Source organism: Eulemur rufifrons, chromosome 4 (assembly GCF_041146395.1).
Source record: "Eulemur rufifrons isolate Redbay chromosome 4, OSU_ERuf_1, whole genome shotgun sequence".
In the NCBI taxonomy this organism is placed as follows: Eukaryota; Metazoa; Chordata; class Mammalia; order Primates; family Lemuridae; genus Eulemur; species Eulemur rufifrons.
Genome location: NC_090986.1, coordinates 77878800 through 78022978, shown reverse-complemented (window position 1 = coordinate 78022978; position 144179 = coordinate 77878800). Strand labels below are relative to the sequence as shown.

Sequence of the window (144179 nt, the reverse complement as noted above, 5' to 3'; positions counted from 1 at the left end):
TTGAATCATTTTAACATCATATAAATAGTAAATAAGAAAGTCATGAAATTGCTTCCACTCTTGTGTAAGGGGACAACATGGTATCCTCCCCCGACGAGCACATCTTGGTTCTCTTTCCCCCTCACTGGATTTGTCCCATAACCCCGCGCCTGGGGCGTCAGAAGGAAGGACCTGGCAGCTAGCTTGTCTCACTGCACGGATCTTGTCGGGCTGCTGCTCTGGCCTGGCTGTTGGCGCAGCCCTCCCTGGGAGGCACGCAGATGACAAGGGCAACTCAACTTACCCCAGTGCCTACCCGGCGCCCCCTCGCGCATCCAGGAAGTGAGGGGAGTCCCAGAGTGAGTAGCAAGTGCGCGACTGGGGCGGCAGGCAGACCCCCGGGACGTCTGGTTTCACTTGCACATGGACAATATTCAGTTGGGTGAAGTTGACCAAAAGGCAGGCATATCCCACTTCTTGTCCCCTCGTGTGCAGAAAAAGTGTGCAAACCCCCTGTCTGCTGGGCTGCAGGGAATCGCTCTGATTGGTTTATTACCACCATTCATTCACGTAGCACGTTGTCTGAAAGGGAATCCAGCCCTGAAAGCTTCTGGCTGGCCACCCAGTAAAATTAGACTGAAACCACCTGCACACACTCGGACACAACCTCGGTGTTGAGTGTGTTGGTTACTAAACTGCAAGGCCATCCGCTTGTGGCCTGAGGTCCTCAGGATCCAGCCCCTTACTTCCTAGCTCCAAACTTCTTAATATGTGTTTTCTACCATCCACCGTCTCCCATCGGCCACCCTATCATTTGGGCTCAGGTTAGGCAGGGTGCGTCATGCGGCTTAAAACCCAAGCATACCGCCAGTTACTTTGGCAGTGCTCTTACATAAACAGAGGAAGACAGCTGATGACATTAGTGACTTCCCTTGTCATCTCGTTTTTCTAGGGCACTTGCTTCCCTGAGATTATTTATGTTTGCTGTATTAATCCATGGCAACCGCTTGACACAGCTGTACCAAATGTCGCTCCGACACCACCAGTTGCTCAGTCTCCTTTCCACCGTTCTATTTTGGGAGTGGCGTGGACTCTTGATGGTGCCTGGTTGAGTTCTTGCTCCCATCAAGTTACGAGTGGTGGCTTGTAAATGCCACCTTGGCCTTGGCCTTTAGGAGAAAAAATAAATTCTGCTTATTGACTCAGATGACATCATTTCTCATATTTAAATTCTAAGTGATTAAAAAAAACAGGACATGTTTGAAAATCAAGAAATCTAAATGTTTAAAAATCTTTAATCATGGATTGCCAGTAATGCTGGCATTGACAAACAAAATCTTCACGCTTCCTCACTCTGTCACACAGCCTCTAGATAATCCTTGGAAATATTTCTATTTTTACTCCTGCTAGTTCCCTGCATAACTCTAAAAAATATGCTTTTACATCTATTCTTTGACCTACCAATTTTTTATCAGTCTTTTAGCACAGGTTTGTTGATAGATAGTGTACATATTGTAAAATTCACTTATTTTAAGTGTGTGATAAAGTGAATTTTAGCAAACTTACAGAGTCATGCAAGCATCATCACAATCCAATTTTAGAACATTCCTATCACCTCAAAATATCTGTCTTAGCTATTTGCAGTCGTTCCATATTTTCAGCCCCAGCCCCAGGCAATTCCTAATTTATTTACTGTCCCTATATATCTGCCTATTCTGGACATTTCATAAAAATGGAAATGACCAATTTCAGATAATATTTATCGACCTTCCAATACAAATGATAAAGATTTATTTTGCTTATAGAACTGACTTTCCACACTCCCATTTCTCCCAATATTTAATAATTCTATATTACTTAAAAATTTCTTACGTTATTTTTGTCATTTTTAGCAACATACTCCTTCCATTTTTTTTGTTCCATCAACTTTTGTCCATGTCTTTTGACTCTCTTGCCCCATATAAAATGCCCTACATACTTTCTTCTTTTTCCTTATCCTTATTCACTGAATAACATTATTATTATTATTCTTAAGGCCAATAATATTTTACCTTTTACCCTACAACTGTAATTAAGTCTCACATGCCTGTAGGTTGATGCTAAAAGTAGAAAACTGAGCGCAGCCTGTGTGAACTTGTCCGTACTGCTCAGTGCAGAGCCGGGTGCCGGCTGGGATGCTGTTTCCTTCCCTCCGCGTCCAGCCAACTGTGGTCGTGCTCCAAGGGCAAGGATGCTCATGTCAGAGCCAATGAACTCCCTTTCCGTACCCTTCATGAAATGCTCCAAGTCATACACAGTATAATAAGGGTGTACTTGAGCCATTTCTTTATACCTTGTCATTTTTCTCTAGTTTTAGATGATATTTTTATCCTTTCTGATGGAAAAGGAATAGTAGACTTTCACTGTGTCCTAAGATTCATCTGCCTCTCAGTCACACGACCATGAGAAGTGCCCCTTCCTCAGAGTCCTTAATGATTCTGAATTTAGGTGGTTTTTCCCCGCAGTAGATGCACAAGCCCTCAGCCTGAGTCTTCTGTTTGCTGAGTTCCGGATCCCGTGTTAACCTCCATAATGTGCCATTTCTTGGTTTTCACCTTACTTGAATGGAGTAAATTCCTGGGTAAAAAATGTTACCTGAGAGGTAAACTTCTAGTATCACATAAAATGTATTTATTTCTCTTTTATCGTTTATTGTGTGTCTGGGCCTATTATTAAACTTTTAAAATCACCTTCCCTCTGAATTTGAAGGCGTAATTTCAATGTTTTCTAACCTCTTGTGCTGTTGATGAGAAAAGTCTGATGGCCTGGCTTTCTTTCTTTCTTTTTTCTTTTTTTTTTTTTTTTTTTGACTTTTCTAAATGTCAATTTTATTTAGGCTTGTAGAAAAAAAAAATAGGATGCGTAATTTAAGTGACATAGAATTGGCACAAACAGAATCTTCTACATTAAGAAGAATTGCCTTTTCTTATACCAAACCCCTTAAATTTTTGCCATGGTATATCTCCTAAACTTATGCATATCAAACATATTCCTAATGAATTCAGAAGGCTGTAAAAATAATAGCATATAATGTTTATGATAATATGTCAAATCACAGTCCTAAGAGTTTGTACTTGGATTCCTTTTTTTTTTTTTTTTTTATTTCATCTTATTGTTATGGGGGATACAGAATTGTAGGTTACATACGTTGCCTATGTACCGCCTTTCCCCCCAAGTCAGAGCTCCAGGTGTGTCCGTTCCCCAGGTAGTGTGCGTTGCACCCATCATGTAGGTATATGTCCCTTCCCCCCCACCCCCTTCTCTGGAAGATTTTTAGGGTCTTCTACTTATTGTCAGTTACTGTTCTGAAATTTCAGAAAGACTTGTCTCGGGCGTTTCAATTTCTTTTATCCTGCTTGGCATTCAATATGAAGACATAATAATTTTAGTTCTAAGAAAAGTTTTAAAAAATGATTTTTAAAAAATCACACTTAAAAAAATATTGTCCCTCTCTTCCTTTTTCTGCTCTCTCTTCTTAAAACTCCTGCTACTCTGTTATTGGCCATCCTGCACTAGCTTCTTCTTGTAGTTCTTTTAAAATATGTTCCCTTTTCACTCACTCTTTACTTATTTTGCTTATTTTTATTAACTTTAAAATTCTTTCTTTTGAAAAATTTTTTTGGGGGGTAATCATAGCTTTTATTTCTAAACACTCTTTTTCTGTTCTCTGTTCCTTTTTCAGGAAATTCTGTCCTTGTTTTTATGTTTTAAATGAAAAAATTACTTGAATCAGAGAAATTATTTCATTTCTCTTGTTATTTCTAATGACTCGATTCAACTTTCTTTTAAAGAGTTCTCTTCAATTCCCTGAATCTTTTTTTTTCTTGAAAAAGAATTAAGTTGGTGAATCCACACTTCCCAATTTTGAAAGTTACCACAAAGCTAAAATAATTAAGACAGTGTGGTATACTGTCTTGACATAAGGATAGACATATTGAACAATGGGATGAATTGAGAGTCTGGAAATAAACCCATGCATCTACGGTCAATTGATTTTTGACAGGGGTGCTAAGACCATTTGATGGGGGAAAATAGCCTTTTTAACAAATGGCTGAGACACCTACTGGATATCCAAATGCAAAAGAATTAATTTGGACTGCTACCTGACACATATTCAAATGTTAACCCAAAATGGATTTAAAAGGATAAAAGACCTAATTTTAAGAGCTAACATATAAGACTCGTAAAAGAAAATCTGTGTAAATCTTCATGATTTAGGCAATGGTGTCTTAGATGTGACCCTGTCTTAGTCTGTTTGTGTTGCTAGGAAGGCATACGTGAGGCTGGGTAATTCGGGGTTCTGCCGGCTGGATGAGAAGCGTGGTGCCAACATCTGCTTTTGACGAGAGCCTTGGAAAGCTTCCACTTGTGGTGGAAGTCGAAGGGGAGCTGGCATCACACCATGAGAGAGGAAGCTAGATGGGGGGAGGGAGGTGCCAGACTCTTTGAAACAACCAGCCCTTGGGGGAATTCCCGTGGAAACTGAGTGGGAACTCACTCATTACAGTGAGGGCGTCACCAAGGCATTCATGAGGAATCTGTCCCAACGACCCAAACACCTCCCACTAGGCCCCGCTTTCAACATTGGGGATCAAATTTCAACATGAGCTTTGGAGACGACAAATATCCAAACTGTATTAGACCCTAAATGCATAAGTAATCAAAGACGAAAATATAATAACCAAAATATATGAAGATCTCTTACAATTCAACAATAAAAAGACAACCCAATTTAAAAATGGGTAAATGATTTAAATTAACATTTCTCCAAAGATGATATACAAGCGGCCAGTAAGCACACAGCAAGATGCTAACTCTTAGTCACTAGGGAAATGCAAATCAAAGCCACAGTGAGGTATCATTTGACACATACTAGGATAGCTATAATTATAATTTTAAGAAGGGAAATAATAAGTGTTGGCAAGGATGTGGAGAAATTGGAACCTTCATCAATTGCTGGTTGGAATGCAAAATGGTGCAACCATTGTGGAAAACACCTTGGTAGTTCCTGAAAAAGTTAAACATACAGGTATCATATAACCCAGCAATTCCATTCCTAGGGATATACCCAAGGAAATTGAAAATGTATGTTCACACAAAAACATGTATATTAATGTTCATAGCAGCATTACTCATAATCACCAATTAATGGAGACAACTCAATTGTCTGCTACCAGATGAATGGATAAAAAAATTGTGGTATGTCCACACAAAGGAATATTATTTAGCCACAAAAAGAAATGAATTATTGAAACATGCTACAACATGACGAACCTTGAAAACACTGTGCTGAGTAAAAGAAGACAGACAAAAAAGTCAACATGTTCTATTACTCCATTTATATGAAATGTCCAGGCTGGGCGCGGTGGCTCACGCCTATAATCCTAGCACTCTGGGAGGCCGAGGTAGGCGGATTGTTTGAGCTCAGGAGTTCGAGACCAGCCTGAGCAAGAGCGAGACCCCATCTCTACTAAAAATAGAAAGAAATTATATGGACAGCTAAAAATATATATAGAAAAAATTAGCCGGGCATGGTGGCGCATGCCTGTAGTCCCAGCTACTCGGGAGGCTGAGACAGGAGGATCGCTTGAGTTCAGGAGTTTGAGGTTGCTGTGAGCTAGGCTGACACCACGGCACTCACTCTAGCCTGGGCAACAGAGTGAGACTCTGTCTCAAAAAAAAAAAAAAAAAAAAAAAAGAAATGTCCAAAATGGGCAAAACCATAAAAATGGAAAGTATATTAGTAGTTGCATGGGGTTCGGGGAGGGGAGATTAGGAAATGGCTACTAATTAGTATCACGATTTCCACTTGGGGTGATGAAAATGTCCTGGAATTAGATAGTGCTTATGATTATATACCTTGTGAATACAGTATACTAAAAATCATTGAATTATACACTTTAAAATGGTAAATTTTATGATATGTGAATTATATCTCAGAAAACAAAGGAAGAAGTACATAGAAACAGTTTAGCTGTAAATTGTCCTCTGAATGCATCGCCAACAATGTAACACAGATTAAATAAATTAAAACACAAGAATCAGGCTCATTTTTACAGTAAAACCTTTCAATATTTTTATACATATTGTTCATGTAAAGCCTATAGGTTTCCAATATGGGGAATCACGATTCCCTTCATAACCTTTAGTTACAATTGCAGAATGACATAAATTTATTCACACATTAATAATGATTTTCTATTTTAATTACCTATATGTACGCTTTCAATAAGTATGTACTATTTTTTTCATTTTTTTCCCCTTTTTCTATTTTAAGTTTGTTCTGATTCCACCGAAATGTGATCTGTCCCTTGAGCCTCATGATAAAACATTTGGGCTTCTATTTTGTGTGTCTTTGCTTTTTAAGTTTTATTTTTCTAGTAATTTATTTTTACTGTATTGTAAAAAGTAACAATCTGCAATGGATTAGAGATTTTAAAACCACAACTGGTCCTTCAGCACAGTTGCTTTAAGAAGCCCTGGGGTAGGGTACCTGGGTCAGTCCACGCTCCCCAATGCCAGAAAGAGTACTCTGTAATAAATAGCTACAAAACAAGGTTACGTTTTTCTAGGTAAATCTATACAATTTCTTCAGAGGAAATATCCTTTATTTGGTCACAGTGGCAGTGTTGGCCTTCCAGATATCCCGGAGGGCTGGGCGGGAGGGGTGGCCCGCAGAATGGTTGCTTTGCGTAGTACACACTGCAGCATTCCCTCTGTTTTTTCTTGTTCTCTTTCACTTCTGGCCTGAACCTGCTTTTCTGAGATTCTCCAGGTCTCCACAGGGGAGGCTGGCGCCTTCTCATAGTGCCTCCAACAATCATGTTCTAGACTGGAGCTTCCTTTGCTGCTCTTCCCATCAGTGTCCTGTCCTCTGGAAATTTGTTGAAATTACTAATATGCCTTTTTGCTTTCTGTGTGGTGTGAGTCTACTCCCCTTTGTACTTCCACGCTGTCACTTCACTGGGGTCTCAGGAGGGCTTGGGGGTGAACACGTATGTTCAGTGTGTCATCCTGAACTAGAACAAGCCAGGTTTTGGTTATTGGAAATAATGCTGCTATGAATATTTATTGTCTTAACATATGTTTTCATTTCTCTTGAGTGAATATTTAGGATTGGATGTGTTTAACTTATTGAGAAACTGACAAACTGCTTTTCAAAGTGACTGTATCATTTTTATATTCTCACCAGAAATGTATGAGGATTCCAGTTTCTCCAAATCTTCACCAGTGTCATTTGATATTGTCAGTTTTTTTGATTAGAAGCATTCCAGCATATGTCATGGTGGTATCTCATTATGGTTTTAGTGTGCATTTCTCTACAAATAATGTTGAGCAACTTTTATATGCTTATTTGCTATCATAGTATATTCTTTGATGAAGTATCTGTTCAAATCTGCTGCTCAATTTTTATTGGATTGTTTGTCTTCTTTTTAAAGGACTTATAAGAGTTTTCTATTCTAGATGCAGGTCCTTTATCAGATACACGATTCGCAAATGATTCCTCTCAGCCTGAGACTTTATCTTTGCATTTTCTTAATGATGTATTTTGAAGAGCAAAAGCTTTCAATTTTAATGAAACAAACTTATCATTTTCTTTTTTATTAATTTTGTTTTGCTATCATATTTGATATTATTTCCTAATCCAAGGTCACAATGATTCTCTCCTGCATTTCTAGATTTTCTTTTTGAAGTTTTTTATGTTAATTTATTGTGAACATTTAGTCTATAATCCATTTAATATTTGTGTATAGTGTGGAGTAAAGGCCTGAGTTCATGTATATCTATATATTTTAGTATAGCCTAGATAGCCTGTGAATTATGTATTACTGCAGAATTTAAGGGAATTTACTTATAAAGCCACATAAGAATAGAACAGTCAGTGAGTCTCAAACCTAATTGTACGTTAAAATCACCTAGAGAACTTTTAAAACTCCCAATGCTCAGGCCATACCCCTGATGAAAGAATTCAGAATCTCTGAATTCCAGATTTTGGCATTTTTACATGCAAAATAGAATAAAAGACTCAGTGGTTTATAAAGTTTGTGCTAGATCAAATATTTTCTGGTTTTGTCAATAATTGGTCCAATAGTAAATACTGATTCATCTGTAATCTTTTGGCACCAACTAACTGATGGAGTCCAATAGAAATATCTGTAACAACAGTACTATAAGCTAATTTCTCTGCCTTTATTTTACTTTAATCGTACACCAAACTAATAAGGTAGAACAGATAATATAATCACTATTTTGAAAGCTAATAAAATGAAATGTTGGAAGGTTAAGTGGCAAAGCCTCTTGACTCCCATCACTTTGGTATTTCAATCAATAATAGAGTCTAAAATCCAAACAACAAAACAATGGTTAACATACAAGAAAAGAAATACGAGTTCATTCACTAATCAGGAGGTCTTATTTCCAAAGGGTAAATCTGATTACATTGCTCCTGTTTAAAACCTTTCAATGGCTTCCTTATGCCTAAAAGAAAAAAAAAAGAATCCAAATTCCTTTGTGTGGCATGAGAGGTTCTTTGTGTGACACGAATCTGGCCCCTCATCACCTCTCCGGCCGTATTTCTCGAAGGGCCTCTTGTTCTCCTACACTCAGTCAAGCAAAATGTTTCACGGTTCTTCAAAAGCTCTGGCTTTTTCTGTGCCCATGGCTTTGCTCAAGTTATTTGCTCTTTCTGAAATGCCCATAGTCCAAAACCTTCTTTTTCCTCCCTCCCTCCAGCTCTGATGACCAACTTATCTTTAAAGTCTGATTCTGTTTCAGGGCCACCTCCCCGGAGACCTCCCTTCCTGACTGCTTCTCGAGTTCCACCATAAAACAGTGACTGCCCAAAAGGCTGCGACTGTTTGTTAATCATCCTGTTGCCTAGAACAAGGCCACAGATGGTGTTTAATAAAGGATTATGAAATCAATGAAGACTGTCATTATTAGTCTTGACGCTTTGTGTTGGAAATATCCAACACAAAGTAAAATAGAATACAATTTCCGATAGGAACTCTGATTATCAGTGACTGTAGGAGATGTGTCAATTGAACCCAAGGTCTTACCTATTAAAAGAAATCTCTGCTGTGCTCACTTTGTGCTCCTGGATTATCAAGGGGTCTCAGTGGAACTGGGAGGCTGGTGAAGCTGGTAGCCACTTCCGGTGTTTACTCCTTTCCTCAAATGTGGTCATGATAATTAAAGAGAATCAATATACTCTTCTCTGATAAAAAAAAAAACAAAACAAACAAGTAGAGAATCCTTCTGTAGTTGGTTGTTACATCTTTGATGAGGTAAAAATTTAAACAAAACCATAATTGTAAAAATTATAATTGTTCTTTCCTGCTAATAACTATAGCTGACTGATTGGATTGTGTGTGTGTGGCACGTGCGTATTGCGTATGTGATTAGTGTATGCATGTGGGTTAAAGTTTACATCTGCTGATGTGCTGAGATGCACACCTGCAATTTACAAGACAGCCTAACGTCCTGATGTGGCCAGAGCTGTGTAAAAAGCCTGAGATATAATTCCCCTGCACAAATTCCCGCCTTGGGGTGCTCGGCTCCTCCTGTTGTCTGTGTGCTCTGTGGCTACACACCTAGCTGAGAAGAGAATTAATGTTGATGAGAAACGTGCCTGATTCTCTGCATAAAAGATGATGTCTAAGTAGAGGGTCGCCAAGGGAGGATTAAAAGCAAGAATGTGAGAATGTGCTCAGGAATCCGTGAGTGAGATGATGAGCTTGTGAGCTGATGTTGGCTTTGTGTAGTTCCCAGTGTCTTATTCACAGGCAAGATTTTCTTGCTCTTCCTTCAGCTTTCAACATTTTAAGTAAAGATTTAAAAAAGATCTAACAAAAAAACAAGGAGCCATGTTGAAACTTGAGCAGTTTGGATCTTGATAACTACGGGAGATTGGAGAAGAGCTGAGAGCAGTAAGATACTTGGATGTTTCTTATTCTCAGAGGCATGAAGAATGTCTGGGACAGGGAAGGCAGTGAATTCTTCCCTGATCACTCCCTCCCATGACAGTCCGTCCTTCTTTGATTTGCACTTAGGAGTTTTGCACAGATTAGTGCTCACTAGTCCTTTAAATGAATCATCTCTCTTAGTTTTCCCTTTCCACTAAGATTTTAATATCTTTGGGAGTAGAAAAAATAGATGGTCGTTTTTTGTAGTCTAGCACAGTTTGAGGCACGTTAGAAACTAATACATGGGTGTTAATTGATTAATTTATTACAAATGCTTTAAAAAATGAAGTAATGGCTATCATTTAAAAATGAAACCAGCCTAGAGCAGTGGCTCACACCTATAATCCCAGCTACTTGACTTGAGGCTAGGAGTTTGAGACTAGCCTGAGCAACATAGTGAGACCCTGTCTCAAATAAATAAATAAATAAATAAAATAAACCCAAACACCAAATTGTAAAGAACATCTCCCTTTCCATTAATGGAGACTTTCCACAGATTTTTTTTTTTTTTTTTTGAAGGCGTACAGAGGCAGTGGGCTTCTTGAATTTTCAATTGAATATTTTGCTGCCAAGTAAAGAACCTTCGGGGAAAGGAAAAAAGGAAACTTGAAGCAGAACAAAGCTGATATTTTTCAAGTGCTCATTTAATTTCAAAACCACAGTATCTTTCATTGTTTTTTACCTTTAAAAAGGGAGCAACGTACATCTGCTCAAAATTCAATCCAGAAATGCAATTATAAACTAAAGCTGTGTTACACATGTACGATGTAGACATCCTCTGTGCGTGCAACAAGCCTGCCAGATGACACGCTCAAACAGCCCGGTGTCTGCGCATGGGGTGTTGCCAAGGGACCAGACACTCGCCTGATGAAAATCATTCATCATTTCAAAAAGGAGATGCTGAATTCTTGCAGACTTCTGTTTTGAACAATTCCATTTGAGTTTATATTGGAACAAGCTGTCTTCAGTATTCAGTCCCAGCCCCAGACACAAAAAAGTAGATAGAACAGGCATTTCTCACTCCATGCCTCCATTTGCAGGAATTCTAAGATTTATTTTTTCGGAAGTTTGCTCATGTTAGCCTAGCCCCTGACAGGATTAACTTTTACTGAGTTGTACTTTAATATCAATTCTTATCCCCTTCAATTTGTGCAAAAACTCATGGAGGATATTGTCCATCATTTCTTCACTTAAAGCCGTATCTATGAATCATTAAATAGAGCAATTCTTTTTAGATTCAGATTCTGGGGAAAAAAATTAAAATCCACATTATCTCTTCTGTCTGCTAATGATATTACACACATTTCTCTTATCTCCACTTTTACCTCGGTTGCCAGAAAGCTCAGAACCACATTTTGTACTCCATTACAGAAACTATGTTACATGCTAGCTTTACCATATTTCCTATATTCTTTTCTCTTGATCCTTAGTTTCCATTTCCATTGTTTTATTAAGCCTATCATATTCTTTTTGTTGCAAGTTCTATCAAAACCCTTTTGGAGAAAGGCAGGGTTCACATAAATGATCATGTATAAACTGTCTTTTATTGTCAAGCTAAGTGGTCTTTGTTTTAGATCATATGCCTTTACAAGAATGGACTGTCTCTTTGAATACAATAGCTTGCTTCTTCATGAAGTTAACCATGGATGTATCATCCACATGATGCAGATGCCTGATGCCTCCCCAGAACCGTGTTTGATAACCAGGAGATTTCTCTTACGCATTCTCAGCAACTTTCAATCTCTCAAGTTTTTTTTGTCTTCTATATTCATCGCATTACTTTTGAAACGTACACAAGGTTCTTCTCCAAGAAAAGATATTTAATAAAATTACACGGACAAGAGCAACTAAGAATGAGTATGACTGAATAGAGCAAAATTATATTAAATAAACTAAAGGAATATGTCTGTGAAACATTAAGAAATATACTGACTCAAATAAACAGTACTGAGACTGTCAGCAGGTTGGCTTCAAAGGCCTCTAGCGTTAAGCTGATGGCTGCCCGGTCATCTCGGTGGGCAGCAATTTCCCGTAGGATCTTAGAGTTGACCGTGGCAGCCACAGAAACTCAGCACTTAAACGAGGATTGATGTTACAGCTTGGGACACTGACTCCAGAGGTTTCTTTGATGCTTCCGCGTCTAAGAGGGCCACGCACATCAATCATCTCCCATGATCCTGTCCTAATAGTCCTTTAAATCGGATCCTTTATCAGACACTCGAAAACAAAAGCAGACTTTGTCAATTACTGGTGGAGGAAGTGCAGCAAAGGGGCTATGCCTGAAAAGAAAGGCAACGCGGCAGGGTTTCAGGAAGTCTTCTGGGGTGATCTCAGCGGGCACTGATGACATCACCCTCACTCGGGACACCCTTGGGCACTCTGCATTGCACAATACAGCTGCAATTAGTTAAGCCCTTCTGGGTACCATGTGTTTCTGTGACCTGCTCTTCCTGTGTTTTGTACTCATTGATCTTTCCCACTACATCAAATGTCCCTCCAGTCCAGGAACAATGCTGACTTTTCCTCCGTCATTCTCTACAGCACACAGTGAGCCTTCTGTCCCCTGGGTCTTCCTGTGTCCTCGCTGAGCTGGGAGCTCCCCAGCCCTCCCCCTGGAGCCTGCTGGGTTATGGTCGGATTCTTTGGAGGACGCATCAGCTTAGTCACTAAACACCCGTGTGCCTTGGAAAACCGGAGTCCTCAAACTCCACGGCCTTAGTCTTCTCAGCCGCAAAATGAGGGGATTGCAGAAGGCTCCTGTTTTGAACAATGTCATTGGAGTTTATATCGGATCTATCTATCTATCTGTCTGTCTAAATACGCGGGTCTTTTCCCCAAAGCGCTCTGCAGCAGCAGCTTTGAGCGCGAAAATCTTTCTTCATTAAGCGGTACCGCGGCGCCCTCCGGTGGCCGGAGGCAGAGCCGTCGAGCGGCTCCCGGGCGCCCGCGGGGCTCGGAGGAAAATGTGGGCCTGGAACCGCAGAGCGGTGAAGACAGGTACGTAGACACATGAACCTGCACAAACCGGCTACTCCGGAAAGCGCCGAATCGCCATGCAGACCACTTGCCCAGTGTAGACGCCTCGGTGTCACAGCCTGGAAGTAGCGGTCCTTGTACTTTGAGTCCCACGTCTGCGTGGCTGGTGGGAAAGGGACTGTTGGCCGCTGCTCTTCCGGGACTCCGTCCCTACAAGCCCCGGGCCCAGCTTGGCGGCTGCCCCTGCCCCGCCCTGCCTCCCGCGCGCTCCCGCGTCCTGGGGAGCGACGCCGGCCCCGCCAGCGTCCGTTTGCTCCACGCTAAGCCAGGTCTGCGTACGAGCTTTGCTGCGAGGCTGAAATGCAAGAACAAACGCAAAGTCCCCGGCGCTCCATAAACTCCAGGTCCCCTCTGACAACTCAGGGTGTTCAGATTATTTCTAAACTCCTTTTATGCAACGCAGCATCTACAGTTGGTGAAAAAGACCCAGGTTATAAAATGGAAAAAAGAAAAAGGAAAAATCGGAGCTTTGGTTTCTAGACAAAGTCTGAATGACTTTCCTCAGGAAGCCATTCGGCAGACACGTTCCCAGGTGGTGAGAAGACTGGCCACTCAGCCAGCGCCTGTCCTCGTGAGCTGCCCACTGGGAGAGAGAGAAAAGGCTAAAGGTGGTAAGGTTGGGTCCTTACCACCATCATAAGTGAACGTTTACTGAGCACTTACTGTGTACAGGGCACCGTGATAGACGCCGGGGAATACTTAGAGGAATAAGTCAGGGCTGTTGGGCAGGCCTTCCCCGACAGCCACCGTCCAAGGCTCACTGATGGGGCTCCCGTAAGCACTCTGCTGGTCAGCCCCTGGCCACTGGCTTTTGGTTCTGAAAGATGCTATAGATTTAAGACATATTTTCTGCTTTTAAGAGATGTATATTTTAGCTAGAAAGAAAAGGCAGATGTATAAAGAGATTAGTAATAGCCAAGATATTTTTTGAAAATTTTCAGTTGTGGTAAAATACACATAACAAATTCACCATTTTAATCATTTGTAAGTGTGCAGTTCAATAACATCCACACTGTTGTGCAACCACTCTCCAGAACACTTCCACCTTGCAACATCTTCCCATTCCCCCTCCCTCGAGCTGCAGAAAACCACCATTCTACAGATGCTCCTCGACTTCCACTGGGGTTGTCTCTGGATAAACCCATCACAAGTTGAAAACAGCAAGTCGAAAATGCATCTGATACACCTAACCTACTGAACATCAGAGCTTAGCCTAGCCCACCTTAAATGTGCTCAGAACACTCACATTATCCTACAGTTGGGCAAAATCATCTAATACAAAGCCTATTTTATAATAAAGTATAGAATAATTTAATTATTTAAAGTAATTTATTAAATACTGCACTGAAAATGAAAAACAGAATGGTCGGATGGATCCTTGAAGCATGGTTCCTACTGAATGTGGATTGCTTTTGCACCATTGTAAAGTTGAAAAATTGTAAGTTAAACCACCTTAAGTTGGGGAAGGTCTGTACTTTGTCTCTATAAATTTGACTATTTTCGGTACCTCATATGAGTGGGATCATACAGTGTTTGTCCGTTTGTGTCTGACTTATTTAACTTACCATAATGTCCTCAAGGTTCATCCATGTTGTAGCATGTGTCAGAGTTCCTTTCTTTTTAAGGCTAAATAAAATTCTATTGTCTGTTTATACCACATTTTGTTTATCCATTCATCCATCAATGGACACTTGGGTTGCTTCCACCTTTTGGCTATTCTGAATAATGCTTCTATGAACATGCGGGTAAAAATATTCATTCCAGTCTCTGCTTCCAGTTCTTTTGGGCATATATCCAGAAGATCATATAGCAATTCTATGCTTAATCTTTGAGGAACCACCGTACCACTTTTTACATAGTGGGTGTACCATTTTGCATTCCCACCAACAATGCATAAGCACTTCCAAGATATCATTTTCAACCTTTAAAAAAAGTAGTTTCAAATTTACAGAAAACCTGCAAGACGATTACAATGAACACTCGTATTTCCCTCAACCACATTCCCCAATTGTTAGCATTTTACCACAGTTGCTCCATTAGCCTTCGTCTTTATATATAGACATACTTGTTTTCTGACACGATGCTCATCATCCCTAAATACTTTGTGTGACCTCCCTAAAGCTACAGCACTCTCGCACTTAACCGCCACACAACCTTCCCACCCAGGAAATCAACATCCAGTCAGCACCATCTGAGCCTCAGACCCCATTCACCTGTCACTAACTGCCCCAAGAATGTATTTCTTTCTTTCCTTTTTGGTCCAGGATCAGAACCACGTGTTGCACTGAGCTGTCACATCTTATCAGTTTCCTTCCATTTGGAATATTTCCTCAGCCTTTCCCTCTCTTTCGTGTCCGTATTGGTCTGCAGCTGCCGTAACAAAGTACCACAGCCCCGGTGACTTCAACGACAGAAATTTATTGTCTCACAGTTCTGGAGACAAGTTCAAGGTGTCAGCAGGGGTGGTTTCTCCCGAGGCCTCATCTCCCTGGCTTGCAGATGCCTGTCTTCTCCCTGTGTGTCATGTGGCCGTCCCTCTGCGTGTGTCTGTGCAAATCTCCTTTCCTTACAAGGACACCAGTTGTATTGGATTAGGGCCCACATCGGTGGCCTCGTTTAACTAATTACTTCTTTAAAGAAACTCTCTCTAAATACAGTCATACTCTGAGGTGCCAAGGGTTAGGACTTCAACATATACATTTTGAGGGGGCATAATTCAGTTTATAACAGTGTTCTTGAGAGTCTTAAAAGGTATGGGCCCTTCAGCCTGTAAGATGCTGCACACCTGGGTCCCTCTCATGTTACCTCACAAGCAGACTCAGTCCACATGTTCTTGGCGGGATCCTCAGACACGGTGCTATGGTCCTTTCCAGGGCCAACTGTATCACCTTGACCCGCTTCTGTGATGCTGACCTTTGTCAAATGATCAAGTTGGTGTCTGTCAGTTCCTCCAAGATAAAGTTACCATGCTGCACTTTGTAGTTGATTAGCGTCTGAGGGGCGCTGTTGCAGGTTATGTCCATGTCCTGTTCTGTGCCAAACCTCCCTGATCCTTCCTCCGCATCCAGTGAAGACAGAAAAGGAAGCCTGGAATGGAAAGAAAAGTTCCTTACATTTCTTGTAGCTTTGCCTTGGATTGCTGTAGTAGTGCTTATATAAATCAAGAAAATGTGCTCTAAAGACACATTTAATTGAACAAAATCTCATTGGCTCGCTGATTTTTTGAGAGTTTACTATGTGCTAAGGTTTCTCTAGGTATTAGTTCTTTTAACTGATTGCCACTGGATGAGGTGGCATGATTGTAATTTCTGTCTTACAGATGAGGAAGTGGAGTTTAGAGAGGTTAAGCAACCTGTCCAAGACCCCACAGCTAGTCAGCCTCCCTGGAGTCTCGAGGACTGAAACCTGTGATTGTCATCTTTATCTATATTGACATGTAGATATATCTAGACAGCTACTAAGACGCTGCCAGAGCTTTGCAGTCCTACATGCCCAAAAGTTGACTTCAGTTCTAAATTTAGAGTCAGAATGACAGAATGGTTTCCAAAATTGGAAAAGGAGGTTTCCATCCTCTATTCTAGTTAGAATTCTTGAAATAGTTTCTTTGTTTTGGTTTTCAATTTTCAAATTTTGTTTTTCAGAGGCAGTAATGTTTTGACTTTCCATTTCACCTACCTAGCTCAAGAAGAGGATTGAATTATCTTTTTGGAATAAGTGATGACCTGCACATGGAATAAAACTCAGCCGCAGCAAGTGAAGGCCAGAGACAGAGTCAGCTTCATAAACACAGAACACGGCTCGCTGGCCAGCAGGGCAGGCCTGAGCGCTGGCTTCAGCGTGTCCACACACCAGCCCCATTTTCCCCAAAAAGAGAAGAGCAGGTGTCTCTTGAAACCGGCTGTGTGCTGAGCTAGGAGCTTTACACGCTCTGAACAACCACATGAAGTCGGCACGTGGTTCAGAGAGATTCAGCATGGCCTGAGGTCAGTGCTGAGTGCTGGAGTTCAGATTTATACCCACGTTTGTCTGGCCATCTCCAAATCTCATTTTTTTTCATTCATATCATGCTGACTACTTTTAAGTGAGTGATAGCCCACTAAGATTTGAGAATTGTGTTTCTCGACTCCCCCAAAATCACTTGCCGAGATCTCCTATAATGTGATCATACCGCAGTGGGTTAGAACGAGACGCCTAAGAGTGCGGGTGCAGCTGCTGGTAGTGGGGGTTCGGGGGGTGGAGAATCTAGACCCCACTTACAGCAGGCTGACCTTGGGTACACTCCTTAACCCACGTGTCCACTGGTGTCCTCATTGTGAAATGGGGATTATAATATCTGACACATATAGCAAAGGGGATCAAATGAGATAACCCATATCACATGCTTAAGACAGAGCCTTGCAAATAGTCAGTGCTCAATAAAAGTCAGCTGTTATTAATTTTCATTATAATTGACTGGTCTGGTCAAAGAATGCTGATTACATTATCCATTTTAACCTGGGACACTTGCCGCTCCTAGAGGGTCTGCAAAATTCTACCCTAAGCCTATCCCATTCAACACCTTAAAAGGGACTTGAGAGAGTGTGTGTATGATGGACATACTCATCAAATTCAGGACGACATGAAGCTGGGAGGAGCAGTAAACTCACTGAGCAACAGAGTAAGATCCAAAAAGCCTGCAAAGCTGGAGCAGTACACCATGCACAGCCGGGTTAACAACCACCACCAACTCAGTGGCTTACACTGGCACTCACCCACTGTCGCCTGACCTCAGCTCTAGACTGGGGTGCTTGAGCGGGGGCATCCATGCTCCCCATATCTCTCCTCCTCCTCTCAGACCAGTGGCCAACCCAGGCACAGCCTTCTCACAGTGGTGGCAGAAGCAAAAGGGTGCAGATCCACTCACAGACACTTTTCAGGACTCTGGTTCTCACAGCCGTTAACTTTCCTTTGGCCAGAGCAAGCTACATGGCCGTGCAGAGGGCTGGAGAATCACACCAAGCTCCCAGGGTGAGGGCACCACAAAGCCACATGGTAAAGGGCACAGAGAGCACAGAAGAATTGTTACCACTAGTGCAATCTAATGTAGGCTGGATCCAAGAAGATGAATCCAATAAGATGGATACATTTAAGATTTTTTTTAGTTGCTTCCAAATTTTGCACCAAGAAGACAAGCATAAGCACTAGCATCTGTAGGAAAGATGCAGTTGACACCATGTTTCATATAGGTAGGGGAAACATGCAATTGGTCATCCAACTGGGGACATTTGAGAGTATAAAAAGGAGCATTACTAAATGGTCTCAAGTATCAGGACGGCTGCCTTAGCAGGTAACGAGACCATCTGAGCTGGTCGGAGACGTTGGGAATCTCTGGCAAGGATGTGGTAGAGAAGTTTCAAGCAATGCATGGATCCTCCACCAGATGGTCATTAAGGTCCCTTTCACCCCAGGCAGTCTGCAATTCTGCTGGAGAGGAAAGATCGTGGCAATTGTGTAAAGAGAGAGCACTGGGTAGACACTGATCTAATCTGTGGCCTGGGATGGGATTCAGGACACTGGAATGAATAGTCTTAGAATGGGCTGTAATTTTATCATCCTGGCAACCTTTTGTGTTGTTAGACAGCATCAATTCTCCTCCTATGAAGACCTCCTGGAGGTAGGTCAGAATCATGCCTGTTGAGTTGCTTATTCTGCTGAATTGTTACCTTTATTTCCAAGATCCATTCCAGGGAGTGAATGTAAGTGAAAGAAACAGGCTGGGTGGACACGGTGTGAGCTGAAGCCAACAGGACCTATTTAAAGAATAACAACTGCATCCCAGCCTGGGCTAATTGCTGACCACTGGTCGTTTGAGAATATGGGTCATGTGTTTTCAGACCTTCCAGTTGTCAAGGGAAGCCAGAAATCTAGATTATAAGTGAACTCCTCCAACTTTTAAATGTTGACAAAATTATTTAAATGTTAAATTATTTATTAAATGCCGGCCTGGCCAAAAATGTAAAGGCCAAATGAGACACATCTGAGGCAGGAGTTCAACTAGGAGACTGGTGGGGAGCATGGCCAAGCCCCTGGGCACATTCTTGAAAAGTGGCCTTTTTAAACCAATAGGTTTACATATTGGTTTTTAAAACTATGATCAACAACAATAGCCACCAAAAAGACACTGGGGAAAGCACCATGGAAGCTAGATATCAAGACAACTAGAGAAGTTCCTCAAAGGGTGACACTTTAAAAAAATTGTAATTATTTTCCGACCATTCTATGGAAGAGGCCCCCTCCCTCAGATTGCCTGTAAACCCTTGTCACTAATATCTTAGTGTGATTCAGTTTATGTAATATTAGTTTAGTTTTCTCCACCAGAAAAAGTAGTACAGAGCTCTACAACACTCTGACTTGGCCTAGACCAAATTTGATTAGAAGGAGAGAATGATCAGTCGATTGGCCTAAAATACAGAGCGTGGCCAAAGAGATTGCAGGCCTAACTGGGGACCCACCCACGGTGAGTGTTGAACAGCTAGCTTCCTGAACATCTGCCTGTTTCCTTGGTGTAAATTCTTCCCAGCCATGACTGATTTCAAGCTGCCAATGTGATGTCACTGAAAGCAGGGCTGGGGAGAGATGTACACAGGTGGCTGCAGCACACTGCTGGACCCCCCACAGTGGGAACCCGGAAAGCTAGCAGAAAGCAAGAAGGCACAATCACCAGAGTTTTGGTGTGAGAAGGCCCCATGCAACATGGCCCGAATGTCTCCTTCTCCGTGAGGCTTTCTCAGTATCTGTTCCATCAGACCATAGAGGTGTATCCTTAACTGGTTAGGATATCAAACACAAAATTTCATTATGTGACATAGCATCCTGATTGGCAGTTGTGGATGTCCGTGAGTGATTAAAAGAATTAGGTAAGGGGATGAGTCAAACTCAGGTGCAAGAATATGGGCTCCACAAATAATCCTTTCTATGATATGAGGTGTAGAGTCCGCCTTTACGTGGCTCAGCCTAGCAGGTGGTCATAGAACAATGGGTCTGGAGGTGTGGCGCTTCTGGGCTCAGGTCCCAGCCAGTATCTCTGGTTGTTAGGCACCTTCAGCAAGCTGAAGAGTTACTTTGAAAATTCTTGGGGTCACGTAGTTGTCTTCTTAGTGGGCAAGCATTTTTTAACTACGGGAAGTTTGTGAATTAAATATGGAACTATTTAAGGGTATCAAGCCCTTCAACCTTCTGGTATTTATAGTTTAGTGCTGAGAAATAAATAGTACATGTTTGGTGTTTTAAGTATTTGTAATGTTTAAATAAATTGGCACATTGGAGTAACAGAGTGGCCTTATGATTCTATTAAAATACGTTATTAAATAACTCAGATTGACTTGTTTTAGACTGAAGTCTTACTAAAATGCTATACATTTAAGATCTTTTAAGAATCATCACATGCATAAGATTTTTAGATTTGTGGGGATTTCTTTAAGTACTCAAGAAGATTTTGATTATTATAGCACTAAAAATGGAAGTTGAGTATTTTACATCTATAAGTAAGTTTGAACTGCTTATGGCAACCTAATTAAGTTATAAATGTTTCCTTAGTAGAGATCACTGAAATTTGCTACAGCCATACTATTCATTTTATAAAATAAGATTTGTGAGTTGGATTAAAAGCTAAAGGAAAAATTAGATTTTAAAATTTGTAACTGAAATGAAATGAATGTTAATTTTGAAAACGAAAATAACCTTTGACTAATATTTGGTGCACTAAAGCCACTCTTGGGAATATCCAACAACCTTTCATTGACACCTGACCCCCTGCCCCTCCCCCCCTCCCCGCATGAATGTCTCCCTCTCTGAGCCTCTTCCCCCAGGGCTTGGGAGATGGGTCGCCGTCACTGTGTCGGTGTGAGCGACTCCCGTTCTCCTGAGACTTTGTGCTTCTCTGGGGCTTTCATTTCCAGAACCCAGTGCAAGGCTTGGCACTAGGGAGACTCAGGAAAGTTTTCCGAAAGGAATAAACAATGGGGAGGAGTGTGAGGAGGGGCAGGAAGCAGCCCCGGGATGAGCCTGGGGGCAGGTGCGTGGCGGGGAGCCTGGGGCTGGCTTCTCACCTGTGTTCCTGGCCTGGTCTCTCACACAGCTTCTCTCCTGAGCTCCGCGTGACTCTGCAGCTGTTTGTGTGACGTGCAGCTGGGCTCCACGTTTTGATTAGTCGCTGTTCTCCACATTCCACATGCTCATTCACCATGTGGTTATGCCAACACTTGCCCGGTGGTCATTTGTACACAGATTCACTGTATTGTGTCACCCGTGACCTCATGCAGCTGCTCCTGGGCCATCAGAAGTTGCCATCCCCTTGACAAAGTGGCCCCTGTGAGGAAACAACTGCTTTCTTTACTGTTGCAGAGGAAGGAAGGCCAGGCGTCAATCTTGGAGTGTGGACAATTTCTTTTTATTGAATGGATTTGTTTTAGCTGAATAGTTGGCTACAAGGGTAAAAGGGAGCCCAGAGTCTTGAGTGGCCGTGTCTTTTTCTTTCTGTGATTCCCTCGGAAAGCACAGTGCCTGGCACCCAGTAGACATGCAATTAAATATTCGTTGTGTGAACAAATGAGAGAATGAATGAATGAGGAACTCAAGCCTTAAAGTGAAGGGTTGAAGTCTATAAAAATGCTGCTGCAGAAAATGGCAGTGAGTGGTAACTGCCAACTCTTCTATCTGCTTGGAAGGGGCCCTTTTCTTCCGGAGCTCCATCATTTCAGGTTTGAGTAGGAGCTACCACCTTCTCCAAAGCCCCTGCCCTGCCTGCGGTGACTAGACGGAGCTGGGCACCTGGGCCAAGCTGGGCCAATCCCGCAGTCCCCTGGGTGTCCTACTCAGCCAGGAAGCCTGTCATTCAGTGCCTCCCAGGAAGAGAATCAAACTGGCCAAAGAGACATTAGAGACATAAAACAAGACACATAGGGAATCCTGTGGCATTTTGAGCCCTGGTTGTAGTAATTCCCCAGGCCAAACTTCTTCCCTTTTTGAGTTAGTTTCCTTGAAACAGAGAGTCCTTGCTAATCGAGTAAGGATGGTGTGAACAATCCCAGCTCATGTACTGAGCGCTCACTGTGTGCCGGGCACTTTTCTCAGGGTTTGATTATCAGCTCCCTTAAAGCTCACAAAAATCTTACTGTGAAAGTTTCATTATTAGCCAACATTTTCAGATAAAGAATCAGGACCCACTAAGCTAGGTAACCTGTCAGGGTTCACACAGCTGGGATGTGTCAGAGACTGGAATCGAACCCAGGCCATTGGCTCCCAGGGTGCTGTGTTGCCAGATGCTCTGTGCTCCACACCTGGTGATGGTGGTGGCCTTGGTGACCACCATGACATTGGGAGCAGGTCCCAGCCCACCAGCGGAGTGTGCTGGGGAGTCCCAAATGTCACCAATTGCTAAGTTGGGTAAAGGTGGGGCGTGTACACTCACATTGACCTTGATGTTTGTGTGGGTTGTCGTTTGCTGCTGAACCCATACACATTTCTGGACTTGGGAGATTTTTCTTGGTTACTGCAGGGTGTTCAGCTGGGTTAGGATGGGCCTGGGGAGAAGGAAGAACAATCGTCTAGAATGAGCCAGAGACAGGGGGACAACTTGGTCCTAGGCCTGGCCAAGTTCAGGATGCTCATGGTCCCTAACATTTGTGCATAAATTCACAGTTGACAAGTACATTCTATCTTACTTCACAATTATTATTGCTATTGTGATGGTTAATTTTATGTGTCAAAATTGACTGGGTTAAGGGATACCAGATAGCTGTTGAAATATTATTTCTGGATGTGTCTGTGAAGGTGTTTCTGGAAGAGATTAGCATCAGGATCAGTAGACTGAGTAAATATCTGTCCCCACCGATGTGGGCACCATACAGTCCACTGAGGGCCTGGATAGGACACAAAGCCAAGGAAGGGTGAATTCTCTTTCTCTCTGTCTCAGTGGGGACATCATCTTCTCCTGCCCTCAGACGTCGGAGCTGCTGGTTCTCAGGACTTCCAGCTCCAGGACTGACACCAGAGCCCCCCAGGTTCTCAGGCCTTTGGCCTCGAAGAGGAAGTTACTCTCCGCCCCTGGCTTGTCAGGCCTTGGGACTTGGACTGAGTGACACCACTGGCTTCCTGGTTCTCCAACTTGAAGATTGTGGATAGTGGAACTTCTCAGCCTCCATAATTGTGTAAGACAATTCTCATAGCAAACCTGTCTATATTTCTATCTGTCGACTTTCTACTGATTCGGTGTCTCTGGAAAATCTTGGCTAATACAGTTTTTATTACTATTTGATAGTACTAATCAAAAAGCTACTTTTATTCCTGTTTGTTAGGCACCCACTGTGAACCAGTCCTGGGTTTTGGGGACACATTCCGTGGATCCAGGAGCCGTCACTGCTGTGGTGGAGGCAGGAGAAGAGGGATGAGCGAGGATGGTGAGGAGGTCCAGGAGAGGCGCCAGCACCCTCTTGGTGCAGGTGGAGATACAGAGTCTCCAGAGACCCATCTGTTTCAGTGGAGTGGGCAGGGATCCGTGGGCCAGAGGGGGCAACATTGGCAAAGGCCCGTGGGCGAGAGGGAAAGGGAGAAAGGAGGGTGAGTACTGAAGGGGGCAAGTGTGAGAGTTGGAATTGAGAGAGCCCAAGGGGGCATCAGGGCAGGAGAGCAGCCCAGAGCACAGAGGCCGTGCTCAGAGGAGGGGCCGGAGAAGTACACGGGATCATCATGGCATGTTCGAACGTGCACAGGGCTGGGATTCAACACAAGTGAAAAGAAAAATGCTCTGTCACTAGATCTGTTAGTAGGCACAAACCTTCCTGGTGAAGTTTCTCACCCACCCACAGAGAATTAGGTGCCTGCCTACACTCCATGGCACCCAAAGGCCCCTCTACACATCGTTATCACCTCAGAGTGTGACTTGTCCGTGCCTGCCTCCCGCCCTGGACTGCAAGTCCCCAGATGCAGCAATGCCCCCCTTTCTCGGTTAACCCCAGGCCTCGCACAGCTCTTGACATAGGGAAGCCCCTAACACATCTGGCGAGTATTGCTGTTGCAGGATCTTTCAAAGTAAGGATTATTAATAATGTGTTGGTTGCATTTAAAGATAGTGCTACTGATCAACTGGCCATGTGCTTTACAACCACATCAACATCTTTGAGCTTTGGTTTATTCCTTTGGAAAAATAGGCTAACGAAATCCCTGTATCAGTTAGGGTTGCACCAGCATTTTAAGCATCAGGAGTCTTCACAGCTTATGTTGGAATTTTAACCACCATGGATGGCATCATCCATTTGATATTTTGGCTTGGGTCAGGGGGACAATGTGTTCCTATGGAACAGAGTAGTTTTCTGAATGAAATAGATCCAATAAAGTCTCAAACTCCAATCCTGGCCATATGAGAAAATGCTTTAATAAACATATAAATAGGCTTATTATTATAAAACAATATCTTATACAAAATGAATAAATATACCTTGAAATATGAATGTTTTATATTTTTGCCTAGACAACCTAATGAATAAACCAGACCAATTTCCACAATTTTTAATTACTGTGGGGGCATTATAGTTATATATATTTACAGAGTAGTAATTCTATTTTCAGTGTTTTGAGGACGCTCCATACTGTTCTCCATAGTGGTTGCACTAATTCACATTCCCACCAATAGTGTGCTCTGGTTCTCCTTTCTCCACATCCTCACCAGCATTCGTTATTGCCTTTTTGATAAAAGTCATTTTAACTGGGGTGAGATGACATCTCATTGCAGGTATGATTTGCATTTCTCTGATGACTAATGACGTTGAGCATCTTTTCGTCTACCTGTTGGCCATTTGTACATCTTCTTTGAGAAATGTCTATTCAGAACCTTTGCCCATCTTTTAATCAGATTATTTGATTTTTATCTATGGAGTTGTTTAATTTCCACAATTACATGGACAAATGTATTTGTGTGATAGGATAGGAAGATTTTTTTTTTTTTTCCTGTTGGGAATTGCCTCACAAGTAATCCATGATCTGGTTTCACATGTGGAAAATAATTGTTATTTTATTGCCAAAATTATTCTATCAGAGGAAAAATGGTATTTAAGAATGAACAACTTTATAGTAAACATTACAGGCTGGAGAAGAGGTAGATCAAGGCGGCAAGCTTGCTGAGAAACTCGGGGTTGCTGGTGTTCTAAATGGAAATTGAGTTTTTGCTTACCCTAGAATTTTAATTCTTTATTGGTGGCAAGAGTAGCTGGTGTGACACAAAAAGCTACTTCTGTGACGGTGGAAGCATAACAGTGATGACAGCAAGGACACTGCTAGTGACTAGTGACCACCAGCACAGACGCAGCGGCTCACACAGGCAGTGTGAAGGGCGCTGTCCGCAGTCGGGAGCCCTGGCCTTGGAGTCTGGCTCTACCGCTCAAGAGTGACATTGCCTTGGGTAAATTGTTTAAATTCCCTGTGCGATGGTTTTCTTACCTGTGTTCAACAGTTGTACTAAGGAGTAAAATTTAAGTGAAAGTGAGCAAAACCCCGGCTCATGGGAGACTGGCAGATACTGTGAGTAGCTGTTGCGGCCGGATGTTCAAAACGTTACTGTGAGGAGTGATACGTCCGACCCCTGTGTTGACATCCTAGAGAGGCATGTAGCACGGAGTCACCCAAGGGCCTAGGGAGTGCGAGTGCAGAGCAGAGGAGGACATGGGGGCACAGGCCGGCCTCAGGCCCGCTGGGGAGAAGTGGGTGCTCTTGTCATGGTCTACTAGTGACAGGCTCTTAGGAGGCATCTGCCAATCAGACGCAAGGAAGAAGAAGATTTTAAGGAGGAAAGTGCTGGCAGGACATGATGTTGGAGTGAGGTAGGCTGCAAGGTGTGAAGTCAGAACCGAGACCAGAGCAGTGGTAGTGAGGGCTTATTCCAGACCTTGCCTCCCACAAGTGGGAGCCATGTGGGGCGGGGGTTGGCAACCCGAGAGGGGCTGCTCTGCGTGCTTCACAGGCATGAAACTGCTTCAACCCCACACCCGCCCTAGATGTGGAACCATCGATAGCCCGCTGTTTCATCTGGGCCTGGGATTTAATTTGTAAAGGGGAATGAGTGACAACACAGAGAAGTCGATGCCATTGAAAGGAGTTTCATTAGTGACAGTTTCCAGGGGACGAGGCATGCCATACTGTGCAGGGCTGCAGGGGGAAGGGCTGAGGTCCCTCAGGAGGCAGAGGGAGGGCAGGAGAAAGCAGGGCCCGAGGCCTTTGCTGTGGTTTCTGTGGGAAGGAATGGGTGAGGCAGGACAGGCCAGTTTGAGCAAATTTGGGATTGTATGCTTTGAATGATTCCAGCATGCTCTGGGCTATAAAGGTGGTCTCTAGTTATCTGGTACCTGGTCCTGGGGTGACAGGGGCAGAGGACATATTGGCTTGCTATGTTAGAGTTAGATAAAGGAGGTGACTGAAGATAAAGGAGGTTGGGTTGGTTGGTTTGCATCAGAAAGGCATGCACACTGGCAAGTCCTTAGCTACCGCTAGGAATTAGCTAGCCCTGGGAGGGCAGTCTCTCCCTGGCCAGCAAGGCCCCCAAGGTGTCAAAGCATTATAAAATATAGAAAATAAAAAAAATAATTAATACACAGTATCAGATGAGGGCATTCTGACACAGAGAGGGTAATGAACTTGCACAAAGTCATCCAGCTAACTGATGAAGCCGAGTATTCAATCAAGAAAGACTCTCTCTGCTGAATCACTGCCTCCAGATTAACGTTAATCTTTCTAAAAGTGGTAAAATGCAAGAGTTTAGTTATTATGGCAAACAATTCTTTACAAACAGCTAAAGTGTATTTATCTAATAATAGCATAAAAAAGAATGGGAGGCAATTTTCCCAAGTTCACTTGAAGTCATAAGGTGCTATTGCAACTGGAAGAAACACATTTCACTTTCATGATCGAAGGAAAAATGCTGTCATTATGCACCAGAATGCCTTCCAGAATTTGAGAGGACAAGTTTGACTCCAGATGTCATTTGTGATTAATGAGGAACAGGTGGCATGTTGGCCAGGCTGACACTCATCTCTCATGGGTGGTTTCGATTTATGCTGGCTTGAAGTGGAGAGATTGTCTTTGATGACCTTTCAAAGTTCACCTGGGGCTTAACATAATTTTTTCTAGTTTTATGGCTCCACAGATTCCTCCTGGTTTACACAAAATGGGCCAGTGAATGAACTGTTCAAAGTACCTTATGCATTTTTCCAGTTAAAAGGACTAGCATGGCATTGTGAATATCTCTACAACTTGCTTAATCCCTCTTTAAAAATCTTTATTAAGTGGAAATGCATACTTAGGTGAAAATGATGAATTTACAAACAATAGGGTTCTTTTTTTGTGAAAAAAATCAAATTTATCATTTTCCTGAATCAAAAAATATGAATATTTTATTTTAAATACTTTTTTGTTCATTTGCTTTTATGTGTGGAAAAGACAAAAACTCACAAGTAAACCTTTTGCTTAATGCATGTTGTGGTGTAATTCAGGGCAGTTAAGGAAGCACACATTTCTCCTATAGCTGTTATGTGCTAGTCATTGTGCTGGGCACTATGTTAAAATTCCTTATTTTAGTATCTTGTTTATAGGTGCATTACCTTTGTAAATTCACATCACAGTCTGCTGAGGCAGGTGGGATGGACATTGTGGTAGGTATTTCTTTTGTCTAACCAGCCACATATCTTACTCTGCAAATAACAGAAAACCCACAAAAATTGGCTTTTCCCCCATGAGATCTCAGTGTTCTTACATAACCAGAAGTCTTGGGGTTAGCAGTGATTTGCATTAATTTGACTCCTCAGCTGACTTTAAGTAAGAGAGACGACCCTAGATAGCCTGATTCAAATAGTTACAAGGCCCTGAAAGCAGAGCTGAGGCTTCTTTGAGGAAGAAGAAAGTCCACCGTGGTCAGCAGATCAGCCTGTGCCAAGAGTTCTGGTCTACTCTACAGACTTCAGACTTGGTGCCCCAGGCCCAGGATGGGATAAGCCAGTCCCTTCCAACAAATCTCTTAATATGTTAATATATCTTCCACTCGTCTGGTTGAACCCTGCCTCATATAGTTGGTATTACTCAATAGCTTGAGAAACACTAACAGCTTCAACCTATTACATGCATTTTTTTCAGTTTCCTAGTGGGTCTGTAATTGTACCAAGAATTGAATCTGATCATCTGGGCCCTAATCAATGTTAGTTTTCTGGGTTTTTTTTGTTTTTTTTTTTTTAATGCATGAATCAGTGTTAAGATCACAAACAATTTTGAAAACTTAAAAATACAGAAGCATGAGTGTATACAAATAAGCACAAGCATACCGATAAGTCACAATATATTTTTTCTCTTCTACAAATTGAGTTTTATTTGATGTTAATTAATGCAGAATATATAATATAACCCCATGTCAGTTTTTCATTTAACCTTAAGAGTAGAATTTTTGAGACAATTAGGGTTGTCTGCTCTGAGTGATTTTAATTTCACTGCTGTTCTTCCTAATTATAGATTCTTCTCCGCGCTTCCACGAGCCCCAGTGCACTTCACAAATGTCAGGGCATGACAGTGGATTATGATCTGCAGTGTTCAGGTGTCCCTGGGAGGGCCTTTGGGGGTCTTGCTGCTACTCCCACGGCTCCCACAGGCCTCACCTCCTGTTTCAGCCCTGTCCACTCCCTTCCATGAGATCTCATCACAATCGAGCGTGTGTCTACGTGTGCTGGATTTTTCTGGTCCTCCTTTCTTTTATCTTTCCCTTCAGGGAGAAACTTGCAGTTTCAGGAGGAATTATAAGCTAACATACTCCAAATATATCTGGGCTGAAATATATCTGGGCTGTTTCAAGGATCAACCTCACTTGTTGATGAATTTAGATTAAATTCAAATCTGACTTCAAAATCCATGAAGGATAATGTAGAATATTATTGTAGGTTTTCTTGAAGCAGTTGATATAGTGCCTTTGCCAGGAAAACTTCCTTAAGTTCCTCTGTACCCATCAATCCACTGACTCTGCCTAACAGGCAGAAAAGAAAATTATCAGAAGGATATTGGGTAGCTACTGCATTGTCAGGAAGGCTCAGAAAATAGGTAGGAACCAAGGAAGGCTGGGCAGTGGGCAGAACCCAGGTCCCACATGGGAGAGGCCGATGACTGTGTGCTGGGCACCCTTTTCCCCAGGCCGTTGGCGGTGCCAGAGTATGGACGCAGCTGCTTGTACAACTGCCCACAGATCCTCCCTCAACTATCCCCAAACTGGTGAAATATTCCTTGAAGCTTCAAAACCCAAAGCATAGATTTAAACAGCCTTTGCTTAGGGGATGGGCCCATGTTCCAGCTGCCAGAAACAAGGATGGAGGTGTTCCCCACCGGGGGTGCATCCCACCAAATAGGCATGTCGTCAGATGCTGGCTGGTTAAAAAGGACGAACATGTGTCCAGACTGCTCAGGCCAGACACCCTGCGGTGGTTTAAAAATGGAACCACAAACTCTTTGACACACCTCCCTTCACAAGGTGGAGCTGCTCTATTTGAGCGTGGGCTGCATTTGGTGACTTGCTTCTAAAAAACAGAATGTCATGGACGATGCCATCGTGCATCACTTCTGAGATTAAGACATAAAAGGCATCACAGCTTCCTCCTTGTTCTCTCTCTCCTGGTTTGTTTGCTCTGGGGGAAGCCGGCCGCCATGTTGTGAGGACAACTTTCATCTGGAACATTCTGTTCTTGTGGCATAAGGAGAAGAGAGAAAGATGAGAAAGAGAGAAAGATGGTGCTTAAAACTCCTGAAGCGACACCTCACTTCCCCTCACATTTACCCTTCACTGGTCGATGCCGGGGTTGTGGTCAGCCCCGACATCAGTGGGGTCAAGAGTGTATTTACTCTGCAGGGACAGGTGAGTAGAGAGGCACCTGGCAGGACATGGTGCAGTAGAGAGGGAAGCAACGATTCTGCTTTAATACAATTTAGCACAGTCATTAAAAGGACTAGAGCTGGTCAGAGCTCTGGCTCTGCTGGTCACTCTGTGTGACCCTGGACGAGCCTGTTGACATTTCTGACCGAGCTGAGCCAGCCCACCAGCCGGCCGTTAGGGAGCAGATGGGCTGGGTCTGCACGGCTGGTTAGGAGGGGCTTCCTTCTGAAGTGTCACGTGGTAAAAATCAAATCACCCCTAACATCCAAACAAGTTCCAACTGTGTAATTATTGGCAGCTCCGGTGCTCTTACGTTCTTCCCTAAAGCACCGGAGGCCAACACCTGAGGAGAAGCCATCCCACAGAGCTCCGGGCAAGGCCAAAACACCACACCCACCCTGCACCTCAGGCTTTTTCAACGAGCCCCTCAGGCTGCTGGCCTTGGTGTCTGTCCCCACAGCTTCATGCACGATTCGGTCTTGTTTTGCCTCCCTCCCAACAGAACATGTGTTTGCTTTTCTTCCTGGCTTTGCTCCTTCTTGGAGAATGTTCTAGGTAGGAGGCCAGACTGGCTCCCCGGGCAGGTCCGCATGCCTTGCGTGGCAGCAGCTCCGCACCCAGGCTTGCCCAGCGCCAAGGGGGCCGATGCGGACGGTGCGGGGCACTGGGCGGCGTGAGACGCGGGGCGGATCGTTAGCGCCAAGCCAGGACGGTCAGGGCCACGGCCGAGACATTTTCGTGAGATAGTAAGTTACTGTCTTGTACTAACTGCTTAATAACGTCATAGCTTGTGCCTAACCACTCTCAGCCAATCCTTTTCATTGTCTTCACGGACCTGAGTGGAAAGAGCTCTTCAGGTAACGTTTCAGGGAGGTGCCTGGACCAGGCAGGCTCCCGATGGACACGGCGGCCCGGGGTGCGTCTGTCCACAAACAAGGCGGTGGCGCCCACGCCACCTCTTCCTGCAGCCACGGCGCACACGGGCAGGTAGCCCGCGTGCGTAGGGTAGGGAGACTGTCAGGGGAGACACACAGCTCTGCAAAGACTGCTCATATTTTCAGTTTAGCTTGTTATCCTGTTTCTAGAGACATAGATTCCTATCCTAACTGCTTTATTTAAAAAAAAACCTCAAAAATCATTTTTTACCACAAAAATAATACAATGAACAGATCATGAACTATTTTGCCACCAGTCCATAATCTTACCACCTTAATATAGCTATTTTTGTTATTTGGAGTTAATTCCCAGGTTTTTGGATATGCATGTATATTCCATGCAATTATAATCACAGTGTATTTAGTTCGTGTATTGTATTCACCACTTAACATATTGTAAACATTCTTTATGTTTCTATCAGGCCGGCTGCCTGACGTCACAGAGAATCCCATGCTCAGAAGGGCCCTGTGCCCGATTAATGCCCTACAGTCACCATCTCGAAATTCTTACTAATATTTAACAAGGTAGCCGACGTTTTCTTTTGGCAGTGGGGCCTGCAGATGATGTAGCTGGTCCTAGTTTCTATTTTTATTTTGTTTTATTTTTATGACTATATGATTTCATAACTCAGAAATGTAAGATGTATTGCACATAGATATCACTGCAAGAATATCTTTATGTCCACAGAATTTTGGTTTGTTAAATTATTCAGGATAAACTCTAGGTGTGGATTTTACGGGTCAGAGTGTGTGCATTTTTATGTCTCACGTTGCTGTATTCTGATATATCTACATTTCTCCACATTCTTTAAAAAAAAAAGTGTATTATACATCTCACTTCTTTTAAGCCAACAAGAGAGTTACTCAAGTTTAGGCCTCTTGCAGAGGGCCCTGCCCTGCTGTCCTCACCCAGCACCCAGCCCTGGGGTAATGGGTGTGGGCAGGAGACGCCAGCGTGCCACTGTTCACTCTTCTTGCTCCTTCCTGAGGAGGGGGGTGACAGTTACAGACCCCTGGGACTGAATCACTCTGGACATCAGCTTCTTCATCTAAAAAATGGAGGATTAATACCTACCAAGAAGGACTATTTTTGTAAAATTAAGAAAAGCATTAGAGTAACCAACATCGTACCTGGAAGGCTGTAGTTGCAAAATAAATGCTGGTTTCCCTTCCTTCCTTAAATCAACTTCCTCCACTTATTCGCTCGGTACCCAAGAAAGCCCAAACGAACGTAGATACACATCACAAAAATTGGTTCCATCTCCTCTTATTTAGTATTCTTTGTAGTTTGTTACACTGTCTGCACTTGACCCTTTTTCTGGAACCTCTGTTATCTGTTTAAATGACAAGATTCCTTACTCATAACTTAGAGCATACAGGTGTTTAGGTAAAACTGTATGGAAAGTAAGGCTAATGATATTGAAAAGGAAAATGAAAAAACTATTAAAATGAGAAGGAAAACAACATACTGAATTCATAGGCCAATAGCATCAGTATTATCATAATTGATCATTAAATTTTGCTCTGAACTTCCCAGAAACAAAGGCAAAAAGGCAAACACATGTGCATGTATAATTACCTTTACTCCTTTACTCACAACATAAAGTACTTTTTTTTTTTTTTTTTTCCTGTCACCCAGGCTGGAGCACAGTGGCCCAATCATAGCTCTCACTGCAGTTTCAAACTCCTGGGCTCTAAGCGATCTTCCTGCCTCAGCCTCCAGAGTAGCTAGGACTACAGTCGTGCACCACCATGCCTGGTTAAACTTTCTACTTTTTATAGAGACAGGGTCTTGCCAGCTCAGGCTGGTTTCAGACTCCTAGCCTCAAGCGATCCTCCCACCTCAGCTTCTTAAAGTGCTAGGATTATAGGCGTGACCCACCATTCCCCCCCCCCCAAGAAAGTACTTCTTTTAGCAGATAGCCTTCCTAATAAATTCTCAAATAAATTTGTCACATAGATGAAGAAACTGCCTACCTTACTTATCACAGAGTCTGGTTCATAGAAATTATTCAATAAATAAATTGAATAAATGAATATTAGACTTTTTGCTGCTGACATTAAATATAGAAAACAGCAATGAGATAATAATTCCTTGCTAATATTTATGGGACAGCTGAACCAGGTACTGTGTGTATAAGCTCATTTATTCCACATAATCACTCTGTAGGGTGTTAGTATCATCCCCATTTTACATTTGAGGAAACTGAGGCATGCAGACAAGTATGTGTTTCAAGGTCCCACAGTGGTGAGTGGGAAGCCAAGGCTTGAATAGAGTTGGTGCATTTTTATAACCAGTCTTCCATATCGCCATGTTGAGCACATCACGGTGCAGGACCCGTTCTGTAGGTGCAAGTTTCAACACCTTCCTAAAGTCCTTCATGATTTTCTCCCACTGGATAAAACCTGAGGAACACCCTGGAACGCTCATCTGCAAATGAATGTGGTGATTCTCACTCCCTGCTGGTGGGAATGTCAACTGGTAAAGTCTTTCTAGAGGGCAATTTGGCAACTCTGTCATAAGATGCCTTGAACATGTTCATCCCCTCTGCTCCAGTATTAACTTCAAGGAATATAGCAGGAGGAAGTTAGCCCACATACATACAAAGATTTACAGTTGCAAATTGAATATATCTGAAATATCTAACAGCAGGGAAATAGTTAAAAGCATTATAATGTAACTAATGAGATGGAAGAATATGTCTCCATTAAAAATTGTTTTCTAAAAGAACACTTAAATACCTAGGAAAATCTTCAGTGTTTTATTATGTGGGACAAAAATATAGTCTTAAACAGTAAGTATGTTGTGGCTCTAATTTTGCAAAGAATACACTTTTGGTGGAATTTTAAACTGATACAGGCACTTCAAATTGATAGAGTCATTGGACAGTAGATATAAAAATTTAAAATCTTTGGGTCCAACAATTGCATTCCATGTTACCTGCCCTAGGAAAATGGTCACATGGACATAAGGACGTAAGATGTTAACAAATGTTAACTGCAGTCTTATTTTTTAGTAATGCAAATTGGAAATCACTTTAATATCTACAGGAAAGGAGGTGTTAAATACATGCACAGTGTCCTAATTCTGGAATACTGCCCAACAGTTAGAAAAAATAAGGCACTCAGATGGTAATATGAGAATATTTACTAACAGATTAACTGAAAAAAGAAAGTTGCAGAAGGAACTATAATTTATGTTCTTTTGATGATTCAATATATGTTGCTATGTTTTTATGAATGTGTATCATTGAAAAGGCTTAGATTTACCCTAGAAGGAGACATGCTTGATGAGAATGGTCACTTACTCTGAGATGAAAAATGGGAGATGTTTGTTTTAGTTGCTGTGACTGAATCATTTATAAGAAGAATGCAAGTATATGTTACTCCTGTAATAAAAAACTTCAACATTTTGAGTAAGAAAGAACGACAATAAGAAAAACATATGAAACTTGAGTGGCCGTCTTTGCACTCGATTTTCCTTTGATTGTTGTTGGTTTTAATGGCATTAACTTACTTTAATAGTTGTGACTCTGGTTCTAGACCTGGAAATTCTATATTTTATAAGCCTTGCATATGATAAATGTCCAGTAAACAATTTCTGACTGAGCTCATTCTCTGTCTAACATGGCACCTCCCCGATGCCATCACTATCGTCTTACCTTGCTTAGTTTTTTTCGTAACACTTTTTGTACCAGTTGGCACGTGTCAGCGCCACATGGCAGGGCCCTTGCCTATTTGGTTTGCTGTTGTTTGTAGCACGTGGAATAGGGCCTGGTATACACAGGGCACACAATAAATGAAAAGATAGTTGTTAATTGCACATTTGTGCCAAGGAAATGACCAAGGATAACGAATACCCACTAAAATGTGGATGGTGTTTTTGTAAGTGGTAGGATTTTAGTGGATTATTATACATTTAAAATGTGCTATCTTTCAAGTCTTTTTTTTTTTTTTTTTTAATGCAGGAGCTGAAAGGTTGATTTGAGACAACTCCCAGTTGTATAAATCCTGTTTTGTTTTCTGGCCTCAGGAAGGTTTGGGTTTTGACGATGACATTTCTTTTCTAGTGGGTGGATGATCCTGTAAAGAGATGTGCACTTTTTTTTAGGTGACCAGAATGGCTTCAAGCATCACCTTAAAAATCGATTGTAATTTTGCCTATACTGCATTGTGTGCAGAATTGCGTATGCTGTAACTAAGGTACACAGAATGTGCCGTTCTGCATGTAATGTGCTTATGTTGTGGAGCAGGGACAAAAGGAACATGATTTCAGCTGTATACAGACGGCTCCTTCCGAGGAAGCTGCGCGGTGTTGGTGTCTGCGTGTCTGTGTGACGGAGGAGCGGCAGTGCTTATGCTGTCTTATCTCTGTTAGGTACCTGCGTGCCCCAAATGTCTTCATAACTCAGAGTCTGCAAGGCCCTCTTAGAACAAGTCATGGGATCATTATGCTGTTGTCTTTAGAAATGTAACTCGGGATTTTCTGTAAGTCTTGAGCTGAAAGACATTGGTGGCTTCTAAGGGCAATAGTCTTGTGTCTGCTTCTAAAATTATACTTCTTAAATTGGAAAAGTGTCTTAAAGCAGGAATACTAATAACCTCTATGATTTGAACGCTTATGTGCCAAACACTTTGTACTCCTGTATTGGAACATAACACAGGCATACCTTGGAGATATTGTGGGTTTGGTTCCAGACCACCTCAATAAAGCAAATTTCACGATAAAATGAGTCATGCAAATTTTTTGTTTACCCAGTGTATATAAGTTATGTTTACACTATGCTGTAGTCTATTAAGTGTGCAATAGCATATGTCTAAAACAAGTACATACCTTAACTAAAAAAATACTTTATTGCTAAAAAATGCTGACAATCATCTGACGCTTCTGTGAGTCATATCTTTTTGCTGGTGGAGGGTCTTGCCTTGATGTTGTTGGCTGCTGACTGACCAGAGTGGTGATTGCTGAATGTTGGGTGGTTGTGGCAATTTCTTGCAGTAACACAACAATGAAGTTTGCCGAATTGAATGACTCTTCCTTTTGTGCAAGATTTTCTGTAGCACACGATGCTATTTGATAGCATTTTACCCACAGTAGGACTTCTTTCAAATTGGAGTCAATCCTTTCAAACCCTGCTGCTGCTTTTTCAACTAAATACATATAACATTCTAAATCCTTTGTTGTCATTTCAACAATGTTTGCAGTGTCTTCCCCAGGAGTAGATTCCATCTCAAAAAGCCATTTTCTTTGCTCATCTGTAGAAAGCAACTGAAATGGGTACCATTAGAACTGAGGTGGCCTTGGAGCGAGTGGGCTCACCTCCGCAGGTGCATGCCACAACGGCCAGACTGGTGGTCTGCACAGTCCTGTGTGAGAACCCAGTGAAAAGGCCCCCTCAAGACACCATTTCTACCTGAGAGAAACTTGCTTTATCTGTTGTTATATGGTAATTTTGTTAGAATAAGACGTTTCCCTACTATCTCTCAGCAAATTATACATACATATGAATCTGTGAGTCTAGGATGTGAAAGAAACGCCATTCGATTTGGCGTCTTCCGTGGCAGCCCTGTGTGGGGCCAGAGGCAGGGAGGCAGGGCTCTCCCCGCAAGCTGGTGTGGACGATTCAGGCCTGCTTTGCTCTTCCCCCAGGAGAGATAATTTGAGCCTTTTCAGGTCTGGAGTTACTTGAGCTGAGTTAGGTATTTTCCCCAGGGGTGAAGCAGTGGGGAGCTTCCAAGCTCCAGTAGTTCCAGATAAGTCCAAATTCCAGACCTGTATGGCTCAGGTAGGCAGCTCTGCTGGGAGAGTGCAGTGAGGAACACCCAGGGCAGTGGCAGGACAGCAGTGTACCAGAATACACACTAGTGCTATTTCACATCCCCACTGTGGGAAGCAAGAAAGTAGAGCTCCATTTGATTTATTGTTGCAATATTTTTATTATTAAATTGACACTGGCAATTAAAACTTAGAACAATTTACAACTGTATAGCATTTCCCAGTCCACAAAAGCATTTCCAGTGAATGCCTTCTTTTTTGACCTTCAGAACGTCATACCCAAATCCAAATGACATACAAAAAGCACTTTGTGAGCTAAACCGTGCAATGCAAACACATCGTGTTGTTGTATTATATCTGCAAGTGTGTTGCTGACGTTTATTTTTAGTAAATGACAGGATTGCCAGTCTGAACATTGCCTGGTCACAACTCTATTTCCCGGGAGGTACAGGAGACCCATGTGTGACTCGTCTAAGGTCACACAGCCAGTGTGTAACAGAGCCGGTCTTCTGTTAGCCATACCCTCCTCCTGAAAATTCATCTTTGCAAGTGAAAAGAATAAAGAATGAACTGACTGTCAGTTTTCCCCACCACGCTGAGCATCCATGCTGCATTTGCAGCATTCTTGACACTTAAGGTTGATGATAGTCCTATCTCTTTAAAAAAAAAAAAAAAAAAACCTCTGGGTAGGGGGAGCCACTGACTGCGGCACTGAGCCTCCCAGACCGAGTGCTGCCGCTGCCACTGTGCTGCCGGAGCAGTCACGCTGGAACCTGCTGATGGCAGGAGAGAAAAACAAAGGCAGGGAGACGTGATGCCAACGGCTACCAGTAAGTACGTGGGGCTCCAGCTGGGTGACAAAGCAGAGGGTGGATAAAGAAGCAGCTTGCACAATTAAGCAGGTCCTGAGGTTTGGTTGGTCATTCCATCCTCTGAGAGCTGGTCAGAAACCAGGTCGGTCACGGTCACTGCAGTTGTTTGCGGGAGAGCGTGGACCACTTTCCCTAGGATGCCTGCCTTCCTGCGAGGACAGAGAACCTTCTTGAGCGTGCCGTGCTGCTGGGAGCACTGAGTTCTTCCAAAAATTTAACAGTTTGTGCTGGCTGCCTGTGCATTTGTGGGTGAGTTGTCAGCCGCAGGGTTACTAGAGAGATCCCCGGTGGTCGGGATGCTGGGACTAACGGCTTTGTCATTCTAATCTCCACGCCGGGCTGCAGTGTGTGGTCACAATGGGTTGGTGGCAGTAACACAGTGTGCAGTCCAGAGTCTTGTTGAATAATAAAATGGGGCTCTCGAAGTAGCTTATGGTTTATCGTAATCATTCTCATTTTAAACAGCATGCCCTTAAATTATGCCGTATAATTATATAAGAATATTTGAAAACCCTGTTTTAGTTAAAAACATTTTATTTATTTAATTTTATTCTCATAGGTGGTTTTTACATTCTTAGAAAGCGTATACCAGTTTTAACAACAAAATCTCTCTCACGCTCACTTTCTTTGTTTTTTCCTTCCTTAAAATAAGGTTACAACCTCAGAGAAGAGTGCTGGATTTGTTTCTGACATATCAATTGTTTTGGCTTTGATTTCATTCTATCTATGGAGATGGATAAAAGCCTGCTTTGTTTACGTACGAGGCAGAACACAGGTTGATTCCGTGTAAGCACAGGCTGCCCTGAAGTTATGTTGAAGAACAGTTCTTCATTGCTCCACCAATGCAGATGAAAGTAGTTGACACTTAGTCCCATTTTCTTTGTCACCTGACAGGTACATTCTCACATTGTTTTTCAAGCTACCCATTGGTAAGCAGATGCACACTGGGTTAACGCGGGTCACTGTGTCCCACGGTCGTACTTCTGACTCCTGGGCTAGCTTTCCCTCTCCTGCCCGTGGAGTCTTACTTCAGGCCTGGACAGCCTATCCCAGGTCCTCTTCCTCTCTCCTCCTTGGCCGCCACCTTCATCCTTTCTTCACCTTCCGTGGCCTTTTGGCTGGGCAGTTTCCCCCTTCTTTTCTCCTTGGATCTTCAAGGCTCCTTCAGTTTCCCTTTCAAGCAAAGCAAGCCCGATTTTCGACATTCCCATATTTTCCTTGCACCTTGCTTGCTTTATAAAAACTTTTCCACCGTTAAAACTGTGTTTTCTGTTCTTCCCATAACAGGAAGGAAAGTCCAATAACGGCATTTTAAGACCAAGGTTTGCTTACATCAGAAGCATCTTGTGCATTGTTGCTTTCCGCCGGATTTGCCCTCTGAAGCCCAGGGTTCAAATCTCAGCTCTGCCATGCCCTCGCTTTGCCACCACTGGCAATCCACTTAACTTCTGTGAGCCTCAGTGCGCTCCTTTGTCATAGACGATGGTGATCATTACTCTCATAACTGTCACAGGGTTGAAGCCAGGTGATGTGTGGGAAGGCACCTAGCGCAGTTCTTGGCACGGTGTAGCTACTTATAACAGTAAGTGTTCTGTCATTTTCTCATCTGGTTCACCGTCTACCCAACCACCCAGCCGTGGTGACGCAGGCCAAAGTGCTTTCGTGCACCATTCCCCACAAGGAATACATTTTGAAATGAACTTTTGGCTGAGTGCATCTTAATCAGTTCTGATCAGTACAAAAAAATATATTCAGTTATTGCTATGGGCTAACCACCCCTTTTTAATAGAGGGAAGCTGATATTTGTGTGTTGCCACAGGAGTATTCTGTTGGAGGAGGGACGGCCAATTCCCTTTGTACAGCTCCTCCTGAATCCCTTACACGAGAGCAGTAGTGATGGTAGTGACCGCTCCCGCCATGAGTCCAAGTGAGGACCGCTAACTGTGACTGATGCAAAGGATGCCAAATTGGAAATCAGAACAATTTCTTGCTATTCTGGTCTTGGACAGCCTGAGTGGCAATTTGCTGTTTGTATTGCCAATCCCGTTACTATTTTAATCTCTATTTTATGTGTCCTTCTCCTTTCTCCTTGCCATCTTTCCTTGATCTCTACACTTAGGACACTGTGTCAGATTTCAATGTCTAGGATGGAGCTGATGGGCCCCTATCTAAGGGGGAACATGGTGAAGTTGGGAAAAGCAATAGATTGGGGACTGGGGGTTGTGGCTCTGCCCTGCTTTGGCTTCTCTTGTGCTAATTAGTAATAGAAGGCCCTTTAACCTGATCTCTAAGATAAAAGGTATAGAGTAGTCTTTAAATTTCCTTCGAGTCCTGGGTATGTGATTCAGATAGCTCTCTTCGGGGTATCCTCAGTTTGTAACAATTATTTGATCAAATAAAATGCTTTTGTCGCTTTTAATTCTCACAAGAGCCTTATGAAATAGGCAGCCCCATTTTGTAGACTACAAAATGTAAGATTAAGAGAGAGTAGAACCCTGACTATTTCTTATTTGTAAAAGAGAACTTGATTAGGTGTTATCGAGATTCACTTGTCTTACTGAACATCTGGGAGTTCTCGGGCTGCAAACCCTGAGCTCTGGTCCCTACCACAGTGTACCCCTCAGGGCACTTAGAGTTGGTGGTGATATGAAACTAATGATGCCACGGTGGTTCTCAATTTTGTAGGGAAAGATCTATGGTCCACTTGTAGCAACATTACATCCAGACTAACATTTGTTTTAAATATTCTGTTCTACATTAGACCCTAAGTCTGTCATCTAGGCCAGAAAATCAGGGCTCTACAGCCCACACAGCCTTTTCATGAGTTCTGAAATGACAACATTTTAAAATAGTAAGTCAAAGCCACCCTAATATCATTGTCAGTGATCGTTTAAATTTTATAGACCTCCTTATTTATTAAAGTTCTAAGTGCTAGAAAGGAGTATGTATTTGAATTTATAGTAGCAGAGGTTTACATTTTCCTTGTTTTAATGCAATGATAAATTTAACCATTAAAAAATTCTAATAGGGTTACAAGACAAAATACAAGACATATGGCACTAGACATACACATAGTAAAAAAGTTACTCATTGTTTATCTGATATTCAAACTTAACCAGGCATTATATATTAATGATTTTTATTTGCTAACTATGGCAACACTAAATAAATAGAACTTGAATTGATGAATTAAATGATAGTTACTTTGACCTTAAGAATATTAATTTGTTAGGTCTTTAAGGTTAAAACACAAGTACAACCAATCTTTGTCAGTTCTCTGTTAATTATGCCAAATATCCCACTAGTTTTATATTTGTTAATGTTTCTGCTTATTAAATGTTCATGCTAAGTGACTGTCCTAAGACAATTCTGATCCAGAAGAACATACTTGTGCCCAACTCACCTTCATATTCTCCAAAGTCCCTACTAATAGTAAAAAAAAAAAAGAAAAAGAAAAAGAACTCAATATTTTAAATGAATTTATTTGGAGTCAGATAGATTTGGCTTTGAAACCTGGCTTACACCATACTAATTCTGATACTTAACCTCTTGGAGCCTCAGCTTCCTCCTTCTTAAATGGCACCCATAACTGCTTAATAATCCCCACCTCAGGTGACAGTTTAGTGAGCCTCTGGCATGGCCCAGTATGGTCAGCTCCCCCCAAAAGGTAGTTTTTAAGTGAATAAATGAATATTATTTTTCTCTTCAAAAAGCTAGATAATAATCATAGTCAGATAATGTCAAATAAGACCTATTTTAATCATATTATTATAATCTATTTTTAAGGTATTACTTTGACAGCTTTATTGAGATATTCACATACCATACAATTCATCCATACGTTATATTATTTTTACGTAAAATTTTATCTTTGAGAATAAATTGAGATTTTGAAGGCAAACCCAAGACTCTGAGGAGGTTCCCATTCCAGTGCCAGCCCTGCAGAGCCCTGCCCCCCACAGTTCTGCCAGTTGGCAGACTGCAATCTGGAGCTAGAGAAGCTATATACAAGATATGCATAGTTTCATTACCTGCACATTGGCTAACGTGACTGAATTATTCACCTCTTTATTGAATACCTTCTGAATCCATGACCCTAACTGTGTAAGGGAGGCAAAGGTGAATTAGACATTTCTGAGGTGCTTTCAGCAAAGTAGATGAGAAAGATTTGCACGACACGGAAGGGATTTGGAACACTGGAGAAATAATTTGTACGTTTTTGTTATTAAATCTGAAATGTAGTATTTGTACATTTTACATGGAAATCTTTAATTACACACACACACACACAAACACACACACACAGGAAGTAGCACTCACCTTTAGCTTTACCTTTGGTGCTCCATACATCGTATTTTGTGCACGTATTCAATTTCAGGGACATATATTTGAGGGCAAGTAATGGCTGTGGTGACCCTGCCCTCACCTGCAACACATTGTGCCAACACAGGTGTGTCATTATTGACATCCACAATGCTTGTTGTGTCTTACATTTTTGGTCTATTGATTTATAGGGTGAACTAATCTGACTTTTCCATTTTGCCAAGATTCCATTTTAAACCGATTTAGTCTTTGCTGACTCATGTTTTATTCTGACATTATGGAGGGCGAGACAATTACTCCTCTGATAATTCCCCTGGAGGCTTTCTGTGGGCCTGAAGTCTGTCTGCGTTTGGCTCCTTGTTTTTGTAATGTTAGGGACTTTCAAGGGTAAGTTTTCACCACATCCCAGAGGAGTTAGCCGGGTACAAGTTTGGTCAAACATGATAAAAAGTGGTGTGGTTTTTTAATTCCCATTTTCAAATGAACGTGGACCCCATTCTCAGGAGATCGCTACGGGAAATAAATTCTGCCTCTGTGCTTTGCTATAAATGGGCTAAAAGATCGTTTCCAGGGAAACAGAAGCTGTCTGACAGGTAAAGCACAGGGGTGCGCCTGTGAGCTCTGCAGCGCTGGGACAGTGAAGGGAAGGCCCCCAAGGCAGAGGGGGCGCCAGGAGTTCAAAGTCCACGGAAGAGGACGTGGCTGTGAAGTTTGACAGACACCCTTAAACAAACAGAAAGGAGATCATATTGAAGAGGATACAGTAATAGGGTAGCTCCTGATTGCATTTTCATCTCATCCCTGCAAGAAAGGCCTTTCTTGTCATTCCCCGGGGGACAGTCAGGTGTTCGTGTGCTAGTTTCCCCGGGCAGTTTGCGTGTCCTTCTCTCCGGTGCAGCTCTCTGCCTTCCACTCTAGGACCTGCTTCGCTTCCCACGCGCTCCTCCAGCCCACCTCCGCCGGGGCCGGCGCTGGCCAGGGGAACGTCACCAGTTATTTATAAAATAGTCGTGATTGAAACCCTGAGTCTCCCGACCTTCTGTTTCAAACAGTGGAATTTTCACATCGGTGAGTAAGTGGACCTGGCATGTGTCCTTCTTCTTACTCCTGAAATGAGATCATATATCGGCAGTGCCAAATCCTCGCACTGTGGGTAAAGCCCAGCTTGCCAAAGTAGGATATTTTTGCTGGGAAGGTGAAGAGGTCACTGTGTGGACACACCATGCTTGTTAGCCATGGGCAGTGGCTTCAAGGTTTTGGAGCCAAATGACCGATTCCACAGCTGGGGAGGGGTGCCCAAGCCCGATCCCTAACAGCACTGTGGAACACAGGCTGTCTCAGCCCGGGGGCATGAGAGGAGGCTGTGAATCAGGAACACATTTCACGTCACTTTGTGGGTTAAAAAATATTACACGAACAAAAACAGTGTATCCAATATTTGCAAAATTACTGTAGTTTACTAGGTACTTTCAGAAAAGTATCCAATATTTGCAAAATTACTGTAGTTTACTAGGTACTTTCAGAAAAGTATCCAATATTTGCAAAATTACTGTAGTTTACTAGGTACTTTCAGAAAAGGTTCAATTTGGTTTTTACCATGAGGCTGTTCATGGCTAGGGCAAGCTCTTTTACCAGTGGGGAAAACTGGGCACAGAGAGATTATGATTCTTAAGCTTTGGTGAGTAGAAGACCCAAGACCTCTATCCATCAGGCCACACCACTCCCCAAATGATAGGGTGGAAGCAGCTTTCTTCCCTTTTGGAGAAGGTAAGGGGGGAGAAGGGAATATATCTGAAGGCCTATACTTGTGTCAGACACTCAGTGAAGAAGAGAAGATCTGAGACTCAGGGGACATGTGTCTAAGTCCCAGGATGGGCTGCTGCTTGACTCTTCTGGACACAAGTTTCCAGATAGCAAAATGGAATTAACAATTCCCTCCCAAATCTCCAGGCTGTTTATGAGACTGAATACCATGCCTCCACAACGTAATCTTATTATACTGCATTTTAATTTTACTATCAATAACATTTCAGCTGTAAACAAGATTTCAGATATGCTAATTTTCTTGGCCATGTTAATAAACTCCATAAACACAAAATTATCATGAAAGCAGTAAAAAAATGCCAGACTTATCATATCATAAGTAATTTGATTGTCTTATTGAAGAACAGTTTTAAATTTATTATTATGGAGAGTTTGAATGTTCACATTTCTCATTTTTTTAAATTGCATTAGACTGCTGTTCAATCTCATTAGATGCCATAAAAAAGGCCACTAGCTTTTATCTTCTAGGCAATTTCATTGTTAAGGATTTATAAAAGTAAACTGTGATATATTGAAGCACTCAAAAGTGGATGCATATCAGATGAGGATTGATATCCAAGGGAAATAAACCTATAAATCTAGAAGTCTTATACAGTGTTATGCTGTTAAGCACGTAATTATTAAGAAACAAAAACATTTGCATTGCTTAAAATAGTAAAAATGAAGTAGAACTAAATATATATTTCATTATAAGCATAGATGTTCTTTGCATTATTTTCAAATGGAAATATTATGCATGTAAAAGAATATATATTAATTAGAGCCTATTGCCCACATTTTCCTTAGGTTGTTTCTTTTTCTATTTTTGAGAGTTCTTTCTATATTCTGAACACAAACCTTTGTTGACTACCTGCGTGACAAATACCTTCTGATTTATGTAGCTTGCTTTAGGTGAGCAGAAGTTCTTAATTTTAATGTAGTTTGAGCTTAACAATCTTTTGCTTTATGGTTAGTGCTTTCTATTCGTTGTTTAAGGAATTCTTCTCTACCCCAAGGCCATGAAGACATTGCGTTCCACTTCTTTCTAAAAGTCTGAGGGTTTTTCTCACTTAGGTGCTTAATCATCTAGAATTGGTATTTGTGCACAGTGTGAGGTATGGATAAGTTTTTGTGCATGTTTCCATATAGATAACCATTTTTCCCGGTAACATTTTCAGATTGGTCCAGCTTTGCCCACTGATACCTCTGTCATGTATCCCATTTCCACTAACACAGGGCTCCGTCTGGGAGCTTTCGACTCTCTTTGTTCCTGTGTGAATGCCATACTAACTTTATTATTACAGTTTCATCTTAGGGCCTGATATCTCGTATAGCAAATCTTCCCCGTGCTCTTCTTCTAAAGGAGTGTCTTTGGTTGTTCTTGTTTTATTTTAAAAGGTCGTTGGGGTTTTGATTCCAATTGCTTCGGAAAAAAAGATCAATTTCAGGAGAGTTGACATTTCAATGATATCGGAACTTCCTCTCCATCATGTACTTATCTTCATTTGTAAAAGGGCCTCTTTAATGTCTTTTGTTAAAGTTTATAGATTTTTCTTCCTAAAATTGTTATATAAGTTCTTTCATTATTATTCCAAGGTAACTTATTTCCTTTTTGCTATGATACATGGCAATTTTTTAAAACAGTATTTTTCTTAAACTCTTGCTGGTATGTAGAAATGTAATTGAATTTATATCAGTAATCTTGCAAAACCCTACTGTTAACTCTGTTAATTTGTCTGAATTCTTTTTGAATATTCTACCTGTGCATAGTGACAGTTTTGCTCCAGCTCTTCCTTCTCCTCCTTGTTCCTTTTCTTTCCTTTTCTGTCTGGTTTTGGCTACCCCCTCCAATAAAATGTTGAATAGAAATGGAAATAGCAAAGTGTCCTCATCACTGCTCCTCAGATTTGCCCTTAAATCTGCCTTTTAAGGAAGTTCCCATCTACCTGTTTACTAAGAGTTTTTTGTTTTCTTTCTTTCTTTTTGGTCTTGAATGGATATTAAATTTTGTCCTATGATAAATCCAATTTGGCCATAAGGTATTATCTTTATTGAACATTGATGGATTCTACTTACTAATATGAATTTTTTTATCTTTGTTCATGAGTGAGATTGGCCAGCAATTTTCCCTTTTCATACGGTCACCATCTGGTTTGATAATCTGGTTTGGGAATATTATCAGCCTCATGAAATTATTTGGGCATATTGCCTGTTTTTATGTTCTCTGGTAGAATTTGTGTGCTATTAGGGTTATCTATTTATTGCCTATTTGTTATAATTCACCAGTAAAACCATCAGCCTGATGTTTTTCTCTGTGGTGATTTTTAAAATATAAGGGATTTAATAGGATTGACTTATTCTTGAATGAGTTATGGTACTTTATATTTCACAGGAATTTGTCCATTTTCAAAATGTTCAAATTTATTATCTCAAAGTCATTTATGATATTCTTTTATCTTTTTAGTTTCGGATACATTCTATTTTTCATTCCCAACATTTTTTGTTACTATTTTCCTTTTACCTTGATCAGTCTTCCAGAACTTTGCCAATTTTAGTAGTCTTTTTAAAGAATTAACTTTAGTTTTTGTTCTCCATTGTTACCTTGTTTTCCATTTCATCAGTTCTGCTCTCATCTTTATTTCCTATTTTCTTTGGGTTTATCCCCATGATATTTTTTTCTAAGTTCTTGAAATGGATATGCACGTCGCTAATGTTTGGCCATTTTCCTTTCTGAATGAAATCATTACAGACTACAGATTTTCTTATAAATGTACTGATCCCCATTTTTAATAATGAAAGAGCAGGTTAAAGGCTCAATGTTTTTGGTGGGCACATGTATTCAATCAGAATTTAACGAGTCCCTTTGTACTCATTTTATTTATCTTTAGTGTTACTCTCTATTTGTGGCACGTGGCACTGAGTTTCCATTTATGACAGGCATGGAACGTTTCCTTTCATAAGACGTTTATTTAAGTAGAGCGTCATTTTAAGGAAACATTGTAAGTAAATAATTGCATAGGTGGTATACAAAGAAGCCAAAGATCCCCAAAGCAGTGTGTTGTAGCTCAAATATGAAAAAAATGATGAGGGTGATTCATTAGGGACTACAGTTTGGGAAACTAATGTTCCAGGTAACACACTACCTTCTGTCATTCACGTGTATTATCTCATGGCAGATATAATTATCCAATCACAGTGGCTAATTTCTGACAGTTGTGGAGAATAAGGCAGGAGAATAAGGGAGATGAACGTGTGCAAATTGTTCTAGTATCCAAGAAAGGAATCACAGTTTTTAGAATTCTCAATTGTGGGTTAGATGTTAGTTGTAAAAGTGGTATTAAAATTGAAGGTTAACCTATTCGAGAGAGATTGCATTCAGGAGGTGATGGACAGGGACACAGTGATCCCTAAGACCTGGCACAAGTTTATGAGAACAAGTCATGTCCTGTTACCCCACTTCCCCCTTATTATTAGTGGTAGACAGTATTATTAGACCGGCAGAGCAATGTAAATCAGGAGAAAGATGTCTTGCTTTTAGGAACACATTGGGCAATGTCATCCTCTCCTGTTGGAAATAAGAGGAATAAATGTGACTGATGATGATATATTCATAAGGGCTCAGAGTTATTGAGGAAACACTATTCAAAGATTGTTTTTGGTCATGAATGTATCATTGTCCATGGGGAGTAAGGTTTAGTAATTTGCCACAGGGCCCTATGCTTTTTAGCAATTTTATCAAACATGCCTGGTGATATAAAGCTAATTAACATTCTAGATTCTAGAAGATGTATTTTTAAAGATATCAAAAAGCTGAATTACAGATTCAGTGAGGTTGGCAAGTATGAACGTGCAGAGTTCCACAGAGATAAATACTGCTCCAATTTCTTCTGATGTTTCCACAGAGACAGAGCATCGTGAGCAGATAACCTATGTGGGCGGGGGGCAGAGCCCTGAGGGTCTTGCTTCAAGTATAACTAATTCCAGATCTCCCTTAGACTCTCATCTTTTATCATACAAACCCTACTTGTATTCTACAATAAATTCATATTTTATGATTATACATAAAATGACATTTTAATTACTAAAAACTTTTCAATTTAAAAGACATATTTGGATTAATTCCTATTTTCAGACTCCTTGGTGAGTTTAAAAACATATATATTAGTCTAGAATTGTAGAATTTTAGAATTGTTAATAACTTAGAATACTTATTCCAATCTTTTTGTTTTACAGATCAAGAAATTGATCCTAATCCTTTACTTTATTATACATGACCTCTCTTAACCTAAACATTTCAAATCAGAGTCAAGTTTTAAAAGTCTGTTATCATACAAAAGAATTCCATCCTCTTGTTAATATGATTCCTTAATTTAATTTTAATTCTTAAATCCTAAATTTAAATCTAGAATTTCTTTAATTCTTGATCCCGGGCAATCAAAATTTCATGATATATCATTTTATACAAAAGAATAGTAAGATTTTATATTGGTTTGTTTCAATTAGTCTCACTGATGTTACATACTAATATTTTTAATTTTAGCAAGTTTCTGAAGAATGTTTTTAGGAAAGAGTTTACAGTGAGTTTTGAATTCTTTTCCTGGGTCTTCAAGAACATCCAACATTCAAGAATCTATAATGCAATCAATGTAGCTTAGATTATTTTTCCTATATTCTTTTTTCACACAACCAAACGTTGTTGGACAGCAGAACAGTAAGAAGTCAGGCTGGTTCTCCAGTTTCCAATCCATCCCTTCCTAGTTGGAGAAGCTCGAAGTTACTGACCTTGCTACATCAAATATCTTTAACATACTAGCATGTTTTCCTCTCTTATTCGGTGCACTTCAAAGGACTGTTTAATATGAGTAACGTCTAAGAGAGCACCTTGAAAATTATGAAGTATTTTAGAACTGTAACATTGATGTGAATGGGCGGAAAACGCAGTCTCATGTGTCCCTTCACTTACCAGCATTGAAAAATTTGTCCCTTTTTTCCTTATATTTATTTCTTAAAATCTTAGGCTGTTGCAGGCACCAATGGTTATGAAGAATATTGCTAATAAAATAAAGCCTTTGTGACAGACACCTTTACTCACCCTTTCCTAAGGTAGATTTTTCGCTTTCCAACATGAGTTATTATTGTCCGTGTAAAGCTGTAGGTTTGGATTTAAAGGGTGTTGTCTTGAAAACAGGCACATTGTGTGTGAGGCGAAGCACATATTTCCACTTGGAAGAAGCCAGGGAAATAGAGAGACAATGAAACTAAGTTGTTAAGTAGATGTGCTTTTTATTTCTGGAGACTGACATGTATAGCTACACACATGCATTTGTGGGTTGCTTATCTTGTGAGGCGAGAGATATATGCCACGTTCTTTGGCAGGGCTGTCGTGCAACCAGCAGGGTATAATTAGAAAGTCACTGGATCTGAGAAGCATGGCTGTCTTCCATGAGGAATTGCATTTTCAGTGCCTTACTTCTAGTACTTTTGCTTACCTCTTTCTTTACCCTTACTTGATTTTTCTTCCAGGATCGCAGAAGTGAGGCAAGATGCCTGTCTCACCAGAGCAAGAGCAAAGGCCCCCACCAACGAGTATTCTACATCTGCTGAGATGAGAGTGAGAAACACCGAGTCCAAGAACTGCTACCTCTTCCCTCAGCACCTTCAACAAGAAATACAGAAGATTCTCGGATGAAAGTAAATTAATTTTGCTTTGGGAAAAGCCCGAAACCCTTAGCTAATTCGTACTGTTGTACCTTAAGAACATCCGTGGGCTGCTGGATCAGGAGGCGGCTGTTTTCAGACTGAGAGTCACACCCTAAGGAACACAAATGCAGAACACAAGGATGTTTCCTGACATCAGATGATGAATGGACACGGAGGGGAAAACAAGCTTTTCACTGGCCAGGAAGAGCTGAACTTGGAGCGCACTTTTAAAGGAAACACAGACAAAAAGACTTATACAGAAGAAAGAAAAATACTTCCATGGTTTTCACAGACAAATATTACAGGAGAAGTGATAATGGAGACCAAGGAGAATAGGTGAGTTAACATTTTAAATGACAATGATTTGCATTGGCATGCTAAGCTGTGTTGGATTTTCCCAAATGGAACATAGGTTGGCAAAAACAAATGAAAGCTCTCCGGAGGTAAAAGTGAACCCACTATTGATACTTCAGGTCTAACTGAAATTGTATACGTAACTTTTCGAGCCGACAGTTTAAAATAATTTCTTCATCTTTGCCCAGATAGTTTTGTATTTTCTGTTTCCTGGTGTGGCTACTATAATGGAGAGTTGACTCGGTACCCGTTTTTCTCCCTTGTGAAACACATACGCATGCCTCTCGCTAGCATGTGAGAGATCCTCCCACCTGAGCCTCCTGAGTAGCTGGGACACAAGCATGTGCCACCACACCTGGCTAATTTTTTATGTTTCATAGAGATGGGGGAAAAAAATCAGAAGCCAAAGTTATATAAGCTTAAGCTTGTGCTTGGTAATTAATATTTCAGTAGTTTCTCTTACTTAGAAATTACTAATGAATATCTATTAGTTAATAAAACTCTGAGATTTCGAGTTACCAAAAAGACTTTGGAAGCTCTTTTTAGAAGATGTATTATGACACTAAATAAAGCTAGTCATCATCTTAAGTTATTTCCCTGTTAACTATGCTTAGTTAACATAAGCAGGTGAGACACATATCACAAAAGCAAAAAACAAAACAAAACAAAACAAAAAACTTTAAAAAGTAAATAGATCTTTTTTTTGTTTGTTTTACTGCCGTGCTTGAGACATATGAAGTAATGGATACCAAGCAATTCATTTTTCCTGTATCTTAACTGATACATTTGTTCTTAGGTTACATTTATAATTTTTAAAATAATAATAATTAGTAGTGATAATTTTACCTTAATTGACTAGTAAATCCAAGAACAGTGTTTGTATTATGCTTAATGCCAATAACACAGAACACACACCCATTTTTATTAAACCAATAATACTAAACTAGTCTTATTTATTAAAAATTTACTCAAATCATGTGAACCTGAAAAACTTTTGGGTTAGTTTCTGAAATAATTTGGCAATACCAGCCACAGGTAGAAGACTATCATATACATAACCTATGTACATGCATAAACATACATACAGACGCAAATAGAGACTTTGTAGCTTTCATTCTGAAATCTTAGCCATGGCTCAGGTAAACACAGCAATGCAAAACTCACTGGTTTATATAAAGTAGTTGGTTCTTGTCATTGCCCCATTTCCTATTTTTATCCGAATTGTGTTTCTGACACACGGAATGAGCTAAGGTTGCCTAACTCACATGTGGGCTAATGCTTTCCCCCAATGTGTAAGGAGGAACTTTTAAGATTTCCATCTGCCCTGATATCTGAGCGATTATGGGGGTCCTGAGCGCTTTGAGAGCTCCTGATGGGGTGGGGGCCTAAAGTTCTAGTGCTTGTAGGGAGTTGGAGGGCTGGAGTGGCAAAGGCCTGGTAGGGTGGACAGAGGGATGGAGAGGAGGGGTTGGGGGACAGCGTAGCAAGGCTTCGAAGGAGCTGAAGAAAGATCGAAGATGGTAAAGGGGGGAGGGAGGAGTGGGGGTAATGGGGAGGGGGTCTTGGGGAGGGAGCCAGTTTGGGGAGGCCATCAAGTTCCAAATTGTCCTTAGTAACATCATGCCACAGGTGCGAAAGTAGACAGAGTTAGTGACCTAGTGGTGGAGCACATAGTCATCGAGAGGTGTGGGGGGTTCCGTCTACTGAGAAGCTTCTGTATTCTTAACTGATAGGACCTTGTAAGCAGAGATGCTGGTGGCTCTGTCCTGGCCTCTGTTTCTTATAGAGAGAAGCCTGGGGCTCTAGCCCAGACTCTGTTTGCCTGGGACACTAACCCAGCTTCTAGAGTATACTCAGGGTCTTACGACTCAAACTCTGTCTTTACCTGGAACACTAGCTCAGGAGGTGGGCTCCTTACTTTCAGTTAAAATTCTCTAAACAAGTTTCTGTTCTTAAAATTATTCATGGAACTAGCAGGTATTGTGCATTTATTATGTGCCAGGGACTTGGTGTATATCAAGGAATGAAACTGATGCAGACACCAACTTCTGTGAATTTTACATTCTAGACAGGGGAAGACAGGAAAAAAAATAAATCCAATAAGTGATTCAGTTGTATCGTGTATTATATCATGGAACAGAAGGAAAGGTCAACAAGCGAAAGGAGGTGGGAGTCTGATGAGGTTACGTGGGAACATAATAGCAGTACAGACAGACACCATGGAGGAGGGGAAATCTGAGCAAACATTTAAAGGAGGTAATTGGTCATAAGCTATTTAGGGGAAGAATGTCCCAGATGGGGGAAACATGTGCAAAGCCCTAGGGGGGAGCTGCCTGGCATGTTCCAAGAACAAGGAAGGGGCCAGCACGGCTGGAGAGAAGTGAGTGAGGCCAGGGAAGCCGAGGATGTGGTTGGAGAGGCAGCCGGCACCAGATCCTGGGGCCCATTTAAGGAGTGACATGATCTGACTTATGTTTTCAAAGTATCCCTTTAGCCGTGCTGTAGAGAGGCAAAGGGAAGTGTGGAAACCCACTGCGGGTTGTTGTAATCCAGGTGAGAGATGATGGTGGCTCTAGCCAGGATGGCAAGGCATTGGCGGTACTTACCTGATGGCTCAGTGATGGTTCATGTGTCAGTCTTTCTAATGAGGGTGTGAGTATTTCCTTACCATATAGCAGTTGTGGAATGTTGAATACATTTCAGATGAATATTAGCAACCTGATTATTATAGGTGCTGTGTTGTTTTTCCAAAAATAGTTAATTCCCTGATTCTCCTATTCTAGCTTAGTGTCCAACAGTTCAATTCCATTCTGACACTAACCACCCAGAGTTAGCACAGAGCCCAGAGGTTAAGGGCTCAGTCCCATAAGACTCCCCCCACTTTAGATGCCAGCCACAAACGGGGTCCCTACGCTACCTGCACTTCTGCCCGGCCAACTGCAAATCTGAGGGTTCCTACGACTTGCCCCACCTCCAGGTTTGATATTTTGCTAGAATGACTCAGTCTTCAGGGATGTGCTTTACTTAGGATTACAGATTCTCATAAAGGATCTAATTCAGGCAGAGACAAATGGAAGATACACATAGGGTAAGGTGTGGGTGGGTGGGGGATGGGTGTGGAGCTTCCATGCTCTCTCCAGGGATTTACCCTCCCAGCACCAACATGTGTTCACCAGCCTGGAAACTTCCTCAGCTTCATTGTTTGAGAGCTTTCACTGAAGTTTCATTATGTAGAAATAATTGATAAAATCATTGGCCAGTGGTGATTGAACCCAGTCTCCAGCCCCTCTCCCTTCCCTGGAGATCAGTGAGTGAGGCTGAAAGTTCCAACCCTCTGATCACGTGGCTGGCTCCTCTGATCACCAGCCCCATCTTGAAGCTATCAGGGGCCCCACCAAGAGTGACCTCTTAGCATAAACTCAGGTGAGGTCACAGGGGCTCTTCACGAATAACAAAAGACACTTCATCACTCAAGATATCCCATGGGTTTTAGGAGGTCTGTGCCAGGAATCAGGGACAAAGACCAAATATATGTTTTGGGTGATATCTCAATGGGAGTACCAGAAGTTCAGATGGGAGTGGAGAGTGCTGTCTTCAGGACGGCGGGCAGATCTGTGGAGTCCAAGTATCTGAAAACCAGCCCAGCCAGGGAAGAGCAGGTGGGCCGTGGAGGGCCAAGAAAACTCACAGCCTAGCAGGCCTGATGAGGGACAGCAGTGGATTTAGGCTTGGGGCCATGATCCAGTGGCAGTGACCCAGAGTACAGCCAGGGTCCAAAGAAGGAGCAAGCGGATTAGTCATTTTTCCATCCCTCCTAGGTTTCAGGAGTTCATGAGCATGAATAAGGTCAATTAATATTTACACACATGTCTCCATGGCTCCAAACCTTCACTTGCTTGACAAGACCTCAACCCTCATGCTTGTCTCATTTGCTTAAATTCTCCCCAGCTATTTCTGGGTGTCCTTGGGGCAGTGACATCTCACGTGGGCTTGGGAACAAGTTCGCTCATGTTCTTTCCACTTGAGCCTCTTGGTCCATGGCCTGTGCAGCTGGTACCCTCTGAAAGATATTATACCCATGCACCCAAAGGACCCCTTGAGCCCAAAGTGACTGCAACCTGTGGGTGGGGCTGCGAGGGCTAGTGAATGGCTTCTCCTGAAGCCTGTGCTAGCCGTGTTTCCTGGCAGGGAGGCGGTGCTGCGTGAACTTAGTTCTGTGCAGTATTTCATCAACACTGTGGTTTCACCTTATGTTCTTGTAGGAGCAAAACCAGCTCCTGGCATGTGGCCAGGAGAGGGGAGAGTGGGATCTGTCCTGTCCCTTCTGTGGCCTCTCCCTCTCTCCCCTTTTTCTTAGACCCCCCCTGCATCCAAATGAAACTACAACAAAACAAACAAAGAAAATCTCTCAGAAAATATCCCCCCACTTCCTTTAAGAGAAAAAAATTGTGTAATGGAAAGAGTATAAACTTTTGAGCCAAACATACTTGGTGTGAATCTCAGCTTTGCCCTTTGGTAGTCATGTGGCCTTGAATAAGTTACTTTTTTCATATCGTGGGAAAAATAAACCCCAACGATGTTGTCATGAGTGTGCAACACTAAGTAGAGTGTCTGACACAAGGAGAGCTCCCCAGACAAGGTACCCATTGTTGTTAAGTCCCTGTCCTCCAGAAACCAGCACAAAGTCCAGCCGTTGAAGGCACGTGCTTTCTAAATGTGTGAACTGCTCCCACCCCCAGAGTATCTGTCATTACTCAGGTGTCCCAGGAAAGGAGCTGCCCACCACCGTCCCAGCCTCATGAGCCGTCAATTGCAAACCCACCTGTCTAATCTCGCTTGGTTGGTTTTGGGGATTTTTCCTTTTTGCCACTGTCATCCCTAATTGGTCCAAGCGTGCTAGTCTCTGTTTGGGGAGGAGCTCATCTAGAGTCTCAGCCGTCACCTAGGAAACACGAGATGGAAAGAGAGGGCCCGGGTGGAACCCCGATGACCACCACACAGCGTCTGTAGAAAAGGAATCCTCAAAAGGCAATAAATTCCTCCTGACGATGGGTGTTCCTCAAAGAGGGACTCGGGGCCGGGCGCGGTGGCTCACGCCTGTAATCCTAGCACTCTGGGAGGCCGAGGTGGGCGGATCCTTTGAGCTCAGGAGTTCGAGACCAGCCTGAGCAAGAGCGAGACCCCATCTCTACTAAAAATAGAAAGAAATTATATGGACAGCTAAAAAATATATATAGAAAAAATTAGCCGGGCATGGTGGCGCATGCCTGTAGTCCCAGCTACTCGGGAGGCTGAGACAGGAGGATCGCCTGAGCTCAGGAGTCTGAGGTTGCTGTGAGCTAGGCTGACGCCACGGCACTCACTCTAGCCTGGGCAACAGAGTGAGACTCTGTCTCAAAAAAAAAAAAAAAAAAAAAGAGGGACTCGGCAGACTCGGTTTCCCTGCAGCTCCCTGCCCTGGGCTGCGACTGCAGCTTCCACTGTACTGGGAGAGAGAAGTCTGCTCGTGGGATTCCGAGCCTTTCTGTTGAGTGTGTGCAGCCTGTGTGCAGAAGGCGACTGGTTCTTGGCTCTGTCGGCTTCAGGAGGGTGAGAGATCCATTTTCAATGTGCCCGTGAGGGAACTCAGTGAGGGAAGGAGGAAACGCACTGATTATTGCTTTTCAGTGTTTTTCTGCCCATCAGGCCTGCTGCTCCTTGTCATAACAGTGCACTGGAGTCCCCTTCTCCCTCCTGGGTAGAATAGGCGATCGCACCGTGTGGGCTGGTCTGAGAGTCAGGCTCCCAACAGCCAAATGGACCTGGGGAAAGTGGTGGCAAGGACACTGTTACCACCTGAGACACGAGAGACACGGGGTAGGAACAATTACTTGAACTTTGCAAGACAAAGAGTTGAGAAGCCCCGTTGAGAAGGGCAGTGACCTTGGCTTGAGGGACACAGCAGGGCCGTGGTGAGGCTGCAGGGTGGGTGTAGGGACATGAATTCCCTGACATCACTCCCTTCCTTCCTCTCGCTCCTACCGGGGCTCTCATGGACCAGCTCCACCTGCAGCCCAAGTGCCCAGGAGCCCTGCTGCCCACGTAGGCTAGCTGGGGCCAGACGGCCGGGTGGACAGGGTGCCTAAGGTGCAAGGGAGAGACATTTGGAGTATGTGGAGAGGTGTGCGGCTTTCACCTTCTTCACTTGGAATCGACAGAAATCCTATGCTTGGCCTTGGTGTCTCTTTATATCTTTTAAAGATTTTGTCATGAAAAATTTTAGGCATGTATAGAAGTAGAGAAAAATATTACAAGGAGCACCTGTACACGCATTATGCAGATTCAGCTACTGTAATCCTGCCACGTTTGTTAAATCCCTGTTTTTCTTTGCTTCAGCATTTTAAAGCAAGTCCTAGACATCCTATGCTGTGCTGGTTCCCACGCAAGGGCCTGCGGTAGCCTCTGGCCCGAGGGGCGTGGTCGTGCGGTGGCGCTTCTCAGACAGTCTGGTGGTTTCTGGAGGCACCTGGGGCTGCTCCACTGCAGGCAGGTTTGTGCCAGAGGAGGAGGGACTCCTGTGTGCAGAGCCGGAGCACACTCGGTGCCGCCACCTGAATGGGGGTCGCACACGGATGCGTTTGTTATTTAACATTTACGGGTATCGGGATCATTACTCTTTAGACATTACTTAGGATGGCTGCCGTCACTGAAAAATCAACTGATAGCTTTTTCATGAGAATAATATAAAATTAATGTATTACCCAGCATAAAACATAAATGATCTCATTTACTGAATCTCCTAGAGGAGAAGTCCCATATAGAAACTTGCAGCCAAACAGACTCAAGATTTTCAAAAATTTAAGCAGTAGGAAAAATGATTTATATATGAACTTTTATTATAAATTATTCTTATGTCTAATATGTTATGATGTAGCAGGAGTCATAAGAAAAACAGTACAGAAGCAAAACACTAATTCTTTTCAGAGCCAAACACAGTTTGAAGTAAATAGGTTCTATAGAAAGAGTAACTTCTAAACCACCGCAGAGTGAATAGAAAAACAAATCTCTAGCAAAATTGTAGAAAATATAAAAAAATCAGAAAAAGCTGTATAAAAGTGGTTGCATATTATGGTGATCTCTGGCATGTGTAAGGACAGCCAAACAATCTGACCCTTTGACATAAAATTAAAATGCTCCCTTCTCAACCCCCTGCCCTGAAGAGAAGCAAAACACAAAAAAGAAAGAAATTGACCCTTCTCATGTTGGGAGAAAATTATGGCTAACTGCAGAGTCCAAAGACAACAGATTTCAGACACTGTAATTTATTTGTTCTTTTATCTGCATTGAGAATGGAAGCAAATGGGTCCTTCAAAGAGAATGATGTTCTACATACCTCTCGTACGCATACTTGGTACTTTTTTTTTAATTGTCGAAGGCTTAGCTCAAACCTTCAGCTGAGTTACAGAATCAGATCTTCCTAAACTGAGAGGATGGAGTCTGTTGAGGAGAGCATGTGCTTTGCAGATACCATATTAAGTGGGGAGGCAACTGATCGTTTCTTTCTGCCCACTGACCAGGGTCACTGGACAAGGCAAACATTCCAAGATTCATCTTTATATCCACATTTTACTCATTAATGGTACCTTACCATCATATTCTTTGGATCCCTAGATCATGTTACAATAAGAGATTGTTAATAACCCCTGCTTCCTATGTTGAATTGTTACTATGCATTTTTAAAGTAAATACCACTAATGTTACCCAACTTAATCATTTAGTGAAGGCTGCACAGTGGTTAGGTTAGGGCTCTTCAGCCCATTGCCTTGATTCATAAAGTGGATTCTCCCTAGATGAAGCTGTCTTAACCCTCTGTGTGCAGTCAGTTGACCGTTTAAACCGTGCCTAGTTGTTGGTGATTTATTTTCACTTGAAGGTCTTTAAACTGGAGAAGCCAACATTTTCTAATTTATACTCTTTGATATGTTGTGTCATGTTATAAAAAGTTAGTTTTCATGGACATTATTTTTTATAATTAAAAAGTCTCTTAAGTGGATTTTAAGCTTAAGGAACAAGTTAGGTTTCAAGTTCATGCTAAGGAACGGCATTCCCTGAAGCTTGCTGTCCACTGGGTGAACTTCAGAGACGCTTCTCACAAGCTGCATCACCTGGACTCAAACCGTCACCGACACAGATGAACAGTATCTTCACGGATAAACAGATTAATATCAGCCAAATACAAAGACCAAACAGAAATGGGTGACCATAGGAGCCAGCTGATCTGTAAGGGGTATCCTAGGTTCGGAGTGAAGACATAGAGCAATAAGTACAGGCATACCTCATTTTATTGCGGTTTTCAGACATTGAAGTTTTTACAAATTGAAGGTTTGTGCCAACCCAGCATTGAGAAAGTCTATCGGTGCCATTTTTCCAACAGCGTAAGCTCACTTCGTGTCTCTGTGTCACATTTTGGTAATTCTCACAATATTTCAAACTTTTTCATTATTATTATACCTGTTATGGTGATCTGTGATCTTTGATGTTACTATTGTAATCATTTTGGAGTGCCATGAACCATGCACATATAAGATGGAGAACTTAATAGATAAATGTGTGTATACCAACTGCTTTTCCACTGACCAGCTGTTTCCCTGTCTCTCTTCTCCTCCTCGGGACTCCTGTTCCTTGAGACACAACAACATTGACATTAGGCCAGTTCATAATCCTGTAAGTATTCAAGTGAAAGGAAGAGGTGCATATCTCTCACTTTAAAACAAAAGCTAGAAATGATTAAGCTTAGTGAGGAAGGCATGTCTAAAGCTGAACTAGCGCAAAAGCTAGGCCCTTTGTGCCAGTTAACCAAGTTGCAAATGCACAGGAAAAGTTCTTGAAGGAAATTAAAAGTGCTACTCCAGTGAACACATGAATGATAAGAAAGCAACACACCTTTTTTGGTGATATGGCGAAAGTTTTAGTGGTTTGGATAGAAGAGCAAATCAGCCACAACATTCCCTTCCCTTAATCCGAAGCCTAATCCAGAGCAAGATTCTGACTCTCTTAAATTCAGTGAAGGCTCAGAGAAGTGAGGAAGCTGCAGAAGAAAGTTTGAAGCTAGCAGAGGTTGGTTCATGAGGTTTAAGGAAAGCGGCCATCGCCGTAACATAAAAATACAAGGTGCAGCAGCAAGTGTGATCTAGAAGCTGCAGCAAGTTATCAAGATCTAGCTAAGACAATTGATGAAAGTGGCTACATTAAGCAACAGATTTTCAATGTAGACACAACAGCCTTCTCTTGGAAGAAGATGCCATGTAGGACTTTCATAGGTGGAGAGAAGTCAATGCCTGACTTCAAAAATTCAAAGGATAGCTTGACTCTCTTGTTGGGGGCTAATGCAGCCGGTGACTTTAAGTTGAAACCAATGCTCATTTGCCATTCCAAAAATCCTAGGGCCCTTAAGAATTATGCCAAACCTACTCCCCCTGTGCTCTACAAATGGAACAAAGCCTGGATGACAGCACATCTGTTTATAGCATGGTTTACTGAAGATTTTAAGGCCACTATTGAGATCTACTGTTCAAAAAAAAAAAAAAAAGATTTCTTTCAAAATATTACTGCTCATTGACAATGGAACAATTACCCAAGAGCTCTGATGGAGATGTACCAGGAGGTGAGTGTTGTTTTCATGCCTGCTAACATAGCATCCATTCTGCAGCTCACAGACCAAGGAGTCATTCTGACTTTTAAATCTTACTATTTAAAAGATACATTTTGTAAGATCACAGCTACTATAGATAATGATTCCTCTGATGGATCTGGGCAAAGTAAATTGCAAACCTTTTGGAAAGGATTTACTTTCTAGATACCATTAAGAACATTTGTGATTCATGGGAGGAGGTCAAAATATCAATATTCACAAGAATTTGGAAGAAGTTGATTCCAACCCTCATGGATGACTTTGAGGAGTTTGAGACTTCAGTGCAAGAAGTCACTGCAGATGAGGTGTACATAGCAAGAGGAGTAAGTACAGTTAGAAGTGGAGCCTGAGATGGGACTGAATTGCTGCAACCTCATGATAAAGCTTTATAGGATAAGGAGTTGGTTCTTATGGATGAGCAAAGAAAGTGGCTTCTTGAGATGGAATATACTTCTGGCGAAGATGCTGTGAACACTGCTGAAGTGAACAAAGGATTTAGAATATTCCGTATGCTTAGTCATTAAAGCAGTGGCAGAGTTTGGGAGCATTGACTCTCATTTTGAAAGAAACTGTGGGTAAAATGCTATCTATCAAATAGCATCACATATCGCAGAGAAATCGTTCACAATAGGAAGTGTCAATCAATGCAGCAAACTTCATCGTTGTCTTAATAAATTGCCACAGCCACCTCAACCTTCAGCAACCACTACTCTGGTCAGTCAGCAGCCATCAACATCAAGCCAAGAACCCCCACCAGCAAAAAGATTATGAGTGACTGAAGGCTCAGATGATCCTTACCAGTTTTTAGCAATAAAGTATTTTAAAATTAAGGTATATGCATTGTTTTTTCAGACATACTGCTATTGTACACTTAGTAGACTACAGTATAGTGTAAACATAACTTTCATATGTACTGGGAAACCAGACAAATTGTCTGACTTGCTTTATTGCAGTATTTGCTTACTGTGGTGGTCTGGAACTGAACCTGCAATAACTCCAAGCTATGTCTATACTCAGTAAATGGTAACAATTCTGGCCACAACAAGTTTCAGATCCTGCACCAGTGCCAATCCTTCCTCCATCCTTTGATATTCCACAGTCTGAATCTCCACTTCCTTTTGACCCTGTTTGCTTTTTTTCAGCATTACCTTTCCCAAACTAATATATAGTGAAAGAGTGTATTTCTTCTCTATGCTTTGAAAAATTGTTTTGGAGTTTGCTATGAAAAGCTAAATCAACTCACAATTTTACCTAATAACCAGTTTATTACTATCTGTTCAATAAGAGAATTATTAAAGAAAAAAACAAAAAAGAAAAGTTAAGAAGGACTCACTTTTCTTCCCCTAATTCAAATTTGTGCAGAGGTAGCAACGTGCGGACAGTGAGTGGTCATGAGACGCCAGCATGTGAACTTCACTGCATTCCTGTATTGGCCAGTGCGTGATGCTGAACACACAGTGGCATAGGAGAGGTTGCAATTAAGAGGGACTCTCCATAGTTTATGAGTAAATGCAGTTCGTTCCTGTGTGATCACTGACAAGTGGAAGTTAAATGCTGACGATGTTCAGGAAGGCAGAAGTCACTTTGCATTGGCTCCACTAGGGAAAGCTTTCAGCTCCTCTGCCTCAGCACTGATTGATGAAACTCAGCGGTGTTATTAGTCTTCCCATCTCTGACGTCTCTTATCACTACCTCCTGGAATGGGAAGGAGCCTTTGTTTCCAACACCCCATTCATGCACTTAGCCACTTACGTATAAGATCCATATTCTCCTGTTGCATGATTTAAAGCTGACATTCTAGGTTTTTACCAGCTCTCCAGAGAAAGTTCTTGCTGGGTCTCTTCTCACTTATGGTAGTCTTCATTAGCTCCATATGGGTTCTAAGCCAGACACGGGTTGGGGAGAGAGTGGTGATGTGGACAAAGAATTTGGAGACCTGTTTCCTGCTCTTGAGAGGTTCATGGTCTCCAGAGGGGACATGGCCTCATAAATACATGGTTTACATACTCTAGAGAGAGCTGGGATAGATAGATATACAAAGGATTCATGGAGAATGAGAAAGGACACCTAAGCCTTGTTTGTCCTAGATTTATTCCCGTTTTTTCTTAAACAGCATGGGGTGGAGATAGAAGGCTTCATAAATGAAGTGACATTTGAGTGGGGCCATCAAGAAAGGGTGAAAAGTTGACCATGTAGGGAGGCGGGTGGTACAGGAGGAAACAGAATGTGAAGAGAAAGGTGCAAAGGCTTGAACGGGCCTCAGAGCTCCAGGGCCACTCAGGAAGGAGGGATGGAGACAAGGCTGGGAAGCTGAGCATTTGGACTTTACCATGCAGGTAACTTGAGGTGCTAAACATCCTTATGCCAGGGAGGGATTTAGTTGTACTCAATTGTGGAATAATTTGGTGGCAATATGAAGGATTGATTGGAGGGGAAAGGATCTGGGACAGTGAAAACACCTGGGGCCCTGACCTAGTGGTCTGAGTGAGAGCCCATACCGACCTGAGCCAACACCACGCGGAGGGAATGCATCCAGATGACCACATTTAGTGTGGTCACACACTGTGACATGGTGGCTGATTGGATGTGCAAGCAGAGAGTTTGCTGAGAATGACCAACATTTATTTCTTGGAATATTCATTATGTAGCTGTAATATCTTCAGAGTATTTAAACCAAAGATTGAAAATATTCAGAAAATAGGAAAAGTGACCAAAGGCTTAAAAGTTAAACACACATATCATAATTTTCATTGCCAATGAATTTAAAAATATGTTTTCTGAGCTATATTCTCTTGCCCTAAATGGTTTTCAAGTTAGTGAGTTCTTTATGTAAATTACTTAGCTATTATATTTATAAAGATTAAAGAAAGAGTGAAGATCAATCATGATATGTTCAGATTTAGGTTTTGTCATGTTCTAAATAAAATACACACTTGAGTATTATTATCTGCTTCCCCTACTTAACACTTTTGTCCTTGGTGATTCAAAAACATTCATTTTGGTTTTTTAAAAATTTTTATTTTTTTCATAAACTCAATCAAGTGGTATCATTTTATAACTCATTTAACAATTAAGTCTTATCAAGAGAAGAAATGAGCAAAATGTAGGATTTTAATAGATGAAGTTTCCATTCAATTGTAGTAATCATGTAAAATCCATTTTGTTTTTTGTGGACCCATTCCCAATTTTCCTTTAAAAACTCCCTTGACCTATTTCTAACTGGTATTTTCTTTGTGTCCCCTCCAGTAGTGGATGCCTGCCAACTACTATAATTGTTCTACAAGACAGCAAGTATGCACAGCCATTTATAATTTCTTCTATATGAGGAAGGCTGTAGCCTGCTCCTCTTTTAATAATAGGCAACTAAAAAGATGAAGTGTTATTTCTCACAAGTTCACATATCTGTAATTTCATGGACATCGTTTCTATGATTCATCTTTCCAAGTCACTGTGGCAGTGGCTCTGCACAGAAATAAAATAATGACAGCCCTTTGAACTATTCATTGGCAATATCATCCCACGTCCAGATATTTAGCAATGGGATTAAAAATAACCTATGTGTTTTATTTTTAAAAATCTTTAATGAATGTAAGCAAGAAATATTTAAAAATAAAATAACAAAAATAAATGAGATTTCCATTTATATTTCATAAATAAACTCATATTTTTCAATTACTGCTGACCAGAGGATGTTAGCGTAATTAAATTATGGCTAGGAATTTTATCTGAGACACCACTTTACAGCTAAAAAATGGCAGTGTGTTTTTAAACAACTCAGTTGACTACAATTAACTGAATAGAAGTAGATAACTGTAAGATCACACCTTTTTGTTGAATGTATATAACTCTATTCTGTAATTTTATTATGTACATTTATCCTGTACATTTAGTAGGAGCATTTTCCGGTGTGTATGTGTGAGGGCTTCGTGCTGCTTACACTCAGACTTTGACATTGCCACGTGCCTGGGAATGCAAGATCACAATTAGCTCCTGGGGAGAGCTTAGGACACTGTTAGGCCTGATGAATGCTGACCATGCTCTTTAGAATCTCAAGCAAAGTGCTGATTTCAATCATTTTACTTCAAAGCTGGGAGCAGCACAGCTCAGGGGAAACTGAGTGAGACCTGGGTTCCAATCCTGACACTTGGATTTGCAAGGAAACCTTAGGCAAATGACCTTCCCTCTCTGATTTATGATGGTGGATGACACTGTCTCCCTTTCAGGGTTGGGAATTAAATACGGTGGTATGGATGTAAGGATTCTGTACATATTTGGTGATGAATGAATTAAAATGAATATTGTGCTAATTGCTGAAATATTTTTTCTTCTAATGAACCCCAAATTTGTCTGTCTCTGGAGCCACAGAAACTTTTATGGATGAAAGCCATTCTCCTATTTAAAAAGTATAGCATGTCCCCTGGGGTCATCTTTTCTTTAAGGTAAATATCTCTAGTTACATCGATAACTGATATCAAATGATTAAAAACTGAGGCTTTGAGAGCTTGCTTGGAGCAGTTAGATCTTGGCTTTGTGTGTTCTTGGGCAGTTAGAACTTTTTTGAATCTCTTTTTCATCATCTGTAAAATAGGAATAAAAATGCCCTGTAGGATTCTAGTGAAGATTAAATAAGATAGTGTTTATAGAGCATTTACGATTAAGTAAGAAGTGTTTGGTGCCTACTAAGTGCTCTACTAATGGCAGGTATTATTATTATTACTGTTATTGTTACTAGGCAGGGTTTTCAGTTTCTCACCGTCCCAACTGCAGCCTAAAATGAACAACTGTCTTTGTGGATATGATTTCAGAGGCCATGGGGGGGATAACCTTTCCAAAATAAGAACCCAGTGCCCTACACAGCGGTGGAAATGAAAATCCTTTGATAAAATACAGATAATACACGTGGGAGAAGCAGTGGTTGTGAAGAATGCCCTTTAGTTTCCTTCCTGCGTGAAGAAGCAAGCAGTGATGGAAGGCGCTCCAGGGCCACTGAGAATGGCTGGTGCTATTGACGGGTGCCCAGTCTGAATCACCCTTTCTGAGGAGGTCTAAAGGGGTGGGGGGACATCAGTTCTATTTGTAAACACTCACTCACACACACACACACACACACACACACACACAAATGCACAAGAGGGAATCCCAGGGCCACTGTGGGGTGAGACCTTCCTCACGAGCAGGAAGGATGCTGAGGACTTGGAGTGTGGCCCGGACGGGAAGAAGAACCAGCAACACAATGTGACAGGCAGATCTGGCTGGGAGCTGAGCTCTGCAGCGTGCTTGGGAATAAAGATAATTAGGAAAGAAAAGAGAAAACCAGAATTCATTCCACATATAAAATCAACCGGAAGGGCAGTCTCCGTCCTGGCTGGGGCATAGAGCCCGGGTGGTAGTCCAGGAAAGCCCCGTTGCTGGAAGACAGCGTTTGGGCATTTGGCAGGGAGTGATGACTTAGATAGCTTTTCTTGATTTTAGTACTCTCCCTTTTCTATTGAAATGATACTTATTGTGTCTGTGTAGCGTCACATTCTCTGAGCTCCTTGCAGGCAGAGATGTTATGATCACCATCATCCTTGATCTCTCTGCACCGACAGTGTGCTGAGCAGGAGCCTGCACAGCTAACAGTTGACGTTCGCTGATGTCAGCAGGGTAGGGGATGGGGTGGAGCAAAGGGTAGGGCACACCAGGAGACGGAGATGAAGTTGAAATAAAGAGGTTTAAGATAAGACATGCTTTGCCTACTTCACATTTTTTTCGGCATTGGCCTTGAGTGTCCAGATTCCAACGCAAGCGAGAAGGGAGCAGAAGAGGTGGAGAGAGAGGAGAAAGGTGTATGGGGCCTGTCACCTCCTGCCTGCGCACAGGAACTGTGCTCCCTTGTCATGGCACCACGTCACATAGTTACATGAATAAATGAGCACCTCCCAGGTCAGCGACTCATTCCACCTCCCAATAATCCCGGGAGGAAGGTGTGACAGTTGGCGGGAGAGGAAGCAAGCTTGGAGCAGTGCCCTGTCCTCGGCCTCCCCGCAGCAGAGTGAGCACCCTCCAGTCACTATCAGAGGGGGGAGGAGGAGGAGGGAGAAGGTAGAAAGTGACAAACAATAACTCAGGAAAATAAAGGACAAAGCAGAAGGAAAAGCAATTGACTGGAAGAATAGCAATAGCTGGAAGACAGAGAAAAGGAAGAAGTGTACTGTAGCGTATTACAGCATTCCTTGCTCTTACTATTTCCTTTTTTGTGTTCAAATTGACTGGTTTTATGATGAAAAGTTTTACAAGTTTTGCCCTATGTTTCTTACTAGTGCATGTAGGGCTGAGACTCCATTCAAATGCACCAATTACTGGCATGAATTACATTTAGTTTAATGCATGCGCTGCTGTAGCCAGCTTACTCTATTTCCATATTTTCTATGAAGTGTTGCAAAAGAGGGTGGTTAGTCAGAGGTCTTCATAAATGTAAGTGGAATTCAGAAACCTCATGTGGTTTTAATATTCCCTGAAATGGCCGATACAGCTCAAGATGTGTCACCTTTACAACATCCGAGGGCCTGAGTCACATTTTTCCTTTCTCATGCAAAGTCCCCTCAGATCACTGACTTGACATGTGTGATATGTTTAAGGCCCTTGCTGGTTAACTTTGCTTTGGCAAAGCTGTCTTTGAATAACCCAGGATTTTTGGCAACCAAGCAACAAACCCTCATTAAAATTACCGATAGATTCAAAAGCATCATGTGAAGTCTGTACAATTCTATTTTCTCATAACTTTTATAGCACTCTAGGGAATTTATAATGTCCTCTTTGGTAGTAGAAAAGGCAGGCATGCTAACTCAGAAACATGACATCATTTCCCAAAGCATGTTTAATGTAACTAAAAATAAAATTTAAGCATTGTGTCTACCTTAGTACAAAGGGAAGGGGAATTTTGTCATTCGTCTGGCGTATTGGTGATTGAACGTGACCCGTCGGATAAATTCCATGTGGGCCACCGGACTGTCTGGCGGAGGATCTGGTTGTCCCTGAAAGGGACAACTCTGCATCAGGCCTGGACGCTGGAGGCAGGAACCCAGGTACCCTGTTCTCAGCCGCTCCAGGCTTGGGAGGAGACACGCCAGAGTGGGCCAGGGGGCAGACATGGGATCACAGTGCTGGGGCATCCCGAAGCATGGGGCATCCTCAACCAAGGATGCTGAGGTTGAATCCGAAGGAACATATTTATGTGCACAGGGCGCGTGAGAGCCCGGGGCTGGAAGGGTAGGTGGGAGAAGGGGAACATCAGTTTGGTAGGAACTGAGAGATGAGAATGAAAAGGAAAGCTTGAATGCTCTGGTAAGAAGTTTATGCTTTATCTTGGTTATGTATGTATTTGGGAGCAAAGATTCCAGTTCTGACCATTCTGGTAGCTGACTGAGAGCATTGTAAGAAGACAGTTAAACTGGAACAAAACACTGAGCTCCCCAGAAAAAGTGGAGGGTAGCCACATTCAAATGTCTTTGTGTCCCGAGGGATTCTACACATGGCAGTCTGGGAAAAGCCTTTGCATTCACGTCAGCTACGATCTTAATTTTTTTTCAGATATAATTCACATGCTATAAAATTTACCATTTTAAAGGGTATAATTCAGCGATTTTAGGATATTCACAAGGCTGTGGAACTATTACCACTATCTAATTCCAGAACATTTTCGTCATCCCTCAAAGAAACCTCATTACCCGTTAGCACTCACTCCTCGTTCTCTCTCCCCACAATCCCTGGCAACCACTAATCTACTTTCTCCTCTATGGATGTGCCAGTTCTGGACATTTCATATAAAAGGAATCACACAATATGTGGTCTTTGGTGACTGGCTTCTTCTATTTAGCAGAGTGTTTTCAAGGGTCATGCACATCGTAGCATGACTCTCTCCTCCATATAATTCTACAACAAGTTTATAATTTTTCCACCAAAAAAAAAAAAAAAAAAAAACCCAAAAAACAAGAATAGAGCAAAGGGGAAGGGGAGCAGAGGTACAGATACCCAATGTGCCAGGCCTGAGAGAGCAGGGTGCAGGCAAGAGTGAGAGTTTATTCATTCACTTATTCAGCAATTACTTACTGAGTGCCTACACTGCTACAGACTGAATGTTTGTGTTGCCCCAACATTCATATGTTGAAGCCCTAACTTCTAATGTGATGGTGTTACAGGGTGTGGCATTGGGGAGGTAATTGGAGTTAGATGAGGTCATGAGGGTGGAGTCTCCACGATGGGATTAGTGCCCTTTATTATAAGAAGAGATAGCAGAGAGCTCGCCTCCTCTTTCTCCCACACTCAGACAAAGAGGTCATGTGAGCACAAGAGAAGAGAAGAGACCTCTGGAACGAAACCTGCCTCGCCTGTACCTCCACCTTACAGATCTTTCCCCTGTGTCTATTTGCTTACAGTTTTTACTCATTCTTTAGGACTTAACTGAATTGTGTGTGCACAGTGTCCTTACCTTTTTATTTTCCAGCTATCGAACAGCTATTAAACTAAGGAATAATTAATTATACTTATGTCTTTACATAACTGGTGAACATTCTCCAGAAAGGATGAATTTATTGGTGCCATCTGATAAAAGGCTGTTAGACACATTCCATTTCCTAAAATCACAAAGTGTTGTTGCTGGAGCGTTAACTCAGCCTCAGGCTCTGCTTCCAAACTGCAGGGCAGCGGCTGTGCGCGGCTGAGAGTGGACCAGAGTAAAGACAGACAGTAGCTATTTAATAATTTTTACATTGGGCCAGACTGGTGTTTTGATTATTACCCTAGATAGGATTCTCAGTTATGAAAACGAAGTAGTTCATCATCCTGGAGTAATGGGGAAGTTAGGGCTCCTGCCAGGTACTCCATCCAGGGTTAAGGGAAGACAGAAGCATCAGGGCAGGATAAAACGGGGTCATGAGAGGGCATACCATTGTTTTCTGCTTGTAGCCTGCGTTAGTCCAGCTGTGCAAAAAGCCAGTTTTATTTGCCCACCTCTACAACTGAAATAGGCTCAAAGTGTGGTCCCATGACTCTCCCATGAGTCATTAGTGTGAACTCGCTCTAAAAAAAGGGACTAACGTTTTGACTTCTTGCTGTGCTGCACTTGATAAAATGCTCCTACAGAATAAGTTAAGGCTCAGCTAAACACTTCTAAGAAATAAATAGTGATAAAAGGCCATGAACAAAGATATTTATTAAAGTGTGTACAGTTTAAAAAAATTAAATACCTGTGTTATCATCAATAGGGTTAGGTAGCCTAAGATATTTCTTCTCAGTGAAATATTATGCAGAAATTAGAAATGAGGCTTACAGAAGTGATAAAAATGTTGAAAAATATTATGTACCCATAGTGTAATTGCAGTCATTCAAAAAATCCTTAAATTAATGGCAGTGTACAAAAATGTTGCTTATATTGGAACAGTAGAACTATGAATAATGGTTGAGGTTATTTCTTTCTACTTTTCTGTGTTTTCCAGAATATTCTTTCCTCCTTTTCTCCCTCCCTCCCTTCCTTCCATCCTTCCTCCTTCCTTTCTTTGTATTTATTGAGTACCTATTCTGTGTTAAGACTTCTTTCAGGTTGTGGGAAGCCATCAGCAGACAAAATACACGCCAATTCCAAGTCTGACCTTGGGGCAGGTTGGGAGATGAACTGGAGAGGAGGAAACTAGAAGAGGCAGACCCCGTAGGAGGTGATTATTCCAGCACAGGTCAAAGATGATGAAAGTGTGAACTACACCAGAGACTTTGGGCCCCCTTTCTTCTCATATAAGCTTTTCTGGGTCATCTCAGCTTCCTGCTGAGGGGTTCAATAAATATTATCCAAATGATTAAATGCATGATTCCTAAATTTTTATCCTTAGCTTTGACATCTCTTCTGAGTTCCAGATCTATTTTTATGCCAACTGACCCTTCTAGATGTATCCCGAGGACACTCTGAACTCCAGATGTTCGACGCACCTTCTGATCAGCCTCCTTCCCCAGCTGAACCTGCGCGGCTTCTTAGGAACACCTCTTGGTTAAAGTCATCCCTTTGTCTCTCGAGTCTAGGTTCCATTGTCACTGCATCCTGTTTGCCTGGCTCCCGAGCAAAGAGCCTAAGGAAAGCTGGTAGAAACAGGGGTTTACTGGGAGGTCTTTTAATCGAAGGATTTAGGTGTGAAGGATTTCTCCTGGAGTAGGTATGCTTTGACACTATGGCAGGGGCTGATTTCCAGGCCTTGGGAACTGAGCATGGTGCTTGGACCAGAGAGAGAGGTCACTCCATAGATGAGAACTTAACATTCTTTCCATTTGTTGCTATTCTAATGCGTTTGCTTGTATAGTCTTGTCTGATTAAAGAAGTAAATAGGGTTTTCTGGCCTGATTTTCATATTGAATTACCATATTCTCTTCTAATTGAGCAAGCTTATCTCTTCCAAACAGGAAAAGGTATGCCTGACTTACATCATTCTGCCTTTTAACTATGGTAAGAGAGGGATGGAACAGCTGCAAGAGTGTTCTATGTATTTATTACTGATGATGAGTTTTGAGCAACAACATTTTTTGGGGGGAGAAGCTGTAATTTAATTATTACCATTTTTTAGGTCAACTCTAACATTTAATTTTATTCTATTTAACAATTCTATTCTATCAAGAAGCACGTAAGTTTATTTGTTCACAGTGTAGCTTTTGAATTGCCTTAATAACTGTTGCTTTTCTTTTTGCAATGTGTCTCATCCATATCTGGAAGAAATTAGCCCAAGAAAGGGCCTCGTGTTCGTGAAAACCTTGTAAAGTTCCACAGATTTTAAAATTACAAGGCAACATTCTTACTGTGGGGCGACTTCAACTCTAAGACTCACGTTACTGTTTTCAAGGAGCTCACAGTCGTGATGGGGAGACACTCAGGCTACTGATAGTATAAAATAGTTTGCCAAAATAAGTTACATATAATTTTAACATGTCATAGGATACATTTTTGTGCATTCTTATCTATTACTTTGCCGCTGGCTCTCCTTTCTCCAGCCAACTGAGTCACTGAAAACAAAAAACACGAATGAAACCACGGAAGACACTTGTGTTCTGTGACCACCACGTTCCCTTCTCATGCCTAAGAAGAGGTCACGATAATCTTATTTGGAGATGCTTCCCATGAGTAAAGATCATTAGAGTTGAAGAGACACAGGCCCTAGAAATGTCTAGTTCTGCATGTCCATGCACTGTTGAACCCTAGCAGGGAAAACGCATCTCCTTTCTAGACGTACACTCTGCAAGTGCCATTGCTGGGTTTGAGGTCGGGGAGAAGGAGCTTCTGCAGGAGGGGCGGGGCGGGGCCGGGCGGGGGAGGGGCTTGGCCTGACGGGGGGCGGGGCGGGGCCTTCGCTAAGGGCCGCGGTTGGGCGGGGAGGGGCCTGGCGGGGGCGGGGCGGCTCCTCGGCTAACGGTCCTGGCGGGCGGGCGCGTGCCCGCGGGCGGCGCCTGCAGGGGCCCGGGCCTGCCGGGAGCGCGCCGCCGCCTTCGCCTGCTCCGCCGCCGCCGCCGCCGCTGCGGCTTCCTCTTGCATTTCCCCCTCGGCTCGGGCCGCTGCTCTCCCGGCTGCGGCTGAGCCGGGTGTGGGCGGCGCCGGCCTGCGCCATGAGGATCCCGCCCTCCGGGCCCGCGCCCGGCCTGTCGGTGCGGCGGGGCCGGCCGTGACCAGGCGCCGGCGTTGGGGGGCGGACGCGAGCCCCGCGGCGAGGCCGCCCGCGATGGGGGACGGGTACGGGGCCGGGCCGGGCCGGGCCCCGGGCGGGAGGGCGCGCGCTCGGCGGTGCGGGGCCGGCCGGCTCCCTCACGTGTCCCACTGAGGGTCCCTTTGCCTTCCGCGCAGGTGCGTCCGGGTGACCGTGCTCCCGGGCTGCGTGGGCTGCAGGACCCTGGCGGTTCCGGCGACCTGCACCGCGCGCGACCTGAAGGAGCGCATCTTCGCCGAGACCGGCTTCCCCGCGAGCGAGCAGCGGCTGTGGCGCGGCGACCGCGAGGTAGGGCGCGGGCCGCCATCGGGCAGGGTCTTGGCACGTCGTGCGCTTTCCTTTTCAGCGTCCTGGGGGACAGTGCTCAGATTTGATCGTGCTCTGTCGATAACGTGGGCAAAATTGGCACGGGTGTGTGCCCATCATTGGTTGTGATTTTTCCTGACTTACCATTTCAACATCTGCATCTCGCCCCATTTTGTCTGAATCTTCACTTTCTGAAATTAACATAATTTTTTTAATGGGCATTATAGCCACAGTTCTTTTTCTTTTTTAAAAAAGATCCATCGTCATTGAAGTGCCTTGATCATTAGTCATATTTTTCTATTTATGTTACAAATTTAACTGGAATGTCTTCACTAAATGTCTTCACCTTTTGTATCTTGGAAGTTTTCCCCCATGTTTGAATCACAGAAATTTAGGGCTGAAAGAATCTTTGTATATAATTTAATATAGAACTATTATTTTGAGGAGTAAACTTATATTACAACTTATAAAGTACAAGTGAATGACTTGATAGAACAAAACTTTGGAAAATAGGAAAATTTATATTGGATCCTTTAAGATTGGTGAAAATTTTACAGTTTTCTTAAAGGGGGAGCTTAATTAAAGACATTTTGCTGAAAACTAACTTATTCTTTTTAAAAATTCTCTTACTCTAATAAATATCTTCATATGATAAAGAGTATCATTTTCAGGATTTAAAATGAGTCAAAAAGAGTTGAACAGATGTATAAGGAATCTGTATATATAAGGAATATATAAGGATATATAAAGAGCACCATGGAATGACAGGTCAAGTATTGGGTTTCCTTACTGCCCAGTACAAATATTGGTGAAGTATTTGGTACCTGTGATTTTAATCCTTCAGTGTAATGTTGGCCTGCTGCACTTGGGTCAGTTTTCTGGTCCCTTGCCCTTTTTGACATAGATTTCTGATTAATCTCTTCTCATGTTCCTCCACGGATGGATCTGTCCTCCTTATCACTTCCCCAAGGTGTTTGTTGGCATTCATTCATTGACTTGATTGAGAACTTTATATTTATTTTTTTAAGAGTTCAGCTTTTTAGTGAACATATTGTAAAAGAGGTTTAGTCAAAAAGACCAAAGCCTGTGTCCTCATCAGACTCCTCGGATTCTTCTTTCCTTGCTTCCACTTGCTTGTCCTCGGCTGGGGCAGCAGTCATGGCAGGGGCAGGACCTCCTGTTAGCACAGCACCAGCTCTGGAGCAGGTCTGCCAGCCCTGACACTGCAGACGAGGCTCCCCGTGTTGACATTGGCCCTCGCCTCTGCCAACAGGCCAGGCCCAAAAGGTTCAACGTTTATACCAGCTGCTTTCAGGAGGGCATTGATCTTATCCTCCGTTAAGGTTGTCTCATGTTCATGCAGAATGAGGGCCGAGTAGACTCAGACGAGCTCCTAGACGGCCGTGGCGCGGGCAAATGGGGAGCAGGCGCTGCCCGGTGGGAGCAGTGCTAGTCCTCTGTTGAAGTGAGGGCCTCACCCCACTGCAGCCCTAGCCTTTTCAGAAGGACCTAGCGGTGGCAGCTGAGGAAAGGCTGATTGAGAACTTTATTTTTTAACTTTTATTTATTAATTTTTTTTTTTTTTTTTAGAGACAGGCTGTCACTCTGTCCCCTAGGCTGGAGTGCAGTGGCATCCTCATAGCTCACTGCTGCCTCACATTCCTGGGCTTAAACGATCCTCCTGCCTCAGCCTCCCGAGTAGCTGGGACTTCAGGTGCATGCCACCACGACTGGCTAATTTTTAAAAATGTTTTTTGGTGCACAGACTGGTGATTGAGGACTTTAGACAGACTTGAAAAGGAGCAAAGTTTGTCATTCTTATCTCTTTTTCTGTGCCTGCTCCCATCTCTTAACCTTCCTCTCCTGTCTGCTCTCCTGGTTCTATACCCATTTCTTTAGTTACTCTGGTTGTAATTTGTCATCTTGTCCCCTAGATGTCACACTCAAAGGCTCAGGTGTGGCCCAGTCTTGCCATTAGAAATGTTTTTGCAGGTGTCTGTGCAAAGTGAGAATAAGGGATGGTGAAAGTGGCAGTGTGCATGAAGTGTTTGGGATTGGGTGGCCAGGCAGAAGGGGGTCTAGGGAGGACGTTTTTGTCCTCGTATGAGATGATGAGGTTCTAGACTGTGGCTGTAAAGGTGAAACTGAAAGGCAAGGATATACAGGGCAATTTGGTACCAAATGGATGTGGGGGTTGGCGGGATGGGTGTAGAATAAGACAGAAGGTCTTGCCAAGAATGTGGGCAAGCTTTGGGTCAGATTAGGAGAATAAGGGTTCAGTTAGCAGAGATAAACAAGTACCGAAGGTGAGCTTAGTTTGGAGGAAGTGTAGTGATCAGTTTGCTTTTATGTATGGTTCAGCTGATGGTCAGACATAAAGAGGCATCTAGGAAAATGTAGGGAATAGAGGGGTGGGTGACCTAGGTCTTACTTCCTGTCCTGCCTGTGAATATATAACAGAGGCCACATTAATTCACATGGTGGGGTCTGCTTTCCTATTTCTAACATGAAAAGGATAAAACTAATTCCAACTGATTCTAAAGTCTCTGCTGGATAGTGACATTCAACAGGCAGCTGCAAATCTGGGACTGAAACTCCAGGGAGACAGGTTGGGGCTGGAGATAGAATTTTGGGAAGCAACTGATGCTTAGCACTTTCTCCTTCTGTGCTTTGGTAAAACATGTTGAGAATACAATTACCATTTATTGGTCTCTGTTCCAGACACCATTCTAGGAGTGAAGGATTTATCCTGGAGTAGGTGCACTGTTCCACTCTAACATACCTGCTACAATGTAGATGATATATTTACATATGTCATTTTATTTAATACTCAGAAGAACTTCATGTTAGTTGTTACTAGTACAGTTTGCAGAAGGGTACAGCTAAGATTCAGAGAGATGAAATATCAGGCCGGGATTTGAATTCAGGTCGGTCTGATTCCAAAGTCCATGAACTTTTTATTATTTCATACCATAATCTGTCAGGGTATCTATCAATTGGGGAAAAATAAAACTTAGACATAAAGTTCTTTAAAACAAAGAGGAAGGACTTAAACCGTTATAATTAACTTCAAAAGTCAAGGATGAAACTCAGGCAAGAAGCCAGTAGAGGGCACAATTCTCTCTGGATTCAGAAAGGATGGGCTGTGACCTCTGCTGCCCTATTAGTAATGCTAAGTTGTGCCATCAGAAACGGTCACCTGTATAGAAGCATACCTTTCACAGGGTGGGGTTTTCTTTTCCTTTTTAATTCACGTGTTGCTCAGAACCTTTTAGATTCGAATTATTGGTGAGAATTCTAAACATCTCAGGGTAAGCAGGAAACGAAAGCTGTTGACAGCTCCTCACCACGTGCTGGGCTTGGTTGGTGTGGACTTAGCGGTAGGTGCTTCCTTAGTCTTCAGTCTTTCCAGGTTACCTACTGTCTTGTTTCTCTTTGTCTCTTTCTGGCTCGTCCTGGCCTGGAGATGGAATTTGGAAGTGCCTCACTTTATTTCCTGTCCCATAAAGACACTGAAGCTGTAAATTATAGCTTTGCTTCTTCCTGGTCCTTTCACCTTCATACCAAATGTGCTTGAGCCTCAAACCAGGAAGTTGGAAATATTACTTAGCTTTTCTGTCTTTTAATTGGTCACAAATGCCCCTTATTCCCCAACTTTTGGCTCTTGAGTATCTCTTTGTGTCCTTGACAGCTGAACAAAGGAAGAAGTGTCAGGAGACCCAAATTGCAATTAGTATTGTATTGTCTGCTTAATAATTTGGAGAGAGTTACTGTTCTTGAGTAAATGAAGATGAGCATCTCTGAAGTTTATAAGGGAGGTTGAGGCTGGCATAGACAGAGACCTAGATGTTCAAATTATTTTATAATCACTCTGTTTTAAAAACAAAATAGACTTAAATGGACAACTTTTAAAATTTCATATGGCATACTGAATGTGGAGACAGATTGTACCAAAGTTACTTTGCTTGGTTGGAGTTACTTCGGATCCAGGATAGGGAGAAACCCAAGCAAAGCCCCTAAATCTTGGCAAGCTCAGGAGAAAGGGGCAGATAGCACTTCTGAGGTGTCTGTGCTGTGTGGTTGCTCTTTTGGGGAATCGCTTCCCTGTAGATAGGCCATGGATTACGATCTTCTAAAAGCATGATCATCAGAACCAGTAGCCTGAGCTCATGACAGGTTTAGCTCTAGGAACCTTGGAGGATATCAGTGTGAGCTGAGTGGTAGATAGTTGGAAGTGTCAAATTTTTGACATGGTAAAGGATGTCCTTCACACCCTGTCAGGACGTGTAAGTCAGAAAGGTGGTCCTTCAGATGAGCTTTTGAGCCATGTTTTGCAGTCAGTCAACCTGTAAGAGGTCACTCCACAGGGACACTCAGGGATGAACCTTGATGGGGAAAAGATTGATCTGGCTTTGCATTATTGATCTTTTTTTTCAAAAAAGGTGCTCTGTTACACTGCCCCCGTGGATCAAATAACACGTGTTGTACCCTGCCTTTATAAGAAACAGGAAAGTCACCAAAATAAAAGCAAACATCAAGGCATTTTTTAGGAAAGTCAATTTCAGGGAAGTCATACACCAAAGCAGCTTCAGAGGTAGGAGCCTCATTTGTTCTTTGCTTCCACATCACACCTTTTTTTGGTAGCAACATCTGTAGCAGTGCTTTCCAAAGTGTATGTCTAGGAATACTAGCCCATAGGATGCTCTTTGAAAATAAATGAAAAAAAAATTGCTTCTTAGCTTTGGGAAATACTGCTTAGTATAATCTTTTCTAAGAAAGTTACCATAAATATTAATATGTTAAATGCCCTAAAAACCAAATTATTCCAATTAATTTAAAAACAGATTTTGTTTTGTCCTCTAATATCTGTTGAGGTCTCATAGAGCTCTGTTATGAACAATACATTTTGGAAATGATCAAAAGAGTGATTTTGTTTATATTAATGATCCTGATTCATCATTAAAAAAGTTTAAATTATGCTAAAGCAGAAATATGTATATTTTTATTAATATGTAATTAAGGGAAAAAATCTTTAAATCCTTAAAATTTTTAAATAAAGTTTTTTACTAAATTTATGATATTTGGAATATTCATTTTTCCAGAGCAACTTAGTTCTTGATTAGAATAGTTAACAAGTATTCTTAAGTGAAAAGAAAATTGAGATAAACTTTTGAATTTACAGTATTAGGGACTATATTGCTTTTCATACATTTTCTTTTCTTTTTTTCAGTTATCTGACTGGATCAAGATTGGAGATCTGACTTCCAAAAATTGTCATCTTTTTGTACACCTTCAATCAAAAGGCTTGAAAGGGGGAGGTATATTGACTTTACCAGAAATATATGCCATATTTAGTTGCATAAAGATTAAGTTTTGACAAAGAAGCGGAGAGTAGATGGTGGTTGCCAGAGCTCGGGGGGCGGGGGGGGTGGGGAGAGAGAAATGAGGAGGTGTTGGTCAAAGGGTGCAAAGTTTGTTATACAAAATAAATAAGATCTGGAGATCTGCTGTACAATACAGGGCCAACGATGAACAGTACTATGTTACATACTTAAAAATTTGCTAAGAGGGTCGATCTTATTTTAAGTGCTCTTACCACAAAAGTTAAAAAATGCAAAAGGGACAGGAGAAGGCTTTTGCAGGTGATGGATACATTTATGGCACTGATGGGAATGAAGGTTTCATGATTTCGTGGATATATACTTGTCTCCAAATACATTGAGTTGCATACATAAATGTCTACAGCTTTTTGTATGTCAGACCACAATAAAGTGGTTTTAAAAAGTTGTTTTAAAAGTGAAATGAAAGCATACATCCGTTGGGATGCAGTAAGTGCTATCAGTGCCAAAGGAAACAAGGGCAGATGGAGGTAGTTGAATTATAAGAACGAGTGGGGTCGAAGTCTGTGGAAACAATTTTGTTTGGGCTTGGTCCTGGATAGTTGTACCAAAATGATGCAAATAAATTTATGGTGATGATTTTGTTTTTTTAAGCACACATTTCTTTTTACGTATATACAGATTTTAAAAATTTTGTGCATCTGAGGAATTTCCTCATTCTCCCCATTCTCCCTACAACCTCCTGGCACCTGTCTGAAGGTGACCTGGTCAGTTGGTATAAAAATATCTAGTTTAGCAAGGCTTAAGGGTACTAGAGCTGGACAGCCGTTGAGACAGTGACTGCCAAATTTCAGAACAGTAAGAACGCTGGTTGACTTTGAGAATCTTAAGAATGTGATCATAAGCATCACTATCTCTGGCTTACTATTTAATGGCAAAGCACCCACAAAATAGCACCATTTATTTCCTTTGCTTTGGAAAATAGCAATACTCCTCTCCACCCCACCATGTTCTTTGTTTTGAATTAATAATCTTTTCTTGTAGTTAGTATACTTCTGAACATTTTTGAAACCTAACTTGTAGTTCAGTTAAAAACCTTGAGATTTGATACAATTGCATCTGCTTGACCTTCTGCTGAATTGCATAGGTAAATTTTTGTACTGGGATGCTGCAAGTGAGATGTATGAGACCATAGCTTGTATAGTTACACTTTATCTCAGAACCAAATCACATATTGGTGATAAATCATGGAATTGTTTTCTAAATCATTTAAAATGTGCTGTATATTTTAGGTCGATTTGGTCAAACAACTCCACCACTTGTTGATTTTCTCAAGGACATTTTAAGAAGATATCCAGAAGGAGGACAGATTCTTAAGGTAGGGCATGTGTTGTGTTCATGTGTGATTTACTTTGATAAAAATGAGATGAAGTAAATTTACTTAGAAGTCCTGTTAATGTTTACATTTTTAAAATTTCATATAGACTTGAATGGCTGTATTTATACACCTCTGTGGCTACAGTGCATAGCTGGATGGGGTGGATTTGGGAATGGAGTCAGTATGAATATATGAAGTTTCTGGGGCAAAGGAATACACTGCTACCTGTAGTCAAGCACAGCATCACTCCAGGAACGTTTTATGTAGAACATTGTAGGGGGACCAACCAACCAACCAAAGAAACAAACCATTACCAAGTCCATAGCTAAAGGCCATAAACACAGGCCCACTGGACCCTTAGATTTAAAGGTTTGCTTTTTTTTTTTTTTTTTTTTGAGACAGAGTCTCACTCTGTTGCCCAGGCTAGAGTGAGTGCCGTGGCGTCAGCCTAGCTCACAGCAACCTCAAACTCCTGAGCTCAAGCGATCCTCCTGTCTCAGCCTCCCGAGTAGCTGGGACTACAGGCAGGCGCCACCATGCCCGGCTAATTTTTTCTATATATATTTTTAGCTGTCCATATAATTTCTTTCTATTTTTAGTAGAGGTGGGGTCTCGCTCTTGCTCAGGCTGGTCTCGAACTCCTGAGCTCAAACGATCCGCCCACCTCGGCCTCCCAGAGTGCTAGGATTACAGGCGTGAGCCACCGCGCCCGGCCTAAAGGTTTGCTTTTTTTGGGAGGGTTTATTTAATAGTGTCATTTTAGTTATTTATTTCTATTTATGATTTTTTTAAGCTTGAATATATGCATTGAAAAACAGAACAAAAGGAAAGCAATACTGCAAAAATTAGATTTTCTGTTTAAGCTTAATAAGAAACCTCCTTAATTGTAGAAGTAGATCAATTATTATTTATTTTTCTTATTAGCTTATTTTGTGTTTATTACCTTCAGTATCTTAGCCTTCATTACGTTTCTAGTTTAGATGGTAAATTTTTAGAAAACAGGGACTGAGTGTTTTAGATACTCATGCTCAGATAGGCACTGATTGAGGGTTGTTGTGTCTTTAGTGATTATAATAAGATGGGATATTGGATCAGTTTCAGTCCATCTTTTAGAATAGGTACCAGTGGTTCACAGAAGGTGAATGTGAAAACTATTTTTATATTGACCTAGTAGGAAAGTGAAGATGAGAAGAGTATGGTTATGAGGCTGTTGGGGGTAGAGAGAAGTGAATAGAATACGCTCAAATGAAGATTTAGTTGGTAACAGGGGTAGGTACTCATCTGTTCAAAATTGAGTGAGTGGGATCCTTGCTGAGAAACAAGTTACTGGTATGAACAATGTCTTTGGCATACAGCTGATAGTTAGTCCTTCTACTTTGCTCATGTGTATGTATGTATGTATTTTAGCCAGCTCAATATAGTCTTTGTTCCATGGGTATTTTAGTAGAATTTGACTATTTTAGATTTAATAGGATCTTAGAAATCACCTAGACCTAGAGATTTTAGGGACTTGCCCAAGAGCAAATGCAAAATACATTGTTGCTGCTTCTCAGAGTCAGTTTGAAAGCAATCTCAGGATTACAGCTTAAGGGAAAAATCTCATACTATTTTTTGTTCAAGTTGAGAATAATAGTTGGAACCTGGGACTTGGGAGTTCATCTTCAGTCTATTCCATCTCTGCTCCCTAAATACATAGAATCACAAGTAGATATCCAATGAAAACAAGATCCAGCCTCTAGATTGCTATCATTTTGTAAGTTAACAGCATATTTTGCTCTGTTTTTTTTCATGCTTTATATTATCATAATATCCTAATATATACAAAATTGTTAGTTTTTAGGGATTGTGTTATACTGAATGGAGCTTAAAAATTAAAAATCCTATGAAAAATAGGCAGTTGTATAGATAGGAGGAATTAGTAGCTGATAAGTTACAGGAGACATTAGTGGCTGATAAGGAGACAGTGGAAGGCATGGCTTAACTGTTCAGGTTTGTGTTTGAACAGCTGTCGGTAAGACACCCAGCCCTTTGGAATGCAGTGGATGAACTGAAAGCCAGATCTCAAAACTAGTTTTCAATTCTGTGCTATTGCCTCTGTCTTCTTTATAGTTGCTTCATTTCATGTGGACATTGTGTATCACCTTTCCACTCTGATAAAGGTGCACTGTTGGCCTTGCTGTGGTATCAGTATACGGTCTCTTCAGTTATTGCCCAGCTTAGCAATGCCAAGGTTCTGGGGACGTAAAAAAGTACTTCTCCCCCAAATTAGAGGTTCACGAGTTTAATAATACAGGGTAATACCTTGTATTTCTGAAGACCCATCCATTTAGAACATAACCTTTTGATTTGGTTTGGTCTAAGTTAGAGCTTATTTAGGAAATTAGCATCTATTGATTTTTCCTTACTTTAGACAAGGTCCAAAATCAGCTAGGGATAATAGTATTCCCTTCTTCATGAAAAGAGTAAGTCAGTCTTAATTTTGTCAAGAAGCTTTCAGCTTAGTACAAGAGAAAGAAATTTTCATGTCTCAAGCTCTCAAGACTGCAGCCTATTAAAGGGTACCTACAGATTGATACTATACTACTTTATTTTTTTCCTAAGGGAAGGTAAGTTTGGTAAGCAAATGATAAAGATCTATTTTTGGTAACTGCTCAAGGATAAGGTACCTCCCACATAGAATAATATGTACAGCTTTTGGAAATGGAGTAATTTTTTTTTTTGAACAAAAGCTTTGGGTAGATTATATATAAGAGACAGTTTAAATAGTACCAGGATTTGTATTTAGAGGCTAAGCGATAGCAAATTAAAAGATGATTTTTAGGTGCATATAATTGGAAAGGACTTTTCAACCGTACTCTGATATGTATGTAACAATTACTTTCAGTGGTAACCTCACCAGATCTTGAAGATAGTGATGCAGATAGTGGGGTTAGTTTATTTAAATATAGTTACTTTTAAACTATTGTACATAAATACTAAGATAGTCAATAGATTATTATTAAATATAATTATTTTTTGGTGTATTTCATGGTTAGGAGTTAATTCAGAATGCAGAAGATGCTGGGGCCACAGAAGTTAAATTTTTATATGATGAAACTCAATATGGCACGGAGACTCTTTGGTCGAAAGATATGGCACAATATCAGGGTAAGAATTAATAATTAGGAGCAAGTTTTATTTTATGTACTAACAGGTGATTTTTAATGATTTACAATGCTTTGTTTAATCAATAAATTATCATTTGTACTTCCCAGCATGTTTAATTCCACTTCTTCAGATGTTTTTCTCTGCTTTTGGTGGGAAGGTGTCTCTGCTAGTTGGTATTTTGAGAACAAAGAATAAAAATCTCAAAATTCAAAACAGAATAACAAGCCATGTAATTACAAAAGCCTCTTCTAGTCAATTAACTTGTATTTTATGTTATCAGTAAAATAAAGGGACACCCTTTCTTATGTATATAACACTTTCTTGCATTTGGAAAGAAGTTGTAAGAGGCTGTGCCTTGTGTGTTATTTTCTGTTTTCAGAGTACCCTTGACACTGTTTGGAAGTGGGGTGGGAAGAAAGATTGAAGGAGAGGAGGGAACAAGGAAATGAAAGACAATAAGAAAACCATAACCAACAGACTCCTGATCCAATAAGAGAACCATAACCAGTAGACTACTGATATCTCACTCTTACTCTGTGAAGCTTTGTTTTGAAAAAAAAATGTTTATAACTTTTAGTGTAGCTCTGAAGACAATAGGATGATTGTGAATGCCTGTATATGACAGAATGTAATTGAGAAAAAGAGGGATCAATTCAGACTTTGCTAGACAGATTTTTAAAGAAATATGTCATATTTTTAAAAAGATATTTTATGATTTAAGAGGGAAAGCAACATTATTGTTAATTAAAATTTAGCATTTATTATAGCTTATGTAGTCATTCTTAGATGAATTTGTAATTTGAAAGTTTCACTTTATTTATTCTATAGAAAGAAATGAGTGAGAGGTAACATTAGGAGGCTTTTGGTGTGTTCTAGTCCTGATTGCTGCCACCTGGGTGTTTCAGGCCAGACATCTCCAACGTCAGATCATTTTTATAATGAGAAGATTGGCCTGTAAGGTATTTTGGCTCTAAGAGCCTATGATTTAATGTAACTATTGTGGAAAGACATCCAATTTGGATTCAAGGGACTTCAGATTAAGTCCTGTCCTACACAGGGGTTTCATGTTGTACAGCTCCAGGGGCACCTGTGCACCAGATAGCAGCTCCGACCCTCGTACTGACCCACTGCTCACCTACAGATGGTATGAGAGCAAAATCTTTCTCCCCGTCATGTTAAGGATTAAATGAGAGCATATTTGTGGTACTGTTTTATGTCTGATGTCATACTGATGTTAATTGTTATGTATGTACTGTAGAACCAGAAAGGTGAGAGTGTAAAGAGATCCTAGAAGTATTTTCCTTCAAAATTTTACCCAATGTCTAGGATTTTTTGCTTCCATCTTTGATTTCACACCTCATTTTAAAAAAAAGTTGAAACAAGATTATTTAGCTGAGTTTGTATATAAGAATGTTTGGAGATAGGCTGTTTAAAGATGGCCAGTTTATTAATACAGTCAGTGTGGACATGTAGAAGTAGGTGGCCATGATCTCTGATCTCCCTATTTAGTGAACATTGATTGAGGGCCCTCCATACGCCTGCCTGTTTGAGAATGTCTTTCTTGTGCACATCACGCTCAGGTGTGAGCAGTCATCTTGGATCACAGCTTCTCTCACCTTTACTGGCACTTAGTGTTGCAGCTGAAACCTTTGAGTCTAACTTGTTTTTGTTCCATTTTATATAATGAGATAATAGAAGGCTGAGATTGTCAAATCAGATACACAAGAATAAGAGATCTTACCCAGTATCGCACTTTACTAAGGCTTTCAAGGCTATGGTTATAAGGAGACACAGGTGAGGGAAGCGTGGAGCGGGCTGGGACTCCTGGTAGCTCCTTTGGGTCCTTTTGTGCTGTGTTAGGACATGCCTTGGCCTGGATTTCACAGAAGTGGTCTCTGGGTGATGCCTGCAGACCTTTGCTTGCACAGAGGGAACTGCTTCAGCCATAAAACATGTTCATGGTTTTCTCTGATAATCACATAGCTTGTAACATTTTCAAGGGAATTGTGCCTCATAAATGGATAAATTCCAAGCTTACAATAAGCAACCTTCTGAAAGTATCAAGTAGCTAAGGACTCTCTTCCTAATAAATACTATGACTGTGCTTGCCTGGAGATCTGTCGCCAGCATGTTTACGAGGAGGTTTGGCTGGGTCATCTCTTTCTTGGGTATTCCCGGGGAAAGGGAAAGAGACTGCAGGGCTGCTGCCAGCTCTTTCCTTCGCAGGTAAGCTTTTTGGTTTCTCCTCAGAATGTTTATTCCTTTCTTAATCTCACTCTTAGAACTAAGAGCATACCTTTTTGATCAGGGTAGATGTGGAGTATTTTAAAATTGATCTTGGTGATGGAAGCAGAGAGTGAGCCACATTGATTAGGACACATTGATTAGGGCAAAGGCAAAATACTCTTGTGTACTAATTCCAGGATGAGTACAATCAGAATTATATGCCATTAAACAATAACTAGGTTCTTCCCTAGTTTCCCCTGCTAAGGTGGCTGCCTTTGTGTGTAGCTCCTGTTCTGACACGGAACAGCCGGAGTGTAAAGGAAGCTCCAGTCCCCGGGCCTACGCATTCCACTTCCAGGGATGCTTTCCACCATGTTTCTCCCGCCGAGGACCTGCCCTGTTGGCGTAGGGTGGGAACAGCAGTCTTGACAGGTTAAAAAACTGTGGAGAGTGCGGATGTAAGGAGGAAATTTTTTTTCACGTGAAACAGTTCTCTATTTGATTTTGTCAAAACAAGGGCCTATTACTTTGTAATTGAACGAATATTTATATAAGCAGTCAGGCAGTAAAGGGTTGGCTGTCCAGCCATATCCGGTTGACAACAGGAAGGAAGGTGGGTGTTCCTTCAGGCTGGCAGTCTGCCGCGTTCCTGGTAACATTACTTGGGTGTGTTCCCTGCTGAATTTCTTAATTTCCTTTCATGGACTGTGTAGTTACGTGAGTTCTTTCTAGATTCTGGCAAGAGGTTCACTCCTGGGCTTAGTGCTCAGTGTTTGAGTTTTTGTGGTCCTTTATCCTATGTCTTCTTAGGTGTTTTCAATGGACATTTGGAACAGGCAGAACCAGACACTGCTTGCTACATACCATTTTAAACCAGCTCTAGTTAGCTATTGAATAATAACAAATAATTATTTTATTATTTCTGTAATATTTATTACATAAAATTATCTATATGGACTGAAAGTATTAAGGACTAACAGTATCACATAATATTGATTATAACAGTAATATCTGATTATTACAACTAATTTTTAGGTGGCTACTCTCTGCTAGGTTCTGGGCTGAATCCCTTATTTGTATTGTTTCATTGGCTCCTCATCACTCTTTTGTGGGTAGATAACTATTCTTATCTTTATTGTACAGATGAGGAAATTAAGTCTCAATGGCTTCAGTTTCCCTGGAGTGCTGCAGTTGATACTGGAGATGAGAGTCTGACGCCCAAACTCACCTCCAGAGCCCCTCCCACCACCATGCTCATCCTTTTCCAAAAAGCCATTGCAGCCTGGGCTATTTTCATACCCCAACTTTGACTATTTTAAAAAGAGTAGCCATGCCAGTTTTGCAAAACAAACTAGGCCAACATCCTCATATCTGTGCTTGAATTTATGGAGCTGAGGAGAGGCTTCTGGGGGTGCTGGGAGTGCCCGGTATAATTCATTTGGATGGAGATTACATGGGTTGATTTGCTCTGTGAGAATTTATCAAGCTGTACTCTTAAGATCTTTGTACTTTATTGTATATATGTTACAATTCATTAACTTTTGAAAGAAAAATATTAGTCATCTTTAAAGTACGATGGATTAATATAGTTGAATATATTCAAAGAATGTTAGAGATTCTGAAGATAGGCCTCAAAAAAGTGAAGTTCCAAAAATGTTTGGTGCTTAATTATAAATACAGCGTTTTAAAGAATCTGCTTTGGAGATGGTGGTATTATTCTGGATAAATAGGTGGTATAGTTCTGGTATAATTTGAACATTTGTCACAGTAGTGGTTTTCTGATTTATATAGGTAAGGCCTTGAATAAAAAAAATCTAGAGGCTGATGAAAAAACAAAACTCTAAACACTTACAACATGATTATTAACATTACTAAAGGATTATTTTTCACCTTATGAAATAATATATTAACAAAGTTTCTTTATGTTTAATTTTTTAAAGTAAATCTTAATGTGTATATTTAAGGTATACAAACATGTTAGGAAATACATGTATGGATAGTAAAGTGGTTACTATATTGAAACAAATAACATATCCATCATCTCACATATTTTCTTTAGGTAGCAAGTCTCCTTAATATATTTTCATATATTTTATGAATTATATGAAATATTTTAAATGTTATATATTTATTTGGTAAATATTTTCCATATACCAAAAAAAAAAAATTTAAATGTGCTTCTTAGAACACATTTCACAAAGAGTAATACACTGATTAATTTCTTTGTTTGCCCTCTGTTTTGGGTGTGTAAGGACCATAACACCCTTAATTTTTCCTTTTTGGATTTTTAGCCAACGTACTGTATTTCTTCTGCTGTTAATTTTTACCATTAATGTGTGTCTTTATTTCTATTGTAAAAACAATTGAAATTATAATGCAGAATTCAGTCAATTTGATTCACTCCTCTCCATTTTCCCATCAAATAAGAGATTTGTGTAGGGGAAGCTCTTGAAGTAGAACTGAGCACTCTGGCATTCTTCTTTCTGAAGATCTGCCTACGTATTTTCACGCCTAGGGTCAGCTCTCTATGTGTACAACAACGCGGTTTTCACCCCAGAGGACTGGCACGGCATTCAAGAAATCGCAAGAAGCAGGAAAAAGGATGATCCTTTGAAGGTTGGAAGATTTGGAATTGGGTTTAATTCTGTCTACCATATAACAGGTATAGCATTTGACTTTTCGGTCTTGATATTGGAAAGTATTTTAGCCTATCTTCTGTAATTTATTTGGGTAACTTCAGAGGTGATACTATTTTAAAAGTATCTTTCCCAATTCTTCTGTCAATGGCAAGAAGTATGTCTGTGAAATATCAGGGTGTCTTGAATTTTCTGAAATTACCATGGTAACTATACCAAAGTTTTACTTCATCACGTGATGCTAAAAGTTAGTCATTACAATCTAGTGGAATCAGTTAATGTTAATACATTAAGTAATTTTGTGTGAGACTTGAAATGTAGCTTTTGCAATACACAAAATTGTTATTCTGAAAAATTTTATACTGCAAATTTCAGAGTCAAACTGCTGATTATCATAAATTTTCTTGTACATACTTATAAATATCAGAAGGTTACAGAGGAAAGTATAATATCTAAAGGTATTGAATAACTGAGAAAGTGAAGATCTTTAAAGTGGTTCTAATATCTACATTTTTTGGCTCTCATAAGCATTCTGCTCTTCTCAGACTTATAAGTATTTTAAACATGACTTTGAAATCATGTTTTGAAAGTAGAAAATGAGGTGTCTCGTTCATAATTACAATTGGAAATACTTGAAACTCTTAGGTAGACCTCTCTTAACAGTATCTGACTATTCTTCCTGAATCAGAGCTCTTAGTATTTACTATAGTTTTGTGATAAAAAATTCTTTTACGGAATTGGTCCTTATTATGTTTAGTCTCAAACTATGTCTTGTGGGAAAAGGAGAGATTGAGCAGGCAGGGGTATAGCTATGGCTGGGATGACCGTGTACTTTCTCGTTCAAACTGGGACACGTTTGAGCATGAAAGAGGGTGGTATTCTCAGACAATTGGCCTAAATTGGGACTGCCCTGCAGAAGAGTGGGAAGTAGGGTCATCCTAACTATAGCCAAATTTTAGTAAGCATATTACATTTACATTAATATTAATATATTATAGTAATGTTATATATCATAATAAAAATTATATTAAATTATACATTAAATATTATAACTATTATCCATGAATGTTAATACTTGTGTATCCACCTGTTTGCAAGTTATCCCTCAGGTCCGTGACATGCGGTGGTTTGTAAATGTTACGGGGCACAGAGTGGATTGCATAAGCTTGGAGACTTGTGCGGGAATGAACCATGACGTTCGAGCCCAGCTGATTGCCCAGCACCTTCATCTCTGTGTGGTTTTATTTCATAGTTGAAAATGAGCACATTTATGGTGGCTGTTCTCTAACCTGAGGATTTGGGAAGGTCGTGGGTCATGCTTTTACTGTGTCAGGAGTGCTTGGGCTGATTTCAGCCAGGGAGGTGTGGCCCTGTGTAACGAAGCGGGGGCAGCATGTCCTGGACTGCACTGTCAATGGATTTAGCCAGGGCATTGGTGGACTTCACATTTGCTAACTTAAAATACCTGTGAGCTTAGGAGTTGGTGATTATGACAACTGAACTTATGGTGGACGATTATGGTTATTAAAGGTTGACATCAGTGGAGTTGCGTCTTGCAAGAAGCTTAGTTGCTATTGTCAGCATATGAGGCAAAACGTGTGTCAGAACCACCCTCGGGAGGTTCTCAGAAGGGCACCGGGTGAGGAATTTCCTCAATACAGTAAGTCCAACAATGTGCCTTTTCTGCCAGCATTGAAGTGTCACTCTGTCTTTGGTTGAGGAATGGGTAAAGCAGTTGATACCAATTTAGGGGCGTGTTATACAAAAACGTGTATCTTCAAGTGCTATAATTAGGCTCAGCATGGTGAGATGCTCTGAGCATGAGAGGGCCAGGGAGGGCCCTCCAGAGGGCCAGGGAGCTCACTTCATGTTTACTCTGGGCATGTGCTTACTGAGTAGGACGGTGGGCACAGTTGCCTACGTTGTACTTCTCTCCCCAACTTTGTTCAGAGTCCACGGTTGAATGTTAAGTTTTGAGCATAGGATGCAACTCTGTTCTGTTTAATTGGGTTTACAGGGCTGTGAGGTCTGAGTGTAACTCTCCAAGTACTCTTCATATCTTTTGTTTAATTAGTATTTAAAGATATAGCCCAGGTATTCCCAATAATCATGGAAAGTGTCTATACCTGGCACTTGTTATAGGAGTGAATCAAAAAAGAAATCATGATTTTTCATGATTACCTCTCTGGAGGTAGTTGAGCATAGTAACTACCTCTAAAGATGTAGTTCAAGGAATTACGTTAACAAAGGTAAATTAAGCTTGTTTTTAGATAAATCTGTTCTCAATTCATTTTATGGTTCATACTTTTTCATATGTAATATTTTGATGGTAATTATAATTATTTACTTATAATTATTATTGTCCATTAAATTTCAGAGTTGATAAATTTTTCTTTACAGATGTTCCTTGTATCTTTAGTGGTGACCAGATTGGGATGTTAGATCCTCATCAAACACTTTTTGGCCAACATGAATCAGGCCAATGTTGGAATCTCAAAGATGACAGCAAAGAAATTAGTGAACTTTCAGACCAGTTTGCACCATTTGTTGGCATTTTTGGAAGCACCAAGGAAACATTTATAAACGGCAATTTTCCAGGAACATTTTTCCGTTTCCCTCTTCGCCTACAACCTTCCCAGCTTAGCAGTAACCTCTACAATAAGCAGAAGGTTCTGGAGTTGTTTGAATCTTTTAGGGCAGATGCAGACACGGTGCTGCTCTTTCTGAAAAGTGTACAGGATGTCTCCTTATATGTCCGAGAGGCTGATGGAACTGAGAAACTGGTGTTTAGAGTGACTTCGAGTGAGAATAAGGCACTGAAACATGAGCGGCCGAGTTCTATAAAGATTCTGGGAACTGCGATAAGTAACTATTGTAAAAAGATTCCAAGCAATAGCATCACCTGTGTAACATATCATGTAAATATAGTTTTAGAAGATGCGAGTACTAAGGATGCACAAAAGACATCTTGGTTGGTGTGTAACAGTGTGGGTGGCCGAGGGATTAGTAGTAAACTTGACTCTTTAGCTGATGAATTGAAGTTTGTCCCAATCATTGGAATAGCCATGTGTTTATCAAGCAGAGATGATGAAGCAAAAGGAGCAATATCTGATTTCTCAGGAAAAGCATTTTGTTTTCTTCCCTTACCACCTGGTGAGGAAAGCAGAACGGGCCTCCCGGTTCACATCAGTGGGTTCTTTGGCCTGACTGACAACCGCCGCAGCATAAAATGGAGAGAGCTGGACCAGTGGAGAGACCCGGCGGCCTTGTGGAATGAATTTCTTGTCGTGAATGTCGTCCCCAAAGCTTACGCTACTCTGATCTTAGATTCCATAAAACGTCTGGAGACAGAAAAGAGCCCCGACTTCCCCTTGTCGGTCGATGTCGTCTATAAGCTTTGGCCCGAGGTGAGCAGAGTCAGGGCGCACTGGCAGCCCGTGTTGGAGCCTCTGTTCAGCGAGCTGTTCCAGAACGCAGTGATTTATTCCATCAGCCAGGACTGGGTCAAGCTGGAGCAGGCCTACTTCTCAGAACTCGATGAAAGTTTGGAATACACAAAAACCGTGCTCAACTACCTCCAGAGCTCAGGGAAGCAGGTCGCCAAGGTACCAGTGAACGTGGCCACTGCTGTGCAGCTCGCGGCTGCCTCTGGCGGGTCGCCTGTGAGGAAGGTGACGCCCGCGTGGGTGCGGCAGGTGCTGAGGAAGTGTGCACACCTGGGCAGTGCTGTGGAGAAGCTTCACCTCTTAGAATTTGTGCTTTCCGACCAAGCCTATAGTGAGCTGCTTGGGCTGGAGCTGCTGCCTTTACAGAATGGAAGTTTTGTCCCTTTCTCCTCATCGGTATCAGATCAAGATGTTGTTTATATTACCTCAGAGGACTACCCAAGGTAGAGTCCCACTCCTGAAACGCTTGCTTACTCCCAGGCGCTCCTCCTCCCCTGCCCCCTGAGCCTGCTCTGTTGTGAAATGCATCAGTTGTCTGCGTAGGTTTTATAGTTAGCAAGACTTCTGCACAAATAGTTACAATACTAAAGGACCCTGACTTTGGTATGATACAATTCATCCATGTAACAGAAACACTTGTACCTCCTTAATATTTTGAAATAAAAATTTTAAAAAATGCTAAAGGGTACATTTTAAATTCTAAAGTTATAAAAAGCCTTCAAATATTTATCAGTTAAAAAGTTACCCAAGCAGTTGTTTTTCTTTTGAAATTTTAATAACAGAGCACTGAAAACAATGATTATGAAGTGCTAATAGTAACTAGTTCAGATTTGTAATTAATGAATTACTTTGATGAAATGTAATTTAACTTAATTAAAACAGTATTCTTTATAACTAAGGGTGTGTATTGACATTTCAGAAAATAAAATTCATTTTATTCCTAAGATGTTTAGAATATTTCTGAATTCAAATATGGTATGTGATAACCTCATATTTTAAAGCAAAGCCTAGATACTATCTCATTAAAAATTATAATTTGATTTGATATGTGCACTATAATTTACATAAAATGAAATAGGTTTAATTGGCTTAAAAATATATGATTGATTTTTTAAATTTTAGAATTGTTAGAAGATTATGATAATTGCTGTGTTCCTTTCACCTTTTAGGTCCCTTTTCCCAGGTCTTGAAGGGAGATTTATTTTGGATAACTTGAAGCCTCACCTTCTAGCTGCTTTAAAGGAAGCTGCCCAAACCCGAGGTAATATAATTGTTTAATATTTTTTTTACATAAACCTTTTTATAAAAATACAAACATTTTTTATGTTTTCTATTAAGAGTTATTCATTTTAGATCTGTTCAATCAACAATTTCATATGGTTCAACCTAATGTAATTGTTATATTTTAAAATGTTTCAGTAGCTATTCTGGCATCTAAAAGAATTCAAAGGTGATATTGTATTTCAAAATCTCCCCTGTCATGGTGTGCTGGTGTGTATTTACAGAAATAGCATCTTTCACTGCATGGTGCGTCACAATTTTCCCAGGGCTGTCCCATTTCTCACCAGAGCCTCCCGTCCTCATACCTCATAGCCCGTGTGGTAATGGGATGGGGATTGTTAGTTAAATTCCACAGATGAGGAGAGAAAGGTTAAGATCAAGGTCGCCAGCCGAGGCTGGAGGTCAGGTCTTCTACCTTGTCACCCATGCTCTGTTTCCCACACCATTGTCCACCATTGTCCCTCCATGGTTTTATGTGGTTGTGCTGGGCTTGCGTTAAGACGTGATCTGCTTCAGGGAACTGTGGACCGATAATAGGAACTCTGTAACAGTGCTAGGAAAGGGGAATCGTGAGGTCTTAGGAAAGCGATGGGTGTGTGATGGGTGTCCTGTTTTTTAGGAAATGGCAATAATTTGGGGAAAACAATCACTATAGTTCTAACTTTAATATTGTCTTTCAACGTCTGCAATATCCTTTCTCTTATAAAATTGTTGCCTGAACTTTTTCTAAGTTAGATATTGGCCTGAGAAATTCTAGATTTGTCCCACTGGTCGACTTTGTAAAGCATATTCTTTGTGATGTGTCTTTTATAGCATGTGCTCTTTTCTTTTCAAAGGTAATGACTCAAGGAAAAGTTGCCAATAATTGTACATCTTTATTCATTAAAATATAAGTGAAGGGAATTGGAATGGGGGAGGCAAATTAGGTTGGAGTTAAAGTGAGACTGAAAGAAGATGTGTGTAAATGGTGCTTACCATAAGGGGTCAGTAACTCTGAGATGGTAACTGTGAGATTGATTTTTCCAACATGTAGATGACTCATTTAATTGTGAATTGTCATCTTCAAAATAGCTCTTTTGGGAGCCTAAACATGTATTCCTATAACTCTGTCATATTTTGCTCCAAAGTTTTGGAAATCCTATTTTTTTTTAATTCTCTGTGTTATATTCTTATTTAAAAATTTTGCACTGGAGCAGAAGCTACATACAGAAAAGTACACATATTAAAATGTAAGCTTAGTGAAATTTTGTAAACTGAACACATCCACGTAACCCAGATCGGAAAACAAGATGACCACTCAGGGGTAACCATGATGCTGCCTTTTAACAGCACAGACTCATTTCGCTATTATTGTGATTTCATGAAAGGAATCACAGTCTGTTCTCGTGTCTGGCTTCTTTCACTTACTGTGACATTGGTGAGATTCATGCCGATTGTTGCGTGTGGCTGTTGATCATTCTTTCTCGTTGCTGTATTGTTTCCTTTTGTGATATATGACTTCCTTTTGAAGAGAATGTTTTTCTTGGCAAATAGTTTCTGAGATGGCTGTGGATTTGGAAATCAGCCGGAAGTTACTCAGTGCCAAAGCAGGTGAAAGGGGTGAAGGCCAGCAGAGTAATATGCTTTTGCTCAAGATTTTCCAAACAGCCTATGGCATAGAGCATGGCCACAGCTTGCTTCTGTAGCCCCAGGTGGGTGCAGGGACTGACCTGGTATAGTTTTAGGGAGAGTTAAATTCATAAATTAAGTAATTTGACATCTTTCAAAGTTGAGTCTTCGCACTTTATATGTCTTTTCATTTTCTCATCTACTGTGAATTCAGGTTTGTTATTTGGGTAAACAATGTTTTGCCTCTGGTTCTTGGTTTTCTTTGGATTGTTTCATTAGATGTTCTAGCATTTTTTTGCCATTCATAATGTATAGCTCAGTACTCCCAGAAATTGTCTTTATGGTCACTTTTCTTTATCTAGATTTAAGTTTTAGTCTGTCACTCTCATGATTATTTAATAACCCTGATCTCTAGCCTGTCATATTTTTTTAACCGATCATATAGGTAATGGGTAACTGCTTCCTGGGTATCTTCCCAATTATTTTTATACTATTTCTTCTAGACAAAAATTAGTTTTTGATATAAGTTTATTGCCATTAATAGTTTTACTGTTTTGAGAGCATGATGATATAGGGACTTCAGGGGCCCCAGTAGTGACACACTGCTTTCCTTTCCTGAGATCGGAGTCAGTGAAGAGGTAAGCAGAGGAGTTGAGTAGGTAAATGTCAGAAGCCACTGCTGTCACTGGTAATCATGATATTGGAGGTTATGGCTTATAGCAGGCGGTGGGCTTCCAGTGAACCCCAGAATTCAATGGATTAGCTCACCAGTCTGGTCCGGGGCAGCACTGGAAAGCTGCAGGCTTCCTTACAGGGCCTGCCCCTGCAAACACAAGCATGGAGGAGCCATCTCTGAGAGACCTGCTGAGCACATTCCGATGTTCTTTCTAAATTTCTAAATGAGTCATCCTCTTTCTGGTAGTGTGGGACACATGGCGGGTATTAGTGAGTGTGGGAGAAGGGAGGCCAAGAGTTTTATGTGCATGGCGCTCCTTTCATATGATAGGGAACATCCCAAATATATGGCGACATTTGATAGTTCTTGCTCTAAATAGTGGTTACTCTATTGTTGTGCTGATAGAGATACTATGGACTTCTGTTTACCAGTGTTCCATAAAAACCAATTGGGCAGTCTTGAAAGTACGGCTGCATAAAATTGAAATGTGATGTTTTTTCTCTGCATTGGGTACTTCTCTAATTCTGTAGCTCAAACAAAATCTGTGTCATTATTTGATGATTTTTACCTTTTACTTGGATCACATTCAAAACCCTTAGTCAACTACTAAGTTACTACTTGTATTTTCAGTATTCTCTTCTGCTGCCCTTTCCTAGCAGTTAAACATGTTTCGCTATCCCCCATTTCAGGGAAAACAAAACAAATCTGGACACTGATTACCTTTCTTGCATTCTAGCGTAGTCCAGATTCTAGAAGGAGCAATCATCTTATCTGTACTTCCTCATCATTCTTTGTCACTGCAAACGAACTTGTGCTTCCACTGTGGTTCCACTAAAATTGTTTGACTGACATCACCAGTTAGTGATTTTTGTGTTATTAAATCCAGTTGGCTTTTCTGTTTCTTTTACCTGATCTCTCTGAAGCTCTGGTACTACTCTTTGCAGCCTCGGTTTTTGTGATACCATTCTTCCTTGGTATCCTCCTACTCCTTTGGCTGCTTCTCAGAATTACGTGTGAATCCCTATTCCTCAGTTCACCCCTAAAGGTGGGTTGTTCCTTACTTTCTTTAAGTGTATCATCCACTTCCGTGCATGGCAATGACCTCCATATCTTCAGTTGCTACCTCGGGCTGAAGAGGGATAGTGCAGTAAACCTGGACTTTGTAATCACACAAATCTGGGCTCAAACGTCTCTATTTATTGTGTAACTTTGAACAAATTTCCCACCTTCCTCGAGCCTCTGTTTTCTTATCAATAACATGGTAATACAGTAATATCTTTCTAAGGATGTATCTGAGGCCCCCAGGATTTGATTACATGAAATGCAGGCTCACTTTATTGCAAAGTTAATGAAACAAGAATGAGGATGGGAGCAGTCACAGCTTTTCCATTGAATTTTATGCAAATTTGCAGCAGGGCAGGTTATTGAAAAGCTTTGTTGTGATATTTTACCCATAGCAGGCATTCCACTGAAAATCATATGATGAATACATAACGTATTTAGTTTAACTTAATACCTGGCGCATAATACTGACAAATGGCAGCTATGACCGTTTTACACTTGGAGTTCTATAAGTATTCAAAACCAACATTTTCAAAACCTCACTCCTCATCCTCTCCCCAAATCTGCTTCTCCTTTCAAGTGATCCCATTAAGAATGATACCACTGCTCACTAAGTTGCTCAAGAGTGATTCTCAGTACGTCATCGTTGTTCCCCACAGGTTCCAGGTCCCGCTGATTAAGTTTTCTGTATCAATCCCTTTGCCTCATTCCACTGCCACTGCTGCAGGACAGGCCCTGCCCTTTCTTGGGACGTCGTCACTGCTCTCTTGCAGTTGGTGTCCTCGCCTCCTGTGCTCGCTCCTCATCCAATTATGTCAGTCCCCTGCTGCACACTTCCCAGCGGACAAGGATTCTATCACGAGATGCTGAGTCCTGCTAGCACAGACTAGAAGGCCCTCCGTAGTGCGAATCTGCTTCCATGATTGTGAGTGCTGTCTCATCGGCCTTGATGCATTCAGGGGCCCTCTTTGCTCTGGTTATACATGCACTTGCAGGTTGACAAATGTGAATGCTCCCTTAATTTCATGAGAGCAGAAAGAGCTGTCAGACTTGTCACCACCATGCAGCATGGTGCCTGCTTCAAGGTATGTGCTCAGTAATTTCTTTTTTACCTGAACAAAAGTTTTCTCATATCTGTACTTCTGTACATGCTGTTCCTTTTGCTTTGAATACTTTCTTTCCATCTTCCACTTTACCCAGCTAACTTTTATTCCTCTTTAGTACTGAGCTGGTGAGTCACCTCCAGGAAGCTTTCTTTGACATCTCTCCCTGTGCCCCGACCCCTGCTGTACAAGTCTGAGGTAGATGCCCCTGTTTTGTTCTTGGAACCCAGTACATAGCCCACTTAATCCTCTTTGCATTATTAGAATAATATTTTTAGTATGCTAGACTGTAAAATCTTGAGAGCAGGGGCAATCATTATTTTATTTTTGCATTCCCAGGGTCTGGCCACGTGCCTGGTTGATGAGTTAGGTTGGATGTGTGGATGCTTCCATCAGGTGGGCCGGGCAGGGATGGCATTGCTGGGAGGGGTACAGAGGTGAACAGGCAAATCCCATTACTATGTCTGTGATTTGGTATTTCTTTTTCTAATCAGGTGTTCTATTATTGTGTTTGTTCTCTGTTAACTGTGAGGTAATGGAGCCTGCATTGTTGTCTCCATTTGAGAGAGGGAGACATTGAAGATCAAAGAAATTGAAGGATTTAAATGACTTACTTGAGTTGCAGAGTTGAAGCTATGATTTTGGTTTTATTTTTTTATTTCTAAGTCTGGATTATTTCTGTGTTAAGTTACTTGACTAAATGGATGAATATCTGAAATTGGAGAATAGTTAGAAGAACAGGTAAATGGGTTTTGGATGGAAAATAGAAAAAATGCACTGAAATGGTACAAATGCCTAATAGATTAGCACCAGGATCCTATTTATATTTTTAAAAATTTTCATACTGATTTATTAGACAAGACCAAAATCCTTAATATTTCCTGTGAGGCTCTTCATTACTTGGTTCCATTTTCTGGGTGTTAGAAAGAGGCCTGGTACGTGGAAAGGTTGAGTAAAGATTTGCTATTCTTCATCTCCTTCCTAGTTTCATTCTCTCCCCTGATCTTTCTACTATTGGGAGGACAGCATATTCTGTCCCTCCCTCAAGTGCGGTCCGTCTGGTTTCCTTTGCCAGCTGCTCATCCCCTGCCTCATACTCATTTTTCATGCAACCCATGTGTGCATCCATAGCACTGGTGTCGCCAGAGCATTCACATGCCTGTTCCTATTTAATTGTGTGCAATATTTTATGTGATACCTGCCTTCCCCATTAGAGTGTAAGACAAGGTCTGGGGCCATGTCTAGTTGTCCATTTCTGTATCTCTAGCATTCCATCAGTATTGCCTGACCGACACAATGTCTGCCTGTACTGTGATCAGAAGGATGTTGAGATTGGAAGAGCTTATATTCCTTTGGTTAGAGCTTTGGTCTCTATCTTAGCCACCAAGTTTAGCATAAGGTACTGAAATGCACAAACATCTCACAGAGTTGTAGCAGTCCATTTAATCAAGCTTGCTTTAGGCACAGGAGGGATAGATATCCATGGAGCAGTTCTTAGAAGTTTGTGATTATTGGTGGTTACCATAGACAAGCAGCAGAAATGTATGATAAAATCTTTATTTATCATGAAGGTAGAATTAATTGTATGCTTACTTTGTATAGATGCTCCAGAACTTTAAAAATCAAATTTCTTCTCTTTCTTAATTCTTATCTAGAACCTCTGAATATTAAATGATAATAGCTTGTGCAAAAAGCCCATTGGTAGCTTATCAAGTGACTTTATGTGGATGAAATGTAATTTATATGTATTAAGTACATACTCCTTTCTTCTTTGTTTTTTTTCTGAACTAAAACTCCTGACCTTTATGTAGTTTGGATTTAGTTTGCTTTGACATATTTCTTTAAATTTTACATGTATATTCTGCTATGTTTGGAATTTTGTTTTTGGTTCTTCTTTTTACATAATGATGTGTAAAGATTCTATAGATAGCAGTATCTTAAGATACAGAATAATTTCTGTAGCCATCATGTGAAAATTGTGATATTTCTGGCCTTTTCTAAGAATGGATTTAATTATATTCTAGCACAACAACTTCTCTGGGGATATTCAGGTAGGATAACTGATTGAATGTTGTGTTCATTTAAAGCCTGATGTTTTTGTTCATTTGGTTCTTTGAATCCTGTTTTTTCATTTACATAAGTAGCTAGAAATTATATCAGTTTTTTTTCTGGTGATAACTATTAAAGGAGAGAGGAAACTACACTAATATAGGTATTTGTTGTTACAAATACCACAATAAAACTATATTTAAATAACTTAAACATTCATTTCATAGAATATTTAATCTCTAAGGAAAGAATCGTGTGGAAGTTTATATTGTAAGCTGGGGTATTAATGGGAAGTGTGAGAGTGAATGCACCTCTGTTACACGATACACACACATATTCAGATTAAAAAGGAAGGGGGCGTAAATTCTGGAATCTGAGCACTCACACGCCTGCTCCTGTTTAATTGTGTGTAATATCTGATACCTGCCTTCCCCATTAGACTGTCAGACAAGGTCTAGGACCGTGTCTAGTCCATTTCTATGTCTGGCACTCCATCAGTATTGCCTGACCGACACAATGCCTGTCGCTAAGGTGATTAGAAGGATGTTGAGATTGTGCAGTTAGAGGGCCTCAGGCTGTTTGGAGAATGGTAGTGTGCTGAGGCTGGTTACAGCAGGGAACCCCCGTCCTGGGCATGCTGAGGAAAAGCAGAGTGGCCCACCCAGCTCTCTTGAGGAACAGTCACTGTTCGCACAGTGCCTGTTGTGTCATTTTATTGAGTGCCTTTTTTTTTAAATAAAAAATTTTTGACTCAACTATAGTATTAATTTCCCCAAGTTCATGTTTCATTTGGAAAATTAGAGGATGCCTGATTTGCTTTCCAGAAATTATTTTTATGGTAAATATTATTATTTATAGCAGGCCATGCATATACTAAAATTAATTTAGAAATCAAGTCATTATTACAATATAATTATAATAATACAATTTATATAACTATGAAATCTGGTTTCTAGCTTATATTAAAAGTGGCTTGTCATTCGTAGCTACTATTAGTATTTTTTCTTGAAGCTTTATCAATATATCTTACTTTTTTAAAGGTGTAATCAAATCAAAAAGGAAAATAAAATCTCGCTATAAGTCGGCTGCATAGTGAACACCCACAGTAGGGACTGGGGTTACATCAGTGATTTCTCTAACTGTTGCTGTGTCTCCTATTCAAGACAAAAGCTAGGAAGTCAGTAGCAGAATGTCAGAGCTGGGTTTTGGGGAAGAGATGTGGCCACTGGGCTAATTTTGAAGCACATTGGCATATGGGATGTTTGTGCCAGGCCCCAGGGCCTGCAAGTGCCACTGCTAGGCTGGAGTGCCCAGACGAGAGCACTGGCTGGAGTTTGGGCTGGCAGGCAGGCTGCCCTTTCCTTTCTTTTTTGGTTTGGTCTTTTCTTTTTTGTACTTTCTTTTTTTTCTTTGAAGATTTGACTGGTAACACAGTGCACCATTTAATTGAACCTTCATTGTATCACATGTGTATTTACAGAAATTTGACTCTACACAGTGGAGGATTATTAGAACTCATCAACCATCAAAGCTGCCATTGCCACTTTCTGTACAAGAAAAGTATAAAAAACTGTCACTGTACTTAGAGCCTCAGATGGTTTTTCACTGTAGCCAGCAGGGTGTGACTCTGTAGGAGTCTGGTTGAATGTAGCAAACTCCCAGTTAATTAAAGTATTCAGGACTGAGGTTTCCTGGTTAAGTAAATTTTTAAGTAGACTATAATTTTCCATCCATGGTGAAATTCATTCTCAAAGTTAGCATCGAACATAGCATATAAATAAACATAACAAAAAAGTGAAGACTTTGAGTAGTGATTCATTGTGTTGATGTTATTATTTTGAACATTTAAGGGATTGAACTGATCTATAGTAAAGCAAAAACTACTCTTAGAAGATTTCCTTCTAGGTTAAATTTGGCAATAATTTAAATAAAACCTTTCTATCTGTAGGAATAATTTCAGTACTAATAGTTAACTTCTTTTGACAATGTAGCTAATTTTTAAGGCCACAAAAGACACAAGTTATTTATTAAAATGCTATAAAAATAATTTTTCTGATCCTGTTAGATTAGAGGTGCTTTACAATTTCAGTGGCTTTCTAACCCAGGACATGGAGACTTTTTTCTGTGTTAACATTTATACTTTAGAGTTAAAAGCTAAATGTCTTAAATATAAAGTAGATAGAACTCAGAACTTCAGATCGAATCAACTTACTATACTTAGAATTGTGTCTTATTATATTTTCTCTCTCCTTTATTTTCTATCATGTTTTTTCATTTGAGCATGACTGGTGTGTTAATTGCATGCTATATGTGGGGAGTGTGTGTTTTATTGGCATTTTATTTATACATTAATATCAGATGATTTTTCTGAAGGTAGGTATGTATATGTTTTATAAATCGCCAAATTGGGTAGGATCATCTATGGAATGCATATCATGGCATTTATTAACATAGAACAAAATGGTGCATATTTTAATTTTTTGTTTTCTGAGTGTTCTGAATTTTAATTTCTAACTCTTTTTTGTATCTTTAGTATCATTTCCTTGCCTTCCTTGTGACTTGTATATTCTATTATAACTAATTCAACTCAGAAAGCATTTCTTAACATTGTGATAAAATTATATTTCAGTGGGACTTTCATAGATCAAAGGGGCTACCCTAGTCAAACTACTGACAAGATTTTTATAATTTCTTAAATTTTACTACTTGAATTACCCTAAATCACATAATGTAGAAACTGAAAATATTCTGAATGTTGCTATTGATACTTTCTTAAAATTGGAAAAGTGTGCCCTTGCTTAAATTTCTATGGCAGTAATTTTAAAATATCTTATTGTTACATGAAAGGTAATTTTGTGGTGGAAGATAAAGTCATCTTCCTGATAGGTACTCCTCTGAAATAAGGCATCCTTTCTTGGTTAAAAAATAATGATATACAAAAGTTTCCGGGGCTTCAGGTATGCCCTGTCTTATAACATTTTCTAAAGTTGCTCTTCGGAGAGTCTAGAAGTCATATGTACATAGAGAGAAAATTGAATGTTATCTTCCACACGATTAAATTTGAGATGCATTTTATTTCCCCATATGGGCATATACATACCTATTGATACATAGTGGTATTTTTTCATTTTGTTCCTACTGATATTCTAAATGTAAATACTCAGAAACATAAAATGCACTTAGAAAGAAAGTGTTAATTTCTAGGATAGTGGTTAAAATCAGCAAAAATTTTCCACTTCCTAATTTATAAAGCATCCTGAGGTAGAGCTGCTCTGGTGGGAGACGCCCCTACCCTCACAGCAACGCCCTGCTTGCTCTTTTTGCATGCCTTTGAAGCATTTCTGCATAGTCTTCAGGCTCTGCAGAACACACGTTGATAAATAATAAGTAGCTAGGAAAAAACTACATTTGAAAAGTTGTTAACATCCTCCCTATTTGGACATGAATATAGTGCAGTCTTTAGACCTAGAGCCGCATCCCCATTGTTTTTCCAGATGAGAGAATTCAGGTCTCAGAAAGACGAAATGACACCTAAATTAGACATCTCTTTAGTGGTTGAAAGGAAACCATGTAAGTTTCTTTGCTGCCTCAGCTTCAGAAAGTGTTGGTCACGTGAGACTGAGACTCCAGCCTCTGTGGTCTGATTTCATGCCCTCCTGTCTCTGCCATGCAGCTGTGCAGTTCCTGCAAACATGAAGTTAACACAAAAAGACATTGACACCAGTTGAGTATGCCTAACCCCCAAATCCAAAATACAAATGCTCCAAAATCTAAAATGAGCAAGGACATGATGCTCAAAAGAAATGGTCACTGGAGCATTTCAGATTTCAGATTTTTGGATTTGGGATGTTCAGCTGGTAAGTATAATGCAAATATTCCAAAATAAAAAAAAGATTGAAATTCAAAATACTTGTATCAAGCATTTTGGATAAGGGGTACTCAACCTATATTGGGTTTACGATCAATTTTTACCCTTAATTAAGCAGGTGCTTATATAACATTTATCTTCGTTTTCTTTGGTGCTTTCATTTGCGGACAAATAAGCACTCAGCATTGTTTTCCACGTTGATTCCATTTGCAGAACATTATAGGATACATTTTAAAACACATTTAAATGCATTTTATGTATTTATTTAAAATAAGTACTTTCCAAGGAGAATTATTTCTCATAGGTTATTATAAATGTGGATTTATGTATAGATTCTCTATCACTATTTAAAAATTATTTTAGCCTAGTTATGCTGACTTTTTGCATGTACTTAAACTCTTAAAACAACTTTCTAGTACGATTTTATCTGTGAGACTAGAAAGCTATTAGTAGAATTATATATATTTATAACATTTCTGTATGTGATTTACAGGAAGACCATGTACTCAGCTGCAGCTTCTAAATCCAGAACGATTTGCGCGTCTTATCAAAGAAGTAATGAATGCATTCTGGCCTGGCAGAGAGTTGATCGTTCAGTGGTATCCATTTGATGAAAACAGAAATCACCCATCTGTTTCGTGGCTTAAGATGGTTTGGAAGAATCTTTATATACATTTTTCAGAGGATTTGACTTTATTTGATGAGATGCCACTTATCCCTAGAACTATACTAGAGGAAAGCCAGACATGTGTGGAACTCATTAGACTTAGGATTCCATCATTAGTCATTTTAGACGATGAATCTGAAGCACAGCTTCCAGAATTTGTAGCAGACATTGTACAAAAACTGGGAGGGATTGTCCTTAAAAAACTAGATGCCTCTATACAACATCCACTTACTAAAAAATACATTCATTCGCCATTACCAAGTGCTGTTTTGCAGATAATGGAGAAGATGCCATTGCAGAAATTGTGTAATCAAATAGCTTCACTACTTCCAACACACAAAGATGCCCTCAGGAAGTTCTTGGCTAGTTTAACTGATACCAGTGAAAAAGAGAAAAGGATAATTCAAGAATTGACAATATTCAAGCGAATTAACCATTCATCTGGTCAGGGAATTTCCTCTTATACAAAATTGAAAGGTTGTAAAGTCTTACACCATACTGCCAAACTTCCACCAGATCTGCGACTTTCTATTTCTGTAATAGACAGTAGTGATGAAGCTACTATTCGCTTGGCAAACATGTTGAAAATAGAGAAGTTAAAGACTACTACCTGCTTAAAGCTTATTTTAAAAGATATTGAAAATGCATTTTATTCACATGAAGAGGTAACACAGCTTATGTTATGGATCCTTGAGAATCTATCCTCTCTTAAAAATGAGAACCCAAATGTGCTTGATTGGTTAATGCCATTAAAATTTATTCAAATTTCACAGGAACAGATGGTATCAGCCAGTGAACTCTTTGACCCTGATACAGAAGTACTAAAGGATCTTTTTTATAGTGAAGAAGAAACTTGCTTCCCACCCTCAGTTTTTACCTCACCAGATATTCTTCACTCTTTAAGACAGATTGGTTTAAAAAATGAAGCCAGTCTCAAAGAGAAAGATGTTGTGCAAGTGGCAAAAAAAATTGAAGCCTTACAGGTCAGTTCTTGTCCAAATCAGGAAGTTCTTCTGAAGAAAGCCAAGACACTCTTACTGGTTTTAAATAGGAATCATACACTGTTGCAGTCATCTGAAGGAAAGATGACATTGAAGACAATAAAATGGGTTCCAGCCTGCAAGGAAAGGCCTCCAAATTATCCAGGCTCTTTAGTCTGGAAAGGAGATCTCTGTAATCTTTGTGCACCACCAGATATGTGTGATGTCGCCCATGCAATTCTAGTTGGCTCCTCACTTCCTCTTGTTGAAAGTATCCACGTAAACTTGGAAAAAGCACTAGGTATTTTTGTAAAACCTAACATCAGTGCTGTCTTAAAACACTTTAAAATTGTTGTTGATTGGTATACTTCAAAAACCTTTAGTGATGAAGACTACTATCAATTCCAGCATATTTTGCTTGAAATTTATGGATTCATGCATGATCATTTAAATGAAGGGAAAGATTCTTTTAAAGCCTTAAAATTTCCGTGGGTTTGGACTGGCAAGAAATTTTGTCCCCTTTCCCAAGCAGTGATAAAACCAATCCATGATCTTGACCTTCAGCCTTATTTGCATAATGTGCCTAAAACCATGGCAAAATTTCATCAACTGTTTAAGGTCTGTGGTTCAATAGAGGAGCTGACATCAGATCATATTTCCATGGTTATTGAGAAGATATATCTCAAAAGTGATGAAGATCTCAGTGAACAAGAAAGCAAACAAAATCTGCATCTGATGTTGAATATTATCAGATGGCTGTATAGCAATCAGATTCCAGCAAGCCCCAATACACCAGTTCCTATACATCATAGCAAAACTCCTTCTAAACTTATTATGAAGCCAATTCATGAATGCTGTTATTGTGACATTAAAGTTGATGACCTTAATGACTTACTTGAAGACTCTGTGGAACCAATCATTTTGGTGCATGAAGACATACCCATGAAAACTGCAGAGTGGCTGAAAGTTCCATGCCTCAGTACAAGACTGATCAATCCTGAAAACATGGGATTTGAGCAGTCAGGACAAAGAGAACCACTTACTGTAAGAATTAAAAATATTCTGGAAGAATACCCTTCAGTGTCAGATATTTTTAAAGAACTACTTCAAAATGCTGATGATGCAGATGCAACGGAATGCAGTTTCATGATTGACATGAGAAGAAATATGGACATAAGAGAGAGTCTTCTAGACCCAGGGATGGCAGCTTGCCATGGACCTGCTTTGTGGTCATTCAATAATTCTCAATTCTCAGATTCAGATTTTGTGAACATAACTAGGTTAGGAGAATCTTTAAAAAGGGCAGAAGTTGACAAAGTTGGAAAATTTGGTCTTGGATTTAATTCTGTGTACCATATCACTGACATTCCCATCATTATGAGTCGAGAATTCATGATAATGTTTGATCCAAACATAAACCATATTAGTAAACACATTAAGGACAAATCCAATCCTGGTATCAAAATTAATTGGAGTAAACAACAGAAAAGACTTAGGAAATTTCCTAATCAGTTCAAACCGTTTATAGATGTATTTGGTTGTCAGTTACCTTTGTCGGTAGAAGCACCTTACAGCTACAAAGGAACTCTTTTCCGATTGTCTTTTAGAACCCAACAGGAAGCAAAAGTGAGTGAAGTTAGTAGTACCTGCTATAATACAGCAGATATTTACTCTCTTGTGGATGAATTTAGTCTCTGTGGACACCGGCTTATCATTTTCACCCAGAGTGTAAACTCAATGTATTTGAAGTACTTGAAAATTGAGGAAACCAATCCCAGCTTAGCACAGGATACAATAATAATTAAAAAAAAAGCCTGCTCTTCCAAAGCATTGAACACACCTGTCTTAAGTGTTTTAAAAGAGGCTGCTAAGCTCATGAAGACTTGCAGCAGCAGTAATAAGAAGCTTCCCACTGACGAGCCAAAGTCCTCTTGCATTCTTCAGATCACAGTTGAAGAATTTCACCATGTGTTCCGAAGGATTGCTGATTTACAGTCACCGCTGTTTAGAGGTCCAGATGATGATCCAGCTGCTCTCTTTGAAATGGCTAAGTCTGGCCAGTCAAAGAAGCCACCTGATGAGTTGCCACAAAAAACAGTAGAGTATACCACTTGGCTTCTGTGTACCTGCATGGATACAGGAGAGGCACTAAAGTTTTCCCTGAGTGAGAGTGGAAGAAGGCTAGGACTGGTTCCTTGTGGGGCAGTGGGAGTTATGCTGTCTGAAATCCAGGACCAGAAATGGACTGTGAAACCACATACTGGAGAAGTGTTTTGCTATTTACCTTTACGAATAAAAACAGGCCTGCCAGTTCACATCAATGGTTGCTTTGCTGTTACTTCAAACAGAAAAGAAATCTGGAAGACAGATACAAAAGGGCGGTGGAACACCACGTTCATGAGACACGTTATTGTGAAAGCTTACTTACAGGCGCTCAGTGTCTTACGGGACCTGGCCACTGGTGGGGAGCTGACTGATTATACTTACTATGCAGTGTGGCCTGATCCTGATTTAGTTCACGATGATTTTTCTGTAATTTGTCAAGGATTTTATGAAGATATAGCTCATGGAAAAGGAAAAGAATTGACCAAAGTCTTCTCCGATGGATCTACTTGGGTTTCCATGAAGAATGTGAGATTTCTAGATGACTCTATACTTAAAAGAAGAGACGTTGGTCCAGCAGCCTTTAAGATATTTTTAAAATACCTCAAGAAGACTGGGTCCAAAAATCTTTGTGCTGTTGAACTTCCTTCTTCAGTAAAATTAGGGTTTGAAGAAGCTGGCTGCAAACAGATACTGCTTGAAAATACGTTTTCAGAGAAACAGTTTTTTTCAGAAGTGTTTTTTCCAAATATTCAAGAAATTGAAGCAGAACTTAGAGATCCTTTAATGAATTTTGTTCTAAATGAAAAAATTGATGAGTTCTCAGGAATTCTTCGTGTTACTCCATGTATTCCTTGCTCCTTAGAGGGACATCCTCTGGTTTTACCATCAAGATTGATCCACCCTGAAGGACGAGTTGCAAAGTTATTTGATACTAAAGATGGACGATTTCCTTATGGTTCTACTCAAGATTATCTCAATCCTATTATTTTGATTAAACTAGTTCAGTTAGGTATGGCAAAAGACGATATTTTATGGGATGACATGCTAGAACGTGCAGAGTCAGTAGCTGAAATTAACAAAAGTGATCATGCTGCTGCTTGTCTAAGAAGTAGCATCCTATTAAGTCTTATTGATGAGAAACTAAAAATAAGGGATCCTAGAGCAAAGGATTTTGCTGCAAAATATCAAACAATCCCCTTCCTTCCATTTCTAACAAAACCAGCAGGTTTCTCTTTGAATTGGAAAGGTAACAGTTTTAAGCCTGAAACCATGTTTGCAGCAACTGATCTTTATATAACTGAATATCAAGATATAGTTTGTCTTTTGCAACCCATTTTAAATGAAAATTCCCATTCCTTCAGAGGTTGTGGTTCAGTGTCATTGGCTGTTAAAGAGTTTTTGGGATTACTTAAGAAGCCAACAGTTGATCTGGTTATAAGCCAATTGAAAGAAGTTGCAAAATCAGTTGATGATGGAATTACATTGTACCAGGAAAATATTACCAATGCTTGCTACAAATACCTTCATGAAGCCATGATGCAAAATGAAATCGCTAAGATGTCAATTATTGAAAAGTTAAAACCATTTAGCTTCATTCTAGTTGAGAATGCATATGTTGACTCAGAAAAAGTCTCTTTTCATTTGAATTTTGAAGCAGCACCATACCTTTATCAGTTGCCTAATAAATATAAAAATAATTTCCGTGAGCTTTTTGAAAGTGTGGGTGTAAGGCAGTCATTTGCCGTTGAAGATTTTGCCCTCGTTTTGGAATCTATTGATCAAGAAAGAGGAACAAAGCAGATAACAGAAGAAAATTTTCAGCTTTGCCGACGAATAATCAGTGAAGGAATATGGAGTCTCATTAGAGAAAAGAAACAAGAATTTTGTGAGAAAAATTATGGCAAGATATTATTGCCAGATACTAATCTTATGCTTCTCCCTGCCAAATCATTATGCTACAATGATTGTCCTTGGATAAAAGTCAAGGATACCACTGTTAAATATTGTCATGCTGATATACCCAGGGAAGTAGCTGTAAAACTAGGAGCAGTCCCAAAGCGACATAAAGCCTTAGAAAGATATGCATCCAATGTCTGTTTTACAACACTTGGTACGGAATTTGGACAGAAGGAAAAATTGACCAGCAGAATTAAGAGCATCCTTAATGCCTATCCTTCAGAAAAGGAAATGTTGAAAGAGCTTCTTCAGAATGCTGATGATGCAAAGGCCACGGAAATCTGTTTTGTGTTTGATCCTAGACAGCATCCAGTTGATAGAATATTTGATGATAAGTGGGCCCCATTGCAAGGGCCAGCACTTTGTGTGTACAACAACCAGCCATTTACAGAAGACGATGTTAGAGGAATTCAGAATCTTGGAAAAGGCACCAAAGAAGGAAACCCTTGTAAAACTGGACAGTATGGAATAGGATTCAATTCTGTGTATCATATCACAGACTGCCCATCTTTTATTTCTGGCAATGACATCCTGTGTATTTTTGATCCTCATGCCAGATACGCACCAGGAGCCACATCCATTAGTCCTGGACGCATGTTTAGGGATTTGGATGCAGATTTTAGGACACAGTTCTCAGATGTTTTGGACCTCTATTTGGGAACTCACTTTAAGCTGGATAATTGCACAATGTTTAGATTTCCTCTTCGAAGTGCAGAAATGGCAAAAGTTTCAGAAATTTCCTCAGTTCCATCGTCAGACAGAATGGTTCAAAATCTTTTGGACAAATTGCGCTCAGATGGGGCAGAACTTCTAATGTTTCTTAATCACATGGAAAAAATTTCAATTTGTGAAATAGATAAAGGTTCTGGAGCTCTAAATGTGCTGTATTCAGTGAAGGGCAAAATCACTGATGGGGACAGATTGAAAAGGAAACAATTTCATGCATCTGTAATTGATAGTGTTACTAAAAAGAGGCAGCTCAAAGACATACCAGTTCAACAGATAACCTATACTATGGATACGGAGGACTCTGAAGGAAATCTCACTACATGGCTAATTTGTAATAGATCGGGCTTTTCAAGTATGGACAAAGTATCTAAGAGCGTCATATCAGCTCACAAGAACCAAGATATCACTCTTTTCCCACGTGGTGGAGTAGCTGCCTGCATCACTCACAACTATAAGAAACCGCACAGGGCCTTCTGCTTTTTGCCTCTCTCTTTGGAGACAGGGCTGCCGTTTCACATGAATGGACACTTTGCGCTGGATTCAGCCAGAAGAAACCTGTGGCGTGATGATAATGGAGTTGGTGTTCGCAGTGACTGGAATAACAGTTTAATGACAGCATTAATAGCTCCTGCATATGTTGAGTTACTAATACAGTTAAAAAAACGGTATTTCCCTGGTTCTGACCCAACATTATCAGTTTTACAGAACACGGCTATTCATGTTGTAAAGGACACTTTAAAGAAGTTTTTATCATTTTTCCCAGTTAACAGACTTGATCTACAACCAGATTTATATTGTCTAGTGAAAGCACTTTATAGTTGCATTCATGAAGATATGAAACGTCTTTTACCTGTTGTGCGGGCTCCAAATATTGATGGCTCTGATCTGCACTCTGCAGTTATAATTACTTGGATTAACATGTCTACTTCAAATAAAACTAGACCATTTTTTGACAATTTACTGCAGGATGAATTACAACACCTTAAAAATGCAGATTATAACATCACAACACGCAAAACAGTAGCAGAGAATGTCTATAGACTTAAACACCTACTTTTAGAAATTGGTTTCAACTTGGTTTATAACTGTGATGAAACTGCTAATCTTTACCACTGTCTCATAGATGCAGATATTCCTGTTAGCTATGTGACCCCTGCTGATGTTAGATCCTTTTTAATGACATTTTCCTCTCCTGATACTAATTGCCATATTGGGAAGCTGCCTTGTCGTCTTCAGCAGACTAACTTAAAACTTTTCCATAGTTTAAAGCTTTTAGTTGATTATTGTTTTAAGGATGCAGAAGAAAATGAGATTGAAGTTGAGGGACTGCCCCTTCTCATTACACTGGACAGTGTTTTGCAAACTTTTGATGCAAAGCGACCCAAGTTTCTAACAACATACCATGAATTGATTCCATCTCGCAAAGACTTGTTTATGAATACATTATATTTGAAATATAGTAATATTTTATTGAACTGTAAAGTTGCAAAAGTGTTTGACATTTCCAGCTTTGCTGATTTGCTGTCCTCTGTGTTGCCTCGTGAATATAAGACTAAAAATTGTACAAAGTGGAAAGACAATTTTGCAAGTGAGTCTTGGCTTAAGAATGCATGGCATTTTATCAGTGAATCTGTAAGTGTGAAAGAAGACCAGGAAGAAACAAAACCAACATTTGACATTGTTGTTGATACCCTGAAAGACTGGGCATTGCTTCCAGGAACAAAGTTTACTGTTTCAGCAAACCAGCTTGTGGTTCCTGAAGGAGATGTTCTGCTTCCTCTAAGCCTTATGCACATTGCAGTTTTTCCAAATGCTCAGAGTGATAAAGTTTTTCATGCTCTAATGAAAGCTGGCTGTATTCAGCTTGCTTTGAACAAAATCTGCTCCAAAGACAGTGCATTTGTTCCTCTGTTGTCATGTCATACAGCAAACATAGAAAGCCCCACAAGCATTTTGAAGGCTTTACATTATATGGTCCAAACTTCAACATTTAGAACAGAAAAATTAATAGAAAATGACTTTGAGGCACTTCTGATGTATTTCAACTGCAATTTGAATCACTTGATGTCCCAAGATGACATAAAAATTCTAAAGTCACTTCCATGCTACAAATCCATCAGTGGCCGCTATATGAGCATTGCAAAATTTGGAACGTGTTTTGTACTTACAAAAAGTATCCCTTCAGCTGAAGTGGAAAAATGGACACAATCATCATCATCTGCATTTCTTGAAGAAAAAATACACTTAAAAGAACTATATGAGGTGCTTGGTTGTGTACCTGTAGATGATCTTGAGGTATATTTGAAACACCTCTTACCAAAAATTGAAAATCTCTCTTATGATGCAAAATTAGAACACTTGATCTATCTTAAGAATAGATTATCAAGTGCTGAGGAATTATCAGAGATTAAGGAACAACTTTTTGAAAAACTGGAAAGTTTGTTGATAATCCATGATGCTAACAGTCGACTAAAGCAAGCAAAACATTTCTATGATAGAACTGTGAGAGTTTTTGAAGTTATGCTTCCTGAAAAATTATTTATTCCTAAGGATTTCTTTAAAAAATTGGAGCAACTTATAAAACCCAAAAATCTTGTTGCATTTATGACATCTTGGGTGGAATTCTTAAGAAATATTGGGTTAAAATACATACTTTCTCAGCAGCAGTTACTACAATTTGCTAAGGAAATCAGTGTGCGAGCTAATACAGAAAACTGGTCCAAAGAAACATTGCAAAATACAGTTGATATCCTTCTCCATCATATATTCCAAGAACGAACGGATTTGTTATCTGGAAATTTTCTGAAAGAATTATCTTTAATACCATTCTTATGTCCTGAGCGGGCCCCTGCTGAATTCATTAGATTCCATCCTCAGTATCAAGAAGTTAATGGAACACTTCCTCTTATAAAGTTCAATGGAGCACAAGTAAATCCAAAATTCAAGCAGTGTGATGTGCTTCAGCTCTTATGGACATCTTGCCCTATTCTTCCAGAGAAAGCCACACCCTTGAGCATCAAAGAACAGGAAGGTAGTGACCTTGGCCCACAGGAACAGCTTGAACAAGTTTTAAACATGCTTAACGTCAACCTGGATCCCCCTCTTGACAAGGTCATTAATAACTGCAGAAATGTATGCAACATAACGACTCTGGATGAAGAAATGGTAAAAACTAGAGCAAAGGTTTTAAGGAGCATATATGAATTTCTCAGTGCAGAAAAAAGGGAGTTTCGTTTTCAACTGCGGGGGGTTGCTTTCGTGATGGTAGAAGATGGTTGGAAACTTCTGAAGCCTGAGGAGGTAGTGATAAACCTAGAATATGAATCTGATTTTAAACCTTATTTGTACAAGCTGCCATTAGAACTTGGCACATTTCATCAGTTGTTCAAACACTTAGGTACGGAAGATATTATTTCAACCAAGCAATATGTTGAAGTGTTGAGCCGCATATTCAAGAGTTCTGAAGGAAAACAGTTAGATCCTAATGAAATGCGTACAGTTAAGAGAGTAGTTTCTGGTCTGTTTAAGAGTCTACAAAATGATTCAGTCAAGGTGAGGAGTGATCTTGAGAATGTGCGAGACCTTGCACTTCACCTCCCGAGCCAGGATGGTAGGTTGGTGAAGTCAAGCATCTTGGTGTTTGATGACGCGCCACATTATAAAAGCAGGATCCAGGGGAATATTGGCGTGCAAATGCTGGTTGATCTCAGCCAATGCTACTTAGGCAAAGATCATGGATTTCACACTAAGTTGATAATGCTGTTCCCTCAAAAACTTAGACCTCGCTTATTGAGCAGTATACTTGAAGAACAGTTAGATGAAGAGACTCCCAAAGTGTGTCAGTTTGGAGCATTGTGTTCGCTTCAGGGAAGGCTGCAGTTACTCTTGTCTTCTGAACAGTTCATTACGGGACTAATTAGGATTATGAAGCATGAAAATGATAACGCCTTCTTGGCCAATGAAGAAAAAGCCGTAAGACTTTGCAAAGCCCTAAGAGAAGGATTAAAAGTGTCCTGTTTTGAAAAGCTTCAAACAACATTAAGAGTTAAAGGTTTTAATCCTATTCCCCACAGCAGAAGTGAAACTTTTGCCTTTTTGAAGAGATTTGGTAATGCAGTCATCCTGCTCTACATCCAACATTCAGACAGCAAAGACATTAATTTCCTATTGGCGTTAGCAATGACACTTAAGTCAGCAACTGACAATTTGATTTCTGACACTTCGTATTTAATTGCTATGCTAGGATGCAATGACATTTACAGGATCAGTGAGAAACTTGACAGTTTAGGAGTGAAATATGACTCTTCAGAACCATCAAAACTGGAGCTTCCAATGCCTGGCACGCCAATACCTGCTGAAATTCATTACACTCTGCTTATGGATCCAATGAATGTTTTTTACCCAGGAGAGTACGTTGGGTACCTTGTTGATGCTGAAGGTGGTGATATCTATGGATCATACCAGCCAACATACACATACGCAATTATTGTGCAAGAAGTTGAAAGAGAAGATGCTGACAATTCTAGTTTTCTAGGAAAAATATATCAGATTGATATTGGTTACAGCGAATATAAAATAGTTAGCTCTCTTGATCTGTATAAGTTTTCAAGACCTGAGGAAAGCTCTCAAAGCAGAGACAGTGCTCCTTCTACACCAACCAGCCCGACAGAGTTCCTCGCCCCGGGTCTGAGAAGCATTCCTCCTCTTTTCTCTGGTAGAGAGAGCCACAAGACTCCCTCTTCAAAACATCATTCCCCAAAAAAACTTAAGGTTAATTCTTTACCAGAAATCTTAAAAGAAGTGACATCAGTGGTGGAGCAAGCTTGGAAACTTCCAGAATCAGAACGAAAAAAGATCATTAGGCGGTTGTATTTGAAATGGCACCCTGACAAAAACCCAGAGAATCACGACATTGCCAATGAGGTTTTTAAACACTTGCAGAATGAAATCAACAGGTTAGAAAAACAGACCTTCATGGATCAAAATGCAGACAGAGCCTCCAGGCGAACGTTTCCAACCTCAGCATCCCGATTTCAGTCAGACAAGTATTCATTTCAAAGGTTTTATACCTCATGGAATCAAGAAGCAACGAGCCATAAATCTGAAAGGCAACAACAAAATAAAGAAAAATGCCCTCCTTCGGCTGGACAGACTTACTCGCAAAGGTTCTTTGTTCCCCCCACTTTCAAGTCAGTCGGTAATCCAGTTGAAGCACGTAGGTGGTTAAGACAAGCCAGAGCAAACTTCTCAGCTGCTAGGAATGACCTGCATAAAAATGCCAATGAGTGGGTGTGCTTTAAATGTTACCTTTCCACCAAGTTAGCTTTGATTGCAGCTGACTATGCTGTGAGGGGCAAGTCTGACAAAGATGTAAAACCAACTGCACTGGCACAAAAAATAGAGGAATATAGTCAGCAACTCGAAGGACTGACAAATGATGTCCACACGTTGGAAGCTTATGGTGTAGACAGTTTAAAAACAAGATATCCTGATTTGCTTCCTTTTCCGCAGATCCCAAATGACAGGTTCACTTCTGAGGTTGCTATGAGGGTGATGGAATGTACTGCCTGTATCATAATAAAACTTGAAAATTTTATACAACAAAAAGTGTGAAAGTATTTAAAGATAAAAAAGCAGAGGTAGATCTTGAATGTGTTGTAGCACAAATACGAATTGCTGTATGTACTTCATTAAGCTTCATTGCCAGTCAGCTAGGAATTGTGAAGCACACTGCAAATTGCTCTGGAAGAATTTTGGTGTTTTTAACATGAATACCAACAGAAAACCCTAACTGAATCTAAATAAAAGAAAATTATTGTGTTGAAGATGGTGGTGAACTGTAGAATAGCTAGATGTATTGGAATGACTGGGATAGCACATCATTGAACTGCACTTTATATAACCAAAGCTTAGCAGTTTGTTAGATAAGGGTCTGTATATGTCTCTGGTTAGGATGAAGTTAATTTTATGTTTTTAACATGGCATTTTTGAAGGAGCTAATGAAACACTGGACATATCATTGGTTTAAACATCTAAGGGGAATTAAGTCTTTGTAGTTCATCATTTTTTTAAGTGGATCCTCTTGGATGCATTATCAGCTGGATCTGATTATGAATTTGTTGCAATTTCACATCTTAAGCACTCAGTGCATTTAAAAATGGTACAGTATTCTAATCCTGAACATTACTTGACTAAGAGTGTGAAGGTCGTGCTTCTTAGAGTGCACTGAGTGCACTTTACATGTTTATTTTAATGTTTCTTTTACACCTTATGTTTACAGGCTTCCTGTTCCATGAAGATAGAGTATGGAAGACTCAAAATGGTGGCAGTTCTTATTATATTATCCAATGTCAATATTATTTCTGAAAACTGCTTACCAAAGCTACATTTATCAATGGCTAGGACACTTGCTTTATGTTTGTGTGTACATGTTTTCCACAAATGTCATAATTTATATAGTGTGGTTGAACAGGATGCAATCTTTTGTTGTCTAAAGGTGCTGCAGTTAAAAACAAACCTTTGTCTTTCAGTACGGCACTTAGTGGAGTTTTTCTTTTTAAATTTTACCTTAAAAACATTAAAAAATTGTTAAAAATCATTGTGATATCTGGTAGTTTATAAAGGAGGAATTATCAGCTTGTATTTTCCCCGTGAATGACTGAGAACTGACATTTAATTTTCATCATGTTCAAGTGTCTCACCAGACTTACTTAGTATGTTTCTTTTGCAGAATGTAAAAGAAAGGTAATGATAATTAGTTTATATAAGTGTACTGGCTGTAATTGATGCTGAATATATATTTTATGCAATTAAGGGCTTACAGAACATGTTAAAACTTTTTTTACTTTTATTGGTAATAAGGAATGTTTGCGCCTCCACAATTGTATTGCTTCTGGATGTGAAACTGTGTAATTATTTCTGCTATTATATTAAGTGCCATAATTTTAATAAAGCAAATGTACATATGAAATTACTGTAACTGGTATTCCTGAGAAACAGTTCATTGGAATTCAAACAATATCTTCCTATATTAAGTTTTGGGGAGTGTGTGTGTTTGTGTGTGTTTGTGTTTGTGTGTGTGTGTGTGTGTGTGTTGAAAACATTAGGATAGAATTTTCCTATATTTTTATGCTGGAATTTTAGGAGGTTTCTTTTTCAGGATGGTTTGAGCAAAATGTTAACATAGTGTTCAGCAAAGAGAAATCGTTCATAGGTCTGATTTGGGGACGGGTGGGATTTACTTATTCCATTAGTGCCCGTTGACCTTTTCTGTACTTTAAATGTTTCATCGATCTCAAGGATAAATATTCATAGTGCTGATAGAAAATAGCAATTGTAGAAAATTTTAGTCACGTATCAATCTGGGTCCTACCAGAGAAACAGAACCCGCAGCATCTATACGTGTATGCCTGAAGATACTTATTTCCGGGAGTTAACTCATGATTGTGAAAGCTGGCAAGGCCAAATCCGCCGGACGGGCCTGCAGGCCGGAAACGCGCGGGCAGGAGCTGAAGCCGTGGTCTGCAGGTAGAATTTCTTAAAACGTTGGCTTCTAAAGTTTTTGAAAATTTATCTTGTTTTTAAGAGCTATGGCTTACAGTAGTGTCATTCATTCATTCATTTCTGGGGGGAGAAAAACCCCTTCGCCTCTTCAGGACTCCGCCGGCATCACGTCAGGTGCTGGGATGGGGTGGTGCACATCCCATCCTGGCCGTGGGTTTTGGTCCAACCGCAGACTGACCTGACTCATCTACTAATATTATGAAATTGGTCTACTTACATACTAAAGCCAAGTAGATGAATTTTATTTAAAAATAAGAATTAGATGTTATACGTTTAAAATTTATACTTCTCCCCTTCATAGTTGATAAATAGAAGTTTCACCATACACAACCCAGGCCTCTAAAAAGACAAAATTGAAGTTGCACTGTCTATTCTATTAAAAATATGCTTTTTACTTAGTAGTGCCTTAGACCCTCATTATCTGTGTTCGTAATCATGACCCTGGACCTCCAATGAAAATTTAATCACATTGTATAGTGTGTTTAAGAAGACAGATTTATGCAATACATTTTAGAATACAGCCCATCTAAAAGCTTTGATTCTAATGAAAGATAAATTCCTTATCATTCTGGAGAATGCAGCTATCAATAACAACTTTCAAAATGATTCTATATAGCTAAGGAGCAAAAAATAGAAAGGTTTAACTTTTGTTCAAAAGGTTCTATTCTCCATACTTTCTCCTTGATTCTTTTTCTCGACCTCACTTTATCGCCTAGGCACCATTTCTTGGACATGTACTATGAGAACCAAGCTAGTTTATCAATGTTCAGTGATCCTGTGTTGTGGCCAGCTGGGATTGAAGACATGTTTTGCACAAACATGGAACAGGAGAGTAAATGTGACAAAACAGCAGAACTATTTACTATGACAATAGGAACCTTGCAGTAGGAAAGCAGATATTAATTTTAAAATCAGGACTTAACTAAATGGAACAGGTGAATGCCAATTTATAATTGAAAGCACACAACCCCCTGTGAAACTTGAGGAGCATTACATTTAGAGTAGAGTTTGCTCTTAACTGCTTGGGAAGCACTGCATTTTTATTTTGCAATCTCAAGTGTTTATGCATACTAGCAATTTAAAAACCAGGGAGTTAAGTGAGCTGCACTGTTAAATGAACATATTACTAAAACAGCACTAGAAATAAAGACTTCACTTTTCTACTTTCTCTCGATTCTGAGACTGTAGAAGATGAACTTGTGTTTACAGTTATAAATCCTGTCATGAGAAAGTGGCAATGCTGTTGGTCTCACTACATCTTGAGCTGTCTGGAGATTCTTATTGTAGCAACAGATAAAACAAACCCCAAATCCAATCCCACCAATTTTGTGATGGAGGGCATCTTACAAAGTGAGTCAGTGGCCTGCACAAAACAAACCTGTCTCCGTGTGTTAGATGTGTCTTATGGATGTCCACAGCAACTTACACACCCACAGGCACTAAACATTTTCACAGGCTGCGAGCGTCCGTCCCATGAAGTTACAGCCAGCCTTTTAACACTGTGCAGAGGTAAGTACCTGGGCTGAACAGGGAGGAGCCCACCTCGCACTGATCAAGCCCATTGATCCTGGTGGACGACTAAACCCCTTTGGGCTCCAGGTTCTGCATTTGTCAAATAAGGGTAATTCCATCTGTCTGGTTGGCACACGGCTAGGTGTTTTGGGTGGAATGAGGCAGTGTATCGATGTTTTTCAAAGTGGAAATAGCTATGCAAACATTTTGGTTTGAGTGCAGTAGCTGCTGTGTGACTTTGTGACTTGTCCTATCTGAGTCTTTGTCACCAGACACTTGGGGAAAAATAATGCCTACCTCAAAGTGTTGTGAGGATTAAGGAAAGTAAGACACTTTCAAACTGTGAAGTATGTGAAAAATATAGGTTGATTTTTATTGCTCACATGACTGATTTTGTGTAATTTATTCCTTTGACTACATATTGAAAATCAGATCAACCTCAAATTCCCTTTAAAACATGAAGATTTTCTTGTGCAACCTGACACACTTTGCATCCAACTGAGGGGAGACCCTGAGGTTTGAGTGGTAGAAAGGAAACACTGCGTAGAACATTGGGGGCATTTTAGCACGGACCAATGTGACTTATGGGGAGTTAGTGTCCACAGTTGAATATCACAAATCAGTTCCACACAGCAACTCCGCATCTCATTGTACACTGACATGTCCAAGAGAAGGGCAGCAAGGTGAGGAAGAGAACAGTCGCAATTGTTCTCATGAAAATTAGTCCAGTGGAATAAATACGTTGCTTTGATATTTCTTCCACTTCTGTTTCTAACACCCGCGCGCCATTTTGAGATCATGCGGTTTCCGAGTTCCTCTGGAAAGTGTGTCCTCCTGCTTCCTGCCCACAGTCACCTTCCCAGTCCTGCAGGGTGTCCGGCCACTCCCCAGGTATGAGGGCTTGAGGCCGGCGGCACTGCGCTGCTCCCTGGAGGGGGCGGGTGCTCAGAGACAGATGTGACTGTGCTCCTGGCACGTGGTGGCCACGCCAGCAGCAGACAGGTACAGCTTCCCGTCTGGACACACGCAAACCTCATAGAGTCCCTGGGAGCTGCCAGCGGGACCCTGAGTCTCCTGCCCCAACTTGGGTAAGCACACAGTTTCAGCATCAAGCACAAGCTGTGTGGGAGAAAATGACAGGTGGGTTGTTAAGGGAGGAATGAACAACAGGCAAGTCATGGTCTCAAAATGTTTTAAACAAATTAGTTTTTCTCCTCATAGAAAATGAAATAGGCACCTGACTTTATGTGAATCGTATCATAAATATCTGATGCTTTTAAAGCCTGGTTCCGTCTTACACACAGGGGGCTTGACAATTCCTCCCTCCTCCAAGTCGGAGCGAGGCCACTCTTTCTTCCTCCCACGTGCTAAGCCAGCTGGAAAATGTGACTCATTGTGACAACAGTTTGTATGCTCAGTAAACTGCATTGCATTTCAGTTCTATGATGCTACACCCCTTAACATGCTTTTCAGAACTACTCAACAAAAATAATGGAATTCTCCCAGTTCACATTTATCTTGTGAACTTTAGGCTAAATCGTCTCCTCCGCAATTACAATCCACAGAAATAGAGCTTAATAATTTTTACCTTCGAATGTTGAAATTTCCCTAACTTTTAAGTATTATTTGAAACTCCCCTGTCTTCCATCAGATGCTGAAAAGCAGTAGACACACAGACTAAAGCCAATTAAAATGAAAGGGACCAGGTTTTCTGGTCATATTATAATCTAGTTAAACTGAAATGCAGACAAATAGCCATTGATGGAGGTTTGGAAATCTTTTTGATAAGGAAATAAGAATCGTCACATTGAGCAGCAAAACCTTGCCCACTCCAGGGCGCTCGCTGGTCAGGAGGAATTAAGCCATGTTGCGGGTAGGCGTAATTTTCTTCCTTGTCAACAAGGTGAGCTCCCTCCTTTCTTTTCTGCCACTCCCATCCATGCCTTCCCATCTAGGATTGACCCTGCCCGCCGCCCCCGTGCTGGGATGGTGACCTGCCGCGTGCAGTGCGGGGCCAGCAGCAGCGGCGTCACGGCAGAGCCTGGCCCTGCCTGGTCTGGTGCACTGTCAGACTGAAGTTGAAGAGATGTCATTTTATTTTAAAGCAGAATCTCTTTCTGGGAGACCATTGTGTTTCTAGACTTGAAGTCTCAGATTTTATCCTCATTGTAGTTGGCTTTTAAAATTAAAAAATGCTCTTATTTTCCACCTTTCAATTTCATTTACACGTAATTCCATGTGACAAGCACAGCACTCTGGGCAATGACATGACAGCTGTCATTACGAGGAGCTCCTAGTGACAGTCATACTGACAGCAGTTGGATCACTAGGAAATGACAAAATTGATAGGTTCTGTGAACTCTGAAAGTCTGTAGTGTTTTTTCAAAGTTGAAAATAACAAGTGACGATAGCACAAACGCCAACCAAAGACAGCTGTCTGTATCTAATATAGAATTAATGTTAACCTTTCTTGGCCCTTCTAGTAATGCTAAATTATCTCTTGCTTTCCTTTCACATTTTCTACTCTATGCCTTTCATAAATGTGTTGTTACAAACTACTGGAAATTTAACGCCAATACCTCCATGGACGTGATACTCAGGAAGCCCGTGAGGACATACAGCGGGAGCCCCGTCCACTGAACTCACCGCTCCATCACTGCTATGCAGAATGACATCCTCCTGGGAAAGGGCCTCGATTTCTCCAGCAAGAGCTTTAATGTGAACACCCCTTGGGGCATCCATGCTCAGACTCCGCGTGGGGGATTCTAACCTGAAATGAGGAGAAGCAGCAAAGAAAAGAGTATTGAAAAGAAGCCGCCCCGGCAATCCCTCAGCCAATGGCCTAGCACAGAAAACATAATAGGGTATACAGAATCTTCAAGTCATTCTTGCATGCTAACACACTGTGCATTATTCATTGACAAATCCAGAAATAATGTGTAGTTTTAAAAAAAAAACTTCCTATCAGTGAGAGCCTATGAAATTCATATCTGCTAAAAACCGCTAAGATAGAAATATTAGCCCTGATCCTGTGCAGTAGATTCAGATGGCCTGGTTAAGCACTCCAGGGCACCACACTGGAAGAAAATGCCATTTGTGAATGACTTTGTAAAACTAGTTTTTAATTAAAATGCAAACTTGTTTGGGAAAAAGACTTAAAGGACAACACATGCATTTGCCACACGTTCATGAGACAATATAAGTTTGCTTTTTAGATTTCGCTTGCAGGTTGTTTTTGGGGTTTTTTTGTTTGTTTGTTTTTTTAATTTAGAAAGATCACAGGACCTATGAAAAGATTTCTTTTGGAAAAAGTATGGAACTGATAGAGCTGATAGACAGGATGGAGGCTGTTCCAGGCTGGCTCTGTTTTTGTAAAATTTATCAGACTCTTCTTGTGGTTAAGCCAAACATAGGAACAGAACCAGAAATATACAGGCCGGAAAAATTCTCTTACTTGCCTCTGCTTAGAAAAGACTGAATTTCCACCAGGTGGCACAATGTGATCACTTGAAAGATTTTTCAGCTGCTCAGCACAAAAGTTTGAAAAGCTGATTTCACTGAGATGTTTAAAGAACAATAAGAGGGAGAACAGAAAAAAACACGATTCGGAAATCCTGCCCACTGCAGGGCAGCATCGCTGGGGGGGAGTGGGTGCGAGAGGAATGAGAAAGGCAAATGGCTTAAGAGAGAAAACCCTGATAATGCATTTGCATTTAAATCGGTTGAATGTTTATTCGACAGACTTTTAGATCAGATGGATTGCTACCTTGAATTGGCAAGTTTTTTGTCAATCACCATTTGCTATACAAGGCAAAGTTTCATTTTCCTGTGTACATCTGAGCATGCAAAATTCCACCTGCTGCACATTTTGAAATCTTATCTTCAATATGAGAAAACTCTTAAAGACATTGGGATTTATTGGTCAAATTAGGTGGGGCTTAATTTGTGGGGAAGCACTTGGGTGTTCACACGTGCCTGGTCTGGCTGTCTGCCTGCCCGGTTGCTATTTTGGCCTCTGCCAGTTGCTTACATTTCTGCTGCCTGGAGGTGCGGACGGCAGAACACAGAAGCACCGTGGGGAGGCCCCGTCCCTTTCAGGCAAATGGTCCAACTGTGACCTTGAAGATGCCAGCGAAGCTGAGTCTGTTTCCAAGATCAACTATTAAACTACAACGACACGACCTCCACATGACCATTTACTAGACTTTAACTATTTTACAATATGATGCTTCGAGAATAGCAAACCTCTTATCCTTTGCCTCATTTCTAGCCTTTAAGAGGAAAAATTTCAGTTCAGTCCAGGTTGAGACACATTTTGCCAAAAGGCTGTGGTAAGACTGCTCTGAAGTATACGGCTCCATGAACACAGAGAACAGTGCACAGACAAAAAAGAACTATTTTTTCTGTCTTTTGTTAATATTTTTGTTTGCCAGTTAAATATCCAACTGCTCTTTTCTTTGAATATGTAAATATGTAAATATTTACCTATGACTTAGATGAAGAACAAAAGAGTTTTGAGAAATGTCACAGAAATATATCCAAATGCTGTGTGTGTATATGTGTATATATGTATATATATGTATGTATGTATGTGTGTATACACATATACACACATTTTCTTTCTATATTAAATATTTAGGTCACATCACAGCAGTTTTCTTCTTAAAACATAAGACACTGACTTTGTTTTCTGAATTTGATTCACTCTCTTCTTACTAATTCAACTAAAGATGTGTACAAGGCCGGGCGTGGTGGCTCACGCCTGTAATCCTAGCACTCTGGGAGGCCGAGGTGGGCGGATCGTTTGAGCTCAGGAGTTCGAGACCAGCCTGAGCAAGAGCGAGACCCCACCTCTACTAAAAATAGAAAGAAATTATATGGACAGCTAAAAATATATATAGAAAAAATTAGCCGGGCATGGTGGCGCATGCCTGTAGTCCCAGCTACTCGGGAGGCTGAGACAGGAGGATCGCTTGAGCTCAGGAGTTTGAGGTTGCTGTGAGCTAGGCTGACGCCACGGCACTCACTCTAGCCTGGGCAACAGAGTGAGACTCTGTCTCAAAAAAAAAAAAAAAAAAAAAAGATGTGTACAAAACACTTAGAAGTTGACTTTGAAAGCCCTCACAGTTGATTGGTATTATAAAAAGTACAATTAAGATGATTTGATTGCTAAAGCAGGTGAGTTTTAAATTGTGTTCCTTTTTAAATAAAAATAAATAGAATTCAGTAATTTCAACAAGCTTTGCGCATATTCATTTTTAATTGAGTTTATAGACTATGACTAGTCAATCATGTGTGACCTTAATATATATTGCTATTAATATATATTTATATATATTGCTCATGTTAGTGCCACGTAAGACAAGGAGATGAGTTACTGAAAAATAATGATAATGCTTGAATTTTAAGCTTTTTCAGGCTTAGATTAAGCCCAAATTTTACAAATAGGATGAGAGACCCGGAAGCATAAATGTATGTATGATAAGAAAACCTAACCTTTTGTTTGGGGAAAAAAAGTTTAGGGGATTATCAATGGCTGAAAAATGGATAACTTTATCTCACATACCATAGAACAGTTTCTAATTTTCAAAAAATTAAAATCTAGTAAATTTACTCAGAGCTAAAATTAAAATGAACATGACTTTTATATGACTTTAGAAATTTCCTAAAATTACCTAATATGTGGTTTGTTTTTTTTTTTTTTTTTTTTTGAGCCCTTTTTTTCAAATGTCACATTTGGAAAAACAATTTAATATAAAATAAAAGCTCCATATTTAGAAGTACAATTATTAAAATGACATTCAAAAATGAAAACTAAATAACATTTCCATACTTACTAGATGTTTTAAAAATCTTACCTCATGACTTAAAGTACAATGATTCCTAAAATTTTGTCTCTATTTTTTTTAGAGACATGGTCTCACTCTGTAGCCTGCGCTGGAGTGCAATGGCAGGATCATAGCTCATCGTAGCCTCAAACTCCTGGCCTCAAGTGATCCTCCTGCCTCAGCCTCCCAAGTAGCTGGGACTACAGGCATGTGCCACCATGTCCAATTTAAAAATGGGATCTAGCTACGTTGCCCAGGCTGGTCTCCAACGCCTGGGCTCAAGCGATCCTCCCGCCTCAGCCTCCTGAGTAGCTGGGATCACAGGGGTGAGTCACTGCCGCCCACCTTTCTGGTTTTCAAAACACCAAAACCAATCAGATTTCCTCCTTGGAAAAGAATACATAAAGCTTTTTGAAGCCAAGCAGTGAGCATCTTGTGGGTTTTTATGAACTGTCATCCAGACCAATTTTGCCATGTTGAATTTTCACAGCTATGTATATAAAAGGAATTTTAGCTTATAGAAATTTCTTATTGATAGGTTGTTAGGAAGGAATCTATGAATATGAAATTTGTATGAATCCAAATGTAATGAATTGTTTTTTCATTGGGGGGCACCTGGATTTATTTGGAGCCAAAGAAGAAGCCAGATTACAAGGTCTGTCCGAGTATCCAACTATGTAATATGAAAAATAGAGACATTTACTGAGGAAGATACAACATACAAGAAACATTGTCGCCTTCAAAGTAGGCATCTTGGGACCTCACACAGTTCTCCCAGCGTCTCTTAACCTAACCCGCACACATTCAACATTCTCAGGTGTTCTGCGTGTTGCAGGCCTTCAACATGGATCACTTTCAACAGATTCTCAACCATCTTTGAAGCGTTTGTGCCACACTTTTATTTGTGCTGCAATCATTGCATGGTTCCCGAAAGCCTTAGGGATCATCCGAATAGTTTCTGACGAGGAATGTTCACGCTCAATGCAAAATTTGATGCAGATTCATTGCTCTACTCGCTCAGTCATTTTGAATGCGAGGGCCACACAGTACACACGCTCACTGATCGGCATCTAGCGCCCACTGACTAGTACAGTGAGGGCGCCATTGTTCACGCATGCGCGATGCTGTCCACTCTCCTTAGCTGCCAGGTTACATCAGTATTGCGCAAACCATTCTCATTATATTAACAATGGCTGGGTACTTTCCCCACAGGCCTTGTATATAGAGACATGCAAAGTGACTAATGGCCTAAGATTTTAGGAGCAACGGGAGAAGTTGGGACCAAGAGAGTAGGTGGCAGGCGAAGCCTTGGAAAGGCCAAGGCTCACCTTTTTCTCCAAAATTGCATACAAAAATAAAAGAATACATGCAAATTTAGAGTAAATTTTAGAATTGGGAAGGAGAAAAGTTGAAAGGAGTTGTGAGCTGAATTACGTGATCTGCCAAAGATGAAGGTCATGGTGGTGGGTTTGGAGGCCAGAGGACAAACAAAAATAATTTCAATTAAAAAAAAAAATCTCTTTTCTAATTTGAGAAATTGAGTATAAAGATAAATTAAAAGATGACCTTGCTTCATTTAGGAACTGCTGGGTTTTTAATATTTGTCTTGAGTAATTTTATCCTGAATAGACACACGAGGTGTTCTGGATCAGAGACAGATTTCCTGTTGAATACCTCACCGTAAGTAACAGGTGTTTGCCCTCGTCCTTACCCCTAGCGCAATGTGATGCGAGCCAAGTCACTTGTCCTGTAAGAGTAGCCGGACCCCTCCTACGTGAGGGATGAAGAAAAGTGACTTTCCCCTGCCCACCAAGGGGAAAGAGGCAGCTCCCAACAAGGTCCATAAGCCACAAGGTAAGAACCCTTACACTCTGGAGAATAAGGAAGATACACATGTGAAGAAATAATGGCTAATAATTTTCCAAAATTGAGAAAAAAACATGAGTTAATGGGACAACAAAAGATGAATTATTTAATTTTGAGATCTACATTTTTTTAAAACACTGACATTCACTTTAAAAAGTGGTCTGTCATCTCTATAATTTACATTATTTTACAATTGTAAAATGGCTTTAATAGGATTATTTTCAAAAATATTGAATCATTTTTCTATCCTAGGAAAGTTAAATGTTCTTCTTCTCTATAAAAATTCTTTACTACTGATCTTATGATCCTTTATCAAAATTAATGAGCACTGTTATAATTTAATTATAGCCACAATTTATTTTTATGTTACAAATGTTCTCTAAGTGGGTAAGATAAATTGAATTCCTATTTTCTTTTATGAATATTTAATTAGACATTAAAGATAAGAGAAATGCTGAATTTCTAACTCCTATTTAGTGTGAATATCTACTTAGTATAATAATAAAATGATTATTTGTGTTTGACTTTTCATTTTACAAAATGCTTTTAACATAATGTCTTATTAAATATTTCCTAGAATACTCTGAGGCAGGGCTCACTAGCAGTAATTTTTAATATGAGACAAAATGGTCTGGAAAGGTTAGTTTGGCTGAGCTCACCAGGCTCATCTGTGTACGGCTGAGGTTGCTACTGCACTTTGTCTTCCCTATTATACATCATGTATTATAATACATTAATTGTCCTACATATGCTTCCAGTTCAAATTCTAAATATGATTTTCAGTGATAGCTTGGACTTTAAGACCATTTGTTTTAAAAAATATTATTTGGGCCAGGCGCGGTGGCTCACACCTGTAATCCTAGCACTCTGGGAGGCCAAGGCGGGTGGATCGCTCGAGGTCAGGAGTTCAAGACCAGCCTGAGCAAGAGCGAGACCCCCGTCTCTACTAAAAATAGAAAGAAATTATATGGACAACTAAAAATATATATATAGCAAAAATTAGCCGGGCATGGTGGCGCATGCCTGTAGTCCCTGCTACTCGGGAGGCTGAGGCAGAAGGATCGCTTAAGCCCAGGAGTTTGAGGTTGCTGTGAGCTAGGCTGACGCCACGGCACTCACTCTAGCCTGGGCAACAAAGTGAGACTCTGTCTCAAAAAATAAAATAAAATATTATTTGGTTTTGAATGAAAATTCTTACCTTAGGTCTGGGAAGGGGTCTGCTGTGACAAGGGGTGTCTCCACGGAATGTTCAAAAAGAGCTCCTTCAGGCCCTAGACAAAGACGAGAGATGTATCAGGGACAGAGGTAAAATAAGTGGTGCCAAATTAAACACTTAGTCTACATATTAAAGCACACACAGATTTTGTTCTTTGTTGCTGAATTTGTACAGATATTTGAGCTGCAAGGGAAAAAAATACACCCAACTGCTTCTGTACTTTTCAGAGGATGCCACAATTTCACTAGGTTCCTGTCAACAAAATATGATTTTCAAAGCAATTACAAATCAGCTGGCTTATTTTAAAACTAGAGAGCAATATTAGCTGTCAAATTGTAAAAGAAAAAATTCCATCTGAAAATTGCATCTATATAATTTTAGGCAATAATAATTTGACTAATTCTCTAGAAAATTATATCTTGTGCCATTTGTTTCTAAGGCACATCAGGATATTTATGGAAAAATCAAAAGTTTTAAATATTTAAAATAGACCTTCTACTTGCTAGGAATCGGCATGTTGCCAGTTGTTTCGCTGCTCTGAGAACCTAAGTGTACGCAGGGCCCTGTGAGCTGCAGTGCAGGCAAACACAGGGCAAGTGGCTGCTCTTCGGTGCACCCTAACTTGTTTCATACTCAGAATCCTGTGATGCAGGTGGTATTTTCCCATTTTACTCAGGAGGAAACTGAGGAACAGAAAGGTTAATTAACCGGTCTAGGCCTACACAGCTGAGAAGTGGCAGAGCTGTAATTTGAATTTAGAACCCACATTATAGATTACATTAAATCTATATGCTATAGAGTTTCTCATACATAAACAGCAAACAATATGTGATAGAAAGTAATGTACCAGTAGCAAAGTGCAACTACATTATTTTGCCGGTCACCGTCAGGGAAGAATTATGTTAAGGCAGCAGTGAAGACTATATAGCAAAATGCAGTGGGTCTGAACCTTAAAATAAATAGGCATTTATGAACACATGGGGGTTGTGGGCAAGAATTTCAAAAAGAGCAGTAGCCCCAGGGCAGGAAAATGTGCTGAATGTATAGGAATGAAGGAATACTCCAGTTCCCTGGAAATGCAGAATTCCATATGGAAATACAAGTTTATCTTTCATATTATGTTTAAAATAATTCTCCCCTTGCATTTTATAAGCACACACAGATTTAGGTAGCACCACACTGCCCATGTACACTCATCCTGACTTGCCTGGCTTGGTCATGCTTATCTTAGGACCCGGCCCTGCTTTGGGCTCCTTCTGGGTTAGGGGCTGCCGTTTGCAAACAATTTGTTTCTCTCCTTGGTTCTGCAAAAACCTCAGGACTCATCCTCGCACTGGGGAGACTTTCTCCTTTAGGGAATGCAGATGGTTCCTGAATTATGATGGTTCAAACTTTGTCATGGATTTATTGGAATGGAACCCCATTGCAAATCACTGAAGCAATTAGAATGTTTACTTTCTCACCTACCCTTGTACTAGTTTTGATATTAGACATTGAAAAAAGTTGCCCGGGTGAAAGTTCCCCAGACACTAGGTTGAGAAATGCTCATCCCAGGCGAAAGGGCCTGTCAGCGCCTTACTAATTTAACTATTCACAATACCCTCACATTCTCGCCACAGTATTACTACCCGCGTTAGCGTCTTTATTGTAATTACTGCTTCCTTAGTAATTTTATTTAAATGCGAAGGCATGACAAAAACCCATACCGAAAGCCCTATTCAAGGAATAATATCTTGTGGCACATAAAGTAAAGGAGACTTAAATCAGTACAAAATGAAATTTTAAAACTACAGGCAGATTTAGTGAAATGATTTACATAAAAACTATAATAAACTGAAACAGAAGAACACACATAAGTGCAAGTTAATGTTTCACGAACATTATATTATAATTTACGTGAATTATATTCAGATGGGAAACAGACCCTCACGCATGCTATACCAAGTCACACCTTAAAACACCACTTAAGCAAATCTAAATGATAATGGGACCGTTATGTAAAGTAAGCCTATCCTGAGCACTGGCGTTTCCGCAATAATCTGTGCCTATCAAATTTTACACAGCAGTGTCTGGGTTGCCTGAAGTATAGACAACACTTTGCATTTGTCAAAGAGCAGGGAACAATTTAGCAGACCGACTGGTATGGTACACATGTCCCCTTTACCCTTTTCTTTCCTCCTTGCTTCTACATTTGCAAAATATAAAAGAAAAAGGAAAGAGAAATACACCTCAAGTCAACTGATAAGAAGACAAGTGGAGATATGCTGGGCATAGTTTTACATGATAAGTAGACTTGTTGTGGTTTATATATTAATAGCAGCATTGTTTGAAACATGAGTAGTGCTTTGGTATGGGGAACTTAGCGTGAGCTCTATCAATCATCAAACAATAATGCTTTCTTCCCATAGCTAAGATAATAGAAAAAAGGAATGTGGGCTATAAACTTTTATGTAATTATTTTCTCTATTTTTATATAAAGAAAATAATATGATGGCTGAGAAAAAAACTTTCAACACATTGTGCTCTCTATAACATATACTCTTTGTAAAACAAAGCTAGAAATTGCAACATATTCCACTTGCATAGCTGATTTTTCATTTGAGCACAGTGCCAAAGTCAAAATAAATATAAAGACGGACCTCTAAATTAAACCTTTTATTCAGGAATCACAGAATTGTAACTCAGGGCATATTCACAGACCTGGGCGATCTTCGGTATGACCAAAGAGAAAGTCAGGGTTCTTACTAGAAGGAGAAATGTTATGTATTGATTTGAAAGAAAGCTCACTGGCATCAGAGAAGCTTTCGGGAACTGGGTGAGTGATGGAGGCAGGTCTTTCCGCAGCCACTGGGTAAGACTGGTCTTGGGGTGACAGCAGGCCACTTCAGCAGCTGGGCCTGCGGAACACTCAGTGTTGGAACAGGTGCTATGTACCCCAAGTGTTTCTGCTCCCAGCCCCTCAACTCCAATTTAATTGCATGTGACAAGAATGACCCAATTCATATAATCAACCTTCACAACAGCTTCAATTCTTTTTCCACTAAGAGCTGAAATTATTCAAAGAGTTTCAGTGGCACTATTTTACAGGGAAATATAACTCACTAATTAGTTTTTAAATGCATGCCAATTGCCTTCTACTATAACCATAATTAGTGATATTATATTGACATGTCATTATTATAATGTATTTATAGGCAGATATAAAATCTATAAACTGATATGTATTATCTTTAAATAAGAGCAGCCGTTTATGTATCACTGAAATTATAAACACAAACTATATGATCTTGATTACATCATTACTATTCACTGCAAAGAAAATACTCCTCAGAAACTATTTGGATATAATAAAATGGAATTTTTCCTAAATGGTTTCATAAAATGATTCTCAGTAAATGGTTTTTTATCTTCAATCTAATTGCATTTTCTTTATGTTTGTACTCATATTTAAATATTCCCGGCCGGGCGCGGTGGCTCATGCCTGTAATCCTAGCACTCTGGGAGGCCGAGGCGGGTGGATTGCTCAAGGTCAGGAGTTCGAGACCAGCCTGAGCAAGAGCGAGACCCCGTCTCTACTAAAAATAGAAAGAAATTATATGGACAACTAAAATATATATATACAAAAAATTAGCCGGGCATGGTGGCGCATGCCTGTAGTCCCAGCTACTCGGGAGGCTGAGGCAGTAGGATCGCTTAAGCCCAGGAGTTTGAGATTGCTGTGAGCTAGACTGACGCCACGGCACTCACTCTAGCCCGGGCAACAGAGTGAGACTCTGTCTCAAAAATAAATAAATAAATAAATATTCCCAACTAAAATGACATAAAAAATATAATTGGCATAACACCTGTTCCATGTGTAAAATAGGACATATTAGGTGAGGTCATATAACCTAAATTTTAGGCAGGGAAAAAAGTTCTACTATAAAATATTATTATATAAATCATGCACTAAAATGAGCCTGTATAATATGCATTATGTACAGGAAAGTATGACCAAAAAGGAAGATAAAACACAGCCCAGTCTTTTTTTTTTTTTTTTTTTTGAGACAGAGTCTCACTCTGTTGCCCAGGCTAGAGTGAGTGCCGTGACGTCAGCCTAGCTCACAGCAACCTCAAACTCCTGAGCTCAAGCGATCCTCCTGTCTCAGCCTCCCGAGTAGCTGGGACTACAGGCATGTGCCACCATGGCCGGCTAATTTTTTCTATATATATTTTTAGCTGTCCATATAATTTCTTTCTATTTTTAGTAGAGGTGGGGTCTCGCTCTTGCTCAGGCTGGTCTCGAACTCCTGAGCTCAAACGATCCGCCCACCTCGGCCTCCCAGAGTGCTAGGATTACAGGCGTGAGCCACCACGCCCGGCCGGACAGCCCAGTCTTATGTTTGTTTTTTTTTTAAGAATATGTCACTGACATTAAGACATAGAAAATGGTCTGGTTATTTCTACTATGAAGTAGTGGTATTTGAATGACACCTTCTTCTCTACTAGATTCTAGAGCATTCTAAGAGGAGGGACACTCCTGTGGGGGTCTGTAGTAAGACTATGCTACAAGGCGAACTGAAATGGTGCTGAGGGAGTTGAAAAGTTCCAAGCTCATGGGATGTAGCCCGGCAGTCAAGATGTCCCTAGGCTGAGCTCAACAACTGGATGCCACATGGCTCCAAGCTGCTCCATTCTTTCCACGTGCTGCTGTTTGTAGGTTCCTTCAGTCATACAAATACATAGAATTCCATATTAATACTGTGTTCAAACAACGGATAATATATACTTGGACATTTGTTAGGCTTTTGCATCTACACTGATAACTATTTACTAGGATTCGCCCCACACATGCCTTGAACATCTGTGGACTGATATGAGCTTTTCCAGCGCTGCCAAACAGTTTCACTGCTCCCCTTCACTGCCGAGCTCCCACACCACGTCCCCACGTAAAGTCTCTCCTACCTTGGTCCTGTTCCCCCGTAACCACTTCAAACTGCCTTTTGCCTCTCATACTCCAGTGAAAAACGCTCTCCTTAAGACAGCAATGGCCTCCATGATGATAGATCCAATGGCAATTTCTGTCATCTTTCCTGGGCCAGGTTCTGGGAACATATTCTCTCTTGACACCAGAAAGATGCCTCTGGTGATACTCCTGCCACCACATTGTCTGTCTCTTCTCACTCTCCTTTGGTGGCTACTCTTCCTTTATGTGGCCTCTAACATAGGCATTTTTCAGAGCCCAGTTGGTTGGTGATGCCCACGTTTGTATCTGCAGTCTAGACTTCTGCTCTGGGCAATGGACAGCTCACATACCAAATAGCTGACGTGGTACATGCACGTGGCTGTTTCATAGCTATTTTCAGCTTGTGTGTCTAAAACATTAACTGTGTATGCTCTCTGCCCTGCAAATGTCTTCTCTTCCTCAGGCCTCTCCATTACCCAGAGGTAATGCCATCACCCAAAGCAAATGTCATCTTTGGTTCTCTTCCCTAAATGCCTGCCACCCATTTGGTCCATGGGCAAGTCTCTACCTGTCAGACCTTAAATTGGAATAATTCACTTCCCTCCATGGCCACTGCTACCACCTAGTTCAGGTTACCTTCAGTTTGTTTGTAAACCTAAAACTACTCTCTTTCAACTGGTATCTTTCCCTTTGAGCCCACAGGTGCCAAGTTTCTCTTAGCAGGATTCTAATGGTGGCTTCAGGATAAACTTTTCCAGCGGCAGCAGCCAGAGCCTGCACCACTCTCAGCGGCAGCCACGGGGGAAACTTTCCCGGACGGAGAGGCCTGCTGGCAACTTGCTTGGCACCAGCTGTCTGCTGGCGGTCGGTCGGTCGGTGCAAGGCGGAGGTGCGGGCACGCTCACTTGGGGCTCAGGGCCGGGGCTGGGGCTCAGGCACGGGCGGTCTCACGTGGCTCCGCTGCCGATCGCTTGGTGCTGCCTCTGCCCCGCAGCCTAGAGCCCCCCAGATGCCAGCAGCGGCCTTTGGGGGTTGATTTCTCACGAAATCTTGCTCCTTCTTGTTCTGCTCTGCAACTTCTTCCCATGGAATCTCTGGCAGATGCCGCCACGTTTCCCTCAGAATTCTACCTGAGCGATGGTTTTTTTTTTCCATCTAAAACTTTTCCTTCTTTCTGAGACAATCTGGCAACCGGTGTTTCTAGTCAGCCATCTTGTGCCAGGTTTTTCCAAATGAGTCCATTGTGAACCCTATTCAATCTTTAGTTCAAGAAGAGAAAAGTTTTTTTTTTGTAGAAATTTAGGGACTCCACGTACCTGGTATCATGGGCATAAAAGAAACCTGGAAATAAATAAATAAACTTGGAAAACAGATACTTGAATTGTGGAGATGATAGAGAACTAGGATAAGCCTTTGAGCCACTCACTTGGAAAGAGACAAAGGGCCAGAAGGTGGCAGAAGAAGAGAGCGGACGAAGATTTGGGAGAAGGCTTTCATTTTTCTAGGAGAGTACCAACGAACTGCAGTAGAAATGCCACCAGAAAAGTCAACACATTCAAACTCCCTTGTCTTATCTGCCTGAAAAATTCCAAGGTGAACTTGCCAAAAGTACATTTGCTTTTGCAGAAGTTTGCTCTGTGGGATATGGTTTTTGTCAAGAATTACTGCCTACCGGTTACTCGAAGTTTATCTGTACCAACCACAACTTCCTTCTCGTCAGCAGTGAGCAGCGGCTTGCCGTCTTTGGAGCTGATCTGAAACTGTTGACTCTGGACTTCTACCATTTGGGGACCTGAGGGATTAATTAAAACAGATCATTATGATGTGTTTACTACAAGCAGTTTAAAAAATCTCTGTTTTACACATACCATGTCACCCAGCAATATCAAATAACTAAACATTTAGGATTTGTTGCTAATAGTTTTATTTTTTTTATTTTGTAAAGTTTTTATTTCTTACCTCAATGGATTTAGGAGGAACCAATGCAGTTTTGTTTCATGGATATATTGTACAGCGTGAAGTCTGCCCTTTTGCTGTACCCATCACCTGCATTCGTGGTACCCATTAGGTCATTTTTCTTCTATGATTAAACTTTTCAAGTTTTAAGCCTATATCTATTGTATTATTAAAATTAATTTATGTCACACATATGTTAATCTATATCAAATATATGTATGAAGAAAGTATTTGTAAGTTAATTTCCTGAGATTTTTAAAACTTGTCCCAAATAACATTCCTATTCATAATTAAACTTGTATTCTTTTGCTTATTAACCAACTAAGAATCCTGCAATTCGAAATGTGAGATTTGTAAAAGACCATATTACAAATGGCTCACTTTAGTGGTTAAAGTTAACCCAGAAGAAATCATATCTTGAATCTCTTCTTTGCCATTATTCTCAGAAGACATCCTCACTTCTTACTCCATGGGGAAAACATCGTGGAAGAACACCCTTGCGCGTTTGCCCTTCCGCTTCTCCTAAGAAATTGTTGCCTTCTTTATGCCTCCTCTCCTTGTGTTTCACTTTCGCCTCCAAGTTAACCCCTTCACCTGAGCTCTAGCCCATTGCCTTCCAGCTCATGGATGCACTCGGCAAGGGAGTGATGGGTGTCGCTCTGTGCCAGGCCCTGGGACCCGGTGCTCTCTGGTCGTGTGAGCTCAGGGTCAGTGTCGTACCCTCTCACGCACACACTCAGCTCTACAGGGACCCGGCATTCATCGCTGTGTGTTTCCTCATTCTCCTTGCGCTCCGTCCTTCTAACCCAGGCAGCTTTATGGATTAATCTGTGCAGCATACAGCTTTCGTCATTTGCTTAAGAGCTCCTCAATTCTTTTATGATAGTTTATACTTTTATCTATAAAAGTAAGTTTATTGAGAACACAGGTCATATCTTACAATTTTTGTGTGTGTCCCTGTGTCCTTCACAGCACTCATCAGAATTGTTGGGTACCTGGTAGAAATTAAATAAAGCTCTTCACTTAACACATTGATCAGATGTGGAGGTGGCCGCCAAAGGATTTAAATGAGTCTTCATTTAAAAAAATACATAAATGTTTTTGGTGAGAGTGGCAGTTAAAAGTAAAGCTCACTTTTTTCTCTTTGTTATGTGTCCTGTTTCTTAAAAAGTCTTGCTTTATTTTTTTGATGATTATATGTTATTTTCCCTCCCTTGAGACTCCGGGTCACTGTTTACTTTTTCTGGGTCACTGAAATATCTTATATATTTATTATATAGACACTGATTTTCATTTAATGGTGAATATGAAGTTATAACACTTTAAAATTAAGCAAAAATACTAGAATAATTTATTCAGGAAGACTTAACTGTTTTGCTCAGTGGAGGTTTATATAACAATTCTAGAAGGCTCTATTAAGTGTAAGGAGTTGAACCTCATGATGAATATTTTTTTCTGTAACTATTATATAATATACATTAATAAAATAGTCAAAAATGACTTTAGTTACATACTATGTATGAGTACAAACCCATATAAACTTTTAATCAAATCAAAGAAAATGCAGGAAAGTGAGTCCCTTCCATTCGATGCAAATTCATTTTCTGTGTACAAGGTGCTGTGCTAAGAAATGAGGATATATAACAAGTGAGATGCAGCTCATAACTTCTATGAGTTTGTGGTCCACTAAGGGGAAAAGCACATAAACCTCGTTTCAGGACAATTTGATAAGTGCTGTGATACAAGCGTGAGAGAGTCCTGACCAGGAATGCATGGTCCGTCCTCTGGGGTCAGGAGAGCATCCAGGGGAACATGTCTGAGCTGACCTTGAAGAATTCATGTTTCCCTGATGAAGGGAGAACGGGGCACTCCAGCTAGAGGGAACTACCTGAGCAAAGGCATGGAGATGAATAACACTCCATCTCCATTTTATAAAAAAAATGGGCACTTAATGTTTAAATTTAAATATCCTTTCTACTTCAGAGGAAACTGGACTGTTCTCCAAGTGCTAGCAAGCCTATAATTACTGAGTTTGTAATTAATCTTTTAACAGTTATTAATATTCTATGTTTTATAACCTACTTGGACATTGATTAGAGCTGAAAAAGTAATTATCTTTTGCAGTGGAGATCTTTAAGAAGTAAGATTCCAATTCCACCTTGTTGATAATGAAAGAGCCATCTGAACAATACGATTTTTAATGAAAGGCTCTGGTACAAAGAGGGAAAAGTTAATGGCTTACGATCTGATTGATTAAGTGTGCGAAATTAGCTTAAGGGTTTTTCTAGTGAATATACAATCAAATTCTTCCTTACATACAGTGTGTCTCATTACCAACCTTTTTTCCTTCATGATATCTTTCATTTAAAAATAAACATCACAAAGTCCTTTAGAAAAAGGAAACATATATTCTGCTGCTACAAATATGGTATCATAGAGAAAGTACTGGAAGCACAAAACCATGGTTAAGTTAGCCCTACTGACATTCTGGAATAATCTTGTAGTATCTTATTCCACCTTTTAAGTCTGGCTGTCCACAGCTATTGCCTTTTCTTACTCCTGGCCTGCTCTGCTGAAGTTCTGCCATCTGTCTTGGTTGCTAAATCTTGGCTTTGTTTCCCATTCACGATCCTCTCCGTGACCAAAAATCCCTTAAGGCCATGCTGACTTGAAACTTTTTCCACTGTGGACCACCCTGGAGAAGCCATCGTATCCAGAGGCAGAGAGGCAGAGAGGTTCTGAATATCCTTTCGGCTCTCAGCCAAGAGACCACTCTGTTCTCTGGAGGCCAGATTCTTTTGTGTCCCGCAATAAACGTTTTGTTTCTTTTACTAGGCTGACGGCCCTGTATTTCTCGGAACCCAAATAACTTTAATTGAGACACTTCAGGCTGTCTCCGCATCCCCTGCCCTCCCCATCCTGTGGTACAAACTATTCTCTGTGTTCAACCCAGCATGATATTTAGAAAATTCATACTTTGTTCGTAATTAGCTTTGGATTCTTTAGAAGAAAAAACAGTCTATCCACTTAGCGCTATTCCTGGACCACATGCAGCCAAAGCACCGAGGTGAAGCTGGACTCACCCACTTTTAACCTGCCCGTGACCTCCCCTTCTGAGTTGCGCGCGTTCAGGGTCACATTGTGAGTGGACTGTAGAAGCAGAGATGAGTCCTAGAAAGAGATGTACAAAATTAGCAAAATATGTGCTATTTAAAATGATTAAATCTTATATTTCCATATAAATTTAGGCTTTATGTAAAATTATTTCTCCATAGTCACAGATCCTGGGATCGTATAAATTTGTGGCTAAAACTATTAAAAAGTCTTGAATTATATTATGTTAAGGGAGTAAAAGTATTAACTTTTTAAAATAAAATATAATAATTCTTTGGATTTATAGGGCTTGCATGTACTGGTTATATCGTTCAGCTATAATAATCAGTTCTCAAGGTAAACATCTAATATGATCAAGTTTTAATCAGTGCTTTTTCTTTTCTAAAGAATTAAAATACCACTTTTTGTTATTTAGGTCCAGGACAGGACATATTTTAATACATGACGCAAATCAGAGAATCGTTAGCCTTTCTATAAGAAATACTATGTTACTTATTTTCAAAACACAAAGGCTTCACACAATTTCAAATAAGCTTTCAAAAATTTTTGGTGCTTTTCTTTTGTACTTTTTGTTGAAGATAAAGTGGCTTTATAAGTATGTCAGTGCTTTCTGGGTTACTGTAATTCTGATGGGGTGTTTTGTTTTACAGGAGATCGCTTTTATGTAAACAATCTCCTTCAAAAGGAATGCTGTAATTTGGCTGTTGGATGCCAGTGGGTTTATTGTTCACTCAGAGGAAACCAAATATCTTCCAAAGTGATAGGGATTTATGTGATTTTTCAGAAGAAAAGAAGGCTCAAGAGCCCCTGGGAGCTCTGTCTAGGATGTTAGAGTTCTCCACTTGCTTTGTGGAAGCAGATGAATCTACCAGCATCTTACGTTTTATCCAATGATGTGACCTTAATACTTGTTTTTGCATTGCTGGAAAATAACTAGCATGATAATAAAAGTTAACATTTTGCCAATAATTTTATTATCGATCATCTATTTATTTTTCATAAAACACATATAATTTAAACCTTTCATCATTTTCTTACCATTCTGGAGCATATTTCTTTGGCGTATAATGGGAATAAAAATTCTGATTCCCCTTCCAGGCGAAGTCCGTCTTCTGTTACTTGCAAGTGACCCATGCCTGTCTGTGAAAAAAAAAAATGAGACAATACAGATTTTCTGTTGCTCTTTTCCATTTCTCTTGGTATTGACGTAAATTATGCGTGCATTTCCACAGAGTTCCCACTACCTTTTCTGCATTTCTCCAAATGCTTTATTTAAAACTTGAAGTGTTTTATTCAATATTCAATACTTTTATTAAATCTTGGGTAAATACAAAGGACTATTTAGAAAATACATATAAGATTTAAAGAATCATTTTATAATAAATACCTAAGAGCCCACCACCTTGGAAGAAAAAATCTTATTATTACTATTTTTAAAACTTTTTCAATTAAGAAACAATAAAATGGATTCGAGGTATACGGTTCAACCACAAACTCAAGATCATTTCAATCTTCCCATCATGTATTATGGAGATAATGAGTAACAAAAACAATTATAATAAAACCAAACAAAACCAACATAGTATAGTTCACAATGACATAAAAAAGGGAAAAAATGTAAATGCTACATAGACATTTTGCTCCTGAAAATTCTGATCCAGACAGAAAAGAAACAAATATTAATTACGTTAAAGGAAACTTCTATCAGTACACTCTAGATGAAGAGATACAGCAAACAAAACAAGAACGTACTTAAAGAAAAAAAGTAATACTTACTGGAGAAAACCACATCACTTTAAGAATCCAAATTGTAAGAGCAAAATTCACAATAAGGATGATGAGTAAAAGAAGAACAAACAAGTAGAGGCAGCGCTTCCTCCAGCCATAAATGCCGATATTGTAGACACACTGATTCTCTGGCCTTTCTATGTTGGTGCCTTCTGTGGTTGTGGTGTACTGCTCACGCACCATCTGCCACGGGTGTGTAGCGGGAGGAGAGAGAGGAACAGAGAGAGAGAGAGAGAGAGAGAGGGAACATGTTTGTCAATACTGATTTACTATGAGCCTAAAAAAATATTTTTCACCCTAGCAACAAAATTCCAAAATTAATGATTTTTAAAAAAAGAACAAATTATTACTTTGGAACATGTCACTGTGTTTCAATCACAGGGAGCTATTTAATCTGTCATTTAAAATATTTTAAATGACAAATTTATTTGAAATCTAGTGACTGTATTTTAAAATTTTAATCAATACATTCAACATCTATTTATGCATATAACTTTCAAAATTCTGCAGGGTTGAACTTGGAATTGAAGCATCAACCTAAATTAATCAAGGTAAGAAGTTCCTAAAAGATTCAGTGGGAGGAAAATCAAGCTGGTAGCTATATTTTTTTTAAAAAAGAATCCAATTACTCAATTTTATGTCAAATGATTAAATTAAATCTTTTTTCCCAGCTACTAATTTACTCAGAATTTAGAAGAGTACTCTACAAGATACCTACTACACTAACCTCTACCTGTAATAAAGTTCCCAAGTATTGACCTAGAGAAGATCACAATGTGTGTGTGCATACTTATTGTTGGTGTCACAAATGATCACCAACTTAATGGCTTAACGTGACACAATTTTATCTCACAGTTGTGGAGGTCAGAAGTCCAAAACAACAGGGCTTACAGGGCTGAAATCAAAGTGTGGGCAAGGCTGCATTCTTCTACAGGGTCTTGGGAGGGAGAATCTGTTCTTTTTTTTTTTTTTTTCTCAAGCTTCTAAAGGCTGCCCATATTGCTCAGCCCCAACTTCTATTAGCATCATCCACGTCTCCTTCTCTGACCCCCACACTCCCGCTCGCCCCTTCTGAGGACATGCGATGGCACTGGGCCCTCCTGCGTACTCCAGGGAATCCTCCCATCTCAACAGCCTGGCATGATCACATCTGCAGACACGCTTTTTCCATGTGAGGTAACCCAGGGACAGGTTCCTGCCCTCCCCTAAATCTCCTGCTGTCAATCTCCAACCCAGAGGCTGGCGTGGTCCTTTCAATGCATTGGATCACGTCCCACCTCTGCAGGAAACCGCCCTGCGTCTTCCTGTTTTACTCAGAGTAAAGGCCAGACTCCTTGTCCGACTGGCCTGGCACCCCCCCACCGTGGTTTTTTAATTACTTATACTCATGAGTTAAATGACGAGGTGGAGCACTCAAATTAAATATTTTTCTAAAAAGTGGATTTTGTTTTTTTAATATAATGTTAGTTTATATTTCTCACAACTCACAAGTGGCTTTCATTTTTGTTAGATATTTAATATAACAAATAAAATTTATTAAATAAATAAAATTAAATGTATTAAATAAATAAAATTTATTATATTAAATTTTTGGAGATGCATATTTCTTACTAGGTGCCACCCTGTTGCACCCACCGTCAACATGACGAGGTAGCACACATGAGAAGCCATTCACAGCCATGTGACTACTTAGCTGTGACTAGGGTGGGTGACGTGCACGTAACAGGCAGTCGGGAAATGTCTGTAGAGCACACGAATGTGCAGGGAGGGGGCTTATCCTACCAGATGTGGCGGCATAGCTTTGTGCTGCAGTGATGGAAACATGAGGTAGAAGACAGACAAAAGGACAAATGGACAAAGAAAAGAGAATAGGGAGTCCGGAAACAAGCCCATACACAGAGACGGTAGTAAGTAAACGGAAAGTGAGAAATAAGAGCCGTCCTATATTTACAGCTCCCTCTTCCAGGGCACCAGCAGGGAAGAAGGCAGTTAGCGTGGTTATTACATTAAAGCTGATGAGGTCACGCTAGCACAGAGGATGACTGCACAGGTTTTCCTCTATTTTCTTTCAGCCTTCCAAGACACGGCTCATCCCCATGGCAATTAGTGGCAGTAATTCTCAATGTATTTTCCGCCTCACTGTTTGCACCATAACTCACATCACTGTGACTGAGCTCCAACATTCCGGAAAGCAAGAGGAACGAGGAGGTGCTCGCCTAAGTAGATGTGTGGCAAATAGAACATCATGGCAAGAAAAGTTTAATACCAGATAAACTGGGAGAAGTATTTGCCTTAAAGATAGGACAAGGTTAATATCCTTAAAATATTAATCAGCAACAAATATGTATATACATCAAAGAAATACAAATGACTAAGAAACACAGCAAAAATGTTCAGCATCACTATGAATCAAAGAAATGCAAATAAACACAAAATTGCTACAGTTTTCAAAAATTAGAGAAAACTTAAAAACTGATAATAGCTAATATTAGCAAAGTATCTGAATAATGGATGTGCTATTCCTTTGTTGTTGAAAGTGGGAATTAATATAACCCCTCAAGAACTGCTGTCCCCAACCCTCAGGCCACAGACTGGTACTGGTCTGTGGCCTGTTGGGAACCAGGCCTCACAGCAGGAGGTGAGCAGTGGGCCAGTGAGCAAAGCTTCATCTGTATTTACAGCCACTCCCCATCACTTGCATCACCGCCTGAGCTCCGCCTCCTGTCAGATCAGTGGTGCCATTAGATTCTCATAGGAGTGTGAACCCTACTGTGGACTTTGCAGGCGAAGGATCTAGGTTACACACTCCTTTTGAGAATCTAATGCCTGATGAGCTGAGGTGGAGCTGAGGCTGTGATACCAGCACTGGGGAGTGGCTGCAAATGCAGATTATCATTAGCAGAGAGGTTTGATTGCACAATGAATGTAATGCACTTGAATCATCCCAAAACACCCCCACCAGGTCCATGGAAAAACTGTCTTCCATGAAACCCGTCCCTAGTGCCAAAAAAGTTGGGGACCACTGCTCTAGAAAGTTATCTCACTGTGAGCTTTGGCTCACATCAGAGAGACCAGCTCTGATAATGAGCTCTTTGCTTCCAAATCTAGCATTCACTTTCCTACACTCCGTTCCCTTATTTTACTTATTATTTCACTCTCCATTTTATTTGAAATGATTGGATAGTCCCTCCTTGAAAACACGTTCTTTTCCTGTTTTCTTAACTTATTATGCTCAGCCTCTTTCACAATCTCTTCTCTCTCTCTCTGGCCGATACATGCTGCGTGATGCCCGACCTTGCTCTGCGCCCATCTCTTCTCTCCCATCACTCTCTCAAGGTGATGCTGGTCGTTATCATGTCTTTAAATATTATTTATAGGGTGGTGATTCCCAAATTTACATATTACCTAAAATATCTCTAAACTCTAGACTCATATTTGGTAATTGCCTCTTTGACAAATAGCTCCAGGGAAGGCCCTGAGGAGACAGTTCTCGTGCTTGCATGCCTGATAACGAAAACTACCACTAAAGACTGCAAAAGCCGCCATTTTGCACAAACGCCATCACAACCTTACACACAAAAAAATCTTACACGAGCACATCTGCCCAGCAACTGCCTGTCCAACCTGGGACTGGCACCATGTGACCATGGATCTTTGGAGCCAAGGATAACTACTCACACAATTATGTAATCCTCTTCATTTTTCCCTTTAAAAACCTCTGTCTTCCTTTACCTCCCTGAAGACGCACACAGTTTCCTGTGGTGCATGTGTTCCCACGGTGCTGCTCTGGCCCCGAATGAACCTCTGTTCTTTCAGAGAGCCTGTCTGTTGTCTCGCTGGACACTACCTTAAGTCAGGTTTCCAAGAAGCAGGGTCTGAGATGAGATTTGGCGGGCGGGTGATTTATTAGGGGAAGGCTCCCCAGAGGGACGTGTCAGGCAAGGAGGGAAGCAGGCCAGGGCACGAGATGGCTCCGGGCAAAGATGTGGGCTGAGGCCCAGGGCACTTCTCCAGAAAAGTGTGAAAACAGCAGAACCCCAACAGCCTCACCGGCCACTTAAAGACAGTGAATGTACAGCCCTGCGGGGGGCGGGGGGGGGGCAGCACACATTGTATTTACACCATTTATCCTGTGCAGACGTGCCCCTTAAGTTGGACGTTATTTATAAAGGACAGAGTTTAGATTATTCTTAAATTCAAATGACACATGAAAGCTGTGCTTAACCAAGAGAGAATAAAGTAGATGATTGTCTATTTTAGTAAGTCCTTTGGTGTTTATACTGAACCTGAAATGTTCAGGCCAACCAACTCTAACACCACCACCTCAAAAATACCCTCTGTATGCCTAGGCCCTCAGAATAGCATTTAATGAAATTCTACCTGAAAAATAGCCACACAAAACTAAGGACAAGTTTTAAGAAAAAAAAAGTTACTTAAATTCATCAACTAACCTGAGCTGCTTTTTAGTTTCAAGACTCTAAATGAACGATTTAAAGCAAAAAGAAATGCTTGAGGTAAATATGATGTTGGTTCTTATCAAACGTGGTGTAAATGCAATTTTCCGATTGCCTTGACAGCTCATTAAAACAGTCTCAGAGGGCTTCAGGGCCATGACTCGCTTCCACCCTCATCATCACCTTTGCTTTGGGACTGGAATGGGATGATTTGAAGTGACTTTCAGATGTTGCCAAAATGTACACATTCAAAAGCATTCCAAGTGTGGGGACAGCACGCTTCTGTGTTTCAACAAGATGAACATTTTATATAAAGTTTTTGTTAAGATCTAAAATGTTTAATGAAAGTAAAATGTTCACGAGAAACCCCAGTCATTTGATTTTCTTTTCTTCATAAATCTCACCCTTAGGGACAGTCGGTCAGCGGCAGAGAATGTCGGGAGGGCTTTCTATTCGCACCCTGGGATGCACCATCGCTGCACGTAGGGAACATTGTCTGCCGGAGCAGAGACAGCGTCAGCCTGGGATCCGCTGCCCGCTGAGGGCTCAGGCATGGCGCCTTCCCGGGGGACCGGGAGGTGCAGGTCCCGCCATTCCCCTGAGGTTCTTCCCTGCTCCCCCATCAGTGGGGGTCAGGATAGGGGTTATGTGTTTTCTTGTTATTGATGTGTAGAACAGGAAGGAAAACAGGAGTAACTCCATGACAGACTGGACCTCTTAGGAAAGGCCTAAGTTTTGGTTTCCCCAACGCAGGCCCTCCTCCTCCCCGGAATGCCGCTGGTAACAACTGAGGGCCCTGGCTTGGAAACTGGCCAATTAGGAGCCAAAGCCCCGGCTTGGAAACTGGCCAATCAGGAGCCAAAGCTATCGGCCACTTTTGAGGGAACAAATGAACTAAAAGGGGGGTGGGGGGGTGTGCCCGATACATGTAACCTATCGATAAGTATAAAAGCTTTGTTTCCACCCCAGGGCGGGGTCCGGGCTCGTGGAGAGACCACTGCGCTGGTGCTCTGAGCCTTGGACCCTAGCCTAGGCTAGAAAATAAACTCCTTTGTCTGTTGCAGCCTTGGTGACTCTGCCTATCTGTTCCTGGGACTGAGGGAAACCGGTTCTTACAGATGATGATGATGATGATGATGAAAGCTACTATTTACTAAGAAATCAGAAACTAAGTGCCTTATAGGGATCGAATTTGATACTCATTAAAACCGAGGAGGTAGAGGCTGCAATTTAACTCCCTCCCTTCACAAGCTAGTAAGCGGCTGTCTGACGCCACAGCCTAAACATTTCATCATTGACGTCACGCTTCTCAAAGATGTTTCACAGGTAAAACCAATTGAGAATTTTAGAAAGAGTTAAAATGGTCACCAAGGTGAAGCTAGGTTTGAAAGTACCCTCGCTGCTTCCTGCACTGCCCCAATCCGTTCTCCGTGGCAACCAGAGTGATCCCTCCAAAGCAGAAGTGTGACTGTGCTGCTGCCCTGTTGTCAATGTTCGAAGGATGCCCTAGTGATTTAGGACGAAGCACAAATGCCGGGGCATCGTGAGCCCTCACTAATCTCCAGCTTCGGGACTCCCTGGTGGTACACTGCACGGCAGCCACTGAAGTCCAGTAGGCAACATTTTGAGAGACCTTTGCAAATCCACCAACTACTAAATACTCCTGTAGCAATGTTCCCATAAAAGTCTCTACAGCATAACATATAAAATTAAAAAGGAAGTTGGAGTGTGAAATGGCAGGTGTGGTGGGCGATGAATTCTGCAATGCTCATGAGAACATCGTTCAGCTGGCTGGCCTCGCAGTAGGTCCAGGGAAGAATAAAGCCTGGAGACGCAGAGAAAAGGAAGAGGGAAGGGTAGAAAGCACGGTGTCATGTGGGTGGAGGCAGGTTCTGAAGGAAGGGACAGTAGCAGAGTCACCCTCAGGACTCCGCAGATTTCCCCTCCCCATTAGTAACCACAGCTGTGGGGCGTGGCTGAGAAGCAGCAAGGGCCCTGAGGGGCCAGAGAAATCCCCAGGTGCGGTGGGAGAACCACAGGCTCTACAAATTAAGCAAACTGGAAAAATTGGGCACCCGCTCATAATTTACAATTAGTATTTAATTTTCATATGTAATTTAATAGCAATTTAGTTTAATGACTAGAAAGTATGCTTTTTAAAGAACAATATGAAACAATTTTATTCTCAGCACTTTAACTGCAAGCTTAGCTGACATCTTTTGGATGGCTGGATTTGGTAGGCTTTGTATCTAACTACACTGAAACACTGCTTTTCATTTGGCTT

The 144179-nt window shown here is 40.6% G+C and overlaps 2 protein-coding genes across 3 annotated transcripts; one reads left to right on the top strand and one right to left on the bottom strand.

Annotated features, from left to right (window-relative positions):
- Positions 1 to 37402: 37402 nt before the first annotated feature.
- Positions 37403 to 114623, top strand: SACS (sacsin molecular chaperone). Of its 2 annotated transcripts, XM_069467418.1 has the most exons (10): positions 37403 to 37484; positions 49176 to 49688; positions 71228 to 71378; positions 76627 to 76714; positions 78028 to 78113; positions 81149 to 81260; positions 86002 to 86148; positions 88523 to 90011; positions 90738 to 90829; positions 101709 to 114623. In XM_069467418.1, exons 2-10 carry the CDS (start codon positions 49510 to 49512, stop codon positions 113264 to 113266), a joined length of 13902 nt encoding a protein of 4633 aa, XP_069323519.1. In that variant the 5' UTR covers positions 37403 to 37484; positions 49176 to 49509; the 3' UTR covers positions 113267 to 114623. The 2 variants fall into 2 exon arrangements, with proteins under 2 accessions (XP_069323519.1, XP_069323520.1); XM_069467419.1 differs by lacking the exons at positions 37403 to 37484; positions 49176 to 49688; positions 76627 to 76714 and adding an exon at positions 70981 to 71116.
- Positions 114624 to 117673: 3050 nt separating this feature from the next.
- Positions 117674 to 137624, bottom strand: SGCG (sarcoglycan gamma). The gene is made up of 7 exons (XM_069467415.1): positions 137430 to 137624; positions 136692 to 136793; positions 135623 to 135710; positions 132256 to 132375; positions 125621 to 125693; positions 119375 to 119498; positions 117674 to 117847 (listed from the first exon to the last, which is right to left on the bottom strand). Exons 1-7 carry the CDS (start codon positions 137622 to 137624, stop codon positions 117674 to 117676), a joined length of 876 nt encoding a protein of 291 aa, XP_069323516.1.
- Positions 137625 to 144179: the final 6555 nt, after the last annotated feature.

Excerpts from the sequence above, each read along its gene's own strand:
- SGCG (XM_069467415.1), bottom strand. The coding sequence starts at position 137,624 with ATGGTGCGTGAGCAGTACACCACAACCACAGAAGGCACCAACATAGAA. Across the intron at positions 125,694-132,255 it reads AGATAAACTTCGAGTAACCG|GGCCTGAAGGAGCTCTTTTT; the intron begins GTAGGCAGTAAT and ends GTCTTTGTCTAG. Across the intron at positions 119,499-125,620 it reads GACCCCTTCCCAGACCTAAG|GTTAGAATCCCCCACGCGGA; the intron begins GTAAGAATTTTC and ends TCCTCATTTCAG.
- SACS (XM_069467418.1), top strand. The coding sequence starts at position 49,510 with ATGATGAATGGACACGGAGGGGAAAACAAGCTTTTCACTGGCCAGGAA. Across the intron at positions 78,114-81,148 it reads AAGGAGGACAGATTCTTAAG|GAGTTAATTCAGAATGCAGA; the intron begins GTAGGGCATGTG and ends TTTCATGGTTAG. Across the intron at positions 90,830-101,708 it reads GGAAGCTGCCCAAACCCGAG|GAAGACCATGTACTCAGCTG; the intron begins GTAATATAATTG and ends TGTGATTTACAG.